The sequence below is a fragment of the Triturus cristatus genome, chromosome 11 (assembly GCF_964204655.1).
Source record: "Triturus cristatus chromosome 11, aTriCri1.1, whole genome shotgun sequence".
NCBI lineage: Eukaryota > Metazoa > Chordata > Amphibia > Caudata > Salamandridae > Triturus > Triturus cristatus.
Window position 1 is genome coordinate 680,495,233 of NC_140594.1, and position 144,179 is coordinate 680,639,411.

Below are 144,179 nucleotides of genomic sequence, written 5' to 3' on the forward strand. Positions count from 1 at the left end.
CCGCCCTCTCCTCCTTTGAGAGGCACCCTCGTAACATACCTCACCAACCAGCTCAGGACCCCTCCCTGAGAACTGGTCTACCAACCTAGGGTTTAACCCCTCAGGTTGCACCGGGGTCAGAGGTGGGCTCTCCCACCCTCTGCACCCCCTTCCAGAGTCCTGCTCCCTACCAACTGGGGCGGTCCCTCTGGAAGAAGAACCGGTCAGGACACTGGTTACAGTAGTCAGACCCTTCAGGTCAGGCTGCTCCTGAACCTGGCCTTCCAACCTCCGGTCTAAAACTTTCGGTGGAATAATTGCCTGGCACTCCAGGACTTCTGGGGATTTACACACCATCCCCCCGAGAGGAACATATGCCTCATATGTTGCATGACCGTCTGCCTGGCGCAGATCTCCCGTCCCCTGTCCACCTGACAGTGCGCGAAGATCCCCCAGGCCAGACGTGTAGTCGCCATGGTCACTTCTAGGAGACTCAGCCCTCCCGGCTGGTCTCTGACCCACTGGCTCCTCCACCGGGGAACACAGCCCCATGCCACTCCTCTCGCTGGACTTCTGTACCCTCCCTACTGGAGCGGTACTGCCAGACACTAGAACCACAGGAGCCCTGTTTACAGGCGCTCCCGGTCCTCTACTCACTAGGTGATCCTCCTCAAATGGGCTAACAGGACAGCCTAGGTCCCCAACTTGGTGTTCCCTCCTGAAGCCACCCAAGTCCTGAGGCAGGGTTTCGTACGTCTGGGGACCCTCGGTCACCCACTTACTCCCGCTCCACTGAGCCAGGCGTAAGCCCCTACACCCTCCTCGCTACCCTGGGACCTAGCTGGGCTACACGGAGCCTCTTCCACCACGCTGGGCTGGAAGGTACCTGAACCACAACTTGAGTCACTAGTGTGGGAAGAACTATCCCATTCCTCATCATAACTGGGGGCCTGTTCCCATCGGTCTGCTTCCGCTGCCAGCTCCCACGGATCAGTGTGCCCCCATGCTAACAGGTGTTGGCGCAACTCGGGATAAAAACTACTGGATAGCTGCTCTCTGACGAGCAGATCATACAGTTTTTCAAAATCCTCCTTCGTGCTACCCCATACCCAATCAAACAGTGCATCCTCGCATTCCTCCACAAACTTCTCCCAAGACTGGTGAGGCAGCTTCTTCCTGCCCCTGAACTTCAACCTACATTCCTCCTCCCGGGAACTAGGTACCATACTGGGGGAACTGGGAATGGGACTCTCTGCACTGGTCTCTCTATTGCTGCCACCACTGGACTCAACCCTCCCTGGGGAGCCCAGAAAACTACCACTGCGCTCTGGGGACAACTTACCCTCTAGAGCTAATCTCTCCCTGGCGAAGGCCCTCTCAGCCTCCGCCATCCTCTCCTGCGCTAAGACCCTCTCGGTCTCCAGCTTTTTCTCGGCCATAGTCAGCTGCGCCATCCCCCGGGCATGCTCCAACCTGAGCTTCTCCATGGCCAGCTGATGCTCCCTCTCTTCCCTCCTATCTACCCACTCCTCTGGGGACAGGGAAAGGGATGGGGTGCTGCTCCTGACACTGGACCCAGCAAGGGACTCCCTATCTATGGGGTCTTCACTCTCTACTGGCGTCCCTGTCAGGTAACCTTCCTCCTCTTCAGATTCCTCAGGGCTCCCCTCAGACCCACCACCCTCTCGGCGTGCGGCCCGGGCCCTATCTTCCTCGCTGCGCTCTCGCTCCCACTCCTCCTTTTGCCAAAGGATCAGGTTGTCCCTCAGTTTGGACTGGGTATCTGACTCACCCACCTCTATGTCCCTCTCCTCACAGAACCCTACCAGCTCCAACCTACTGTACCTAAACAGACTACAGAAGTTAAAAGCAGGCTCCATTTTGGCGGACGTTCTTGAGAAGAGTTCAACACAAGGAACCTGGGGGTCGGAGCTACACAGGAGTACACAATTCACAAAAGGTTTCAGTGAGCTCTCTATCCTGGAGAACTCACACTCACTGTCTAATGCCACACACACCATCCACACACAACCCTCCCCTCGGACTGGTAAGGCAGTTTCTACCACCCCTGATCCCTCAACCTGACCACCACGTGACACAGGTACCAAACTCTGGGCGCAGGGCGGGGGACAAATGTACTGGACACAATTACACAATGATACCTTCAGGAGAAGAAATAAAGGAACTTCAAAAACAATAATCCCTAAAATGTGATTTATCTAATGCAGAGTTTTGTGGTGTAGCCAGTCGCTGCTGCGGTACAGCGCAAACGCAAGTCCAAATCCCACCGCTGATCACCAATGTTAGACCTGGCGATTTCTGGTTGGCTAAGGCTTGCGCCAAAGCCAGGCAGAAACCACCACTCTAGTCAGGGCAAGGAAGTTACACGCCAAAGATAACCCCTGCTCACCCCCTTGGTAGCTTGGCACGAGCAGTCAGGCTTATCTCTGAGGCGATGTGTAAAGCGTTTGCGCGCGCACCCAGCAACAACACCCAAGGCCCACCACAAAGGAAACTCCACACAAGGTATTCTATAAAAATAACCTTTGTATTATACACAACACATTAGATAGGAACACACACTTTACAATGTGCCAACAGGCACGGGCAGAATTTACAAGGGATTATGTACAAGACAGGGCCACCTGGACCACTGTCAGGAATTAGCACTTTTAGATATTTAGCACATAAAATATATAAAATCACTGTAGCACAAAAATAATATGTATAGCACACAATCAGTACTTACTGGTATCGGGGAAGTACCACCTACGTAACCCTAACTACTTTAGGAGACTGTCACGCAGGGAACTAGAACCTCACTAGCACCCCCTGTACTAGGAGAAAGCAACAACCACCTACGTATCACAATACCTGTAGGGGTAATAGAACGTTACACATGATGCCTAAAACATTCAGAGGTGTAGAGCAATGGCACATGACGCATCAAAACACATTCAGAGGTGCACGGAAGGAACACACATGATGCATAAAACATTCAGAGGTGTAAAAGCAATGGCACATGATGCATCAACACACATTCAGAGGTGCAAGTAGGAACAATTGTGCAAGACTCCTATGCCACCACCTGTGGCAGTCCCTGGGCCAACTGGCCTGGAAGGGAATAGGACGCCCTGCGTTCAGCAAAGTCAGGCTGCGCCAGCTGCGCAGACTAAAACAAGAATGGTCCCCCACCTAAACGTGGCAGCTGCCCACTAAGTGCTGGGCAGCTGGAAAACGAACTTCAGGCACTCTGCGTGCCTCTGGAACCCTCTCTGGGCTCTGTTCATTAAAGATATGCCCTCTAGAGCCCTCGGGGCTCTGCACAACGTTGGAGCCTCACTGGGCTCAAACAACAATGCCCCGGGAGCCTTCACGGCTCTGAACCAACATGCCCCCGAGGTCGGAGCGTTCACTGCGCTCTTCGTTGGAGTCCCTCTCCGGGACTCGAATCACCACAATGCCTCCGTTCGTTGGAGTCCCACACGGGGGACTCTTTACACGCAATGCCCCCCCGCAGAGCCTCACGGGGCTCGAGACATGCTGTGGCAACTTTTGGAGCCTCCCGGGGCTCGATCACTGCCCCCGCACCCCCAGCACATGCGCGGAGTCCCCCAGCCCTGCTAAACACTCACCGGGCTGCTCGGGGACTCCCGCGTCGTCTCCGCTCTCCACGCCGGGGCTTCTAGTCACGCGGAGGGGCAGGCACCGACAATGTGCCTCGCGCCCCCTCCGCACCAGCTCCTCTCGCACTCCTTTCCTCCGTCCAGCGCGGGGTAGGCTCCCGCCTGGATCTTCGCTGCACAGGATCGCGGGGTAGGCTCCCGTCCGCTTCCTGTCTTCAAAACGAGGCTTCCGTCCCGCGGCACGCCCCCAGGCTTGCCTGACTTCCGGTCACGAACCGGGCTGCAGCGGTGATCTCGGTGATTAGAGGGGTGGGCTCCCTCCGTGAATGCAATCCTCGGCGGGGTAGGCACCCGCCGCAATCATAAGCAAATAAGCGGGGTGGGCACCCGCAAGCTGAATCAAAGCGCTTCACAGCGCTACAAGGTGAGCCAGCGCTCGCAGCGCTACCAAGGATCCTAAAAGCGCTCCCAGGCTCTGAGAGACAGCCAGTCCAGGAAACCAGCGCGCCCAGCGCTGTAAAGTCCAGAAAGCGCTCCCAGGCGCTACAAGCAGTGTTCAGCAACAAAAAAGGTCCTTCAGAGAGCAGGGGGCAAAGGCTGGGCCCAGAGCCAGCTCACAGGGCCCTCCAGCAGGGAGGCAGTCCCCAGTGGCGGTCTCTCCTGGCGCCCAGCAGCAGCAGGCCCCCCCTCAAGTGGATCCTGCAAGAGAACACCATGTAAGGGGACACAGCCCCTTTTTATACAGTACAAGGCTTTGTCTAAGGTGCAGGGAAGGGGCGAACCAGTTCCAACAGGTTCCTGAGCACTTTGTTTTGCTCAGCCCCTCTCCCTATTCACTGGCAGGGCTAGGGTCATTAGACGCACCACAGGGGCCGGCGCCAGCATTGTGTGGGGGAAGCCCTGTCCTATTCAGGACCCAGGTATACTCCTCCCCAGCCATCAGCATGCTAACTCCCCATTCACCACTGGGTGACTCCTCCTGACTCTGGGGATTTCCCCAGCCCGTCACCTGACCTCACCAGCCAATCGCCAGACAAGCCACACATTTCAGACTGCACACTGAAGTGCCCACTTCTAGAAGTGGCACTTCCACACCAGGTACATGCACGCTGCACACATCAACGCGCAGCATTCACTCCCACGAGTCCGCACATACCAAACACGGGCCTGCACACCCCACGCATCAGGAACTACCGGGACACATACATTCCCCCATGCATTCCTATGGGAGGGCAGGCCAACCTCACAACACGCACGCACTTTACCCTGGGACACAGCGGTAAAGTGCGCAGAAGTCAATAAAATCACTAAACCAAGTCACCATATTAAGCAAAAAGTTTCGGGGTGAACCGGCCAGAAGGGCCAAGTCCAACAAATATGTTCTGGTAAAACAAGCTGCTTTACACTCCTTCGGGACTAAGCCTGAAGGCTGCTCTCCACAGCTGTGTCACTATAAGTACTCCCTTGACTGACCAGTCTGCCATCAAAAGGTGTTGCTAACTAGAACAGTAAGTTGATGGTGGAACGATGGTATGCCCTATTTGAAGTGTTTAACACCACCTAAGTGTGGGGAAGGAGCCACTTCCTTTTGTTATTATATTCCCTCACACACCCTAGTGGTGTCATGCTTCATCATCGGGACACCCCAACGCCTAAAAGTCAGGGTGTGCTCGACTGTTATGTCAGGGAGCGCTTACTGAAATGGTATTTGGCCAGGGGATAAAGATTAAAAATCAATGTCAGACCCCAGTTTCCCTTTATTCTTGGGTCTGGCACTGATAATAAAAATGAGAACAAGGGGTTTCTAGGGATATTATAGTCCTAGGACCCTATTGCCAACATTTTGCTGTCCCTTGCTGCCCCATAAAGGGTGCACAGACTTTCTTCAGGGCGTAGGCCCCCTGGGAAATTGAGAATAGTATGGGGGTTTCACTATACTACTACACGATAAGGACAGATAGCTGCTGGTCAATCAAGGGAGTTCTTATAGTGACACAGTGTTAATCCACGGGAGGGTGTACTCCCTCATAGAGTTCCTCTCGGCCCCTCACCAAACAAGGAATCCTTCCTTGTAAGGTATGTGAATTATGCTCTCCGCAGCTACCACTCAGAGAGCTTTCTAAGGTTGTCTAAGACCACTAAAATCACCATGAGGGTTTTCTAGATTGGTACAGGGGCCCCACTTACATAAGTGTACACAATATACAATGTCAGCTTCTTACAGTATCATATAGTTACAAAGATTATATCAGAGTGAGGCAAGTAAGAACATGAGAAACACTAGAGTTATTGTCCATCTTGTCTTGAGATGTAGTAGGTAGATCAGAGATTGATTATTATCCCCTAGGGCCACGTAACTCCAATCCTCACCCTGGTGTTGTATAATGGGGGGTTTGAGTTCAGATGTGTCAACACCTTACCCTAATACTTTAATGGCAGTTATGTATTTTAGTGGTGAGGGCCAGCTTACCTGGTGCTCTAGAAGAGGATTTTCTTGTCCTAGGCCCTTTCCAGGCACCTACAGGCCCAAACAAGCATCACCCATAACCTGTCATCCTTTACTAGGATGCCCTAAGAGTTCCTGTCCTTGGGTCTCTTCCTCCTCCCGCTTTGCATCACATTGCATTGGCTCCTTGCGCAAGACGACTGAGCACTGACCAATGCTTATATCTGTATGGCAACATGAACTCGCCCATTCAATGTCAGTGCAGTGATGTGCGTCACCGTCTTGGGATGGGTAGTGAGAGAAAGAGAATGTCCATTCACACTGCCCTCTTACCTGTGACGTCACAAACTCAACCTAACCTCGAGAGCTGGCACCCACACATGGTAATATCCATGGAATAAATGAGGAAACATTTACCAGTTAAGCCAAGGCTAGTAAAAGATGTAAAGGCCCTGAGCTTAATTGTGTGATGCTGTCTTTATGTAAATAATGGATTGCATTTCTAGAATGTTCTCATGGTTGCCGAATAAGGATACCAACTGGATGATGCATAAAACCAATCTTGAACAAGGCTGTCGTGGAGAACTCTTCAGTTACCGATTTTTGGAACAGTGTTACAGTCTGCAATATTTCTTCTTCAAACGTCCTGAAGATTAGAGCGGAGGCCTGATACTGAATTTCATGGAATGGTCAATGTTATTAACTTCAAAATGAAACGGCACGATTTATTATAGAAATTAGTATAAAAACATAATGTAGACAAAAAGCATTTACAAATAGATAAAGGACACATTGAAATATGCATATTGGGCTTTGACTGTCTCCGGCCCGGGATGAGGATAATGCTGTTTTCGGGCTGTCGCTCCCTCCTCGTTGATATTCTGTTCTCCTCCAGCACAATTTGTTAAAGATGCACACCAGGCCGCTCCGCTTCGTTGTGTAGACACTTAATCTAGCTTTCATCCCGCTACTCGGGTGCCATCTCCCAGCGTGCGCTGGCGACAGTCAAGTGAGCGGCATTTGCATAGATTTTGCACGCATGACATTTTTGCGTGGCAGCTGGGCCTCATTATCCTGCGCGCGAGGCTGCATGCGAGACAGGAGCTCTTTGAGGCAGTCGGAGAATGACGTGACAATGCACGAGCTCGGGAGGGATTCTTCATCATCCGTGGAGCGGGGGTGCACGTGAGGTTGGGGGTCCTTTGGAAAGGAGACAGACAATTTGTCTTCCAGTAAGAAGTTATGCTTGATGGATCTGAGCTGGGCCGTAAACTTCCACAGCACTGTGTCTTCTTTAATCTGTCACCTCCTGTTCAGATATAAGCTTTCCAAATTACTCCATGTCAAGAGGGAACCATCGCGGAGGTCAGGAAGGGCTAGTTGGGAGAAGCAGCTCTTATACATACCTTTGGCATCACTGGCATTCCCCATGCTGTGTAGGGGTCATGATTAGGCCTAGTATTTGTTGGAAATTGGATTACTGGCTGTGGGGGTGAATACTTGCTGAGGGGGTCAAACCCGATTCAAGCAGCAACCACAATTTCTGTTAGGGTGAAGTACAAGAGAACCCCCAAAATTAACCTATGCTTAACCCCCTGGTAGCTTGGCACAAAGCAGTCAGCTTAGATGTAATGTATACAGCATTTATGCAGCATTTCAAACAGTAACAAAGTGAAAAAACTACACACAAAAAAATCTGACACATATTTAGTAAAATAGAGTTACATTTTATAAATTAACTGAGACCAAAATGACAAAAATCCTAACAGCAGAAACGAAGATGTGCAATTTTAAAGTATTAAGTGAAAGTACTGCCCAGAATTACAAAGTACCAACTGTGGTTATCTGGTAGGACCAGACCAGGAAAAAGTTGCGAGTTCAGGCCAACTGCAATGGTGCATGGGCCGGATACAGGGACCACATTAGGCATACTGAACAAAGTACCTTAAATCCTGCTTGCGGGCCGTTGCAATATGGTCATGAGTCAAAAATACGTCGTGCAGTGGTGGTTCAGAAGAGCTGCGAGGTGGGCGATGTGAAGTCCCGAGTAATCATCGAGGAGGCCGTCAGCGAGGTGCTTGCGATGCAAAGTCCTACATCGAAGATGCGTCACGCACCAGCAGTTCCAAAGAAGATCTGAGGCAGCAATGCGGAGACCTGCCTCATTGTCAATGATGCTGTTGACGTTGGACTTGAGATACAAAGGCCTGCGTCAAGGATGAGTCATGGTACCGGTGGTTCCAAGGAGACTGCGAGCTGCAATGCGAGATCCAGCGTCAGGGATGTATCGCACTGCAGCAGTTTTGAAGTGGAGCTGTGAGGAAATGCATCACGCTGTGTCGGTTGCAACCACAGCTGGGCTGGCAGAGCACCTTCAGGCCCACTTCCAAAGGTCAATGACTAGGATGACAGCACTTGGGGGGAAAGGACGTACAGCAGTCAGAGTCCAGGTTGCTGGGTTCAAGGTGGCCGGAGTCTTTTCTGTCCCTGAGGTTCTGATCAAGAGGCCATCCAACTAGCCCTTTGAGCCACTCTGTTGGTCATGGAATCAAGATGCAGGTCCAGTCCTTTCACTCAGGCAGCAGGGCAGTGGGACAGCCAGGCAACAGAGAAGCAGTTCTTCTTGCAGAGCAGCACAGGAGTCCTTCTGAGTCTTCCACAGGTCCAGAGGTGTACTGACCCAATTGGGTTTGAAAGCCTCATATTTATTCTTGGTGCCCACTTTGAAATAGGAGAAGGTTCTGGAAATGTACACTCCCAGAGGTGCATGGAATTCCCTGTGTCCCGTCCCTGGCCTCAGATTGTCTGAGGACACAATAGACTAGTATCAAATCCTTTGTGAGTGTGCTCAGGTGGAGCCTTAGTGATGTGCAAGAGTGGTAGGTGCCAGCTACTCCCCTTCATCAAGTCAGAGATGGCCCATCCTGCTAACACCTATGCTTCTTTGTCTCACTGTCTGAGAGATATACAAAGACCAACTGCCCTCTACACCTAGTCATGCGACCCAGGAAACTGGCTACAGGCACCAAATGGTTAGGGCAAGAAAATACCTGTAAAAGTGTCCTTTTCAGAATTATTACTTCAAATCTGACTTTACCATGAAAAGCGCAAATTACAAATCTTTAGCCACCAATGTTGACATTTCACTTTATCACTGGTTAGCAGTGGTAAAGTGTGTGGCATCCTAAAATCCAACAAAAATAGGTTCAAAGAACAGGAGGATTAAGGCAAAGGGTCTGGAAATAACCCTGCAGAAAGGGTCAAGTCCAACAGTATTTTTTTTCACCAAAAGCGGAAGTAAGGAAACATCAACTAGCCACTTTTCTTTGCACCGGTACGCCGATGTGTGTAGGAGAAAATAAAAAAAAAACTGCACAGTGAATAAAATTGCAAGAGAGTGGTGAATCGGTTCCAAAAGGGACTTTGTTCCACAGGTGGAGCTTGTGTTTGGAGTGCTGTTAATCATGATACTGTTGACAGAAATAGAAGGTAAGGGAAGCTCTAAGATCCCTGTTTACTTTTCGTAATTTTTTTTGTTCTTTTTTTTTTTTTTTGGGCAGATTTTTAAATAGCGCGAACTTGACCCGAATCCAATCAGGTATCAGAGCGCTTTACATAGCACCAGTTACGTTACATGAGGACATTCATTTTTTGTTAGGCACTACAATAGTAGTGTTAGTTCATTACAATATCCCTCGTCTTCACAGCAGGAAACAGAAAGTTGTTGAGGGTAATGGTGGGATAAAGGTTAACCTTTCAAAGGCATCTTGATTCATGGGATATATGAAATCCCTTCCGTTTCCATTGGCTTTTTATTGATTTGGAGCCCATGATAACTATACGAGAAAATGTGTCTATTAAGTGGCATGAAGTGAATCAAACTGCACCCCCTGCTTCGAGCAGTTGAAACTTTGGCAAGAAGTAAACATTGGCATGGTCATGACATCTCGCTGTCTGGTGGGGTTTTTTCAGACAATTTTACTAAAGTTATTTGTCTTCAGTTAGTTTAGTCTTTGATGCTATATATGCTTGTATGACCCTGCCAGTGCTGATGCTCACATGTGAAGTGCTGAGCTGTTCTGGCCTCATGAATGAAAGACACGGTTTAGAAATGTGTTTCTCAGTGGACACAGGTGCACGCCTCATAACACATTGTGGGTTGCACTACTTATTTTTGCAACAACGCACCAACAAAAGTTCAAGTGTAGACTTCTGCCTCAAGTGGCTCATTTTACTATGCGTAATCACATCCACCCATCACAAGAGCTGCCTCTAAAAGGAGGTAAAGGTTGCATATTACCTTTGCTAACTTATGCGTAATGCCAACAAATAATGAAAAATTAAGAGAAATGTTGGTCCAGCAATTTGTGGACGTGAGGACGCATTTTGGATAAATAAAATAGCTAAATCCTCAAATGTTGTAAAAAACAGCCAAACAAGCTCAATTTGTTCACATTGATCCCTTGCTCTCACAAGAGGATTTTTACATGAGCAGCATTTCAATTACACTTCACAGGATAATTTCATAATCTTGCGCATTTCGAGTACCAGCCCTAATGCGAAATGCCGGAAATTACAAAAGATATACGCTGGTATAAACTACATTTCCCCCAGGCCTAATATAGACACCAAAGTGGGAGCAGATTCAGAGGCGTAGCTAGAGCTTGTGGCGCCCGGGGCTATCCCTCAGATTGCCGCCCCTGGTGGGGTGGGGGTGGCTGAGAAAAAGGATGGCGAGCTCTTGAAAGAGGTCCGAGAGACACCTAGTATCGCAGCTAATAGTTACCTCGATCATGCAAGTTACATGCACATACATGACACGGTCCAAGACTACACAGTTGAATACACTGGTGACAGGAAGTACACAGGAGAAAACACAGACTGCATGATCTATCTGGGGACTCAGAAAAACCGCATGTGACATCCATCAGAGAGCTGCGTGAACGAATACCTGGTAATCCCCTAAGCACAATGCAAACATGCACATACATGACACTGTTCGGGGATCCATCATCTACAGCTGACATTAAATGACCAAATATCATGGTCCCCCCCAATTAACTGGCTTCATTTTTGGATGTTCAAACCTTGCCTCATGCTCGACCCCACCAAGACTGAATTCCTTTTATTTGCCAAGAACAGCAAGAAACAAGCAGCGAAAATCTTGCTCAGTGATATGAACCTTGATGGCTTCAAATCCCAAATCCTACCCATCTCCAAGCCACTTTGATTCAACCTGGAACTGCTGTTCGAGCTCTCACATTCTTGCACCAGAATGGTACCTATGCCCTGCTCAGTGGCCTCCTAGACTGCCAACTGCACCCCTTTAAGGGCATCCTACCTGCAGCATAATGCCTCATCCAGGGCCTGAAGAATTCTGTTCACATAACTCCCTCATCCTGATGGAACTCTATTGTCAGCCTGCACCATCTTCAAAACCAGCTGCATCATTTACAAAGCTGTGGTAGACAGCACCCTTGCATAGTTCGCCATCTCTGCTGGCTCTATCCACATACTCCGTCAGACACCATCAAAATGGATGCAAAGGAGTATGAAAAACAAGATAACAAGGCAACAAGCCTTCATCTATGTATCCAGGATTTTGAACAACATCGCTATTTCCATCAGGAATGACCCACTCATGCTCGAGTTTAGGAAATCGTCTAACAAACTCCGCTTTAAAGAACAGTACATCACAATAGAGTAACAGTGCGCTTCTGCTCCCAGAACCCCGCTGCCTCTCTAATCACTTGCTGATTGTATTTTTATTTTTAGCCTTCATAGTTCTCCACTGCCTTTTGGTTAGATTTGCACTATACAGTTACCAATTACATTTGCACATACATACCTCTCAGGGCCAGAAGGTAATTTATTATATATACTCCCAAATTCCGGATGGCCTTTCCACAGAGACAGCTAGCAGCCACTTGAGGTGACAAATTAAGGGGGTGCCATGTTCAATGAAAAATTCTAATTGACACAAACATAAAGAAAAATCTTTTGAGGTCACTGATTGCCAGGTTTACCTACTGTGACAATTGCTTCCAGATTGCCTGGGCCTATCATGAGCAAATGGAACATTTGACAGAAAGATACACTTGGATAATGACAGAACCTAAAACATTTTTCATTAGCAGCCCACAACCTCAATTCACAAACTTAATTTCAACTAGGGATGGGTGGAATTGGCACAATTTGATTCTGCGGAATTCTGCCGTATTACATAAACATTCTGTGAGATTCCACGAAATTCCACGACGGGGCAGAGTGGACATTTGGTGCTATTTTTTAGTGCAAAATGCACCCTTCCATCCAAAAATGGATGCATTATGCAATCACAAAATAGCGCTGCCAAACACCACTCGCCACCCATACATACTCTGCAGTGATTACTGCAGAGTATGTATCGGCATACTAAACTTTAGAAACCACTGCATATTAGCACTATTTGTATCCCCCCGCGAAGCAAGGTGAGCATGTGAGCTAATGCGGTGGAATGTTTGATGGTGTAACTACAGTCTGCTCCTCGGATGACCCTGAGACAGAGTCATCCATTCTCTCTGTTGATGATTTCCCCTGTTCCCCGAAATTCAGAGGGCCTCTGACGTCACCTTGGTCACGACGCGCGCACGACCACACGCTAGGTGGTGGGGCGTGCGTGCGTTGCAGGCAGCAGTTGCGTCCGTGCACTTCAAAAAACGGGGCCGCACGCGCACAGCGCAGCACTGGTGGCCCGTTGCAGTGGCCTTTATAATTTATTTAGGGACACTGACTGTAGTGTCAGTGAGTGTCACCAAATAAATTATAAAGGCCGTCGCAATGGGCCACCAGTGCCGCGCGGCCGCCGCCTCCTAAATAGTGCCGCCTGGGGCGGTCCGCCCCCACCGCCCCCCCTAGCTACGCCACTGAGCAGATTGCACTGTCAATAATTTGTCCATTGAGAGAGGTAACTCCTGCTGAACATACGAACGTCCGGACAGGTGTGTTGTACAAAAATTAGAGCTCAAGACAGGTGTCTATGACGGACCAAACTAACACTTGAACACAACTGTCTCAGATTGATGATGTTTCTAATTACTCAAAAATGTGACAAATTGTGGCATACAAGTTTGCATTGTACTTCAATAGCTGATCATTACATTGCTAAACAATTTTTTCCTGAGGTGCCCAAAACAGGACCCGTGACCTGTGGAACACGTTTTTTTTCATAACTATATTCAAACTTTGGAACTCTATGCCCTTCAGTATACATAGCAAAACCAAAAGGGATGATTGGCGGAATGTTGAACATTGCAAGCACTCACCCCCATTCAACTGATCTGGGTTTAATCCATCATCATTCTTTAGCTCACTCCGCCACCCCAGTTCAGACATGGCCATATGCAAATCAGTCTGACCCTGTTCCTCATGGGAACAGTCCAGCCCGAAGTGCCAAGCCATGTCTTCCCTGGACCGGAAACAAGCATTCTGGGACAGTTTTCTGGCTAATCAGCAGTCATCAGCCAGGCTACCTTGAATCCAGTGGCAAAGTGAGCAAGGGACCCACGTCTGGGCATACCCTGCCAACTTAGGGTGAACAAAGCAAAACCAAAGGGGATGATTGGACGGAGTGTTCAACATTGCAAGCACTCACCACAGTTTTGTTGAAGTGCCACTACCGACCGACTCTTTAGACTGGCACTTCTTATTTTGTTCATTTTGAATACCGGGACTTTTTGTTAAAGGACAGTGCTGTTACTCAGTATGCATCCCATTACAGATAGCTCATTTGCCTAGCCCTTTCCACAGCCAGCAGCCAGCTATTGCATTCCAATAGTGGGCCCAGCAGCAAACAGAAAGGTGCGTAGTCGTCTTCCCCTGTCCCACCTGCTGCTTCACGACCCTTAGGCTTTTGACAAGGGGTTCCAGAAACAAAGAGAGCGATAAATGCTTTGAAGGGCTGAGTCCTACTTTGGTGTAGCAGTCCAGTGATTAATTTGAGCCGGTGGTTCCAGGAGGGACCCATCAGCACTCATTTTGGTGACTGGCACTTATTTTTCCAACCTGGGGTCATATTTACAATCCCTCTCCGCCACCAGAGCATCAAGTTTTTTGATGCTCTGGTGGTGCAGTGCCATCTTCCATATTTGTTTACAAAGCAGTGCTAAGCCACTTTGTGTGGCTTAACTCCACCATGTAAAGGTGCCCCTTTCCGCCGCACTCCTGTTTGGTACGGGGCATGAAATGAGTGTTGCTGTGGGCATTCCACCACAACACCCATTGCTTTTTGACGCTGCCCCAGATTTACTAGGCTGCGGCAGTGCCAAAAACAAATGCTATGGAACACCAGGCATTAGAATGGTGATAAGAGGAGAAATCTTTTTGCTCTTTCCATGTGTGCTGCAGAGGTGCAAACAACCATTAATGATTGCTTCTGTGGAGGAAGCTGTCCCTTTCTGCACATAAGCTATAGTTCCTGCACCCTTCCAACATGGCATCAGGGGGCCTGCATTGGAAGTAGGCAGCTTTTTTTGCACCAGTGCTTGGGGAAAGCACAAGGGTGTGCTGTATTCTTGTGAATACGGCGCATCCCTGTGTTTTTAAAATGTCGGAGTGTGGGGCCGTCAAATTTGGTGCAGCTGCGCCCGACATTTGATTGTAAATATGCCCCTTAGATTTTCACCCACAATGAAAAAACATAAGGGAAAAAGGAGAAAGATAGAAAAAAACGTGATGAATATGAAAAGCAGGAGCCTGCAAAAGTGAAAAAAGCGATGGTGGATTAAAGAGGCCTGAGGTAGGTCAGGACTAGACAGCCTTCTTATTAAGCACACCAACCAACGATACTGCCAGCCACAGACGTATGAGCAAAATTTGAGGCACTTGCACTTCTTTTTCTTTTTCAAACTAGGCACCAGCAGTATCCTCTGGGCGAGGGGGGCTGGACGGGGGGAGGGAGCTACACCCCTTCACCAAAATACAGGTACACGTGGGCGCACCCAGAATCAGGACTTTGTAGGCAAAAAAGGGCTCGTTATTTCAGTCCATTTATCTTGATATTCATTCTGGGCCCAGGGACACAGAAAAGCACAGTAAAGGGGAGGAATTACGTGCCAAACCCCGGATTTCACCACTACCTCCTTAATCATAATTGTCTTGCGACAGCTCCACTGCCAAGCCATTCCATAACGAGTTGCAAAGGTAAGTGCAGCATACATGTTGCATTCAGAGGTCAGCAATAGGTGAATCAACCTTACATGGAATCTTGAACTGCAACTTGCAACCTTCAGTTCAACATCTATTCTGCTGGTTACCAGGTTTTCTGTGAATATTCTACACTAAGTGGAACATTTCTAGTTTACATTAAAATGTTTTCAGAAAGCACACATGCAGTGAAATGTTTGCAGATGTATATAGATGTATATAGGTTATATATAGTGAAATATAGTGAATTAAATAAGCTCTTGTGGTAGGAAGATGGCATAGAAAGCATAAGTAAAGTCAATTGTCATTAGGAATATTAGCCCCTTTGCTATTGTTATAGTCTATGATCTTCATGCTAGTGCCCTCCGAAGGAAAGAAATCTGTGCTGGACCCTTCTTAGGTTTGAAATTACCCTCTTGCTATAATGCACGTGTTTATGCTATATTAGATTAGAAATATGTGGCTAAATAGATGCCATTGGTGTTCACATTATTCTACCCACTGAGTTATCCCTGTAACAAATAAGCTTTCGTTAGCCCGTGTGACTCCATTTTGTATTTCGTAATCCGTATTAGACTGCTTGGGCTGTGCTCGTACTAGGCCGTAGTATTCAGAATTGCTTGCCTCAGCAGAACACTGTACTTCTTTGTTATTCTCTCTCCTGTTCAAGGCTGGTACCTGACTTGCTAACAAGCTATTATTCTGCTTCTGTATACCATTCTCAATGTGTAACTCTGCTCTCACGTTAGGAGACGCTGAGACTCAGCACAGTGGCCTTGGACTACTGATAGAATGTACCCATCTGGCAGGTGTTAGCTCATCTCTGTGCCCCCTTTGTCTATGCCCGGCTCAGGCCGGTAGTTTTCCACTAGAGGCGTGGCCGAAGTCTCCAAAAGGGGTTTATCATGTATTAGCAAACGTTGGGGAGTCAGTCCCCTTGGCAGACATCTTAGGGTGAAGGTCTGATAGGACTCCTCTGCAGAGTATATGCTGAATAAACGTAAGTTGTATTCTCTACTGGCTAAACGACTCTTCATTTTTGGGAAGGCATAGCAGGTGGTTGTAAGTAACCTGCGAGGCCCTAGAGGGCCCCGTCCTTCACCCTCATGTTTTTTAAACTGGCAACATCCTTGTTGAGCAACTGCGTACATCAGATATTTTAATTCTGGAAACCATTGTAGCAGAAATGGAGCTTGCTTTAATTCCATATTGGATTGAATTTTGTCATATGCCTTCAGAAGAGCACTTTGAGATTCTCCAATTCCTGATGTCAGTAGAGAGTAGCTTTTTAAGAACCCCATATATGTGCCATAAATCTTAAATAGCTTTATCTGGTGCAGATCAGAATGGGGGGGGGGGGCATTGTAAGTGCACTATGATAATGTTTGCACTGACAATCAGGGTACAGCGATCACGTTCTATGATTTTGCAATGCTGTTTCATAATTGCATACTGCATTCCATGAAATATGTGTTTTGTAAGAATTCTGGATGCCTCCTCACATGTCAGTATCAGATAACAATAAGGGTGTGTGTTGTTGGGGGTTCTGTAGATGTCCTGAGTGGAGCTGGGTGGAGGAAGGAGGGAGACTGAACATCTCATTTAAACCTAGATTTCCCTTTGTATTTTAACAGTCTTGTTTTATCCACAAATATAAAGAGCTGTAGGGAACAGAATGCAAAACAAGCAATGGCAAAGCCAATAGATCTTGCCTTTGGGACCTTTTGGCTTTGCCAACAGATCTAAGCGATGCTGTACAGCATCCTGAATTATATGCAGCATAAAAAAAAGCACTATGCCAAGTCCATCTGCTACATTTTGTTGCTGCGCACAACATGCATGCATGGGCCTACAAAATGAAGCAGGAACTTTTTTTTTTCTTTTAATTTACTTTTCCGACGTGGTTCAATAAATAGAAAAAGTAGTGTAAAAGTGTTTCTTTTCTTTTTTGCGGCATTAGTGAGGTCAAGCAACATGGAGGGTGCAGTGGGGAACCAACACTCAGAGGGACTGGTGGAGAAGTAAGCAGTATGGGTGCAAAGCAACACAGGGACTGAACAAACATGGAAGGTGGTGGGTGGAAGCAAAACAGAGGGTGTGGGGGAAGCAATGCAGAGGGAAGAAATAGTGAGAGAGTGGAATGTGGAGTGCAGGGGGAAGAGAAGCAGATGGGCTAAACATAGGAATGTGAAGTAGTTGTGTGAGGGGAAGCACACCAGCAAGAAAGCAACTTGGGTAGGGAAGCACACAAGGATGAGCACAACATGGAAGAGTGGAAACACATGAGTGAGAGAGAAGAACACTAAGGGCAGCAATGGGGGAAGATTAGTACACATTGGAGACAACTGCACACCACATGTGCTCTTGAGGAATGCTTAACTAAAAAGAAAAATAATTGCTTTACACTTGAGCAGTCGAAGGGCACAAGTAATGCGTCCATGTTCCTGGTCTGGGCCGAACAGAAGATGAGGAAGTAAAGCCCACAGAAACTGACAAATAAATAGAAAGGCAAATGAGAGTGACAGTTAAGCCAACCAATGGTAAGCAATAGATGGGCTATGAACCCCCTGTAAGTAAACAATACATCTTTTTAGCCAGCAGACTGCATGCACTGCCTGATGGGCAAGACCTAATAATAGTTGAAAGATAATGTTCTATTGGGTAGCATTGTGGCAGAGAGAGGAGTGGTGATCTTCTATGGATTTCTCACTGTACATGCTATCCAAGGTTGGTGTGAGAACCCCATGCAGTCTTGGTTTCCATTCTACATTCTGGCACCTGTTGCAAAGGCTATAATGTTCCAGAATGCAAAGAAGGATAAGGTGTGGATGGTCTGCTGATGCATGTCATAGCACAACTGTTAATATAGGGTCTCTAGTTGGGAAAGATATGCACCCTTTCCAAATATGGACCACAGTCCCAGTCAAGGTAAGCTAGATATACTCCAAAAGATAACCTGAGCTACCACTCTGGTAGCTTGGCACAGAGAAGTCAGGCTTATCTAAAGAGGCAATGTGTAAAGTGTTTGTGCAACACACACACACACACAGTAACACTGTGAAAACACCACAATAATGCTCCACACAAGTTTAGAAAAATATACAATAATATTATGAGTAAAAAAAGACCAAAATTACAAAAAATCCAAAGGGTAGAACCAGAGTTAGATATTTTTAAAGACTAAATCAAAAAGTAGGGCTAAAAAATCAATAGCGCTACGAGGTTACTTGAGGTCATGCTGTACCTGAAAAATCCAAATTTCAGGCTGACTGCAATGGAGGGCAGGCCAGCTACAAGACCCATGCAGGTCCTGCTGAGAAAATAACTTGGATGGAGTAAAGTGTCGACATTGAAGTCTTGATCCATTGGTTCTGATTCGCACAGGCAATTAGGAACCCTTTTAAGATACAGGCACTGCATCATCGTCAAGCCGTATTGTCCATTGTTGTTGAGCCGTGCAGTCTGTCAAGGTGATGTCGTCAATCAGCTCCTGTGTCAGCATCGAAGGGCAATGCATCGGTTCCAATCGGTGCAAAGTTGTCACTGCACCGATTTTTTTTTTTGTTTAAATATCTTTATTGGTCTTTTAAAAAAATTCAATTTTCTCATGGCACATAACATAACAAAACATCAAATAAAAAAAGATCAGTGTTTCCAAGTACATATTGCATTTTTGTGTCAATACTGTTGTGGGTAAACTACTCAAGCTACAGCAGATCTTATTACGATGCGTTACAGCACACAAACGTTTCATCAAGTGACTATCTCGCTTAACGTCTTCTTGATCATCGGACCTACAAACCTCCCCACATTGCTTAATCGCCCGTGGAGAGAGAGGAGTGCAACCAAATCAAAAGAAAAGGAGAGAAAAGGGTGCCAATACCACATAATGACATTGCCTATAGCATTAAGGCCACCCTTATCTGATCGTCTTGAAAGTGACAAATGTTGAAAATAGTCTTACGTGGCCAGTACAACAGGCCGACGAGGGAGTTGCGCCAAAGGAAAAGAGAGAGGATAAAAGCAGATACCCCAACAAATTAAACCTTTTCACTATAAAAACTATAAACAACATAATTAAAAGGCTGCCATCTAAAAACCATTAAGAAAGTCATTACATTACAGAGCATGGGACTATTGAATGTGGGAGGTATGACAGGATAGGGCCCTGGGCCGGTGTTCAAACACGTGTCAATGTTAGGAGCTCGCCCTAGGAGCGCAGGCACCGGGAAAAGAGGGGTAGAGGATTACGCTACGCCAGGTGTACGCTACAAGGCGGCATTCAGTGAGATGTGAGTGTAGGTCTCTATGTTCCCGTCCCCCACCCCCCAGGACTTTCAACATGCGGCTTATGGAATGGCTAACTAGGTGGGATGGCCATCCCCAGTGTTTGCAGTGTTAAAAGCTGTCAGTATGGGGTCCCATTGTAACGCTATGGGATATTTACGGTTCCCCGCCGTGTCTTCCCTGTGAAGTGCTGTGCTTTCTGCCTGTGCCCATATCTGAAGTGAATGTGTCCAGCTGATCGTCTCTGGGGGGTTTGCCTGCTTCCACCTTTTCGTAATTACACGCTTGGCCGTTATTAGTCCTAAATCTCTGAATCGTGATGTAACCCTATTCTTCTTGGACCTGACATAGACTCCCAATAAGCAGAACTCCCATGTGGGCGGCAGGGAGGTGCCAGTGCAGAGCGCCAAAGCTGCAGCAACACTCCGCCAACATAGTCGAAGGGAGGGGCAGGCCCATAACATATGGAGTAGATCTGCGTCGAGCTGATGACAGCATGGGCACTCAGAGGTAGCAATGTTAAAATATCTGTTAATGTTGTCGGGAGAGAGATGCGCCCTCTGTATGATGTATGTTTGTATTAGCTTGAATTTAGAACTCCGTGGTATATATGTAGCACCAGCTAGGATAGTGGTCCATTCCCTGTCCGTCCAGGGTTGACCCCTGTCAGCCTACCAGTGGGCACGAAGCGTGAGTATCGGCTTCAGTGTGCGTGAGTAAAGCCGTCACCAGCCAGTGCACAATGTGAGAACCTGCCCCCATGATGTGTAGATATTGCAACAACAGGTGTGTCGGCGGTTCGGATGTTAAATCCCCCAATAGGGCCGAAAGGGCTCGTATGAGAGAAGTGTGGAGAAGAAACTGTCCAGCAGGTAAATCAGTATCCTCTGCTAGCTCCTCAAATGTTAAGAGTGTGCAGTGCCTGTAAAAGTCACCCAGAGTGTCTATTCCCGCTGTGCGCCAAAGCTGGAGGGCGGATTCAAAAGTACTAATTTCTCCTCTGGGAGTCCCCAAGAGCGGTATTATCGGGGCATACGGGAGCGTCGCATGAGTGAGGTACAAGCCCCTTTTATAGCATCGATGGGCAAGGCCTAGATGGAGTTGGAGCGGACACGGGGTCCGGGTAGCCGGGTGGAATAAATGATATATTTGGGCGTGAGTCCACGGTTGCTGCAAGGTCGCATGATGTTCAACGGGAGAGACCTCCAGATATGCACCTGTGCTCACACCGCCGAAATTGCCCTTGTCAGATTACCCTCCAATAAATCATCTGTGGTTCGGTATATATGGATCCCTAAGTATCGAAAGGTGGTGGGATACCACAGAGCCGTGAACCGTTGATGACCACATCAGTTTCTGTCGTTGCCGCACTAAAGGAAACACTCCAGACTTGGCCCAATTTATCCGGAGTCCCGACAGTTCCTCAAACACCCTCAGCACATTTGCTATGGACGCGGGTATGTCAGTAACATCACATACATATAGTAAGAGGTCGTCGGCATACAGAGACACAGCATGCATCCCATCCCGAGGCGTATGCCCCACTCCTCCCCTTCTCTGCAGATTAGCATCACCACAGGCTCCATGGCGAGAGAGAAAAATAGCGGGGACAATGGGCATCCCTGTCGCGTCCCCCTCCACACTCTAATAGGAGCAGACACAATCCTACCAATGTGGACACGGACAGTGGGGCACTGATATAGTAGGCATACCATGGTGAGAAGAGGTTGCCTAGTTCATATTTGTGTAGCACCGCCGCCAGATAGGGCCATTCCAAGGAGTCGAATGCCTTCTCCAGATCTAATACCAGGCATCCGGAGAGGGGCCATCTCTGTGTCGCATACTGCTGTATCCTAAAAGATCTACAGAGGTTTAGTGAGGTGTTTCTAGTAGGTACAAAACCGTTCTGGTCTGGGTGTACCAATGAGCGCACTGAGGGCGAAAGACGCTTAGCGAGGAGAGATGCAAATATTTTATAGTCTGTGTTCAGCAGTGCCAGCGGGTGATAGGATCCTAGCAGTTCAGGATTTTTGTCAGGCTTGAGGAGGGACACAAGCAGGGCCTCGTTCTGTGTGTCAGTGAACGTAGATTCATCCATTGCCGACTCATATACTTGCAGCAGTTGCGGCACCAATATATGTGCATAGGCTTTATAAAATTCTGTTGGCAGGCTGTCCGGTCCTGGCGACTTCCCATTTGCCAGGGAGAATATACTGTCCCGTATCTCTTCTGTAAGGAGAGGACCATTAAAGTCCTCCCTTTGTGCGAGTGTAGGCATCGGTAGGTCCAACTCATCTAAATAAAGCTGTAACTCCTGAGTCGTGACCTGCATGCAAGACACATACAATCCTTGATAATAAGCCACAAAAGTATTGTGTATATCCTGCTGTGTGTATACTAGGCCTCCAGCCGCCGTACGCACGAACATGACAGGTGACTGCACCTCATCCTGATGTATCAGCCAAGTGAGTAATTTCCCAGCCTTGTCCCCCATGTGATGTGTGCGCACCGAATGCGCGGCATCATTGAGACATCGTAATCGTTCTAGTAGCCTAGCATGCTCTTCTCTGTAGCTGTCAAGTTGGCCCCGGGGTCCCCCTAGTGCAACCTGCTACGCCATCGCCAGTTTTCTCTCTAAAATAGTGAGTTCCTTCTCCAGCTGCGCTCTAATGCCGGTTTGCGCACCTAAACAGTGACCGCGGACTACTGTCTTAAGGGCAACTGTTGGAAAGGCGTTCTCCGGGGGGCTTCGGAATACGTTCCGGACCACCCTTTGACCCACCTCTCCCAGAGTTAGGCCGAGCAAGGGCGGGGAGGTCCTTCCTGGAAGGGTCTCATTCCTAGGATCGCACACGCTGAGCTTGCACTCTCGGACAGAGGGACACCACACAGTAGTTCTTCGTAAGACAGTACTTTATCGTTAGCTTTTAGGGACCTTTATGATCCGAAATGCAGGTATTGAAGCAGCGCCACAAGCGGTGATGATTTCGAGATGGGGGTATGGGGGTAGCGGGACAGTCTCTGAGTTCAGTGTCCCTGCGGAGTATCCTTCGCACAGCTCTCAATCCTCGAGCTGGGGGATGTTGTTTCTCTCGGCAATTTCTGCTGATTCTTCTAGAGGAGAGTGCCGCGAGTCACTCAGCAGGCACAGGTGGTTTTGGAGTCGGGGAGCCGCGACGGCGTCAGCAGGGCTCAGATGGTTCAGAGTTCAGGGGGGCCGCAACAGCGTCAGCAGGGCTCAGATTGTTCAGAGTTCGGGGAGCCGCGACAGCGTCAGCAGGGCTCAGATGGTTCAGAGTTCGGGGAGCTGCGACAGCGTCAGCAGGGCTCAGATGGTTCAGAGTTCGGGTAGCGTTCTTCCGTTCAGGGATCGATCGAGCCGCGACCAGGTCAGCAGGGCTCCCGTAGGTCCAGGTCTTCTCTGCCTCCCGTCCCTTCAGCACCCCTTGTTATACTCCCCCTCCTCTTTGAAGTCCGGAGTCCTCGCTGAGAGGGGTCTTGGTGCCTGGGGCCGGGGTGTCGGGATTTCCTGTCGCTCGGCCCTTTGATCTGTTCAGGTGGGTCTGGGAGGGACTCCAGACGCCCAGCAGGCGAGGCGCCCGCTCACCGGGGGCCTGGTAGCCGATCGAAACCCTCCTTGGGGAGGGGACCAGAGGTGTGACAGGGACGGCGTCTCCTGGTCTGGCTTGGGGGCTTCTCGCTCTCGGCCGGGCATGCGTGGTAGGGTCTAGAGTGTTGCTGGGGCCTTGGCCGGCCATCGGATTGTTGGGCCATGGTGGCCGGAAGTCTGTGACATCGGGGATCAGGTGCGGTTGCAGGGTGGCTGGCTGGTCGGGAGGGCCCACGCCACGAGGCCCGTCTCACACGTGCCCCCCTCAGCTGAAAGGCGGGGAGAACTACCCATCCACTTGGGGGTTCTCCTCGCTGAAGCGGAAGAATTGGGACAGGCCGTCCGCGTTGACGTGGTCAGTCCCGGGGCGATGCTCCACAGTGAAGTCCATCCCCTGGAGGGAGATTGACCATCGTAACAGCTTGGGGTTTTCTCCTCTCATCTGCATCAGCCACCGCAAGGGTCGATGATCCGTTTGAACCCGAAAGTGGGTTCCGAACAAGTAGGGCCGTAGCTTTTTGAGTGCCCAGACTACTGCGAAGGTCTCTCTTTAAATGGTGCTCCACCGCTGTTCTCGAGGTAGCAACCTTCGGCTGATGAAGGCTATGGGCTGATCGATGCCCCTGCCGTTAAACTGTGAGAGGACTGCCCCGATGCCGTGCTCCGAGGCGTCTGTCTGGACCACAAACTCCTGAGAGTAGTCGGGGGCTTTGAGTACCGGAGCGGTACATATAGCGGCTTTCAAGGCGTCGAACGCTTTTTGGCACGGGGGAGTCCATTGTATTTTCTTCGGGTGTTTTTTGGAGGTTAACTCTGTGAGGGGGCCTGCGATGCTGCCATAGTTCTTAATGAACCTCCGGTAGTAACCGGTGAGGCCCAGGAAGGCCCGGACTTCCGTTTGGGTGGTTGGGGGTTCCCAGGACAAGATGGCATCGATCTTCAGCTGGAGGGGGGCGACCTGCCCGCTTCCCACCTGGTGCCCCAGATAGATCGCTGAGCCTTGTCCAATTTGACATTTACTGGCTTTGATGGTTAGGCCGGCCTGGCGCAGGGCCAGCAGTATTTGCCGGAGGTGCTGGAGGTGCTCGGTCCACTGGGAGCTGAATACTGCTATGTCGTCTAGGTACGCTGCGCTGAACCCCTCCAGCCCGGCCAGGACCCTGTTCACCAGCCGCTGGAAGGTGGCCGGGGCATTCTTCATTCCAAACGGCATCACCCTGAAGCTGTAGTGCCCATCCGGGGTGGAGAAGGCGGAGCGCTCATTGGCTCCCTCAGTGAGCACAATCTGCCAGTATCCGCAGGTTAGGTCGAAAGTGCTGAAGTATCGAGCGGCCCGAGGCGGTCGATGAGCTCGTCTGCGCGGGGGATAGGGTGAGCGTCCGCTCGGGTGACCGCATTGAGTCCCTGGTAGTCCACACAGAACCTCAGCTCGGGGGCGACACCAGAGGCAGCCGCTTTCGGGACCAGGACTACCGGGCTGGCCCAGGGGCTGTCGGAGGGTTCAATCACCCCGAGGGCCAACATCTTGGTTACTTCGGTCTGGATGCAGGTTCGGACCCGATCAGGGACCCGGTAGGCTCGGTGTCTCACTGGCGGGCTGTCGCCGGTGTCTACGTTGTTGACACACCAGTCGGTGACCCTAGGGGTTAGGGAGAAGAGGTCGGTGAATTGTCTTAGTAGCCGGCGGCAGTCGTCGGACTGTTGAAGGGTGAGGGTGGTTGACAGTCTCACCCCCTCTAAGGAGCCATCTGTCTCTTTAGCACACAGGGGGTCTGGAAGGGGCTCTGTGTCTTCTTCAGTCCCATCGTCGGTGGCCAGGAGCAAACTCAACTCTGTCCTTACAAAGTGGGGTTTGAGGCGGTTCACGTGGAGGACCCAGAGGGGGTTCCGCGGGGACTGCACATCAACTAGATATGTGACTTGCCTCTTCCGCTCGACCCCCTTGAAGGGACCAGTCCACTTGTCTTGGAGGGTGCACGGTTTCACCGGGGCCATGACCCAGACTTGTTGGCCCGGCTGAAACTCGACCAGCGTGGCATTCTGGTCATACCAGCGCTTCATCTCTTCTTGGCTAGCCTCGAGGTTTGCCTCGGCGAGTTCTCGGAATTCCTGGGTCTGGTTGCGAAGCGCCAGGATATAGCGGAACACGTCAGGAGGGGTCCCCCGGAGAGTCGTTTCCCAGCCCTCCTTGACCAGGCTCAGGGGCCCCCGGACGAGGTGTCCGTACAGAAATTCAAACGGGCTGAACCCCAGAGATTTTTGGGGAACCTCCCGGTAGGCGAACAGGAGGCACGGGAGGAGGACGTCCCATCTCCGGCGTAGGGGTTCTTCGAGGCCCATGATCATCCCCTTCAGGGTCCTGTTAAATCGCACGACTAGGCCATTCCCTTGGGGGTGGTAGGGGGTGGTGAACTTGTATGATACCCCGCACTGCTGCCATAGGGACCTCATGTATTTGGAGATAAAGTTTGTGCCACGATCACTCACGACTTCGCGAGGGAACCCCACGCGTGAGAAGATCCCTATCAAGGTCCGGCCTACCACAGGGGCTGTCACGGTGCGGAGGGGAATGGCCTCGGGGTAGCGGGTGGCATGGTCCACCAGGACGAGGATGAATCGGTGGCCCTGGGCGGTCTTGGGATCCAGGGGTCCCACGATGTCGATCCCCACCCACTCAAAAGGGGTACTAACAACGGGGAAGGGTTGTAGCGGAGCCTTGCGGTTCCCCCCACTCTTTCCGCTGGCCTGGCACGTGAGGCATGACTTGCAGTGGGTCTCCACATTCGCTCGCATCTTGGGCCAATAGAAGTGGGTAACTAGTCGCTGGTAGGTCTTGTCTTGGCCTAAGTTTCCTGCCAGGGGTACATCATGGGCTAGGCCCAGGAGGAGACTTCGGAAGCGCAGGGGTACCACCAGTACTCGGGCCGATCCCAGCTCGGCCGACTTCTGTTCGCTGTACAGGAGGCCGTTTTCCCAATATATCCAGTGTGTGCCGGACTGGTCGCCTGCTGCCTGGGCTTCGCCCTGCTGTCGGGGTCCAATGAGGGAAGGGCAGGTGGCCTGCTCCTGGCAGAATTCTTCTCGGGAGGGACCTCCCTCGCAGTGCCACTGGGCCATCTCGGGCAGGTCCCCGAGCTCGGTCAGGGGCTCGGGATCTGGATGCACTGACCCATTATCGTGAACGGTTTCTTCTTCCGGAAGTGGGTCGTCGGGCTCGGGTAGTGCGTCCCGGACCTCGGGGACGGCGACTGTGTTCAGCGGCATGGCCTCAACTCCCTCGGAGGAAGGCAATCGGGCAGTCATAGAGCGCGTGGTGGCGCATACCCATTCGGGTAGGCCCATCATCTCTAGATGGGCTCTTCGTTCCACTTGTCCCCACGGGGAACTCTCGAGGTCGTTGCCCAGGAGGCAGTCTACGGGTTGGGAGGTTCGGACTGCCACCCTCAATTTACCGGTGACTCCCCCCCATTCGAAGGGTAACAGGGCCATCTGGCATAGGCTCTCGGAATTGTCCGAACATATGACTGGACAGAAGGCGTCGGGCAGGATCTGGTCTTTGGAGACCAGGTGGCAGTGGACCGCTGTGACACTCGCCCAGGTGTCGCGGAGGCCCTTGACGCGGTGACCGTTGACCGTCACCTGCTGTCGGTACTTCTTTGTGTTGGCGGGTAGGGGTGTTCCGGGGACCATCTCTCGGTCCCCTAGGGAGACCAGGGTCATGGCGGCTGGTTCCCACTCTTCGGAATCTTCCATCTCTTCTCCTAGGGCTACGGAGGCCATTTGTCGAGCCGGAGGGGTTGTCGTTGCGGGTCGTTGGTACATGGGACACTGGGGGTCACTGGCATAGTGTCCGATCTGTTGGCAGCGGAAACAGGTGATCTTGACTCGGGGTCCCGACCTCCCCGGTGGCCCGGTGCTGGCTGGAGGTGGGGCTGGAAAGTGCGGAGGTTGTTTAGAAAAAATGAGAGAGACCCCTTAAGCCAACCAGGGGAATAGGGTACTATTTTCTAGTAAAAAGAAGTTTCCCGTGGTGTAATATAATGTAGGAATTAATCGTGTTAAAAAGCTGAATTGTTATGTTCAGATACACAATCATAAGCCCATGTGTTAGGATATGTCTAATTAATATAAGTCATACCACTATACAATTTAATAAAAACGTCATATTTTATTAAAATCCAATTAAAAATAAGCAAAACAAAAGAAATTTATGATCCTGTCATAAATGCGCCTGTTGCTAACATACAAATAACATATGTACTAAAATAAATTCTACTAAATTCAAGAGCACAATTTACTTTGGTGCAGTTTTTTGGACTCAACAGTAAACAATAACTAAACCCATCAATTAACAATCCCACAAACTTAAAACAGAGTGACAGAGATAGACAGTACAGTTTGTCATTAGGTAACACATCCGTTGATAAATTTCAAAAAGGCTTTTCCTATACACAATATACGAATACAGTGTCTGCAAAAAAAGCTGTTCCCACAGATTGTGTTGTAGTGCTGCGTCGACGCGTTTCGATGGTTTAATCTAATTGCCCATCTTTTTCAAGACAAAAATTGTTTCATCATCTCTATTGTTGTAGGCACTGGTTGGTTGCCGTTGTAATATACACCTTATAACATATCTTGATATCCTCGAATTCGTGGATTGTATATTAGTTCTTTATAATTTGTTCAAGAACATCTTGTTAAGCGGTATTGATTAGCTATGTTTCAGGACCCTGCTCCTGCGTCTTCTCAGTACGGGGCCGATTGTTCTTATTGTGAAACTCCTCCTCGATTTATCTTTGGAGATTTTCACCGTATTCTATGAGGGAAATCGCTTAGCTTGTTGTATAGATATTGCAGAGTGAGGCGAACATACATCACCTCCTGGTTGCGGTATTATCCCTCTTACTACGACGCACAGTGCCGTCTCTGCGATTTTGTACAGCTTCCAATGAGTTCCTCTTGTCTTCCTGACTGCCAGCATAAGTGCGGAGGTTGGCCTCTGGGGGGACTGTGCTGGGAGCCCCCCGGGAATTCCCTCGGTCGGCCTTGGTTCCCTCCGCCCCTCTGGCGGGGGGGTCCCTGACTGTGGCGACCGTAGTCTCCCACAGGACCCCGGGAGGCCCGGGTGTTTACCCATCGGTCAGCCTCGATGGCCAGTTTTCGCGGGTCAGTGAGCTTGCTGTCCAGGAGGTGCTGGCGTAACTCCACAAAGCAATTGGCGGACAAGTGTTCTCACGCGATTAGATCGAACAACTCCTCAAAGGTGGAGACCTTGCTGCCCTTGATCCACCCGTCCAAGGCCCGGCTGTAAAAGTTCACGTACTCTACCCATGTGGTACCGGGCATCTTCTTGCAGTCTCGAAACCGTTGCCGGTACATCTCGGGGGTGAGCCCATATCTGGCTACTAGGGCCTCTTTCATGTGGCTGTAGGAGTTCAGCACCGTGGAGGGCAGGTCCAGCAGGGTATCTCTCCCCTCGCTCAGGAACCGGCCCCACAAACCAGCCCCCCAGTCTTTCTGCGGAACTCGGTGGGAGGTCATGGCAACTTCGTAGGCCTTGAACAATTGCTGGATGTCGTCGTTTTTGTAATATTCCTTCACCACATCCTTGGGGATGTGGACCTTTGGTTCCACGGTGGAGGAGGGTGGTTGATTTCCCGAGGGTCTGGACTCCTCACTTTTAGCCTTGAGCTCGATCTCCTTCAGGCTGCGTTCGTGTTCTAGTTGGAGTTTTCTTTCTTCGTGTTCTCTCTGGCGTTTCTTTTCCTCAAATTCTCCTTGTAGGCGTAATTGTTCTACCGCCAACTTTTTCTCGACCAGTTGTAGCTCTCCCTCGATTTTCAGTTTCGCTAGTTCTAGTTCGTCGTTGCGGCCCCTTTCTCGGTCTGCTAGTTCCTCCGGGGATAGGCCCCCTTCTGGGGCGCTGCTCCTTACCGGGATGCTTCTTGGTTCGTTTGGCGGCTCTCTTTCTGTTTGGGCCAGGGAAGCTCCTGCCTCGACCCAGGTCTTCAATGCTCCCTGGAAATCTTCTTTCGTGCTTAATCCGGTGGTAGCGATTCCAAGGTCTTTGCAGAATTGTTTTAATTCTCGGTGCGTATATTATTCCAACTGGTCCTCTCGGAATGTCGAGCTTGTGTTGGTACCTGTGGCACCTAGGGAGGTTTCTCCTTCCATCTCTTTCCGCTAGTGCGTCAGCCGTTTACTGCACGATCTCTAGGTGTCGGCTCGGATCCCGTCGTCTGCCATCAAATGTTGGAAAGGCGTTCTCCGGGGGGCTTCGGAATACATTCCGGACCACCCTTTGACCCACCTCTCCCAGAGTTAGGCCGAGCAAGGGCGGGGAGGCCCTTCCTGGAACGGTCTCATTGCTAGGATCGCACACGCTGAGCTTGCACTCTCGGACAGAGGGGCACCACACAGTAGTTCTTCGTAAGACAGTACTTTATCGTTAGCTTTTAGGGACTTTTATGATCCGAAATGCAGGTATTGAAGCAGCGCCACAGGCGGCGATGATTTCGTGATGGGGGTATGGGGGTAGCGGGACAGTCTCTGAGTTTAGTGTCTCTGCGGATTATCCTTCGCACAGCTCTCAATCCTCGAGCTGGGGGATGTTGTTTCTCTCGGCAATTTCTGCCGATTCTTCTAGAGGAGAGTGCCGCAAGTCACTCAGCAGGCACAGGTGGTTTCGGAGTCGGGGAGCCGCGACGGCGTCAGCAGGGCTCAGATGGTTCAGAGTTCGGGGAGCCGCGACAGCATCAGCAGGGCTCAGATGGTTCAGAGTTCGGGGAGCCGCGACAGCGTCAGCAGGGCTCAGATGGTTCAGAGTTCGGGGAGCCTCGACAGCGTCAGCAGGGCTCAGATGGTTCAGAGTTCGGGGAGCCGCGACAACGTCAGCAGGGCTCAGATGGTTCAGAGTTCGTGTAGCGTTCTTCCATTCAGGGATCGATCGAGCCGCGACCAGGTCAGCAGGGCTCTCGTAGATCCAGGTCTTCTCTGCCTCCCGTCCCTTCAGCACCCCTTGTTATACTCCCCCTCCTCTTTGAAGTCCGGAGTCCTCGCTGAGAGGGGTCTTGGTGCCTGGGGCTGGGGTGTCGGGATTTCCTGTCGCTCAGCCCTTTGATCTGTTCAGGTGGGTCTGGGAGGGACTCCAGACGCCCAGCAGGCGAGGCTCCTGCTCACCGGGGACCTGGTGGCCGATCGAAACCCTCCTTGGGGAGGGGACCAGAGGAGTGACAGGGACGGCGTCTCCTGGTCTGGCTTGGGGGCTTCTCGCTCTCTCGGCCGGGCATGGTAGGTAGGGTCTAGGGTGTTGCTGGGGCCTTGGCCGGCCATCGGGTTGTTGGGCCATGGTGGCCAGAAGTCTGTGACATCGGGGATCAGGTGCGGTTGCAGGGTGGCTGGCTGGTCGGGAGGGCCCACACCACGAGGCCGGTCTCACAGCAACCCACTCAAGCAGGGGCAAGGAAGCTGTGCTGGCATTTTCTTCCAAATACTGTGCCACGGTCGTGGCCAGGAGGTCACACAAGGGTGCATCAAGTAGGACATCTGGCTGAAGGCGCCACATAGGTATCGGAGGCACGATATCATCCCATTGCAGTTCTACCATTTGTGGATTATGATCCAAGTGTGTGCGCCCCATATAGTAGGAGCCAGACATACTCGAAAGAAGGTCAGTGGATATCATAATGCAATCCAAATGCACATGAAGGCCATGCACTCCCGAATAATAAGAATATACCCTGTCATGTGGGTGATGATGGCGCCATGCGTCAAAAAGACGCCAATCTGTGGCCCATTGATTCAGCGCTTTCGCAGCCGCATGTGTAGCCGTGCCAGGCAAGGGAGGGAAGGAGCAGTCCAGCGACACATCCAAGACACAGTTATAGTCCCCACCGAGCATCATGGGGACATCATGCCATCCAGCTAGTTTGGGAGAGACCGCTTCTAGGAAGGCCGCCTGTTCCCTGTTGGGTGCATACAATGACGCAAGCAGAACCTGCCTCCCATCTAAGACACCACAACATACCTGCCCTCCGCATCTATGCAAGAGTCCAGCACTCAAAAGGGAGTCCCCGGTCTGACCCACACCAACACCCCACACGCATATGCCGAGTATCCCGTCGCAAACAGTTGACCCCTCCAGCGCCTATACAGCCGGGATACTTCCGACTTCTGTAAATGTGTTTCTTGCAATAGTGCAATTTGAACATGATGGCGTTTCAAGTAGGAGTAAATAAGGTAGCGGCACGATGGACTATGGATACCTCTCACATTCCAGGTACCAATCTTGATGGGTGCCGTACCGTTTGGAAGGTAGGGGCATATGTGGGCCAGGCTGGCCTAAAGATGGGGTTGGTAGGAGAATGCATGTGAGTGTAAGTCCAGGGGACACGCCCCAGTGCTGAGCAGTGCCATAGGTGTCCCGCCTCAAAATGCAATGTTTGGCGTTCAGGGCAGCAAAACAGCAACAAAATTAAACAATAAAACAAAAAAACACATGGGCTACCACGCAACTCGCAGCCACTCATACTGAAGAAGAATACCAAAAGGGCGATTATGCAACAGGCAATCGTCCAAACTATGTATGCAACCATCGTACAATCTACATCCAGGGGGGTGAACTGTGTACTATAGGCTAAAGAATGTCAAGGGGAAAAAAGAGTGTCCCTGTAACCAGCTAAGTATGGTCCCACCCGCTTCTTGCACACCGGAGGTGCCTGGTGACCTTCCCCAGTGGAAACGATTATGCATACTTGGGGCGTATCTGTCACGGGAGAGATGTGTCCCTGTTCATGACACAGAGGATAAACCAATCGTGAGGGGCATCAGTACAATAGAACGTCACAGCATGTGACAGTCATCGTATAAACCAACATGTGAAATCACAAGACTTTCAGCCATATACTTGCGTATGAAGTCCCAGGACATGGAAGGGATCGAGAGGAGCGAAGTAGCAACAACAGTTATCAGGCTATATCATCGGCAGCCTGTGGAGTGACAATCGGCAGTTCATAAGAATCTTGCATGGTGAGAGGGTCATCCGAGAGGTCTTTGGCTTCGCTGTCCTGTTCTTGCTGGCTGGTGACGGATACGCTCTCTTCCACCTGCGATCCGCTGATGCTCGCCACAGCCTGAAGGGCACCGCGTTGGCTTTGTAGTACCTGTTCCGGGTCTGGTCCCACCGTCTGTGAGGAGTGCGACTGCTGTGGCTTTCTCAAGCGGGGCCGGCGATGACAGGGGGCTGCGTCGGGGGGTTTGTCCTGTGCACTATCGGGCAGAAGCGCATCCCCTAATGGGGAATAGGTGTCTAGCCAACTCTCCGCTTCCTCAGACGTAGTGAAAAAGTGCGTTTTGCCACCTGCCACCACCCTCAGGCACGCCGGGAACAGCAGAGAGTATTTCAGCTCGTATTGCTGGAGGCGTCTCTTCACTGCCATGTAAGAGTGTCTTTGTCGCTGTAATTGAATCGTGTAGTCGGGAAAGAACATCACTTTTTGATTATCCACCTGGACATCACGCACCTTCCTTGTGTCCTGCAAGATGGTGTCCCTGTCCCGATAGTTCAGTAGCCTGATCAGGTGCGGCCTGGGGTTAGATCCTGACAGTAGTGGTCGGGTTGGTACCCGATGCGCTCTTTCCACCACAAAGTACGGAGATAAGGTCACTTCCGGTAGGAGTGTGCGCAGCCATGACTCCACATAGTCAACAGGATTTCTCCACTCCTTTCCCTCCGGCACTCCTACTACTCGGACATTGCTGCACCGGGCCCGGCCTTCCGCATCCTCTGCCCTGTCTTCAAGGAAATCCACCCTATTAAGGAGTTGTTGTATATGCTTGTCAGCTGCCTGCACGCTGGGCGACACCTCTGCCATCTTGGTTTCCAGCGCTTCCGTGTGGTCCGCCAATTTGCGGTGGTCCGCATGGAGAAGCGTGAGATCGATAACCGCCTTGTCAATTTTGCCCTCCAGGGCGGTACGGGTGTGGTTCAGGGTTTCCCCCAGTTTCTCCACAGCGGCCAGGACCGTGTCCAGCTTGCCAGACATAGCAGGGGGGGACTGGCAACAATGAACCAGGTGTATCTGCGGCTCAATCTTGGCATGTCAGGACCATCGTCAGTGCTGCGAGGCCAGGGGGTTTCCGCTCTGGTTGTCCACCAGCTACCCAGGCTTCTGCAGTTCGCTCAGTCCCCGGGGCAGGGCTCAGGGTCCAGGCTCATGGCAGCGCCACAAGGGCCGGTACACGGGTACTCCACCAGGTGCCCCCGTGACCACCCAGTCCTCACCGTCCAGATTCCAGGAACCTCCACAGCTACAGGGTCACAGCCGGGCACCGGGGATCTTCGTCTGCCACACTCCCAACCGGGGTCCAATGACATCAACGTATGGCCGCCAGCAGCCGCACCTCCACAACTGCCGTCTCAGAGGAGTCCCGCGATTCAGGCAGGCGTTGCAGGGAAGGTCCGGTGTTTATAGCGCCAGCCTCCACCACCCATGCAGCAGCAGCGCGGGTCCAGCTCGGCGTCCCAGGAGTTCGCCGCTGTCACACCTGGTCATCCGCGGGAGAGCGGGACGGTAGTTGGGTCTGGAGTGCAGCGATGGTAGGAACCCCAATCTGGTTTGGAGCACTTTTAGTTTGATATACTTTCTTATGATGTTATTCATGTAGGTTTGCACAATAGGTGGTTTGTAAGAGTTGATGGTCATCCATGCATGGTTGGGCAATCTGAACTTGACTTTATCTTCTCACCAAGAGAGCTGCTGGATTTGATTGTTCCGTGCTAGCTTGAATGACTGGTGAGATAAGTTGTTTTGCCAGAGTTGTTCCATCTTCAGTTGTTTAATTGACACTGCTATTTTCCCTGGCCAGGAATTTGTGTTTGAGGGTGTGTTTGATGAAATTTCCTGCTTTAGTAATACTTTTAGGGGCATATTCTCAAGGACTTATCTCCGAGTTATCGGCCTTTTATCGCAGCCAAAGTGGCGATAAATTTATCACCCTAGTCACAAGCAGATGCTAACAGCCGATATAACCAGTTTTCCTGCGATAGCAGCCGCAAAAATCATCACCACAGATGACACCAGCAACTAACGCTGCTGAGATGCACAGTAGGCGTTCCCGTGCAAAAAGCAGCAACAACACCACTTCGCAACTTTCTTAAAGACGAGCCAGATTGGCGATAAGATCACAAAACATGCGATAAGGCGCGTTAGCAGCAGAGATTCAACACCTGCCCCTATATGGTGTTAAGTTGGATGACAACCTGCACCATGCAAGGGAGCCAAGCCCAGAGACACACCTGAAGAACAATAGATGCCATGGAGCTACTGATCATGCAGCTCGGACACCCAAGAGGGCCACAACACCCACCGCCACCACATCCAGGCCCATCACCCCCACGGCCCCCCCACCCCCCCAGACTACCACAGAGGCAGTGCAGATGAAGACAGCAGACCTTCAGAAAATGCACCAGCCTCACAGACTTAACACCAGAGGATGTCATTGCCCCCTATAGGCTCAAAAGGACAACCATCCTCAGAATCCTGACCATCATTGCCCACGGGCTGACATCACTAACACAGCGGACAACCAACATCCCTCCCCAGACAAAGCTGCTGGCTGTGCTGCACCCGCTGGCCTCTATTACCTTCCAACCAACAACTACCAGAGTGGGAGGAGTCTCACAGCCCGCCCTATCAAAGTTCCTCACACCTGTCTTGGATGCCATCATCATTGATACTGTTTACCACAAAGAGCTGCTCCTAGTGTGATAACCCAAACGAGTTACAAGAACGTCGTGAGTGTGGGCATCTCACAAAAAGTTATGGACTGGTCTCACACACCACCTGGTGTCATGCTTCATCATTGACCAGTCCTCGCCCTCTAAAACCTTCGTTTGATAGAGGGCGGGCATACACTTGACGACAAGAATGCACTTCTAAATGACTAAGTGGGGGCCCGTGGAACTGTGAGTGAGGTTAAAAATCATTATAGTAATCAGAAGTAATTTTAAAGTGACTGAAAACTATATGATATTAAAATGTATGTGACGGTGAATGGGGTAATTAGTGACCCTAACCGTCTTGTGAGTGGTCAACATGTTTCTGCCGAAGTGGCCCTGTTGGGTCCATGGCATTCATCAGGACCTAATTATAGATGGGGGCTCCGTTCTTACCAAGTGCTGGTAAGATGCTACCACTGTGTGAGTGTAGCGAAGGCCACACGTCACTTCCTAGAATGCTTCCAATGGTGAAGCCTATGAAACAAAAAACATGTGAGAAACGAAGGTTAGTTGGAACCCGTTGGGTCGAATGTACCTGCAAAGGAAAGAATGGAAAAACAATGCATGCATTGATTTCTAAGAGTGAAAAAAGTGTATGTGACTTTGTGACACTCTATTTGTGTACACATTTGTGAAACTTTGAGGCTGGAGGCAGACAAAGCTGCCGCCAATCTTACCCTAATCAGATAGACAACTTGTCCCAAGGGTGGAAAAGGAGCGGGGGAATCCACAGTTTGTCACTTCTGTAGGAGAGAAACATAGAACCAAGAACTACATCAAACGTACAGAAGGAGTTGCTGCACAGACAGAGTTCTAAGTCTTTACAAAAGAACCCTTGTTGAGCAAATGTAAATGGAAGACAAAGAAAAAGAAACCACACAGTCAGTGTTGCTGATCAGTCATTTGGGCTAGAATGCACACTCACACACACTCTCACATATGCACGCTCATTGATACACCCATACTCTTACTGTGACCCGAGGTGGAATGCTCCTGTGTCCTATGCGTCCGCTCGATCCTCCCGAATGTGAGAAATGGAGGGAGCGGGCGCCGTCTTTTAAATGAGGTTCGATCGTATTAACCGGTCAATTGACTGCTAAACATTTTCAGGTGTGGGGTTCCCGGTGTCAGAAGGGCGCCGAGCCTGTGTTAAAGATGTCGGTTAAAGGCGTGGATGAGAGAGGGAGCCCCATTCGTGGCGAGGCCGGAGGTATGTCAGACCTCCTTCTACGATAGGAGGAGGCGCTGGGGGGCGGAGGCCCGTGAACGGGAGAAAGCGTTGTGAGGTGCAAGTAGCCCGATCATTGGAGGAGCCCATGCCTGGTTGTAGGACTGCGTCAGACAAGAAGTCCTGTGGGTGGTGAGGCTGGCCTAACAAGGAGCGTGATTGGCTGACACGTTATTAGGCAGAGTTCTGCATGTTTACGCCAGCACAGTTGTGAAGAACTATCGTTATGTGCCCAAGCGTCTGTTGTCATGAGTTGGCATGGAAACGCTGTGTAGGACTGCGTGAGACAAGATGTCCTATAGGTGGTGAGGCTGGCCTAATAAGGAACGTGATAGGCTGACACGCTATTGGGCGGAGTTCTGCATGTTTTCGCCAGCACAGTTGAGGAGAGCTATCGTTATATACCGGTTGGTATGACAAGTATTCACTCCGGTTGCGAGGTATGCGAGCTAATTGATTTACTGTGGGTCACACTTTCCTCTCCTGCCCCTGCGCTACACGCCCCAGCTCCAACTATGCACAACGTTTCCTTGCCAACTCATGACAACAGACGCTCAGGCACATAATGATAGCTCTCCACAACTGTGCTGGCGAAAACATGCAGAACTCCGCCCAATAGCATGTCAGCCTATCACGTTCCTTATTAGGCCAGCCTCACCACCTATAGGACATCTTGTCTCACGCAGTCCTACACAGCGTTTCCATGCCAACTCATGACAACAGACGCTTGGGCACATAACGATAGTTCTTCACAACTGTGCTGGCGTAAACATGCAGAACTCTGCCTAATAACGTGTCAACAAATCACGCTCCTTGTTAGGCCAGCCTCACCACCCACAGGACCTCTTGTCTAACGCAGTCCTACAACCAGGCATGGGCTCCTCCAATGATCGGGCTACTTGCACCTCACAACGCTTTCTCCCGTTCACGGGCCTCCGCCCCCCAGCGCCTCCTCCTATCGTAGAAGGAGGTCTGACATACCTCCGGCCTCGCCACGAATGGGGCTCCCTCTCTCATCCACGCCTTTAACCGACATCTTTAACACAGGCTCGGCGCCCTTCTGACACCGGGAACCCCATACCTGAAAATGTTTAGCGGTCAATTTACCGGTTAATACGATCGAACCTCATTTAAAAGACGGCGCCCGCTCCCTCCATTTCTCACATTCGGGAGGATCGAGCGGACGCATAGGACACAGGAGCATTCCACCTCGGGTCACAGTAAGATATGGGTGTATCAATGAGCGTGCGTATGTGAGAGTGTGTGTGAGTGTGCATTCTAGCCCAAACGACTGATCAGCAACACTGACTGTGTGGTTTCTTTTTCTTTGTCTTCCATTTACATTTTCTCAACAAGGGTTCTTTTGTAAAGACTTACAACTCTGTCTGTGCAGCTACTCCTTCTGTACGTTTGATGTAGTTCTTGGTTCTATGTTTCTCTCCTACAGAAGTGACAAACAGTGGATTCCCCCGCTCCTTTTCCCCCCTTGGGACAAGTTGTCTATCTGATTAGGGTAAGATTGGCGGCAGCTTTGTCTGCCTCCAGCCTCAAAGTTTCACAAATGCGTACACAAATAGAGTGTCACAAAGTCACATACACTTTTTTCACTCTTAGAAATCAATGCATGCATTGTTTTTCCATTCTTTCCTGTGCAGGTACATTCGACCCAACGGGTTCCAACTAACCTTCGTTTCTCACATGTTTTTTGTTTCATAAGCTTCACCATTGGAAGCATTCTAGGAAGTGAAGTGTGGCCTTCGCTACACTCACACAGTGGTAGCATCTTACCAGCACTTGGTAAGAACGGAGCCCCCATCTATAATTAGGTCCTGATGAATGCCATGGACCCAACAGGGCCACTTCGGCAAAAACATGTTGACCACTCACAAGACGGTTAGGGGACACTAATTACCCCATTCACCGTCACATACATTTTAATATCATATAGTTTTCAGTCACATTAAAATTACTTCTGATTACTATAATGATTTTTAACCTCACTCACAATTCCACGGGCCCCCACTTAGTCATTTAGAAGTGCATTCTTGTCGTCAAGTGTATGCCCGCCCTCTATCAAACGAAGGTTTTAGAGGGCGAGGACTGGTCAATGATGAAGCATGACACCAGGCGGTGTGTGAGACCAGTCCGTAACTTTTTGTGAGATGCCCACACTCACGACGTTCTTGTAACTCGTTTGGGTTATCACACTAGGAGCAGCTCTTTGTGGTAAACATTTATAGTGGAGGCGGCTAGCTCCTAGAACCCCATGCCTCTTGTTCCCCCCCTCCACATAATTAGTGGAGTCTTTTTTGTGTGTTCATCATCATTGATACCCCAGCACCTTCACTTCCCCCACACTGCGCAGGAACAGCTGGAAACCAAGCAAGGCGTCTACGCCATAGCTGGCTTCCCGCACGTGTTGGGGGCAATCGACTGCACACATGTTCTACTTTTGCCCCCTGCCGACACTGCACACAATTACCGCAACAGAAAGCACACACATTCCATCAATGTGCAGGCAATAGTGGATCACTTGGGACTCTTCACCAATGTCGTCGCCAACTACCTAGGCAGTGTGCATGATTTCTTCATCTTCGGACAGTCCATCATTAACCAGCGCTTTGAGGCTGGCACCTATGGGAATGCATTGCTCATTGGTAGGTACCAAATGAACTCACCACACACCTCAACTTCACAATCATGCAACTCACAACTCTGGGAATGCACACGTCAAAAACTCACAAACAACATGCCAAACAACATGCCCACCTACCAGACACAACAGCACAACTTACTGTGGTAACCTAGGATAGCCATGTATATAAGCCAACAACGGCATGGCACCTCAGCCACACAATAGCATATTGTGGGGAGAGGTGAGAACCAGGCATGTGCGATGGAGGCAAGTGACCCATGAATGAGAATGTACACAATGCCAAGTGTGGCGTGGATGTGCTGGACAGACAGCAATGTGCAGACCACAGACATATCCATGTCGACATACACTGCTGGTGTTTGGAGTGTAGTGGACAGTGAACACTACCATGTTACCTCAACCAGTGGGGAAGATCGCGGAAATGTAGCTTGTTACGTCCCCCCCTGTAAGCGTGAGCGGAGTGGGCTGGCCCGGCATACGCCAGGCTAGTGCAGGGGTGTGAATAAAAAGCATGTAGCCCTGGGCGTGGTTCTCTTCCGGAATGGCAAACATGTCTGTAAGGGCGGCGCCTCTCACCCCGCCACGAGGCCGACACCATGAGCGGTATTGCGTGCGAACCTTTGCACCTGTTGCACCCCAAGCCGCTGGTCCCCAGATCCGTCTTGGCCACCCCTGCACACCCAGGCCTCACTGCTCACCTGCAGACACTGGTGTGTGTCAAGGACGGCCCACCACGTGCCGGTGCAAGCTCCAAGCCTGAGGTCCGTGACATTGGCAGCCTCCTCAGACTATCGCTGGCCTCCGCGACACAGACCTCCAGCATTCCTTTCTCGTTGATGTACTCCACCTGTGCCTCCGGCCTACACTGCGGCCTAGTAGGTCACACATTTGGAACTGAGTCTTGATATCATGATGGCCGAGTTCATATGTCAATGGCAGCATTTATATCACTATACTCCCTTTGATGTAGTGCCACTAACTCTGCATAGCATTTCAACGACACTTGTCTGAGGTCCCTTGCTGACTACTGCCTTCGGTCTACACCGCGGTCGAGTAGGTCACACATTTGGAACTGAGTCTTGATTTCTTTATGGCACAGTTCATATCATTGTACACAAGGAGAGAAGTAAGAGGAAGACGCGGTTAAGTCCGGAGGAAAAAAGGATCATCGTTACGGAGGTGATCAAACATTACCAACAACTGCTCTGGTGCCACTAACTCTGTGCATTGCAAGCCAACGACACGTGGCTGTGAGCCCCTGCTGACCGCTGCCTCCGGCCTACACTGTGGTCAAGTAGGTCAAACATTTGGAACTGAGCCTTGATTTATTTATGGCAGAGTTTATATCATTGTACAGGCCTCATTGCAGACTGCATCCCCTTCCAGCTCTGGTGCCACTAACTCTGTGCCCCGAAATTCATGGACACTCTCTGGTTGAACTTTGTTGGTGTCTGAGTATATGGCCTGGGAGTTGTCATCATCATCATGTAGCTGATACTGACTTGGTGTTAAGAATGAGTCTTTAGCGTTCATCTCCTCCATATTGCCTGTTTCTGATTGGTTCTGCCCTCTGCATCACGCCCTGGAAGAACACCTTCCGCTCTACCCCGAAACACTCCGCGACATTCACCTTGGACATCAACGAGGACACGCTCAGCTCTCGTGGCCCTACCTCATTGCACCGCAAGTCACAGTCCCGTGGCAGTGTGCCTTTGCCGGCCGCAGTGAATCCAGGGCTACTAACTCTGTGCAGCTCAAGTCACGGACCCTTGCTGTTTGAACTTTGAACCTCTGATTGTCTGATCACTGTTGTTGTTGTTGCCAGCACCAACTACTCCCTGAGGGCTGGCTTACACTCACCCCACACCCATCCAGCACAGGCGTCACTGGACATGTGATCCTGGCAATAAAGGGGCGGGAGTACGTGCCCGTAGCCAGTTCCACAAACTATCTAAGTGTGTCCGTGTGGTCATTATGTATGCATGAGGGCCCCGGGCTCTACCACATAACATTGTGCTGTGTACAGCGGATGCAACCAGGTCACCTCAGGCAGTGGGGTAGACCTGGGACATGTAGCTGTGTGGTACCCCCCTGTAAGCGTAAGCGGAGTGGACTGATGTACGACAGTACAGCGTAGGGGTGTGGTTCATCAACCCGAGGCTCTGCACGTGGTTAAGTTTTGGCCTAGCCAAGGCAGTAACTAATGTGTGTGTCTCTGATGTAGTGTTGGTGCCACCCATCCTGCAATGGACAATGTTGCATTGTAGCATGCCCCCGGATTGTGAGCTCGGCCGAAGGGGTAAATGAGGGAGCGCAAGCCCGCTCGGGATCTGGGATCATACATGCCAACTGTTGTGTGTGTCGCTATTACCGCAGCATAAGCCAAAGGTCTACCCTCCCCCACATCGCGAGTTCAGCCATCCATGAACTCTACAGCTGTGTCCACCCTATCGTTACCATAGGCCTATACACACGTGGCCGCCCACCTTCAACGCACAATATCACAGTGTCGTTGACAGGCTTGTGGACATGCGCAGACAGGCATGACAATGGTGTGCCGTAGGAGTGCAAGTGATGCAACCGCGCTGCACACAATAGTAAGTAGGCTTGAGGGGAGGGAGGAGCAGCAGTGAGGCTACTTAATACACATTGATGGCCCTCATTTGCTACAAGCAGTACGTGTCAAACAGGAATCACTAAGTCACACTTATCACACACCAATGAACCAGTGAGCCTGCCAACACATCATGCAGAACCAACTATTGACTCATGTCTCTCTGCACTGTCACAGGTGACCAAGGATATGCACTCTGCCCTTGGATGATGACACCCCTCCGAGCCCCGAACACACAGGCTCAAAGGTAGTACAATGCTGCCCACAAACACACCAGTGGCATCGTGGAACGCACATTTGGCTCCTGTACAGCACAGGCATTGTGTGCAAGATGATCGTTGCATGTTGTGTGTTGCACAACATATGTGTAGGCACCAATGCCCCATGGCTACAAGTGCCAGATGCACAGGACGATGATGAGGAAGATGAGGCAGGTGGACCACAACCCACTGCAGCTGTAGCAGCAATAGCCCGTAGGAACACCACAGGCACAGCATGTGCAAATAGATGCATTCCAACACACATTCCCTGAGTGCATGTCACTCCTCTCTACATGCACATCACTCTGACAAGTGTAAGTGCAACATGTAGTGCTGACAATCTCGAAAATTGAGAATAGGTGTTGGGTGTGTCACCACTGTACAGAGAGGCTGTTTGGGGTGTCACATATTCAAAATGCCATTTCTGTGTGTCTAAGATAGTACGGAATCTGTTGGACCCGGCCTCGTAGAGTGGCCCTCCGTGCCCCCGCACCACCGAAACCTGGTGCCTGCAGCCCAAGCACGCGGCCCGGCCGACCCTTCCCACCAGGACCCCTGCACCAACCCCGGACATCCCCGTCCATGGCCTCTCTCCTTTCGGCCACCCCGGGCCCGCGTGCCCACTCCATGCAACAAGATGGCCGCCCGGCTCCAGCGCAACCCGGGCCTCGAGGCGCCACTCCGGCTGGAGGACATCACGCTTCCAGGGGATGAGAGAGGGAGGAGCAGTTTCTATCGCACCTCTAACTCCCCCGAGACGATGGGTTTCGATCGGCCCTCCGGCCTCCCTGCGGGCTGGCTCCGTGCCTGCTGGGTGTCTGGTACTCCTCCCGACCCGGCCCTGAAAGGATCAAAAGACAATAGCAGGAAACCCCGACAAGCGGCCCCCCAGGTGACAAGACCCCTGCCTGCACAGACTCCGGACATCAAAGCGGGGTCGACCTATAACAAGGGGTGCTCTGAGACTGTCCGGCAGATTCGACGCTGGAACAACGAGAGCCTGCTGACGTGGTCGCGGCTCCTGGAACTTGAACCCACCTGAGCCCTGCTGAGTGACTCGCGGCTCCCTGAAGATCGTAAGACCTCCGAACTGGTACCTGAGCCCTGCTGAGTGACTCGCGGCTCCCTGAAGATCGTAAGACCTCCGAACTCGTACCTGAGCCCTGCTGAGTGACTCGCGGCTCCCTGAAGATCGTAAGACCTCCGAACTTGTACCTGAGCCCTGCTGAGTGACTCGCGGCTCCCTGAAGATCGTAAGACCTCCGAACCTGTACCTGAGCCCTGCTGAGTGACTCGCGGCTCCTTGAAGATCGTAAGACCTCCGAACCTGTACCTGAGCCCGCTGAGTGACTCGCGGCTCCCCCAGACTCTCACGGTCCCGCCGGACCCCGACTCCGACCACGTATCCCCCAGCTCGAGGATTGTGAGCTGTGCGCCGGATACGTCCCGGCTTTGAACCGTTACCAGAGACAGTCCCGCTACCCCCTACCTTTCCGAGACTCTTGAGCCCGTGCTCACCGTGTACATATTTGCAGTGATACCTATTTGATAAAGCTTGTTTTCTGAGAATACCCAGTGTGGTCTCCCTGTGTCGTGTGGTGCCAGAAGTACGATCCTAGGTGCGAGATTCCTCCCCCTGGGGAATCTCTCGCCAGTGCCGGCTACAATACTACACGGGTGGGACTCAGGGAAGTCAGGACCCCCTTCCGGGCTCCTCTGAGGTCGCCGTCTAACATTGGTGGCAAGCGACGGGATTCGGGCCCATCACCTAGAGATCGTACAGTGAACAACGGACGCACGACCAACAAAGATGGCAGAAGGAAGCGCCATGAGCTCCGCAGAAACCAACGCCAACAGAGTGTTCCAGGTGGAGCATCTAGAAGAATACACACACAAAGAGCTAAAGCAATTTTGCAAAGAACTTAAAATCGCTACCACTGGCCTCAACACTAAGGAAGACTTGCAGAAAGCACTGAAAACTTGGGTGGAGACCGGGGCCTCCCGCCCGGAAGGCACGGGGGAGCGCCCCGACGAAGCCGAACCCCCTCCAAGTGAAAGCAGCGACAATCAGGTGCGAGGCATTGTACCAGACGAGGGCCTATCCCCGGAAGAACTCGCGGACAGAGAGAGAAGCCGCAGTCATGAACTCGAGTTAGCCAAACTCAAAATCGAGGGCGAATTGAAGTTAGCGGAGAAAAAGCTAGCGGTAGAGCAAATGCGCGTACAAGGCGAACTGGAAGAAAAGAAGCTCCAACGGGAGCACGAAGGAAGGAAGCTCCAACTGGAGCACGAACGCAGCTTAAAAGAACTCGAGCTCAAGGCCCGAAATGAGGACGGGAGGCCCTCGGGGAACCGAGAGACGGCCCCCCAGCGGAACAGAAGGTCCACATCCCCAAGGATGTGGTCAAGGAATATTATAAAAACGATGACATTCAGCAATGGTTTCGGGCCTACGAGGTCGCCATGACCTCCCATCGGATTCCACAGAAGGACTGGGGGGCGGGGTTGTGGGGGCGGTTTCTGAGCGAAGGAAGGGACACCCTGCTCGACCTACCCCTCTCCCTGCAGACCTCCTACAGCCACATGAAAGAGGCTCTCCTCACAAGATACGGCCTCACCCCAGAAATGTACCGCCAACGGTTCAGGGACTGCAGGAAGATCCCGGGCACCACCTGGGTGGAGTATGTAAACTTTTTTAGTCGGGCCTTCGATGGGTGGGTCAAGGGCAGCAAGGTCACCACCCTTGCCGAACTCACTGATCTCATGTTATGGGAACATCTGGCTGCGAACTGCTTCATAGAGCTACGTCAACATCTGCTGGATAGCAAGCTCACAGATCCCCGGAAGCTGGCTGTGGAGGCCGACCGCTGGACCAACACCCGGGTCTCCCGGGGCATGGTAGGAGAGTACCCCCGAACCAGTCAGGGACCACCCCGCCAGAGAGGGGGAGGGAACCAGGGAGGGCCGAGAGAGTCCCAGCCTAGCCCCCCGAAGACACCACCTCCACCTTTCCCAGCGCCCCCCCCTCCAGTAACAGGGCCCCCTGGGAGACGAGGACACCGGGTGACCGTCACATGTTTTCGTTGCCAGAAACCCGGGCACTACGCCAATGACCCAGAGTGCCCCATGGCCACCCAAGTCACCCCTGCGAGACAGATAGCCAACGTAGCCCTGGGGGAGGAGGTTGAGGAAGCCGAGGAGTGGGAACCCGCCGCTATGGCCCTAGTATCCCTGGGAGATAGGGAAATGATCCCTGGTAGCCTCCTACCGTCCAACACACAGAAATATGGGCAGCTCGTCAAGATCAATGGCCACCAGGTAGAGGCCCTGCGGGACACCGGGGCCAGTATCACCGGTGTCCTCAGGCACCTAGTTCCCGAGGAGCAGATCCTCCCCAATGTCTTTTGCCCCGTAATATCCGCGGACAATAGGGAAAGTATGTGTCAGGTAGCCCTGGTGCCATTTGAGTGGGGAGGGGTGATAGGTAAACTCAAGGTGGCCGTAAGAACCTCCCAGCCGGTCGACTGCCTCTTAGGGAACGACCTGGAGAGTTCTCCCTGGAAGCACGTAGAGCGCAAAGCCCACCTAGGAATGATGGGACTCCCCGAGTGGGTGTGTGCCACCACCCGATCTATGACAGCCCGACTCACTCCCCGGAGAGAAGTCGAGGGCACCCCGGTCGAAGAAGCCCGTACCGTCCCCGCCGAGGGTCCTCCCGTTCCCCCATCGGAAGGGTCCGTCGCCAGCGACGAACCCGCACCATCCGACCCCGCCCCCGTGAAGCCTGGCGCCCTCCAGGACCGATGGACTGGGCCCTACAAAGTGGTTGAGAGGAAGAGTCAAGTCACCTACTTGGTAGACGTCCAGTCGCCTCGGGATCCCCTCCGGGTCCTGCACGTGAACCGCCTCAAGCCTCACTTCATGCGGACAGAACTGAGCCTCCTGCTGGCCACCGATGACGGGGCTGAAGATGAGTCGGATCCCCTCCCGGACCTCCTGTGTGTCAAGGAGCAGGATGGCTCCGTGGAGGGAGTGAACCTCTCCCCAGCCCTCACTGCCCAGCAACAAGCGGACTGCCGCCAGCTCCTCAGACAATTTTCCGACCTCTTCTCCCTGACCCCCCGGGTCACCAACTGGTGTGTTCACGATGTGGACACCGGGGACAGCCCGCCGGTGAGACACCGAGCCTACCGGGTTCCTGACCGGGTCCGGTCCTGCATTCAAGCTGAAGTCTCGAAGATGTTGACCCTGGGGGTGATCGAGCCCTCTGACAGTCCCTGGGCCAGCCCCGTGGTCCTGGTTCCGAAGGCAGCAGCCCCCGGTGTCGCCCCCGAGCTCCGGTTCTGCGTGGATTACCGGGGGCTCAATGACGTTACCCGAGCCGATGCCCACCCCATTCCACGAGCCGACGAGCTCATTGACCGACTAGGGGCCGCCCGGTTCCTCAGCACTTTCGACCTCACCTGCGGCTACTGGCAGATTGCGCTCACCGAAGGGGCCAAGGAGCGGTCTGCTTTCTCCACCCCCGATGGGCACTACCGCTTCCGCGTGATGCCCTTCGGGATGAAAAATGCCCCGGCCACTTTCCAGAGACTGGTAAATAGGGTCCTGGCCGGGCTAGAACAGTTCAGCGCGGCCTATCTGGACGACATCGCTGTCTTCAGTTCAGAGTGGAGTGAGCACCTCCAGCACCTCCGGAGAGTGCTAACCGCCCTGCGCCAGGCAGGCCTCACCGTAAAAGCCAGCAAGTGCCAGATCGGGCAAGGATCCGTAGTCTACCTGGGGCACCAAGTCGGGAGTGGCCAGGTCGCCCCTCTACAGCCAAAGATCGACGCCATCCTGGCCTGGGACCCACCCATCACCCAAACGGAAGTCCGAGCCTTTCTGGGACTCACGGGCTACTACCGCAGATTCATTCGGGGGTATGGCAGCCTGGTCGGCCCTCTCACTGAACTCACGTCTAAAAAACAGCCAAAGAAGGTGCAGTGGACGGCTGCCTGCCAGGAAGCTTTCGATGCTCTAAAAAAGGCCATGTGCACTGCCCCCGTCCTCCAGGCTCCCGACTACACCAAGGAGTTCATAGTCCAGACCGATGCCTCCGAGCATGGCATTGGGGCCGTCCTGTCCCAAGTGAATGATCAAGGCCTAGACCAGCCCGTCGCCTTCCTCAGTCGGCGGCTGCTACCCCGAGAACAGAGGTGGAGCACCATAGAGCGCGAAGCCTTTGCCGTGGTCTGGGCACTCAAAAAACTACGACCCTACCTGTTCGGCACTCATTTCAGAGTCCAAACTGACCATCGGCCCTTGCGATGGCTCATGCAGATGCGAGGAGAAAACCCCAAGCTACTGCGGTGGTCAATCTCCCTCCAGGGAATGGACTTCACCGTAGAACACCGCCCTGGTACGGACCACGCCAACGCTGACGGCCTCTCCCGGTTCTTCCGCCTCAGCGAAGAGAACCCCCCAAGGTGATGGGCAGTTCTCTCCGGCTTTCAGCTGGGGGGGACGCGTGTTGGACCCGGCCTCGTAGAGTGGCCCTCCGTGCCCCCGCACCACCGAAACCTGGTGCCTGCAGCCCAAGCACGCGGCCCGGCCGACCCTTCCCACCAGGACCCCTGCACCAACCCCGGACATCCCCGTCCATGGCCTCTCTCCTTTCGGCCACCCCGGGCCCGCGTGCCCACTCCATGCAACAAGATGGCCGCCCGGCTCCAGCGCGACCCGGGCCTCGAGGCGCCACTCCGGCTGGAGGACATCACGCTTCCAGGGGATGAGAGAGGGAGGAGCAGTTTCTATCGCACCTCTAACTCCCCCGAGACGATGGGTTTCGATCGGCCCTCCGGCCTCCCTGCGGGCTGGCTCCGTGCCTGCTGGGTGTCTGGGACTCCTCCCGACCCGGCCCTGAAAGGATCAAAAGACAATAGCAGGAAACCCCGACAAGCGGCCCCCCAGGTGACAAGACCCCTGCCTGCACAGACTCCGGACATCAAAGCGGGGTCGACCTATAACAAGGGGTGCTCTGAGACTGTCCGGCAGATTCGACGCTGGAACAACGAGAGCCTGCTGACGTGGTCGCGGCTCCTGGAACTTGAACCCACCTGAGCCCTGCTGAGTGACTCGCGGCTCCCTGAAGATCGTAAGACCTCCGAACTGGTACCTGAGCCCTGCTGAGTGACTCGCGGCTCCCTGAAGATCGTAAGACCTCCGAACTCGTACCTGAGCCCTGCTGAGTGACTCGCGGCTCCCTGAAGATCGTAAGACCTCCGAACTTGTACCTGAGCCCTGCTGAGTGACTCGCGGCTCCCTGAAGATCGTAAGACCTCCGAACCTGTACCTGAGCCCTGCTGAGTGACTCGCGGCTCCTTGAAGATCGTAAGACCTCCGAACCTGTACCTGAGCCCGCTGAGTGACTCGCGGCTCCCCCAGACTCTCACGGTCCCGCCGGACCCCGACTCCGACCACGTATCCCCCAGCTCGAGGATTGTGAGCTGTGCGCCGGATACGTCCCGGCTTTGAACCGTTACCAGAGACAGTCCCGCTACCCCCTACCTTTCCGAGACTCTTGAGCCCGTGCTCACCGTGTACATATTTGCAGTGATACCTATTTGATAAAGCTTGTTTTCTGAGAATACCCAGTGTGGTCTCCCTGTGTCGTGTGGTGCCAGAAGTACGATCCTAGTTGCGAGATTCCTCCCCCTGGGGAATCTCTCGCCAGTGCCGGCTACAATACTACACGGGTGGGACTTAGGGAAGTCAGGACCCCCTTCCGGGCTCCTCTGAGGTCGCCGTCTAACAGAATCCCTCTCATCAGCGTTTCACATGTGTCCCAAATCATTACATATAGGCTGTAATTTGTGACCTACAATTGACAACAGGGCTTCTTTTGGGGTCAGATATGTACCACCATGGTGCAGAGATGCACCCTGTGACTCAAGTCCCACAACATGAGCAACATGGACGTAAGGGGGAATCACTACCCCAACATTCGGCCATGGTTTCATACTTGATTATTCATGGACATGACACATCTGTGGGTATTGGAATGTATTATTCACGTCCAGTGGAGTGTTGAAGCAGACTTATTACTAGGCCATGCAGACAAGACTTTACAATTTTGCCCCTTGGAGGGCCAGCCAGAGTCCTTTACGGACTGACAAGTTATTTGGAAGGAAAAGAGTCAAGTTTGCAGGCTGATTGCTGTGTCATTGTTTTGCAAAGAATATATGGCAGTCCATGCCGAGGTGCAAGGTTGGTGTAGCTGAGTGTATCGGGGGACAGTGGAAGGTGTTGTTCCAGGCCATGATGCAGAGGGCAGAACCAAGCAGAAAGAAGCCATATTGCGGAGGTGAATATTACTGCTTCCTACTTACCACTAAGGCAGATTCATCTTCGGCCTCTGATGTTTCATGTGCCTCACATGTGGGTGGTGGTGTTTGGTCTGCAGCACTGTGTGACACTGACACATCAGGGGCAGGAGATGTGGATGTAGAAGTAGCAGCAGCATTCATGTGTGCAATGTCTTGTGGCATCATTCCCATGATGAAGATTTGCAGGGCATGGAAGATCCCATCTAGAGCTTTCTCGTGTGCAGCCGTGGTAGCCATTCTTTGTGCCTGCATCCGCTCCATGTTCTCCATGACCCTCCTCAAATCACGGATGATATCGCTGTAGCCACTCTGACTGTACAGTTGTTGTTGTCTCTTAGTCATGACTCCGGCGATCCCAGCCATAGATTGTTGGAGGGCATGGGGTGGACTCTGGGTGTCCTTTAGGGAGTGTAAGTGGTCCCTGATGGGACTTAGACACCCACGTATGGCATCTAGTTTGGCTGCCATGAGTTTGAACCCCACCCGCACCTGTTCAGCCAGCCCCCACTGGTAGTCTAACACACGGCGTTGGAACGCCATGTGTTCTTCGGTGAGGTGCTGGGAGCCAGACGTGGTGGTGGATGCTTCCTGCTGTGTGGTCTGTGCAGGGGGTGGGCTCACCTCCATGTGCTGGGCTGCCCTGCTACTGGAGGTTGGGTGCGGAGGGTGTCTATGTACCGTAGGAGTTTGTTTAGGTCGATGTCCTGGGGGTTGTCTCCATCATCACTGACGTGATGTAGGGTCTGCTCTGCAGGAGGTAATGATTGTCCCTCTGCAATGTAAAGGGTAGATGCAGTTTCACAGTGTGTTCCATGTATGTTGACGCATTGGCGAAGTTTACATACAGACTGCATGACAATGTACATTGTGACTGTTTGTGGGGAGATGCCTATTTGATGCGGGACAGTGCACATTTGCACTACATCAGGGATGTGAGGTTGTACTCGTACCTTCTCATCTTACAGTTTCCTGCTATGCCATTTTGGACACACATGCAGCGCCAGTTGTGTCCTATTGTGAATGTGTTGCAGTTTGTACCACATTGTTGTCAATGTTGCGGTGCTCTTATTCTTATGTGTGTGTGCTGCATTGTGGGTGAGTCGCCCTGGTAGCTCTGATTTGGCAGCCAATTATCCCTTTCAGGCAGTGTGCCTTTGACTTCTGTGCTTCTACAGTGCTGAGATGTAGCAGACTTGGGTGAATTGGGCTCTTGGTCAAGTTGTGACTCTTGGGCATGGTTTGTCCGCAGATGTGTTGTGGACGTCAAGGGCTGTTTGTGCAAGTGGATGTGTCAGAGTGTGACCTGCTGCTTTTCGGATGTGGTCCACACTCAGCCACCTGAGTGTTGTGGCGTGCACAATGTCATGATGATTGGCCTGCAGCCATGCTAATCGTCATATAGTGTCCCTTGCATAGTCAGTGTGGCTCACAAATACGCATCTTTGCTGGGTTTCGCAATTGTGCATGTGTCGGTGGTGAGATTGGTGATGTGTGGGGTGGGACCCCTTTGGGGACATGGGGTACGACGACCTACTCAGTGTTTGTATGTGTGCTGCAGTGTGCCACGGGGATCAAGGACATAATCCGGAGTCATTGTGGGTGTGCAGTGTCTTCTACTAAATTGTTCATGTGTGCCATTGTGCCCATCTCCCCCCGTCCCCCCAGTCCCTGGTCGGTACTCACCCTGTTGATGTTGTGTCAGGTCATGTTGAGCAGTGTCCGGATTCCCAACTCCTGGCACCATATCCTGACTGATGACTGTGGCCACCATTTTCTCCATGTCATCCAGCTCCTGGTGTGCCGCTGGACCCCCACCTCCAATAGGCGTTGCTACTTTCATGTTAGCATTGAGTTTCTTCTTGATTTTGCCCTTCACATCATTCCAGCGCCTCTTGACTTCTTCCATTGCCCTCCTCAACGCTGCAACTGAATTGACATGGTCCAAGATGGTCTTCCATATTTGCGTCTTTTTAGCCAATGACACGTTGAGGGTGCCGAACAATTGTTGGTAGCGTTCTATCACCTCCGTAACTATGATCCTGTTTTCCTGCAGACTGAACAGCGTCTTCCTCTTCCTCTTCTCCTTGGCCTTCCCCGACTTGTGGGGCTTGTGGGGTTCGGCTTGTCCTCTACACTCTGACTGGGTGCATCCATGGTGCTACGCAGTTTATTTATTTTTGCCTTTATTTTGTTCTGCTTTTATAGTGCATTTTCCTGCCTGGCGCGTGGGAATAGCAGGCCTGTCGCTGGTTATCACTGATTTTTGTATCGCGATTGTCAGAAAGTCGTGGTTACTCACAATGCCGACATTCCCAGGAGCAGAATGATGAGATTTTCCTAATTCCACCACTGGTTTTCCCACAGCCACCAACTTAAGAGTTAACTAGTGGCTGTGCGAACTCCGCCGGGGGAAAGGGGAATGGGACAGAGAAGAGACTGCCTGACTCTCTGGCTCTTCCACTCTACTTCTTTTCTTTCTGCTGTACTCTGTATATTCTTTCTTATTCCCTCTCGATCTTCAAGTATGAGTGGAAAACACTGTAACAGAAAATCACACCATTACTAATTTCCTTCAATCCCTTCTCCACCTTCTTACACCCTCTCTCTCTCTCCCCTTACCCAGAGTGCCTAAGACTTTTGCTCCTCTGCTATTTTTCTATGTAAGTATCTTATTCTTTGGTATTCTGCATTGTAAACAACATTTTAGTACCCTTTAACTCTGTGAACTAATTTATTCTTTCACACTCTTTCGTTCATTCCCTCTCTGCCTTATTTTCTCATCTTCTGAATTCTTCTTTACTTCTCCCTAACCAACCAAGCGACGAAAGCAATTGGGAACTGAAGATCTCAAAAGGTAAGTATTGAATCTTCTCTTTATTTTCTTTGTCCTATTCTAAAGTGGTATTTTTCCCTAGTTCTAAATAACCCAACTAACCGACGAACCAAAGCGCTCTAACCTGCGCCTAAGCCTGGCACAAAAACTGCCCTACATCTATCTAACTAGATTACAGAAAAATGATGACTAATCCCTCAAAATCCGTTGGAGAAGTGCGCTGTTCTAAAATCAACCAGCGCACTTCACAGCTGGTCCAGACCTCGCGCCCGTGTCCAGGAGCAAAGGACTAGACCGGCAACTTCCACCGCGGTTCTCCCTGTTGGTAGTACAGGGGAGTATGCCCAGTTTCTCGCTATTATCACCTGTGACCTTTTGCGAGCGGGTGATCTTTGAAATGCTGGTTCATAGACAAATACTGCGGGACATAGGAGTGTTTTGATTCGTTTTTCCTGCGCCCTGACAGCGATTGGCCACATCGCAACTTTTTACGCATTTGTGTTTTGTGTTTTTTCTGTGTTGCATTAGTTTTAACGCGGTAATTTGGCGCGTTATTGTGAGACTATCACATGGTGCCGCCGGGTTGAGAATACAACGTTAACACAGTGTTATTTTGTCACGATAGACTGCGATGAGCAAAGTTGCGTTAAGCTAATTTTGCGATCATTATCACACGTTCTTGAGAATATCCCCCTTAGTGTGTTCAGTTTGCCTGCCTCAATAGAGATGCATATTTCAGAAAATACCTTTGTTGTACCAGGTCTTGGTCCGGGAGGCCAATTTCTAGTCTGGTTTGTGCTGGTGAAGCATTTTGCAGCTAAGTGGAAAATAAGGCAGAAAACCTTTCGCCGTGCAATATTCAAAAAGCTAGCACATTTTCCGGGAAATATTTCCAGGCCGTATGTCAAAGTTGGAAAGAACTTAGCCTTAATTGCTATTATCAGGGGCTGGCAGGTTGGACTTAGCAATTTTGTTAGCAGTCACTGGAATGCGGCTATTTGTGAAGCCACCCTCACTTTCAGTGTGTTTAGAGGCATTCGGTAGGACCAGAGATATTGCAGCCATACACCCAGGTACTTGTAGCACCCACTTCTGCCCATGGGGCTTTCACCACAATACCATGTCTTTTTCTTAAGTATACATTTGCTAAAAAGAACTATCTTCACTTTCATGAAGTTTATGGTTTCAATCGTTGTAGACAAGTGAACAAATTTTGCATGCCTGTGTCAGTAAGGTTCAATAATACGATTTTATCTACATATAGTAATGCAGTGCTGACCCAACTTTTGGGTTTGGGAGTGGGTGGAATCCAATTGAGCATTCAAATCTGCCAAATATAAAGTGAATAGAGTCAGTGCCAGCACACACTCTTGCTTGATGCTTCCATCTGTTGGAATTCTGGATGTTCGACCCTGGCCCAGTTGTCTGAATATAGAAGCTGTATTCCTTTTAGCAGGTTTAGAGGAATATTCCATTCATCTAATTTTCTCCAAAGGCTACTTCTGTTGACTAAATTGAATTCTTTTGGTGGTCTACAAAACAGGTGTATAGGGATAGGTTTTTCCTTGTATATTTAGCTGTTAACATGGCTGTCAAGTTGTCAATGGTGCTTGATGCTGGGTGGAAACCTGTTTGGTTTGGGGGTATTAAGTTCTCGAGTAGAAGGCCTGCAAATATCTTTGCGTCAATATTGAGGAGTGAGATCAAAACACCCTTTCTTATAGATGGGATGTATATTTGCCCCTTTCCATGAATCTGAACCCCTGTTGTCCATCAGGCAGAAGTTGTGTATTCTGTCTATATGGCTGCTCCAACACACGCAATCATTTTTTAAAAGTGCTTCAGGCAGGCCGTTTGAACCTGGTGCCCCGCTGCTTCAGCAGGTCATACACCTAACAATATTACGAACCAACTCAGTGGTATACTATTTATCAGCCCCAAAAGGTGCTGACTCTTGACCACCCTGTGTGAGATTTGAAACTGTTACATGAGGGTTCCACACAAACCTCTGCAGCAGGTGTAAAATACGCTGCGGTATCTCTCACAGCACGGGGCTTGGATCACCAGAAACTGAGCTCAAAGAACTCAAAGAACTTTCTGACAATACCACCCTCAAATGGAGGTTAGTTCAACATTTCTTGTAATTGGAGAGATACCACAGTGAACTTTGCATCTGCTGCTGAGGTTTGTGTTTAACCCTCCAACAACAAGTTGAAATTCCAGTCAGGGCACTCCAGCATCCACACCTTTTGAGGACGATAAAAAGCAAATCAGTGACTAAGAGCCACTTTACACAGCAATAATGACAAGTTTTGACAAATGAATGCACATACTGCAATTTGAGCTTTTATAACACTAAGTGGGGCAGATTGGATTTGTAAGTGCTTGTTTTTTCTCATTGAAAGTATGGGCTATATTTACAAAGTGGCACTGCTCTTAGCACTGCTGGATTTTTAAGTTTGTTCAGGACACTGGGATCTATGAGAAAATAAAATAACATTACCGTGACTAAATTTTTTAACTTGTTTTTGTCACATTGCTCTTTATCTCGTGCTTAATCCCACTCCCAGTTTCCTCTAACCCCAAGTTTCATACTTCATCCACCTCTCCAAATTGAGGATGTGATAATAGTTTTCTTGTATTTGTTGTGGAAAGCTTGTTATAAACCTGAGATTTTTCACAAACCACCAGCCGATGACCTCGGAATGTGTTCCACTTGACAAGTTCTTCGCCCAGTAAGCCTCTGTTACTTCAACTCACTTGTGTTTAGCCTGGGTTACATTGTTTTTTTCAGTTCCATCGTAAGAAATCGAGACAATTTATTTTCCACTTTCCAAATGTGAAACATGAACGCATGTTTCAGGCAAATTAATTTTGTTGTCTTTCTAATAGTAAATTAAAAGATGAAAAAAAGAAAAAATTAGTTTCTCATACTTTAAAAAATGAGCATAAATCAATTACGGTCTGTCCCAAACTCCTCAAATTATGGTTACCATTTGCTGGTTCACTGATGGAACTGACAGGAAATGTAATTGGTCTATTAAATGAGCCTCAATCTAGACACCCCAACTTCCCGGCCGTCTCTTAGAAGTGGCATGCGTGACGTCCTCAAAAAGACTTTTTAGAAGGTCTGTGTAGAGAGTTTGTAGAATTTGGGATCTACGCGTTCTGCGTGCAATGCGAAGTTCCATATAAAAAAAATATTTTGCCGCGCGTTGGCAAGTGCGACGAGATCTGCTGGGCGCTAGCGAGTGGGTGGGAGACTTGCCAGCCACCAGCATGGCTTCCAATGCTTTTTTCATGACTTTGGCGAGCGCAAGTGACCACGGCTGCACCTCGAGTAGATTTTCTAATCGAGAAGCAGCTAAATCTACTCAAAAAGGCATTTTCGAGTTACTATTCTACTTTGATGGACCGTTCAGGTTGTTTTTTATTGCGAGAAGCCTTTTATTACTATACTTTTTTTGCTAACAAGAAGGAAGTGCCTCAGAGACTCCAACTTCCAGTTCCAGTCTAGCAGGCTCCGCCCAGTGCTTTGTCCATCACCTAGTCACCTTTCATTTGGATTTGGTGCTATAACGATCACTCTCTGTCTGCTGCACATATACCATTGGATTCAAGTACATTGTTTTTGGGATATCAAAAGCTAGTTCAAAAAATCTTCTGTAAGGGTGTTGATTATTTGATAGAGGCCATGCATCAGTGTTTATGTGTACTTTTATTTGATTTATAACATTTATTGTGGTGGGTGGCCTGCAGTTTCAGCAGGGACCTAGTTATATGTTTGCATTACATTTTTCTTCTTTTGTCAAGGAACATTTTTGCATATTTCAGTATATTTTCTCCATGTTTGTTAAATTTGCAATATTAATTTATTTTACTATGTGGCCTCGTCTACCAATGGGCCATCCAGCCACTAGTCCCAGGCCATTGCTGGTCATGAGTGCATGAAACAACTGTTTCTGTGGAATATTTTGTTTTTAAACATCATTTAGGGCTGAGATGGCTTTGGATTAAATTAAAAATTTAGTGGTTTTTTTGTATTTCACTTTTTTGTGCGTGCAAAAGTGTATATGAGGAGAAATATTTGATGGCTTGGGAGGATGTGTGGTGACCTATGTTCCCTCTTAGGGGCGCCCTTGTGCGCCTGCACACATGCTGCATTCCTGCCATGCACAAAGAGTTTGAGAGCACACATTTAACAGACACATGGAAACATAAAGCAATTATCGCCTTGAAATGGGCCATTAATTCTATTAAATTAAGGTGCTCAGGCACTGCACTAAACATTACTTGGACAGTTCTCTGCTGATTTAGGACTGCCTGACACCCCTTACCAGACCTCATCAAAAATAAACAAATGTTTAAATAGAGTGCCTTTGCGATTCAGGTACTGACCCTTGCTAGGCAACATTTAACTTTCCTGTAAGTGAGCTCAAATCTCCCTCTGTCTGGTACAGTAAGACCTTTAGCAGGTTCTTTTACACAAATTGCTCAAAAAGGTACATTTTGTCTTCAACAAAATAACTTTCACAGGACCTTTACGCATTTGCTGTTTCTCTCTGCTCTCTCTACCATTGAGCCTGTGAACATTATAAAATAAAGCAGTATTTCTAAATGGAGGAATTTTACATATTATAGATTTAAAAATGTTGACCAGGTTTCCTTAAAAAGACATATACAATTAACTGACTGAGTCAGAAAAAAATAAGTGCATTATTTTAACAAGACAACAAAACCAAAAAGTCTAATAGGCAAGCTGATGCAATGGTCAATTACAAAAAAGATATATATATATTACACACAAATGCAATTGCATGTTCTACAAAACTAAACAGACAAATACATCACCCTAATGTGGAAGTCATATGATTGACCTGCACATTTTAAAATTAAGAAAAAATAATTTTAATTGAGAGGTAGCAGAATTTCCCAGCAGGCATGTGTACATAGTACAGGTTCAGAGACCCTTTTCAGTTATTATATAGATAATGGGAAAATATGATTCTTAGTTGCACAAAGAAAGGGACTATTGAATTTGAATTGCAGCAACCCGAATACCTATTTTAAACACACAAGGATTAAAAAAAACAAGATAATGAATGGAAAAAAAAAATTGGCAAAGGAAATTATATTGGTGCATCAGCTTTTTCAGTGAAACACCATTCTTTTGAAGTAGATAGTTACGCACATGTGAACAGGCGAAATTATGGCAGTCACATTGCAAGAGAGATGGTGGTTGCAATGGGCTGACCCATTGCCCTTTGATGAATGCTGTAGTGGGAGAAAATAACAAAGTATGTTTTCTATGTAAAGGTCACTTATACAGCACCAGTACTCCGAAGCTTCTTGGTACTATAGTAAACCTAAAAGTAGTGGCAGAGCTAATTTAAGAATAAGTACATTTTCAAGCGTAAAAAGTGAAGAATCCAAATGAATGGATAAGGGTAGGGAAGTATTATTCCTACTCTCTGCAATTGAGAAGGCACTGTTGCCGAAGGTGACAGTTTTAGGGATTCTTGAGAAGAAACTTATCATTCAACCTTCAGCTCAGGGGGTGCCTGTTCCAGGAGAATTTACATACAATAAAAAGTGGGAAGTGTTGAAATACAGCTCTATGCACTATGAACTTAATAGAAATTATCTAATGGACCATAAGCATATGTAATTTTTTAAGAAAGGTGAAATATTTTGGTATTTTGGATCCTTGCATATCAAATGGGCAACTGCATTGTTTCAGTTATTTGTCACCGTATGATAAGAGTATCATTGCCGCAATCAAGGTGCGACTGAACATATGTATTGATCAAAGGAGCATGAAATCTGTTGTGTGACTGGTAGAATATTTCATGTAGTTTTCAAATGGAAAAAGCAGATGCTTGAATTCTTGGATGCATAAGTTAGCATCAAGATAGGTTCCCAAATAATAGATTGTTGTGGTGAAGGAGAGCAGAAACTGCGTAGCCTGTTTCACCGACCAATGTTATAACGGTTTATGGTATCTTTGGACATTATATTTCTAGGAGTTGTTGTGAGGTTCTCTAGGTACCTGATTTGCCAATGCGCAGAGAGTCTCTCTTCTAATTTTGAAAGAGAAAGCTAAACAAATAAAATGACCTGGTGCAAACACCATGAGGCTCCCACTCTCACTTGATCAGTGGGGTTAGTTTTATACAATAGTAGGATTTGGTTTACATGGTCATAAGTCAAGACTTCTCTTTCAGACTTACCCTTTCACATACCATGCTATTTCATTTGAGTGTGGCTTTACAATGATAACTTGCTTTTGATATAGTGCTAAATACCATATTCCTACAATTTCTTAGTGCTGAACATAAAAGATTAGGGGCCTGATGCAGAGTTCATTGGACAGGTTACTCCATCACAAATGTGACAGATGTCCCGTCCGTCATGTTACAAGTACCATAGGTTAAGATGCACTTGCAATACAACATATAGGATATCCGTCATGTTTCTGAGGGTGTAATACGTCTGCTGAGCTCTAACCAGGCCCTAAATCATCTTACCCAGGCTTAAGCACTGCTGATCAGCATTTAGGTCAGTGGCAACCATTAAACTCACTGAGACATCCTCCTAGTTATTGATCACTGGAGTACTTCTGCAGCAGTCTTTAATATAATTGCAATTACATGGTGGTACTATTGTTATTTGATAGTGTATAGTGTTCTTTTGCCTTTTGTGTGGCCTTGTTCTGCTGCAACTTCCATCATGCATAGAAGCATACTGTCTATGATCACTCCACAGTGGCTCATCACAACTTTCCATTGCGCACATAGTCAGGAAATGTGTGCACACAGAGAAAATTAATTAGAGGTAACATTGGTGGTGAGTTGTAACATTTTTTATTGCTCAATTACTTTTCAGTTTTGGCATTGCTGAATTAATGGTAGTGTTTTCTTCAGTGTTACCAATGCCTCCTTTGTTTTGCTAGTGTGTGTGTGTGTGTTTTGCCATAGGCCGCTGTTTGTCTTTGTTCTTCATGATGTGGCCAGGGGCCATTTTGTGTAGTCAGTGTCCATAGTCCTGCATGTGTTCTTTGTTTTCTATAGCTCCTTGCTTGTTGTTGTTTGAACATATGGCCAGCAACCATTTTGTGCAGCCAGCCAGTGTACATTTTTCATAGTCCTGCATGTGTTCTTTGCTTTGAAAATGCCTCCCTGCTTGCTGTTGTTTGACCATGTGGTCAGTGGCCATTTTGTGTACTCAGCCGGTGTGCTTTTGCCATAGCCATTCATGTGTTCTTTGTTGTGGCCATGTCTCCTTCCATGCAGTTGTTTGACCATGTGGTGGGTGGCCATTTTGTGTTACCAGACAGTGCGCTTTTGCTATAGGCCTGCATGTGTTCTTTGTTGTTATGGCCATGCCTCCTTGCTTGCTGCTGTTTGGAGACCATGTCGCCTGCAGCCTTTTGTGCAGCCACCATTTTTTTCCAATTTTCAAAGGGAGATTGATAGGACAGGGCTATGCCTTTTTGTATTTGTTCCTTTTTTACTTTTCCCTGATATCAGTTTAATATTATTCTTGAGGATCATTGTAGTATTTGTATGTTAACAGTGTTTTATAATATACACATTTTTCACCTGCTCCCCCATGCCTCCCAATGGGTTTCATATAGTCTCCTAGTATCCCCTAGTACACCAGTAATGACTTGTTGTTTGTCATTTATTCATTTTTAAAATTAAATTTTCCTTTAATTGTTTCTTTTCTTTTCTCTCATTTTTCTTTTAATTATTTTCTATTGTTTTTATGATTATTATTTTTACATTGTCCACCATCCACCCACCACCTGCCTGCTATAGGCACACAACATTTGTTTTTCAAATATTATCATGCCATTTTACCCTGGATCCCCTGCCTGCCACAGGAGCACAACAAACACAAGCTTTCATTTTTTAAGGATTATTTCATTTCTCCCTAGGTGCATACCAGTATTAATTTTTTTAAGCATTATTCAATTTTCCCCTGCACATCCCTGACTGTCACAGGTGTCTCCCTTAGATGCACACAAAGCAAACAGTTACATCTGTATGCTGTTACCTGATTGGGAAGTAAATATTATGTTCTGACTGTGTGGTTTGACTTTGAAATGCACTGTTGTTGTTAATTATTTAGGAACAGAATAACTTGAGTAACCATCCTAAATAATATTGTCTGTACTAATTGAAACTGCAACAATGCCAGGTTTCAATAAATGTTTTTCTTGCATGTTTGCTTTTAGGTGCTCAAGAGAGATCATCCACAGTACTGCCAGACAGTCACATGAGCCCTCTAATCTCTTCAACTTGTGCAGCTAAGTGCCACTACCAACTGACAGCTTTAAGATGGCCTGAAAGAAAGGTGCTGCCAAGAAAGTGTCCAGTGGGGAGGAGAAGAAAAACAGATTTCCACCACTGGCATGTTGGTCCAAACCTTTTTAGGGACTTGTGTGCCTGCTGCTCCGGCTTCTCAGGAGCAAGCTGGGAGCAGCACTCCCACAACAGCACCACCATCTCAACCTAAGCCCAAGGCCATGTCTCTGTAATCATGTTCACGCCAACGAGCAGTAAAACTGAATTGGATTTGTCCCTTTTCCAAAGTTGTACCCAGTGGTTGCAGGAAAGTGGACAACAGTCTCAGCCAGCATTAGATCTTTCTGAAGTAGAAGCAGAACAGGAGGTTGAGCTTCTCCTCGTTTTCAACTATTGGCTTCCAGATCCTCAGCAAGAAAAAGGAAGGGTACTCCACCATCTTCTCAAAGCCTCTCTTCTGATGATCTGGACACAGATTGGACTCTCACTGAGTCTGAAACACACAATGAGAGGCTCATGAAAGGGAAAGGTTATGAAATCCTCACAATTATGGAAATGGGTGAGTATGACGAGCCAGTCATTGTGGAAGCTGGCACAGAGAAGACTGACATTACCACTTCTATTCAAACTTCTCCGAGGGATGTGGCACTACCGCAAGTGCCAGCTACCATATTTTTAAGGCCTATGCTCTGACCTTCATCCACGACTAGTTCAGTAGAAGTACGCACTGCAGAGAGCCAATTGTTGATACATCCACCCACCTCCAGTTCTTCGGGCATTGGCAGTGCCAGCAGTGGCCCACATAAAAAGTACACCTTCCCAGTTTGGCACTTCTTTATAGTTAGTAAGCAGGAGGACAGCATTACAATATGCTCCATTTGCAGCAATAGTGTTCATTGAGGTAAGCTTGGACACACTATGGTACTGGAGGCCAAGTGATCCATTTAAAAAAATGTCACACACCCTGCTGAAAGGAGCAACTTAATCATTTTTTTGCACGTGGTGGTGGTCAAGGTAATGTGAGAAGGGAATTGGCTCCAGAGCTTCCAATCATAGTGGGAGGTGTAGGAGATGAGGAAGAACAGGGTGGCATTTTTATGCAAATCAGCCCTGTCCCCAGCAGTGCACCAGTATCACACTCCTCAGTAACCTCCTAATTGCACAAGGTTCAGATAGAGACACAACAGCATACATTGACTGCTCTATGACGCAAATTGAGTCTATCACCTCCTGGTCCTCCCCAGAGGTTGCCTCAGTCAGTGGTGCCAAAAAAGAAACAAAATTGAGGCAACTATTAGGGGCATATTTAAATAGAAGGTGCCCTATGAACGCACCCACCCAATGGCACGTTTGTACAAAGGGAAGCTGGCTAAAGTGTTAGTTCTGGCCCTCCTACCTTTTTCTTTTATGGAAGGAGTGTTTTTTTTGTTTGTGGTGGCCATCTGTTCGAAATGGAAGGTTCCCAGTAGTACCAACATTGCCAGAAGTGTTTTTCCAGCGCTACATCACTATGTCCTCAAATTGGTTGAATAAGCTTTGCAGACAAGTGCTGTTCAGACTCTCCACCTGACTTACAGACATTTGGACCAGTTGTCAAGCTACTGATTACATGTGTATCTCTCCACACTGGATCTCTTTTGTGGGGAAAAGATAGTTGCTGGTCTCAGCACTGAAGATGCTTTTAAGGGCATTCAGCAGCATGCAACAGTAGCCATTTTCGCCAATGTAGAAATCCCATACAGCTGCCTACTTCTTGGAAAACCTTAACAGCAAGTTGTTTTTCTGGCTTTGATTCAGAATTCTCAGATTTGGGTTTGTTACCATGGAAAATGGCAGTAAAATAGTTAAGGCCATGGCAGATAGTGGCAATTTCAGGGTCCTATGTTTGGCGCATTGCATCAATATCATTGTACAGGACTTTCTCAAAAAAGAAAACCTAGTCAGCAACTTACTGACCATCTGCAGAAGAATATGCACTCATTTCAGCCATTCTTTTAAAGCCTGGAAGCAGTTGAGGATAATTCAGCGTGTTAAATAAAGTACGAGTTGGAGCTGGAATGCAGCCTGTTACATGTTGGAACATCTGTTTGAGCAGTAAAAATTGATCAATGATTAAATCATGCTAAGAGAAGGGTATGTAATTAAATGCATGGCCATTGGGATGGACAAATGGAAACTAGTAAAATGCCTGACAGAGATGCTACTTCATTTTGAGGTTTTCACATGTGAAGTCAGCAAGGAGGACAGTACGAAGGGCCAAGCTATCCTGTTGTTTATCCTCTAAAGGGCCAGTTAAAAAGTGTGTCTGCCATGTTTGCAGTGGTGGACGATGAATGAAGATTAGTATACCTTGATTCAGAGTTTAATCCTTTGCCTGACTGAGAATATTGTCTGCAAAGAGACATTATGTTGTCCAAAGAATACATCCATGCAACAATACTGGATCCACATTACAAAAAAATCTTGCCACTTTCATTCCATTTTCAGACAGGGATGTTTCTGTATACAAGACCTGGATTGTTGAGCGAGCTCAAGTCCTGGATAAAGAACACCTGGAGCACTGAGTCCCACTCATGGAATCAAGTTCTGGGGTGCCGCCTTCAACTTCCAGAGAGGGCAGTCCTATTGTCTCAGAGCAGCCAACAATAGCAGCAAGAACACAAGCAGTAACAACAACAGGAACACAAGAATCACCCACAAACTCTGTATTGATTTGGCATCAGATGGCAGGGCTTAGGTCCAGTACAGAGGAAAAGGCAAAAGAGGTCAAGCAAGAGGCAGCACCAATGACCATTGAGAGTATGTTCCATGAATATCTGGATGACCCAAGAGAGGTCTATGTAGATCAAAGCCCATTGGTGTATTGGTATGTAAAGATATGCCAATGACCACAGCTCAGCAGCTTGCCAATAGCAATAAGGTATCTGGCTTGTCTGGTAGCCAGTGTGTCTACTGAGAATGTGTTCAGTGCAGCTGGCGCAGTCGTCACAGTGAGAAGGACCAGTCTCTTGTGTCAAAATGTGGAGAGATTGACCAAGATCAAAATGAACCAACAGTTTATACCACCGAATTGCAATGTACCTGAAATACCACAGGATAAGAATGAGGGTCATTGGTCAGACTCAGGTCATAGTGTGTTAGCTGTCAAACATCTGGGTGACCCACCTGAGTTTGAGGGCTATTTCTACTTTCCTGGCTGAGTATAGAACTTTATTGCCAAACTGCTTTGCCAAAAAAAAAAGAAAAATGCATAATAGCTAGGGGGAAATTATATATTTTGCTTATTTGTGTCTGACTGAGTCATGCAGCCCCACCATTTTAGGCACGTGTATGGCCGGATTGGAGTTGGAACAATGTGCAGTGATGAAGCCTCCCTATTCCCCTCAAGGATTGGAGAGACAATGCTTCTGTCCCATGCTCATCCTTTTTTTTATTTCCTAGCAGGACTGCCCCAGAACCTTTGATTTACAAGACTGCCAATGTGTGTTGCATGCATCAAAAAGGATTGACAACTGTATACCTCCCTGATTGGATTGGAACAGGTAAATATATTGCACCAATGAGTGGTATATTGTGAGGGATTTTGAGTGATGAATCATGTGGTGATAGACATTGAGGGAGGGTTTTCAACTATAAATTGTAAGCTTGAGTGTGATGATTTGCAATGTTTGGGGCCTGATAAGTTATAATTTTTTGTTAAGGTGATTGGCCCTGCCTCTTTGACAGTTTTGAGATTGATTAGCTGGTAGTGCATGCAGCCACTTGTCTATGATTTGTTGTAATTTGCTTTTACTTCTCAGTTAATCAGTTGCACAGGAGTCATAAGATGAATGATTGCTCTGCATCTGAATCTTCTTGGTGCACTCCTCATGAAGCTTACCTTCTGAGCTTCTCCTTGACTATAAAATATTGATTCTGTTTTACAATTTGCAGGCCTTCTCTTCCCTGCACTAAAAGGTGGAAGCTTCATGACACTCCAGCTTACCTTACAAGGCCGCGTCATCCAGGCACCTAAAATTGATTAACAATTTGAGAAGAATACAGATGCACCACCCAATTAAGTATCATTTTTCTTTTAAGAATCATTTTTTAGAGCTGTGTAAGTTCCCTTCACTCTTCTATAGTATGTAGTTTTTCAAACTAGATAAACGTAGGAATAAACCCATAATTGTCATGACAATATCCCTGTCTGGGATCTGGCATTATGACTGGCCTGCAGATGTCCATGGTCCTTTGGAAAACTCCCCATTTTCCATGATGGGACGGTTAGTGGTGACAAAAATAGAGTTATTGCTGAGATGTCACCACATATTCCAGGGCTGTATGTAATTTAGTCCCTTTCAATTCTATAAACATCTGGACTCCATACTTATCAGTTCAGTTCAAAATGCTTTTATTCGGTTTATAAAATACAACCATATAAGCAGAGCAATAAACATACAATATTTCATAAGCTAAAACCCCATCATGGCTGTAAAACAAATTACAAGTCACAGTATTTAAAAACCTATCACATTTAAGGAATTTACAAATTCCACATAATATATTTAAGTACAAAGTAGTCTACCAAAAGGTCCTTGATGTTCCAGTTTTTATATGTGTACAGATAAAAACACATTAACACACCTTCAAGCATTGTGCTCTATAAGCTAAGGCGATCCTGTTTAAAAAATTATTGCTTTCCTGGCAGCTATACATTTCAGTATATACGAAGCCACATAAAAACAGATGTCAGGGCTTTCTAGCTTTCTAGAGATGATACTAACTTCATGGCCATGTTTGTGGATCGAGCATTGTATTTTAAAAAGATAGGTTTTAGATAAAATTTTCTCAGAGAATGATAAAACTTACAAAACAATAAAAAGTGACAACAACTTTGTCTTGACATATTGTCACATGCAGCCATATCAGAAATGTATTCAATTCTCACTTCCTCATGAACTAAATCTGTTGATGCTGAGGGTGGGACACACAGTAGTTTCTTAAGGAACCTGTTTTCATCATGCTGCAGCATTGGGCTACATTTATGACCCCATACACCCGCTCCATATAGGGCGGATGAGACACATCTGGCGTTGTAAATCACCATCATGTCTCTGATTCGTCTTGCCCCTAGTTTAGATGAAAATCTGAATATACTATTGGTGTTCCTACTCATTTTGAGGCTGATGTTGTCATGTTCCTGTGTCCATTTCCCATCTCCCGCAAACGTTAAACCAAGATAACAAAATGTTTTAACCGTTTGCATCTTTACATTTTCAATAAAAAAAGATGACCCCCCTGGTTTAGTTTTCTTCCCACAAGTCATCGCAAAGGTCTTGGTTTTGTTTATTAAAAGTTATCCGCTTACAATAAATGAGGTAAACTCATTAATAAGTCGTTGCAGACCAATCTGAGTACGTGACAATAAAACGGCGTCATCCGCATGTAATAAAATAGGCACTGCTTGCCCGTCTATAAGCGGGGCATCTGCCGAAATCTGGCCAAGGGTTGAGTCGACTTTGTTAATAAATAGTGAAAATAAAAGTGGTGCCAAGACACAACCCTGGCGAATGCCTCTTGTGACCCTGATAAGAGGAGTACATTCGCCAGCAGGTCCATAACGTACTTTACAAGTTAATTTCGCGTATAACCTTGCTAGGAAATGTGCAATTTTGTTGGGTGCCCCTAATTCAAGTAGGACATGCCATAAAATGGCATGATCCACGAGATCAAAGGCGCTACTTAGGTCAGCAAAAAAAAGATACAGATTTCCTTCCTTGGCAACAGTGTATTTATTAATAAGGAGGTCAAGGTTAATACACTGTTCTAATGTCCCCAAACCCTTCCTAAATCCATATTGAACTTTTGATAAAATCCCATTCTCAGTTGCCCATAAATCCAATCTCTTCAAAATAATTCTACTCATTACTTTGATAGATGCATCTAGTAGAGAGATGGGACGATAATTACACGCCTCAGATTTAGATCCTTTTTTGATTAGAGGGATAATTACGGACTGACTCCATGACTCCGGGAGGCTCCCTACAGCTGCTGCATTAAAAAGTCGTACTAGAATTGGGGCCCAGAGATTCATTTCGGTTTTATATAAATCCATTGGCACCCCATCTGGGCCAGGCGCTTTGCCTCCTTTGCTACTAATTAAACCCTCATATACTTCGTCTAAACTTACTGAAAACGGTAATGGTAACCATAAAAATTCATTACACATAATTGGATTTAAAATAAACCTATCGGGATTAAAATATTTCGTAAAATGTTCAATCCATGCATTGCATTCTACATATGAAGTTATTTGTGGTACACTGTTGTTCTTTAAAAAAGGGCTATTAATAGTTTCCCAGTACAATTTACTATTATTGGTATCTGCTGCTAGGTTAAGATTGTTCCATGCCTCATCTGGAGTTCATTCTTCCTGTTTAAGAGGGCCAGTTTATAGTTAGTCCTTAAAATTTTGATGGATAAATTATCGCGTGGCCTATTGCTCAGGGCGTCTTTTAAATCGTGTAGTGTTCTGGTGCAATTTTTATCGAACCACCCTAAAGTTGGTTCCCTTTTACCACGACTTTTTTTAGTAAATAAGGCTTCTATAATTCCATTAATATTAACAAAATTATGAAGCAATGTCTCGGGGGTTACCTCATCACTAAGACAATAGTCTATCTCTTTTCTGCACGTCTTTACTACCTCCTTATGCATTTTCTGAGGGTCGATTCCGGCCCATTTTATTCTCATACCATTTATGCGTGTAGCAGCTACATCATTGATACAATCCGGTACATTAAGTTGCTTATTGACCCAACATAATAAAGATATGGAAATGCTGTTATGGTCACTTAAAACCTGTTTCTCTATCCATAAATTAGAAAATTCCGTATTACTGGAGAGTAAGATGTGATCAATATTTGTCTGCGCATTCCTACCAGTGAAAGTCGGGCACTTGGTATTAACCTTGTTCTGCGAACAATTTAAAAGGTCCAGATCAAGTTTTACCATTAATTTATTCAGTGCTATACCATACCTGCAGTGCGGGAAATGTAAATGGTCAGCCCCATCGTCATCACCGATCTCCTTCCTAAAGCCACAGGAGTTAGTCGTAGCCAGTGGGCAGGGTTGGATGTTAAAATCACCTGCCCAAAGAATAATAACCTGTCTGCGTGACAGTGTAAGTACCCTTTCAATCTCTTTTTCAAGTGGGTTTAAGACTTTGTCCCTGGATGCATCAAAAACATTATTATAGTAATTCACCAATAAAAGATCTTTACCTTTGGTAAATTCTAATCGCAACACCTGACAGTGGGTGTCTACTGTGGTGTAATTTTTGATCTTACACATAAGTAATTTATTGGATATCAAAATAAGAAGACCGCCCTTAGCTCTTCCGGCCATAGACAAAGTTGCGTTAAGCCAGTGGGAGGTATAACCTTCTATATAAATAGTCTCTTTACACCATGTTTCCTGAAGGCAAATGATGTCATAATCTGCCCTGATAAAATCCAGCCAAAATGGTGTATCCAATTTTCTATAGAGACCTGCAATGTTCCATGTTACTAATTTATCACCTGCTTCCAGGACTGGGTCAGCTCCCATTATATCAATCAGAGGTACTACAGGTACATTATTTGGGATAGGTGTAACCAACATTATTGGGTCACCTCTCATTGTATCAATCAGAGGTACTACAGGTACATTATTTGGAATAGTTGTAATCAACATTACTGGGGATGTACCCCTATTAATTATACCTGGTACATCATCCTTTACAACTCTATTATTAGTTGGTACTAACCGTTCCTGTGCCGACCGTGCTGGTGAAGAGATCGGTTGCAACAGTACTTCTGTACCCATATTGTCTTGTTCTTCCTGTGTAGGCCCAGTATTGGTTTTATCCTTTGCCGACTTAAGTCAGTCGTTATGCTCTAGGGAATCAAAGGCCTGGAATCTGTTATAAGTAGGTATTGTAAAGCGTGGTCGGAACATAGAAAATGTTGTAGAACTATGTGCTAATGAATTGTTGTTATCATCAAGTTTATTTTCCAGTAGGTGCCCATAAAAATGATGGTGGTGCATTGGCAAGGGTAGTTTGAGCCAGATACGGGGATCGAAAGTTGATGATGATACAATTCCCCTCCACCTTTTTCTTAAGTGGACCCACCCAACCCACCCGCTGTGTTAATATTAGGCCTGGGCGAAAATTTCGTTCCGTTCGCGGAAATTGCGATAATTTGACATTTTCGCGTTCCGCGGAGAGCGCGAAAATGTCAAAAATTCCGGTTTCCGCAGCTTGGCGATAATTTGTTTCTTGCTCGCGCTGTAAAATAATACATTCTCGCGCGCGCGCGATCGCCTTACCTGAATCCCTGCGTTCGCCGACAAGTTTTCTTGATCCGGTCGCGTTCTCCATGAGATGTTGTATTGTTTTTAGCCATTTGCGCTGTCTCGCGACAGTTCGCGCCCGCAGTGACGTCATGCGTCGCGCGATCACGTCTTTCTTCTCGCGATCATGCACCGCGAGAACAACTCAAAACAAGATGGCCGCGCCCGCAAGCAACCACATGGGTAAGTTGGCGACCCGCAACCATGCAGAAAATCTCGCGAACATGCCGGAAAAAAACTTCCGCATCTTCGCGATATTTCTGCTTGTTTGCGATAATTTTAAACATTTTCGCGATAATTTGCGAAGGTTAATTCCGCAAATTCCGCCCACCCCTAGTTAATATGACCTGATTAGCCCTCTCCATTGGGAAGCCACATTTAGTGGATAACCAGTGGAGGGATTTGTTTTTTAATGCAGCATGGGTTTCTACTTGGTCCTTTCTTAACTTGGGAACATTTGTAAGTACTGCGACATAAGCGCTGCATTCTGGGGGTAAGTTTATAAAAGCAGGGACCGGGCTGGCATCTTTCCCTGCTTGAACTCTAGTGCCTCTATTGACATCTTCGACTACCACTGTATTTTCTTGCCTCCAGGTGCCCTGGTCTAAAGGGGGAGTTATGTTTCTTACAAACGTTGGAGTATTTTTATTTAGAGGACTCTTGGCAGGTTGTTCGTTAATAGGAGCTTTCTTTAAGCTCCTATTATTTTTGGTCAACTGGTCCTCCATGATATCTAACCTCCTTTCAATATTCGTGATCTTAAGGTTGATGGGCCCCAGTAATGATGATAGCATTGTCTCCATTCTTAGCCAGAAGTTTTCATCACCAACCTCGGTATGTCCCACAACAGTTTTAATATCAGTAGCAACTATCTGTTCCTCAGCCTTTTTCCCCTTTTGTCTAGTTAATGTTGATAACGCATTTCGCTGTGTTCGACTTCCCTTTCCCTTGAGTTTATTTAAGGGCAGATCTTGAATAATATGCTTTTGCTTACTTTTTGCTTTTTGCCCTCTCGTTCTTACTGGTGGACTATCGGTCTTGGAGATGTCTAGTGATATAGGAGCTATACTTGAAGGAACAGCATTCTCATCCTGACCTGCTGGATCGTCAGTTAGGTGGTGATGCTCCATGCTCTCATTCGGCGGCAACATTGGGGCTGTTAAAGAAAGTCTACTGATAAGAGGGGAAGAAACATGAGGTGAGTGATGCTGTGCTGTAGGGATCTCTTGGTTCTGTACAACTGGGAGCCCAATATAAGATGACATAAGTATAGAATCAAAAGAATGTACCGTGGTTGAGGGTATGTTTACAGGTTGTAGGGGAGGAAGCGTACCAGACGGGAGCGAAAGGTGCCTCTCTGTGTTTTCGATCGCTGAGGCAACTACTCCTATTGTCTTTTGCATAATTAGGTCTACAGCGGTCAAACTGGGTAATGGGGCAGTGGTAGCTGTTTGCCTCGTACTAGGACGGGGCTGCATTGAGTTTTGTTTAACCATAATCCCTGATAGTAATACCCGATATTTGAGGTTTGACAAAAACCCTGTTCAATATAACTCAGTGGTCCACCCCACAATTGGGAGATCTAATAATTTAGCAATCTGTGTGTATATACCAAATATCAGCTAACCAGGCACTATGGCAATTTGACCTAACACAAACTGGTTATTGCTATTGCCAATGTCTCCACATACGATAACCTTGACTCAGGACACGGGGGGTGGCCCAGCCCAGCCTCTTCCGGCCCCTGACAGGCGCTTTTGAGCGCTGATTCTGCAGGTTCCTCCTCCCTCCTGGGCGCGTGGCAGCCTGGGAGGTGTAGTCCGTCGGAAAAGTGCAAGTGCTTTAGGCCAGGTGAGCGCGTCCCGCGCCGCGGTGTAGCTGGGCGCTTTTGAGCGCTGATTCTGCAGGTTCCTCCTCCCTCCTGGGCACGTGGCAGCCTGGGAGGTGTAGTCCGTTGGAAAAGTGCAAGTGCTTTGGGCCAGGTGAGCGCGTCCCACGCCGCGGTGTAGCTGGGCGCTTTTGAGCGCTGATTCTGCAGGTTCCTCCTCCCTCCTGGGCGTGTGGCAGCCTGGGAGGTGTAGTCCGTCAGAAAAGTGCAAGTGCTTTGGGCCAGGTGAGCGCGTCCCCAGGATGCTCTTTTGCAGGAGCCGGCTCCTTCATGTGCTGCACACAGTATGCAACTTATCGGAGACTGTGGACCTTCACAGTACTGCTCCTGGACAGCACGGATGAAATCAGGTCCCTTTTGTTACTTCAGGAAAGCACACCTGGAGAAATGTTGGGCATGTCACTTCCAGGGGTTATGATGCCTCTTCCAGTTACTAATCCCCGTACTGCAGTAGAAACACCTTACACGGTCATCATAACCTGACTTTAATCCTGGGTAAATTTGATCTGCACAGTCACGGTTAAGACCTGCCACCTGATACTTATCAAATTAGTCATGACAGGCTCTAGAAGCAGAGTTAAAGGTGAAATGGTCAAAGTGTAGTATGAGGTTCTGTGAGCTACAACTTCCCGATCAAATGAGCTATTAAATGGCTTCTCATTTGCAATATAAACCCACCTGGTTCTCAAAAAGTGTGGTGAAGATGCAGAAAGTCTTATGCAAATGGTCACACTCTTGAGGAATTGTTCTGTTAGGATACAGATCCTTATTTGACCCTTTTCCTAATCCAACAGGATTACTGACTATTTAGGGGGACCACCTCACTCAAGGTCACCATGGACACTGTCAGCAGTCTTGAAACTTTGACATACAAGCCATTGCTCTAAAGTGTGCTTGTCTAATTAGTTCAATGAAAGCAACACAAATATATAACACCTTGAATACATTAGGTTATCATATGAAAGTCCAGCTCTGGAAACAGTGTAAAATCCTGCAGGGAGATGGTCAAACTATGCCTATGGCAATGGGAGGGAGGATAACAAGGGGATATGGATTATGTGTTTCTGGTCTCTACTCAGGATCTCCTATAGGGGACTCTTCAGGTTTTGTGATATTGCTGTCAGAATACACTATGGGAGATAGGTGCTGGGCAATTACATCAGGGAGGGTGACTTGGTCTGATACACAACACAAATGTTCAAGCAAAAAACTGCCTTCAACCCATGTAGATTCCGGTGCACTATATTATTCTATACACATTATGCAGGTCAGGTTTTCAACCCAAACAAGATGCTCGGCCATGATGTGCCTCCAAAAGAAGTCATAGATCTATATACTTTTAAAAAGTTGTGTGTGCACTTGTTACACACAGCTGTTCAAGTGCTACGTTTTTACCCCAAGAAGAATTCTCAATGATTTAATGAAACTGCTGTCTGAACTCCATAAACATATCATAGTCAGGCTTGCTCTACATCCTGTTGGAATGCAAATGTGATAAAAACAAATTAGAAAGGAATTCTGAAATATAGACAAATTGAAAATCGAAAATCATTGGGTTTTTAATTACTCCTCAGGAATATTGCCTCATGTCACATTTATTTACTAATGCAAATTGCCAATATGTATTAAATTGTGTCCTTTATCCTAGGAAACTATGGATCCAATTACAGGTTTAGCCAGCAGACGTCCAGGGTGGCATTCTACTCCTCTTAATTATAAGTAGTCAGGAAGACCAGATCAGAATTGGCTGGACAGAAAATAAGCCATCCTCAGAGCAGGTTGTAAATGAATCTAGAGTACCTAGGGAGACACCAGAAGAAGTCTTGGCCATTGATGGCAAGCCTTTGAAGTCAGGTCTCATTGTTGAACGTACAGAGGTAGTGGTGTTGTCTATAGCAGCTGCGAAAGGAAGACATATGGAGGAGCTGACGTTAAACATTATAGAGGCACCTCAGTATGAAGTGATTTTAGGGATGCCTTGGTTGTGTCATCATAATTCCACCATAGACTGGAGAACTAAATCGGTTCACTTCCTCTCAGAGGAATGCCAGAGTCACTTGGTTCAGTTCCCCCATTCACAGGCTGTCGCTTTGACATATCCATTTGTCGTGGCTACTGCCGCCAAGAAGGAAATGGTATTACCTTCGGAGTATAATCAGTACATGGATGTATTCAGCGAAACCAAGGCAGAACAGTTACCACCTCACAGAGATTACGATTGTCGTATAGATTTGGTGGATGGGGCTCCCTGCATGTAGGGTGTACGCATTGTCTGTGCCTGAAACAAAACATCTGCGGGAATACTTGGATCACTATCTGGAGATAGGGTTTATCAGGTCATCTCGTTCACCGGCTGCCTGTCCACTGTTTTTCATTGCTAAGGCCAACGGAGATTTGAGGGCCTGTATAGACTATCGAATGTGGAATAAGAACACCATACATAAAAGATACCCTTTGCCACTCATATCGGTTTTACTTGATCAGGTGAGGAAGGCTAAGATCTACACAAGGTTGGATTTGAGAGGGGCTTACCATCTGGTGCGTATCCATGAGGGGGACGAGTGGAAGACTGCCTTTAGGACTTGGTATGGACTCTATGAGTACACTGTTATGCCGTTTGGCCTCTGCAACGCCCCGGCGGCATTCCAGTACTTCCTTAATGATGTCTTAAAAGAGTATGTGGATCACTTTCTAGTGGTTTATATTGACGACATCTTGATTTACTCAGACAACAGTAAAAGTCATAAGGACCAGGTCATCGTGGTGTTAGAAAAGTTGCATGAAGACAGTTTGTATTGTAAATTGAGCAAGTGTGAGTTTGGTGTGAGAGAAGTAGAGTTTCTAGGGGTGATGCTTTGCCCAGAAGGGTTGCACATTGCAGAGCGTAAGGTGCAGGCAGTGCAAGAATGGCCAACTTAAAAAAATATGAGAGATGTGTAATGCTTTCTTGGGTTGTTGAACTACTATCGCAGGTTCATTCTCCACTTCTCCCAAGTAGCTGTCCCTATCACACAGTTACTCAGAAAAGGGGTGACCTTCATTTGGTCGAGGGAGGTAGAGGAAGCGTTTATTTACTTAAAAAAAGGCTTTTAACACCGCTCCTGTGCTCTCACACCCTAAACTAGAACATCCTTTTGTGGTTGAGGCGGATGGCTCAGATGAATCCATAGGGGCTATACTTTCACAAAGAAATCAGAGTACTGGACAACTTCATCCGATAGCCTACGGGTCCAAAAAATTGAACTCGACTGAAAAGAACTATACCATTGCCGAGAAAGAACTCCTGGCTATATAAAAAAGGCGTTTCAGGAATGGAGGCAATACCTGTGGGGAGCCTGTTACCCCATTACAGTCTATACGGACCACCGTAATCTGCAATATATGAAGTCAGCTCGGCATCTATCACTCACAAACACAGATGAGATGGATGCTGTTTTTTGCCGAGTACGATTTTGTGGTTACCTTTAGGCCTGGTGTTGAGAATCATAAGGCAGACGCGTTGTCCAGACAGGAATCGTTGGGATACCCCAGCCACAAGAACACTGAGGCAATTATCCAGCTTTCAAAGGTGATATGTGCTATAAGAGTGGAAAACATTTTGAATGATGTAAGACACCATAAAAACAGTTCAATGTGGTAGGCATGGGCGGAACAAGAAGAAGAACGCACACTGAAGCAGGGACTGCTGTCTCACAGAAACAAACTGTATCTGCCCACACAGGAATTACAGAAGAAAGCCTTTAACTGGTGCCATTTATGTCCTTTGGCTGGACATCCCGGTGTATGTAAGACCATCCAGTTGATACAACGTCACTTCTGGTGGAGGACCATAAGCAAAGATGTCTTGACTTGGGTGACTCGTTGTGAAGATTGTGCGAGAGCAAAAGGCGAAAACACAAGGAAAAAAGGAAAGCTTATCCCCATGCCTACCCCTCAGCGACCCTGGCAGAACATAAGTCTAGATTTTGTAACTGGATTACCTCTAGATCAGGGAATTTCAGCTATCATGGTGGTTGTGGACAGCCTCACAAAAATGGGACATTTTATTCCTTGTAAGAACCTTTCTACAGCAGGACAGACATCACAGCTATTAACTAGCAATATAATCTGTATACATAGGGTACCGTAAGTTATTGTGTCAGACAGAGATCCTCAATTTATAGCCAGATTATGGAAAATGTGGTGTCGTGCTTTGCATATTGAGTCAACGCTCTCTACAAGTTTCCACCCACAGACTGATGGTCAGACGGAACGACTAAACCAGACCCTGAAGAAATATCTTAGGTGTTATGCAAAGGAGGCCCAAGACTCGTAGGTGGAACTACTGTGGATGGCGGAACTGGCACATTACAAAGCCTGGCATTGTTAAATAGGAGTATCCTCTTTTCGTGGTAACTTCGGCTATGGTGCCAAAACCCTACCCATCAATCTTCCTGCAGACATAACGAAACAGCCCACAGTACAGGAACAGGTGAAGAAGTTGCAAACGGTACACCGTAGTGTAAGAGAGCATTTGTTGTGGGCCAAGCAGGAGTACAAGCGGTGGGAGGATCGTCACCAAACGGACGGGCCCCGGTATCAGGTGGGTAACCGTGTGTGGTTGTCCAGCAAGAACATCCGATTTAAACTCTGTAGCCCTAAGTACATTGGCCCTTACCACATAGTCAAACAAATCAATCCAGTTGCGTACAAATTGAAGTTGCCTGGTTCTCTTCGGATACACCCTGTGTTCCACTGCAGTCTTTTGAAACCTGCTTTGACGGCTCAGCGGCGTGTTACTCCGCCGGTGGTGTGTGATGGAGGGCTTGAATACAAAGTCAAGAACATTCAGGACTCAAAAATGAGGAGAGGATGCTTGTGGTACCTGGTCTCTTGGAAGGGGTATTCTGTGGAGGACGACTCGTGGGAGCCTTGGCATAATGTGCATGCTCCACTGGCAGTACGCTCATTCCATAGGAGGTACCCAGCCAAGCCTGGGCCTCGGAGGCGCTTGGCGGGAGGGCCGACTGTCAGGAACTGAGCCTAGCGGCGCCTACCGTGCCGATACAAAAGACTACATATCCCATAATGCCAAGATCTGGGAGCTGATACATTAGGAGTGACGCACGTAGGACGGCATGTGTAATTCGGAGTTCCTGCTTTCTCTCGGCTGATGGGGAGCAAGGCGGATCTGCCGCATTTGAATTCACGGACAGTAGGGAAGACCTGCCGTTAGACTCTGAGGATTTCGGAGGTTTCTGCACAGTGAGGCGAGCGGTGTGTGTTGCAGTGAGGCTTCCCGTGAACACGTCGTGTTTTATTGGTTATCCTCATGTGCGGCGGAACCATAGACTTTTCCTGGATAATGAGAGCGGAATGCCGTGGTGGTTAACCATGCATTGCCGTTTTGAGTGTGCACCTAATCCCGCATATCTAACTCGGTAACGTGCGGTGCAGCAAGTGCCAGAGTGGAAAGCGGTGGAGAGTTAAGCACACTTTGCCGTGTCTGGGGTTTCTTTCATTTTCTACCTTTGTCATAAATACCTGAGCAGAACGCAGTGGTGTAGTACCACGCTTTGCCGTGTCTGGGTTTTCTCGACATAGTTATCATAGACCACAATTATAAGAGCGGAAGACAGTGGTGAGGTTAACCACATCTTGCCGTGTCTACATTTCGATTTAAGAGTACTTTGTTCTATAGACCTTGTGTTTTCTTCAACTAACCTTAAGGCATGAACATTTACACAAGGAACTTTGTACTAGGAACAGCATCGCTTTATGTTTCCTTTTTGGATTGAACTCCGGAGATTGGAGAGTTCCTTTTCTCCTATTTGGATTGATATTCTCATACTATAGTGTATATAAAACCCTTTTTTATGTATGGATAGGCCTGAAGGAGATATGCTTGAATGGTATAAAAATGTCTAGTTTCATTAACAGTGTATGTTCTATCTTATAGATACCGTGATTGACCGGAGGGCTGTCCTAATTGGTTTGTAATTCAGAGGATTCACGGTTGTTAATCAAGGTACAGAAACATATCTAGTGAGACCTTATGAGAGTAGCCTTCTTACATGCAGTGTTTATAACCTTGTTTTTGTTGTTACAGGTTCCTTTCCCCGCTGTTCCTTCTCTATCTTTTCCCTCGCCTGATCGCTTGAATACTCTGTGTACTTATTAAGGTGTTGGTGAGATCAGGAGGTGGATCCTTTCTTGCTGCAACTGGATTCTACGGAGTGTAACTTGACACTCTGCTTCGAAAGACATTCTACCCAATCACACCCTTCATGATTCACATACAGGATTTAAATACTGTCCACTTTGCAATTATTTTCTGAGAAACAACCTAAGTCAAGCTATTGACTTATCATTGGTATCACAAATGTCTTACTGCAAATCACATACAATAAAAGCAAATTTTATTGAACAACTGTCAGCTCAATTTTGAAAATGCCTTGTCATTCTTAAATGCTCTCTATACAGAGGTGTTTGGAAAGAAGGCTGCAGACTGCCTTCACCACAGTAGCGATCAATCTAATAACAGGTGAACAAACTATTGACAAAATGAATGGGACACTTATGTTTTGTTTGGAATCCATTGCAGACTGCTTTACAGAGTTCAATACAGTACGCTCTAAGATGAATCTTTATCTGCTTCCTCCCAACGTTTACCATTACAATTGTAATGTTTCTACATACTGAGGTGGCATGCTGGGCTAAAGAACAATTGGGTGGAATCCTACCCCGATTGATTGGCAGTGGTTAGACTAATTGCAAGTATTCCTTCCATCATCGTTTGTGTATTTGATGTAATGTCCTAAGTGGCAAAGGATATGCCCATATGTGTGTCGCGAGCTCATTGTGCCACTGGAGCCGACTTACACCTGACCAAACATCCGCAATCAGGACGAATCCAGTCTTGAGTTGATTGTGTTCTGGTTCAGGGAGGACCTGACCTGGCAGTAGGGGCTGTACTGTTACCAGTGGAGCATATTTTAGACAAATTTGCCTATGACTGGCTCCAAAATGAGGTGGTAATGTGGGCTAAAGAACGATGGGTTGGAACGCTATCCCAAGCAATTGCCAGTAGATTGACTTATTGCAAACAAAGCCTTCATTCACATTTTGTGTGTTTGATATAATGCCCTAAGTGGCCATGGGTATGCTCCCAGACGTGGGTCCTATGATCACTGTAGCCAAGCTGCACCTGATTGAAAATCCCCAATAAGTGCAAAACCAGTCTTGGGTTGCTTTTTTCTGGTTCAGGGAGGACCTGGCCTGGCATTTACATTTAGGGCTGGATTGTTTTTAGTGGAGGAGGGTTGGGACTGATCTATATATGGGTTGGTCTAATTGAGGTGGCATGGAGGGATATTCAACAATGGGTGGAAATGCTACACTGAGTGATTGCCAGTGGTTGGAATTATTGCAAGCATTTCTTCCATCACCATTTGTGGGTTTGATGTAGCATCCTAAGTGGCTAGGGGCAAGCCCAGATGTGGGTCCTATGCTCACTGTGCCACTGGAGCCAAACTACACCTGACTGAAGAATGCTAGTCAGGGTAAAACCAGTCTTGGGTAGCTTGAGTTCCGGTTCAGGGAGGCCTAGGCCTGTGAGTTGGGGCTAAACTATTCCTAGTGAAGCAGGGCCAAGACTGATTTGCATACAGATGGTTCCAAACTGGGGAGCCATGGTGGGCTAAAGAACAATGGGTTGGAATGCTATTCTGAGTAATTGCCAGTGGTTAGACCTATTACAAACATTCCTCCCATCTCCATTTGTCTGTCTGATGTAACACCCTAGGTGGCCATGGGTATGCTCAAATATAGGTCCTGTGCTCTCTGTGCCACAGGAGCCAAGGTATACCTGACTGACTAGCCCCAATGAGAGCAAAACCAGTCTTGGATTGTTTGTGTCTCAATTCAGTAAGGAGCTAGCCTGGCATTTGGGGATGGACAGTTTCTAGTGGAGAAGGGTTAAAACTGGTTTTCATAAGGCTGGGACCAAACTGAGGTGGCATGGTGAGCTAAAGAATGATGGGTTGGAATGCTACCCGAGTGATTGCCAGTAGATTTCGTATAGCCAGCATTTCTCCTAATTCCTTGTGTGTGTTTGTGGATTCCTACAACGCAGGCCTTCTAAGTCACTTCCTTCCTTATCTTGAACTTATGAGTATGCAGGCTGTGACAATACAAAAATATTGTCATTATTGGGTAAGCAAAAATGTATTTAGATTTAATGGGATTTAATATTGGCCAAATATATTTTGCTATGCCTCAATTGACTCAGAGGTACTTCAAGCAACTACCTAATGTAGCAATGACCTTTGGATCAAAGATAGTCGTTGTAGTCACCTTATGGTGTGCTTGCATAGTGTATAAAGTAAAATGATTACGTTGTTTTCTGTTATCCTGATGAAGGTGTGTACATGATTGAATTAATCTCAATGATATTAGCAACATTTTAAAATGTTTAACAGTAGTGTAAGTAGGTGTTGCTACCCACATAGGACTGGATTAGAAAGTTAGCAGGAAATGTGTTTGATAAAACCTGGTAGCCGGAATTAACGATTCCAGTCTGCAGCCCCAAACATCTTTCTGGCCATTATGGATTAAATCCCATGAAATGGTGAATAACTGTGTGGTCCTAGCTTTACCAATCAGAACTCCGCACAGAATTTCCTTTTCCATGAGGTGGTAACTGTTCTGCCTTGGTTTCGCTGAATACATCCATGTACTGATTATACTCCGAAGGTAATACCATTTCCTTCTCGGCGGCAGTAGCCATGACAAATGGATATGTCAAAGCGACAGCCTGTGAATGGGGGTACTGAACCAAGTGACTCTGGCATTCCTCTTGGAGGAAGTGAACCGATTTAGTTCTCCAGTCTATGGTGGAATTATGATGACACAACCAAGGCATCCCTAAAATCACTTCATACTAAGGTGCCTCTAAATGTTTAACGTCAGCTCCTCCATATGTCTTCCTTTCGCAACTGCTATAGACAACACCACTACCTCTGTACGTTCAACAATGAGACCTGACTTCCAAGGCTTTCCATCAATGGCCAAGACTTCTTCTGGTGTCTCCCTAGGTACTCTAGATAAAGCAAGACTTGATACCAACCCACTGTCTATAACATTTCCTGTCGCCCCTGAGTTCAACATAACCAAGACCTGATGGAACTGTTGATCGCACTCAAGACTCATGGGGAGCACAATAGGCGACTTAGTATCTTGTAAACCCATAGTAGACAGTGAGGGGAGTTTCCAACTCTTGTTGTCGTCCCCCTCCGTTCCTGAGTACCCCGGTTTCCCTGACTCAGGATTAGTGTTAGACACTGCCACCCTTTTATTCCTTGACCAGGCACTGGAGGCCTTGGGTTTAAAAGGGCAGTCTCTGACGTAGAGACCCTTTTTACCGCAGTACATGCATAATCCCTACACTCTACAACTCTGCCTTTCTACCCTCGTAAGTGGGGCTCTGATGGCTCCGATTTCCATTGGTTCAGCCACTACCTCAGAGTTACCTACTGTTCTGTGAGGAGGTCTGTCAGACCTATAATAACCTCTCTCCCACTTGTTTCTCTCCCCTCCTCTCTCAGATATTCGACTATCCAATCTCAATGTTAGGTTTATCATGTCTATGCAGGTAGTCGGTTGAGGATCTATCTGTGCCAACACGTCTTTCATATCCTCCCGCAACCCCTGATAAAACAGCAACATCCTTTTCTCTTCTGGCCATGCTGTTTCCGCCACTAACCTATTAAATGTAGTCAGGTAAGTTACCAAATCGTTCTTCCCTTGTTTCAGGTCTAGTAGTTCCCTATCAGCGCTGAACGTAGTAGCCCTTCGATCAAACACTCTCTCAAATTCAGCCCTAAAAGCCGACCAATCAGACAATACCGCATAATTATTCCCAACTAAAGGGACGGCCCAAATACGAAATAGCAAACGCTACTCTAGAATGATTATTTGGGAAAGAGACAGGTTTGCATGAGAAGTGTAGCATAATTTGTGTCAGGAACACCTGAATCTTTTGGGGGTCCCCCGCATATCTCTCGGGGCTAGCCAGTGGGATGGGAGGTGGCACTGTAACCTGTATTTGTGAAACAGCAGGGGAAGCATCAAAGGGGTTCCTAGTCATCTTTTCTACCTTTTCTCTTAATGCGGCGGTTTCCACCTTGGAAGATGCCAGTTCCTGTTGGACCATAACTAACGCCCGGAGAACATTTTCCATGGACTCCATGGCTTGATACACCTGGATCCGGTGGAGTAATATACGGGGGGCGTAATTCTGTCAAGTTACACTCTGCGGAATCCCATTGCAGCAAGAAAGGGTCCACCTCTTGATCTCACTAACACCCTAATAAATACACAGAGTATTCGAGCGATCAGGCGAGGGAAAGGATAGGGAAGGAACAACAGGGAAAGGAACCTGTAACAACAAAAACAAGGTTATAAACACTGCATGGAAAAAGGCTACTCTCATAAGGTCTCACTAGATCTTTTTCTGTACCTTGATTAACAACCGTGAATCCTCCGAACTAAAAAACAATTAGGTCAATTATGGTATCTATTAGATAGAACATACACTGTTAATTAAACTAGACATTTTTATACCATTCAATCATATCTCCTTCAGGCCTATCCATACATACCAAGGGTTTTATATGCAACATAGTATGAGAATACCAATCCGAATAGGAGAAAAGGAACTCCCCAATCTCTGGAGTTCAATCCAAAAAGGAAACATAAAACAATGCTGTTCCTAGTACAAAGTTCCTTGTGTAAATGTTCATGCCCTAAGGTTAGTTTAAGAAAACACAAGGTCTATAGAACAAAGTACTCTTAAATTGAAATGTAGACACGGCAAGATGTGGTTAACCTCACACTGTCTTCCGCTCTTATAATTGTGGTCCATGATAACTATGTCGAGTAAACCCAGACACGGCAAAGCGTGGTACTACACCACTGCGTTCCGCTCTGGTATTTATGACAAATGTAGAAAATGAAAGAAACCCCAGACACGGCAAAGCGTGGTTAACTCACCACCACTTTCCGCTCTGGTACTTGCCGCACTGCACGTTACCGAGTTAGATATGCGGGATTAGGTGCACACTCAAAACAGCAATGCGTGGTTAACCACCACAACATTCCGCTCTCATTATCCAGGAAATGTCTATGGCTCCGCCGCACATGAGGATAACCAACAAAACACAGAATGTTCACAGGAAGCCTCACCGCAACACACACCACTCACATCACTGTGCAGAAACCTCCGAAATCCTCAGCGTCTGATGGCAGGTCTTTCCTACTGTCCGTGAATTCAAATGCGGCAGATCCACCTTGGTCCCCCTCAGCCGAGAGAAAGCAGGAACTCTGAATTACGCACGCCGTCCTACGTGCGTCACTCCTAATGTATCAGCTCCCAGATCTAGGCATCATGGGATATGTAGTCTTTAGTATCAGCACGGTAGGCGCCGCTAGACTAAGTTCCTGACACAGAGGTTATAAAAATGCCATGTTAGGGATCAGGATTTGAATCAACTGGCAGAACTTGTGGGATGAAAAGACCTGGCTTTGCAGGGTGAGACATCCTTTTTACCTGACCTTAAGAGATACAAAATGTGCACTGTATCTTATAGTGACGCTGGGGAGTGATGGATATCCTGTTCATGCCAGGTAATGGCTTCTAGACTAATGACTCACTTTGAGAAAAAGTAATTCCATACGTGTTCTTGGAGTATGCAAGACAATACATTGGAAATTAGACCTTTACTTCATCATCTGTAGTTTGCAAAATTGGAAAAAACAGCTGTGAGGCACCATTGAAGGCAGCATCAAGTGCATTCTCAGTCACTGTATTCACATGTATGTAGTGTTATGGAATTCAGTTAATGAAGGAAGTCGATTTGCCCTATTGCTATATCGAGAACATGACACAATATAAGGGAACGCAAGAATCTGTTCATACGAAAGACAATGATGTCCTCTTGGGAGCGTGTGCTGTGTAGAGGCTCCATGTCCAATCTCCATAGCTCGAAAGGTTTCGGGTAATGGCATGATGGCTAAGGTTAGAAAGCAAAGAAAAAAAGTTGCAAAGGTAAAGCATTGTATATGATACAAATGGAAAAGATCCACTTATTAGAGACAAGTGTATTATCAATGTGATTGGGAGAAAAATGGAATGTGATTACATATTTTAATAGTGTGAATAAAGCAATGCATCGCAAATTTTTCTGAGAATTTAGCCTCTAACCTCTCATATTGCGGTAGATGTAAAAAAATGTAGGCTGAGGTTCTGGAGGCATAAAGTATTTATACTAGGCGCATTTACACATTAATACTCACTTTTAAGACACATTCAGATGGAGTGTTACCTTGTTCATTCCTGTTAACAGAAGGTAACCTTAAACAACAGGGACAACACATTAGGAACTTCTTAATGGCTGGATGTGTATAATTTTGCCTTCAGCTTCTGTACTGAAATACCACCTCTTTTTTTTATTGCAGATTCTGTTTTTCTTAAACCCTGCAGGTGAATGGAATTAAGTCCACCCTTTCCTTAACACCTTGCAGTTCCACTGCTTCAGCTTTATTTCACAGTAATGGGTTTTACATCATGAATATTAGAAAACAAAACTCTAGTGCAGTTTAACAGACTTCTAGAAAACGATAAAAGTGATGGAATTAACGTTGATGTTGCACTGAAAAATGGCGTCAACAAAAGGAGACAACACTTTTTTTGTGACAGATCTCTGTAAAACATTTTATATTTTACATTTGTATTTGTATATGTTGCTACCTTTTAATCGTCTTAAATTTTGGTACAGGGTTAGACTAAATGTAAGTCATCCAGTGATTGAATACTTCGTCTTTATATAAATGCAGTTCCACCATGCAATTCAGGTATTCAATGCATTAGAAAATAGCAAAATAGTCTATACAGTTACCAAAGGGGAGTACAATTTAAAATTAAAGAGTTTTACAGATCAACAAAGCTCCCTTACTTTTACAGATGAACGAAGCTCCCGTTGAAAAGAGTTCTGAATCTTGAGTTAAACAACTGAAAGTAAGCCACGTACTCAAGTCACATTTTTATAAAATTTGAGTCGGTGCAGTCTCTTTTTACCTCGAAAGCAAAAATTGATAGGAGATGTAGAGTATGGTTTAAGCCTTTAGTGTCTCTAGATCAACATGCTACTAAAGGATAGTAGTTACTGAGTGATAGTCAACTAACTGATTAATATGCAGTGGTACAGAAACGGTTCCATGGACTAAATTGCAAACAATGAAAATGGCTCACTGTACACTTGTTGCATATGTTGGGTAGTAAAACATAGCTACTACTAAGGTGCAGAGGGTCGGTCACTTGCCTGGGCCCAATTAACTGCACCTGCTGCACTAATAATAGCTGTGCCCTTGCTAATATTAGAGGTGGTCCGTAAACTCAGTGGCGGATTTTGGGGAGTTCTGCTACTCACGCTCCAAGGTTGGCAAAAACTCTGCCAACCTCCGCGTGGCGGAGTGTATTGGTGTCTACCCTTAGATTAGTGTACTTCCACTGAAAGAGTGCTTGCTGTACTTCCAGTGGCTTGTGACAGGGTGTATGGTCTCCTAACATGGCCTCCACGTTCAAACGTGATGATGTGTCAGTGGCTTGTATAGCAGTCTTATTTGTTGCAGAAGTGTCTGCTTCAGGTAGCTCCGGCTTTAGTATGCAGAAAAACAACCACTGAGGTCTCTCAACATCAAGTATGTATGACGCCACATTTCTCACTTCTGGTGGCCTCAGTAACTTTGTTACAAGCAGCTGCGGCTCCTCCTCTAAGGCGGAGGACAGTGGCGGCTCCTCGAGGGAGTGCTGCGGGGCGGTGAGGTGGGGCGGGGGAAGGGCAGGGTGGAGGGTAGTAAATTCCGGAATTGGGCCGAACGGAGTTGAGTAAAGAAATAAATAAATAAAACAAATTACATTGCACGTGCTGCAACGCCAAATCGGAGATGCAGCGCGCAATGTCATTTGTTTTATTTATGTATTTCTTCACTCAACTCCGTTCAGCCCAATTCCGGAGTTTACTACCCCTCCATCCTGCCCCTCCCCTGCCCTGCAGCACTCCCTCAAGGAGCCACCACTGGCAGAGAAGAGTCGCTCAACAGCATGTTTAAGAGCAGTCCAAAGGAAAAATAAAATAATAACGGAACATTATTTTCATTTTATTTTTAGTTTTGAGCTTGCAGTTGTATCCAGATTGGGTTAGGGTGGAGTGGGGCTAAGCTCCCATGACCCAGAGGGAGGAGGAATGGTTGCTGCACCGTAAGTGCACCTGATGGTTTGGCCGGCAGTCTTGGGCCAGCCACAGCATAATGCACACTTAACATGTTCTCCACCATCTGTAGTGCAGAGCCTGGGTGGAGAACATGCACAGCCTCCCAGTCCCTCTCTGAGTGCTGAACCAAAACGCTCAGACCAATTACTGCACTGTTGTAATGCAGCATTGTGATTGGCTAGGGGAGTCTGGGAGCCTGTGTGCTACCTGGTTCCTGCGTCAGAGGAGAGGCAGCGGCTTGGGCCCGGCAACCTACAAGTACGTTTTCTGTTTTTTTTCTAGCACCCCCATGTCCCCTAGCCCGTTGGTAAGTTTCCTACCAGCCGCCACTGGTTACACACTGAGGTGGGCGAGGCTATGAATGCAGTGACTATTATGTGCAAGCAGGGTCTGTGAAAAATGTTATGTCAGAAAACCTAAACCTGATTGAAGAAGAACCACAGGATGTTCATCTACTTGATTAAGAAGGTCAGTGCTTAAGGCAGAAGGAAGGGACTACAAAGCAATCTGAGAGGCAGCACAAGTAAGCTGATGGATACTTAACGGGAGCTGCTCAGTGAGCAAAGAGCAAAGAAGCACAGTTGGGGTAGGATGGCAAATGTAGATGGGGTTAAAATCAGCACAGAGAATGACAGCCAAGGGAGATAGAAGAGTACAGCAGCAGCACAGAGCACATGTGATCTGCTGCCCGCACAATGCTGAGGAATCATCAGCAACAGCTAGTGAAATAGAGCACATGTTCGTTAGGTGCAAAAAGAATAGCTTTTAAATGTTGTGCCTCACATTGTGCTTATGTTTCTAAGTGTTGTAGAGCCAATGGATGAGCTTTGTAATATGTGACAAAAGCAAGTTACGTGTTCAAGGCCCTTCCCCATGCAAACACATCCAAGACTCTGCCCCTTACCCAATTTTGCCACAGGTTAAGCACAAATGCCTACCTGAAAAGCCAAAGCCAAGGCTGTGTCCTTGCACCCTTCCTCTTCTCACTGTATTTTAATAGGATAGACAAAACCCACCACAAGCTGAATACCGATGCCCCGAAAGTAGGCCTCTGCCCAACCCCTATGCTCCTGTATGCAGACAATGCAGTCAATATCCAGAACTGCTATTGATTTACAACAGATGATTTATGCTTTTGTCTCATACATGGAGCAAAGAGATTTAAAATTAAATTTGATCAAGATGTTCGTGATGGTCAGTGGACAGGGGAGGGCCAAGAAAAAGAATCGCCTTGTGAGGGAATATAAGTTGTCTGAAGTCCAAAGATTCTCCTATCTAGGTATATTGTTTTCTTATAACAGTAATTAGGGTCCGCATATAGTCCAGACAAGATTTAAACTAATTCAAACTGTGAAGGCTATTTTTAGACTTTCTAACAGGATTGGTAGTAGACCCATTCGCAATTTGTGCAAACTTTATATCAGTAAATGCATACCAGTAGCAACAAATGGTGCTATAGTGTGGGGCAATGCCAACTCATTCACATTGTAAACTTGTGAAAACACTTTTTTTGCTGCTTGCTGGCAGTACCAAGGTCTAATTCTGTGTATATTTTACATAAGGAACTGGATGCACCATATGTCGCTGATTTAATGCAAGTGAGAGCTTTATGTTCCTGGTATAACATCTAGTGCAAGGAGGGAAAAAAGTTTACCAGGGATATAATTTAGTATAGTCTAGCCTTGGATCACTATAATATAATCCCATGGTTAGCAATATGGATAAGCTACTGAAAGATGTTGACGGAGATCTATCAGTGACAAAACCTGCAAGAATATTGTAATATGGCAAAACATTTAATAAAATGATCTATTTGGAGTAACAGTGCCAAGACAGAGATAGCAGAGAAGGGAAAAAGAACAAGTATGTCAAGATATGTGACTAATATCACCTTCTCAGGCCAACCTGAATACCTAGTCAAAGTTACAAATGTGGAAGATAGAATATATTTGACTAGATTGCGGCAGGGCACAATTCACGAACTGGTGGCATTTCCAAGACATGAAAAATCAAAGAAAACAATCCATAGGTGTTTATGCTATGGGAAAACTACCCAGTCTATGATGTACTTTATGATATTTTGTAGGTTTTATCAAGATATTAGATTAACATTTCTAAGACCAATTTTTGTAACTAAGAAACTTTTCTGTTATAAGGATGCCATGACTTTTTATATGTACTCTTGAAAATGAGATAGCATGCTGAGCTGTTGAAGGTTTGTTACCCAAGCTGTAAAAAGAAGGAAATTCCTTGTACATTTGGATAAATTGGCTTATGAAGAAGATTGAAAATGGTTTTAGGATGATAGGCCTTTTTAACTTTGAAATAGTAAGAGGATTTTTAACGATGGATTTTTATCAATTATTTTATTGAATGAACTTTTACATTATAATCTATGGAACTATGTTTAACATTTTATCCTACAATGCTTTTTTTTTTAACTTTTATCGATCTAAAAAAATATTCTGAATAAAGTTGTTTTGAATTGAAAAGCCAAAGCCAGTAACCACTCAAAGAATCAGCGTCAATAAATTTCTCGCTCAGTCTTAGTCCATTATAATAGGGCAATAAATGTCCATTCCAACCAGGCTTCTCTGCCGAGGCAGCAGTTTCAATAGCATCCATCTCACCAATACACTTAATCAAACCTTGGTGCGTCACACAACAACAGTGAAACATTAGTAGCTTTTTCAATATCAACAATCCCTAAAGCCACAGTCTATGACAGCTGCTGGCTCATTAAGACCCGGACATGCCACTGTCATGAGGCACATGAGAACAGCCACTGTGGCCATAGAAACTGAAGAAGAACAACCATGATGCTCCTCAAATGTGAGTAAGCATTATACTTGTCCTTCTTCAATGTCCATGGTCACAGTGGCTGTTCTCATGTGTCGGCGATTGTGCAAATCACTTACATCCAGGGGCAGCTCCTGCATTACAGAGGAGGAGCGTCACTCCACTAAAATACTACTAAAAGTGAATTCATGACCATTTAAATTTGTTGTCACCCCGCCACAAACAGAGTGTCAGGATTGGGCAGGGACTGAATGATTGGCAGTAGGGAGGAATGGTGGGCAGAGGGATGCCTGTGCACTGTTTAAAGTGTGCATGTCCCTTTGGCCAGCCCTCTTACGACAGCCAACCAGCCATTCACACTTTAACCCTCTCAACCCAGCTGTCTTAAGATAGCAGGATTGAGAGCAAGTGCAGGCCTCCAGTACCTTCGGGAGCTCCCTCCAATCCTAGCACTACTCTCATGCTGGTTAACAGCCAGAAAGAAGTGCCATTATTGTTTAGGGGAGTTGGCTGGGGAACTGACCCGAGTGAGGAGAACCGCTGCTGCACGGTAAGTAACTTTTTATTTAATTTATTTATTTAAAATAATTTCCCCGCCCCCCCACTCATAGCAGTTGCCAGCCACCACTTCTTACACCTGCAGCCAGCACCAGCCGCTGCACCCTGTCTACCTGTGCTCCAATCACATCTCTTCTTCCACAGAGGCTCTATACACACCAGAGGCTGATGCACACCGTCAAGAAAGAGGTGGGTGCCCAAGGAGCCTGAGGGTGGTGACAGCTGGCCTTCTCCGTCCAGAAGCTGCGGGGGACACAAAGAGTGGTTGATATTGCTATTCTTATGCAGGTTAAAGCGGGTTAGGGGGAAAACCATATCTCATGGGGTCAGGGGCTGTGTACAGAAATGATAAATACAACACTGAATGGGGTTGTGACATGTATTGCCCATTTAGTTCTACATCCTTCCCTGGTGTTATCCAGACTCTAAGAGCTCATATGCTTCCGGTGGAAGGTCATATGCCTAAGATTAAGTCTTGAAGCAGGCACCCTTGCAGAAAGGCTTGCTTACCTATCTGCTAAGCTTCAATTTCACAGCACAGGAGACTCATAGAATGACACTTCAGCAGAAGCATTTAAACTATCACAATTGACCGTCCCGGGGAGGTTGTGTTTTTACAATAAGTAGGGGAGCAATTTTTGTAAATGAAAAAAGTATGGGCAACTCCAAACCCGCTCACTTCAACCTCTGGCCCCAGGCCTCTAGGTCACTAGAAGTCTGGAATTGTGTCCTGAAATTTCTGTAACTCTTGAATGTTTAGTAAGTAAAACTGTAGGTAATGTCCAATATGTATAGAATGGTCCGATTGCTTCATCAGTAATCTCTATTACTCTTAGCCCAACTCATCTTCATCCCAGTCATTATTTTTTTAGATCAATCACACTTCCAAGGACAGGAAACAAAACAGGATTGCTCAAATATAACCCTGACCCAACCTCAGCAGGGCACAATAACAGGCAGCTTTGGACACAAGTTTATTGGTTAGGCTGACAGCACCCAGGATTACTTCAAATAACAGTTGCCCCTGCTCTGTTGACGAGAGGAGGCAGGACTTGGTTGTGGACCAGCACTATAAAGCATATTAATCCTTCTAGCTGTGCGGGACGCATGTTTGTTGATGAGAATGACTGTGGCAGCCAGAACTTCAATTACCGGTTGACCCTGCTGAGGTGGCTGAAGAAGGCAGGGACTGGTTGCAGATCAGCACTACAAAGCACATGAATCCTTCCTACTACGTGGGATATGGTGTGAACGCATCTGGGCATTGCCCAGGCAAAAACAGGGCCAAGCCTGTACCCATCTGTGCCTATATGTGCCCATCAGAGAATGGCAGAGGCTGGGTCAAATATGTTGGTTTTTAATTCTTCCCCCATTTTTACTGGATAGATGGATAGGTAAACAAAATTCATAACCGCCTCTGAGAGAAAGACAGGTATCCAAGTTACCACCATAGCAACTTTTCTTGTCAGCGGGATGGGGGCCATTACCAAGGAGAATATGAGCGCAGAGGAGAAACTTGAGTCTACTCAACAGTCTGTTAATGAATTCCAAAGGAGTACTCTTATAGAGTAAACCAATGGGTCAACAAATCCTGGGAAGGGTGCATGAAAACCCTTGTATCTCCAGTGAGACATTATCATTCACCACACCATCTCGTACATGGAAAGATAATCCACCCTATTGGGACAGAAAAGTACTCTGCATGGTAAAGATATTGTCCTTGAGTGCCCAATTGTTTACTTTTGTCTGGATTCCTAATTCTGATCGTCATGTGAGTGCACCCTGATAAAGGCCTGTCCCACAGATTGCAGCCTTGTTTGACAGGGAGGAGCACCTGAAGTGCTACCCTGATAGTGGTGGAAGGGTACAGGTTTCAACAGGAATAAAGTAGCATGAGTGCAGTGGTGGCAGCATACTGTGTAGAGATCAGTAGTAGTGAACAGGATCTTTCTACCCAGTGTCACTGGAGTGAGACCTACAGGCTTACTCACCTTTTCAAAAGTTCTGCTTCTGTTTGCATAACTCACCCTTGGCCTATATCGGGTCGTTTGGAAATCTGCATAGTACAGGAGTTGCAACTCTGCATGAGTTGTATGTGTGGCTGGGAAGGGTACAGTACAAGAATGGAGCCGTACTGTGCAGTGCATGTGTGGTTAGTGAACATACATGGTGTATTTATGTCCAGAGGCATACTTTTAATGAGAGATGCAGTGCTGTCCAGTGCATGAGTGGATAAAGCATGTGCTGAATTTATATATGTTTATGTGAACCACTATACATGAAGGATGCAGAGGTGTGCGTCGTTCACATAGTGAATGTGTGAGCTAGCAGTGTGTGTGTTTTGAAATAGCACCCTGGCTAAAGACAGAAATATGAGAATGGCTCAAACGTCAGATTCAGGAGGGTCGGCTCTAAAGTACTCACACAATTTCATGTAATCCTTCTCCGCCTGTTCCAGGGCCCTGGAAATTCACACATTGTCACTCCTTCTCCTATCTCTCAGATCAACCATTTTGCGATGCAGTCTCCACAAATCCGTAACAAGTCTGGAGACTTGCCCAAATGTTGTTAAACACTACTGATCTTAGACTCCATCTACGATGGATGCTGGTGAAAGAAGGAGTCTTAACCCCTGAGGGAGTGGTCATCTGTAGCTGCAGAAGTGACGGCTGAGTTTATAGAGTTTATAGACAACTTAATTTTCACTAGTTCCTTTTGGATCTTTGCGATGGTAGGATGTGTGATCTTTGGGGTGATTGACATTGCAAAAGCAGGTGGTGGAGGTTTAGATTTACTAGAGACTGCCTCTAACAACAGGAACTGTTGAGAATGTTTAGGTTTCGACATGTATAGGATCGCACGTTTCATGTCCACTGACCACCAGCCGCTGAGGTGTAGAGAAAACCACTTCCCACTGAGGAGAAAGAACTGTATGGTATGTACGGTATGGTCACCAAGAAGGGTAATGTAGAAAACATTTAAGGTACCCCTTTGTACTGCTCGATTTTCCCGGCCTTCTTGTGTTGTAGAGCGATTAATATGACTTCAGTCTCTTTCCATCCACGTCTAAGGATTAGAGTAGTGAATAGAGCCTATTTATTAGACACTTTGACACGATCCTGTGCTCCTCCCCATAGATCAGGGCTTACATACATAGCCTAGGGGATAGATTCGTTAGTATTAAGGATAACCTGCCCTATAGTGAGGGTATTTCATGGAGTCGTGCTGAATTCAGGCCTGGTAGGCCTCAGACAGGAGAGACTCCATCTTTCTTTCTGCCCCGGCAGCTTGGGACATTTCTAGGTGAAGGGTGATATTTTAGTTATGAGGTGTTATTCGCTCGGAGAGAACCGGTTCAGGCCGGCCCTTATCGAAGGAGTGTATTCTTCCCCTGCCGAAGACACTACATCAGGCCGGCCGGCTGGGAACGTGTCCTTGGCACGGGGAGGTACAGGAATTTGGTGGGCGGCAGGTTTCGAGCTGGAATTTTCCATGAGAGAATGCACCTCTATATTAGTGAAAGTCTGAGTTAGATATTGGCACTTGCTTCTAGTCCATAGGCGGCACCTGGCCGTTAGCAGAAAAGCTACTACTTATTTCAGGGAAGACAGATGATGAACTTGAATCTAAAGAGGAGAGAGTAGCCGATGAGGAAGAGGTTCCAGTGACTCGGAGAGGGAGAAGAGAGTAGACCCGCGACTGCGGAGGTGTGACTTCCAGGCGAAGCCGAGGCACAGACGAGAAGGGAACCTAGATGACCATTGAGCACAGGCTACATACGACTAAGGTGATGTCGACCCCTTTTTATTGAAGTGTATAACTTAACCTTTTACTTTCCTTGCAGGTTGTATATATGATGTATTCTGTGAGTGTGCATGTAGCAATTAAATAAAGTATTTAGCTTGTTGTGAGTCAGCATGTGTTGTGTATCCTTGTATAGGAGGATAGCCTATTCTTCTAGTCAGATTCAACTTGACATGAACAGATGTTAATCCTGATCAGGTAAGTGGTAACTGAATGAGGGAGAAAAGAGCCCCTCGAACTAAAGAACAGGTTGTGCTCAACTAATAGTCTTTGTGTGATCTGATACATAGTAACCCCGATTCCCCTATCGTGTACTACGGTGATAATAGGATGAGCTCGTGCTAAGGCTGCCGTCTGGGTAGGAAGTACTGGGTCCGTTCGAGACCGCGAGGCTAAGGCTGCCGTTTGGGTAGGAAGTTCTGGGTCTGTCTGAGACCGCGAGACTGTGGCTGCCGTCTGGGTAGGAAGTTCTGGGTCTGTCTGAGACCGCGAGACTGTGGCTGCCGTCTGGGTAGGAGGTTCTGGGTCTGTCTGAGACCGCGAGACTGTGGCTGCCGTCTGGGTAGGAAGTTCTGGGTCTGTCTGAGACCGCGAGACTGTGGCTGCCGTTTGGGTAGGAAGTTCTGGGTCTGTCTGAGACCGCGAGGCTGTGGCTGCCGTTTGGGTAGGAAGTTCTGGGTCTGTCTGAGATCGCGAGACTGTGGCTGCCGTCTGGGTAGGAAGTTCTGGGTCTGTCTGAGATCGCGAGACTGTGGCTGCCGTCTGGGTAGGAGGTTCTGGGTCTGTCTGAGACCGCGAGACTGTGGCTGCCGTCTGGGTAGGAAGTTCTGGGTCTGTCTGAGACCGCGAGACTGTGGCTGCCATCTGGGTAGGAAGTTCTGGGTCTGTCTGAGATCGCGAGGCTGTGAGGTCTTGATATATATATATATATATATATATATATAATAGGAATTCCCTGTCCCTAGGTGGTACATATATATGTGGTTATTTAGGTGTAAAAAGGCCCTAGGGAGGGGGTAACGTTCTGGTTTGGGTTAGAAAGGCTCTGTTGAGCGGGTTCCACCTGATCCGAAAACCCAAGCAGAACATTTGGCGTCACGAACTGTTTACGAAACCTGTGTGCGTTTTGTTTGTCTTCTGTTTGCTTTCGGTGTGTGCGTGATTTTCTTTGCATTCTTTTTTATATATTTGCGTGTATAGTTTTTTTTTTCCTCTCTCTCTTTCTCTCTTCCTTTCTTTTCTCTGCGTTTCTTTTTCTTTCTTTTTTCGCGATGTTTTCTAAGAAATCTAAATCTACTCTTAAATTGTCCGTTGATATTCCCGGATGGGATTCTACGCCTTATGGAGCCTTAGCCCGTGAATGGGCTGACTCTACTGGTCTGAGTGAAAATTGGAACTCTTCTTTGGAGTCGGCGGAACCGGCTGACGTGATTACTTGTTTGCAGACGGCACCTGTATTGAAGGGTGAGGAGGTTCCCGCTTTGGGGCGCAGAGGTTGGGTTATTCTGTCTGCGTATCGGATTCTGCATGAGAGATTGTTGAAATTACAGATCTCTCTTAAGGATGTGGAGGCACACTTTGTTGAGATTCAGAATTCTAATACTCTACTGCGATGTCAAAATAAGTTGCTTTCTGACAAACTTGACACTTACCAAACGGTTGCCGAAAGGGCGGCTGTGCGGATTGCTCGTTATAAGTACAAGAACAGGCGTGGTCGAGTTTCGACGCGTAAGGTGCGTCTGGTCGTGGCGAAAGCTGGACTAGATTGGAATCCTGATGAATGGGATGGTAATATCTGGGACTCGAGTACCTCTTGTTCCTCGGGTGAGGAGTCTGTTACGCACGAGTTTTCTCGTTCCCGTCATGATTGTAAGTCTGCTTCTCGCACCTCTGATGGTGCACCCCGTGATTATGCTCGTTCTTCGGGCGGGATCGATGCTTCTTACACTGATTGTCCCTCTACTAGTACTGCTCGGGCTCCTTGTGATGCTCGTCCCGTGGTCTCTGCGCATCCGGTTTTTCGTCGGAAGTTGCAGCAATCTCCTAATGCTCCGCAGGGTGTTTCTTTGGACTGTTTAGAAGATTTTACTCAACAAGAAATTAGTGATATTTTGCAGCGCTTTCGGCAGCGGACTGGTGAGGCCTTGCTCACATGGATGGTGCGCCTTTATGAACTGGGCGCTGCCGGTATTATGCTGGATACTGGCGACTGTTTGAAATTTTGTTCTTTGAGTTTGGATTCTACTGTGCAAGATCATTTTCGTAACTATAATGGTGGTGGTCAAATTTCTTTGCTCCAATTGGCGACTGAGGGTTGTAATTTGAAGTATCCTACTGAATCTGACTGGCCTGTCAATGACAAGCCGTGGTATACCTTGCGTGATGCTGCGCAACGTCTTAAGGAGGAAGTGATGAAAACGGCTATTTTTCTGGGCACTGCTGACAGGTTGCTTGATGGGATGTTGACTTCTTCTGTGCGGAATCGTATCATTCGCTCTTCTCCTGTCGCCTACAAGCAGGTCATGATGACTTTGTTGATTAACCAGACTGGTAATGTGCTATCTACGGTGTTGGAATCGGTGCGCCAACTCGGTGAGTTGGGTGAGTGGTTTAAACCTGAACGTCAGCCCCGGTCTGACACTCGTACTCCTGGTGAATATAAATTTACTAGACGTGATATCTTTACTGGTCTTTTGGCTGATGGTGTACGTCGGGAGGACATTGATGGTGAGACTACTGCTCATTTGTGGGAGTTGTTTCGCAAACGGGGCTTGGATCGGAAGGAGGGTGCCCGGCGTGTTCGAACGACTGAGTGTGATCGTGGTTGTTCTGATGGTAGCGGTGATGACGATCGCCGTGGGCGCTCTGATCGTCGTGATGATCGGTGTCCTGTACGTGATCTGTCCCCCCGTCGAGAGCGGGACAGGGAGAGAGAGGGGGAAAAGGAAAGGGGGAGAAATGATCATGCTTACAGCAGGCGTAGAGATGATAGGGATCAATCTCCTGAGTTGAGGAGGAGAGAGAATCGTCACAGCTTGGTTGATCGTAATCCACGGTATAATACTGAAGACTTGAATCCGTTCCGTACGGGGAATGGATATGAACAGGAGGTACCGATACCTAAGAAACGTGAGAGTCTTTATCCTGATTTGTCCTGGTACACAGAATGCAGTAAGAATGATTAGGAAATAGGTCAAGCTCCGGTACACAAATGGGCTCATAGAGATAATAGACCCTATGTAGATATTGATATTTATTGGAGACATCGTAATATCCAAAGGGCCCGAGCATTAGTTGATACAGGAGCGGAGGCCACTCTTATTCATGGAAAATCAAAGAAGTTTACAGGGCAGCCTTTTACTATTACCGGATTAGGAGGAAAAGAAACCCCTGCAGTTCAAACTTTGCTTGAAATGAGAATAGGTAGAATCCCTAGAAAGGAATATTCTGTATTAGTGGTGCCACTCTTAGAATTCATAATTGGAATTGATATTTTGAAGGGAATGACGTTGCATCTTGATGATGGGTGTTACCAATTTGGAACGACGCATTATATCTCGTCCAGACCTATACGGGTTGGCCGTTTAAGGATGCCCCCCATACAAGTTCCCCAGGCGACCAAAGTGGTTTGTCAGAAGCAGTATCGTATTCCGGGTGGTCATGAAGAGATTAGTACCACCATTCAGGAGTTGGTTGATGCAGGTGTTATAACTCCAGTTACTTCTGCTTGGAATAATCCTGTTTGGCCGGTGCGTAAGAGTGATAATTCTTGGCGCATGACTGTTGATTATCGAGAATTGAACAAACACACGCCCTCTTTGACTGTTGCAGTACCGGATGTTATTACCCTGATTGAAAGAATCCAAACACATCCAGGTACATGGTATGCGTCCATCGATATTGCTAATGCTTTCTTTTCTATTCCAATTGCCCCTGAGTGTCAGGAACAGTTCAGTTTTACGTGGAACGGGCGTCAGATGACGTTTAGAAGTCTTCCCCAGGGCTATGTGCATAGTCCTACGATTTGTCACCGGCTGGTGGCAGAACATTTGGCTGAGGTACCAGTTCATCCCAAAATTCAGATATGTCATTATATTGATGATGTTTTGATCCAAGGCGAAACACAAGAGGATGTTCAGACACAATTAGATAGAGTCATTGAGTGTCTGCGTGAGAAAGGTTGGGAGATTAATCCGGATAAATTACAAGGTCCGTCCCAAGCTGTAAAGTTTTTAGGTATTAATTGGCATGAGGGACTCCGCGAGGTGATCCCTCAAGTTAAACAGAAGATTCTTGATTTTTCGGTTCCGAGGAATAGGAAGGAAGCCCAGAGCTTCATTGGCTTATTTGGTTTTTGGCGCCAGCATATTCCTCATTTGAGTCAAATATTGGCCCCTTTGTACCGAATTACACGTAAAAAGAATGCATTTGAATGGGATAGGCAACAGCAAGATGCATTTAGTCTGGCGAAAGAGGCAATTCAACATGCTATGGATCTATGGCCTGTACGTGATGGTGATGTGGATTTGAATGTGTCTGTGCAAGGCCCTTATGCAAATTGGAGTTTGTGGCAGAAACAAGGCAGGAGTAAGGTACCGTTAGGTTTTTGAACCAAAAAGCTACCTGATGCTGGTGAGCGTTATACACCCTTTGAGAAACAGCTACTTGCTTGTTATTGGGCTTTGGTGGATACCGAGCAATTGACTTTGGGACATGATATATTCTTGCGTCCTGAAATTCCTATTATGCAGTGGGTTCTGAGTTCACCGAAAACTCATCGAATTGGGCATGCTCAAGAGGCGAGCGTGATTAAATGGAAATGGTACATACAAGGCAGGGCACGTGTGGGCCCGAAAGGAGTTGCGTCTTTACATGAGCAAGTGGCGCAAGCACCGTCGACTGAGACTGAGAGTGAGTGTTCCGTACCTTTAGAACAGGAGTCTCCTGTTAAGTGGGGTAGACCTTTTGATGATTTGTCCGCTGAGGACAGAAACCATGTTTGGTTCACAGATGGGTCGGCGAAGTTTATTGGGACGACACGGCACTGGAAGGCGGTGTCTTATAATCCGGTCACACAGAAACTGTTGAGCACAACTGGTGAAGGGAAGAGTAGCCAATTTGCCGAGCTTTACGCTGTTTACCAAGTTTTGAAACAAGAATTACCTGGTACATGTCATATTTTTACCGATTCTTGGTCAACTGCCAATGGACTGGCTGTTTGGTTGCCAACTTGGCATTCCCATAATTGGAAGTTACATTCCAAAGAATTGTGGGGAAAAGAGCTATGGCAAGAGATTTGGGAGATGCTCCCACAGAGTACTGTTACAATCTTCCATGTGGATGCTCACACTCCAATAGACTCCCTTGACAAATTTTTTCATAACATTGCAGATGAAAAATCTAAAATTGCTGAGGCAGTGGTGGACAGACAAGATCCTGATATTGCGGGATTGGCGAAATGGGCACACCAGAAGGCAGGACACTTTGGAGAGAAGGCCACTAGCAGGTGGGCTGCTGATAGAGGAATTTATATTCCCCTGGATCTAATCAAAAATGTTATTTTACATTGTCCCGTCTGTCAACATATCAGACAGCGTAAGGTACCCCAAATTGTTAGAGGCCATTTACATCGCGGGAAATTGCCCGCTCAAATTTGGCAAATTGATTACATCGGACCCCTTCCCATGAGTAGGAATTGTCAATATGTTTGCACAATTGTCGATACATATAGTGGCTTGCTGGTAGCTCTTCCATGTAAGCAAGCTACCCAATTGAATACCATAAAAACATTAGAATTAATTATGATGTATTATGGTGTGCCATTCCAAATTCAATCTGATAATGCATCCCATTTTCGTGGAAGATTGGTACAAGAATTCTGTGTGGAAAATAATATTGAATGGATATTTCATATACCCTACTACCCGCAGGCCTCGGGCCTGGTGGAGAGATTGAATGGCCTGTTAAAGGACCAATTACGAAAGTTAACAGATGACAAGTATAAAAACTGGCGAGACTTTTTACCACAAGCACTATTGATTCTGAATAATCGTCCTTTTTTAAATGCTGAATCTCCACTTATGCGTTTGTTTCCCCCAAATGTTGAGACTATGCCTAATGTAATCAGTGAAACTGTGATGTATTGGGAAATTACTCCCGGAGCTCTGACTCCATGCAGAGCTACCCCAGGGTCGGCTGGTTTAGACTTGCACGCCATGGATGACACCGTTCTGGAGAGTAAGAATCGGGTCATCATTGCTACTGGTGTTGGTATTCATATACCACCTGGGAATTTTGGATTGATCGCCCCTAGATCGGGGCTGGCTGTAAAAGGCATCCAGGTACTTGGAGGTGTCATCGACAGTGACTATCAGGGAGAGATTAAGGTACTTCTGCTAAATAGCAGTGAGATTGACTTTCTGATACACCGCACTGACCGAGTGGCTCAATTACTCATTATGCCTGTTTTCAGTGGCGAGATATTGAAAGGCACTGCCCCAACTTTGCTAACTGTACGTGGCCAGAAAGGCTTTGGCTCTACGGATAACCCTGGGGCCAGGGTTTGGGTGCAATCGCCTAAGAATCCCCCTGAACAAGCAGAGGTTATTGCCACCGGTCAGGACAATACCATTTTGGTTATGAGGCCAGGGAAAGATAGCTGGGAAGCTGTCCCAGCTGATAAATGTTATTTACGAGAATGATTAATGCCTGTATTTGGTTCTTTTTCAGATCATTCTTTGGATTGTTGCTGCAGGATGTGTCGGAACTGGACTCCTTTTGGATTGGTTCGGCGAGAGAGAAGGGATCCCGTCAACCCGGGATGAACTGAGAACCCGAGTGTTGCGTTCCTTCAATGCGTGGGATTCGTCATCGAACTTTTGGACATTACTGGCCAAGAGAGTGACTGATGCCCCTCACTTCTGCTTGACACCGATGAGTTCTGTGCATGACATTCTAGCGACTTGTCTAGTTGCTGTCCCCGCCTCACTGGAGACTTTAATTAGTATCTTTAACGTTTCGAAGGCTCGTCCGAATATTATCCTGGGTGATTTTGCTACCCATGTATATTGTCCTTTGTGCACTGAACTGCCGAATGAGCAACTCCCCATCCAGTCCCAAATAATTACGTATAATATCACACGAGGTGACCTATGCTTCTTTCTTACATGTAATCCTAATGCAATTTCTGAATGCCTACGCCTCAAGTTAAGAGGCGCCACTTCATTCACAACTCACGAACGGACTTTGTGTTTTCAGAGGACACCGACCACATGTGTCTCAGTCCAGAACAATATGACTTGCAATAGTTTGGTAGTTACTCCCAGTCACTATCGTGCGATGTTGCTACCTGCCGGATGGCTTTTCTCATGTGGTAACACTTCCTGGCCATATGTCCCTGCAAACATTTCCGGAGGCCCGTGTGCCATTACCAGACTGAGTTTGCTGATGTTCTCATCACATCCAAATGCCAACTCTCGTGTGCTTCGAGATACTATGATGTTACAGGAGGATTGTGACTCATCTTTGCATTTATATTCCAAGTCTGAATATCTTAGCCTAGCTGTTTCAATTATTGGTGTTCCTGCTTTGGCGGTTTATAATGCCAAATCTATTGGGAAAATGGCTTGCTGGATGGTGAAATCTATTAATCATACTTCTACAGTCTTGTCTGACTTGCTATTGGACGCCCAGGGTGAACGTAGGGCCATTTTGCAAAATAGAGCAGCCATTGATTATCTTTTGCTTAAACATGGACATGGTTGCTCGGACTTTGAAGGCCTCTGCTGTTTTAACTTATCTGATCATACACAATCCATTCGTGCACACCTAGATAAGTTGCATGACTTAACGGATGAAGTTAGAAAACACATTGATCAGGGCTGGTTTGACTAGCTCTTTAAGTGGTTACCGGACGTGCATATGTTACGCCACACATTAGGTGGCATTTTGATTGCTATCGCTGTTTTGATTTCTATCTGTTGCTTTATTCAGTGTATTCCTTCACTGCTTCATTTCTGTACACTCGGTACTAGACATAGATCAGTTAGTTTTGTTTCATATTATTCTTCCACCGATGTTAGTTCTGTTTAATGGATGTATAATAGACTGAAGTCAAGGGTGAAATGTACTGCTCTATTTTCCCGGCCTTCTTGTGTTGTAGAGCGATTAATATGACTTCAGTCTCTTTCCATCCAAGTCTAAGGATTAGAGTAGTGAATAGAGCCTATTTATTAGACACTTTGACACGATCCTGTGCTCCTCCCCATAGATCAGGGCTTACATACATAGCCTAGGGGATAGATTCGTTAGTATTAAGGATAACCTGCCCTATAGTGAGGGTATTTCATGGAGTCGTGCTGAATTCAGGCCTGGTAGGCCTCAGACAGGAGAGACTCCATCTTTCTTTCTGCCCCGGCAGCTTGGGACATTTCTAGGTGAAGGGTGATATTTTAGTTATGAGGTGTTATTCGCTCGGAGAGAACCGGTTCAGGCCGGCCCTTATCGAAGGAGTGTATTCTTCCCCTGCCGAAGACACTACATCAGGCCGGCCGGCTGGGAACGTGTCCTTGGCACGGGGAGGTACAGGAATTTGGTGGGCGGCAGGTTTCGAGCTGGAATTTTCCATGAGAGAATGCACCTCTATATTAGTGAAAATCTGAGTTAGATATTGGCACTTGCTTCTAGTCCATAGGCGGCACCTGGCCGTTAGCAGAAAAGCTACTACTTATTTCAGGGAAGACAGATGATGAACTTGAATCTAAAGAGGAGAGAGTAGCCGATGAGGAAGAGGTTCCAGTGACTCGGAGAGGGAGAAGAGAGTAGACCCGCGACTGCGGAGGTGTGACTTCCAGGCGAAGCTGAGGCACAGACGAGAAGGGAACCTAGATGACCATTGAGCACAGGCTACATACGACTAAGGTGATGTCGACCCCTTTTTATTGAAGTGTATAACTTAACCTTTTACTTTCCTTGCAGGTTGTATATATGATGTATTCTGTGAGTGTGCATGTAGCAATTAAATAAAGTATTTAGCTTGTTGTGAGTCAGCATGTGTTGTGTATCCTTGTATAGGAGGATAGCCTATTCTTCTAGTCAGATTCAACTTGACATGAACAGATGTTAATCCTGATCAGGTAAGTGGTAACTGAATGAGGGAGAAAAGAGCCCCTCGAACTAAAGAACAGGTTGTGCTCAACTAATAGTCTTTGTGTGATCTGATACATAGTAACCCCGATTCCCCTATCGTGTACTACGGTGATAATAGGATGAGCTTGTGCTAAGGCTGCCGTCTGGGTAGGAAGTACTGGGTCCGTTTGAGACCGCGAGGCTAAGGCTGCCGTTTGGGTAGGAAGTTCTGGGTCTGTCTGAGACCGCGAGACTGTGGCTGCCGTCTGGGTAGGAAGTTCTGGGTCTGTCTGAGACCGCGAGACTGTGGCTGCCGTCTGGGTAGGAGGTTCTGGGTCTGTCTGAGACCGCGAGACTGTGGCTGCCGTCTGGGTAGGAAGTTCTGGGTCTGTCTGAGACCGCGAGACTGTGGCTGCCGTTTGGGTAGGAAGTTCTGGGTCTGTCTGAGACCGCGAGGCTGTGGCTGCCGTTTGGGTAGGAAGTTCTGGGTCTGTCTGAGATCGCGAGACTGTGGCTGCCGTCTGGGTAGGAAGTTCTGGGTCTGTCTGAGATCGCGAGACTGTGGCTGCCGTCTGGGTAGGAGGTTCTGGGTCTGTCTGAGACCGCGAGACTGTGGCTGCCGTCTGGGTAGGAAGTTCTGGGTCTGTCTGAGACCGCGAGACTGTGGCTGCCATCTGGGTAGGAAGTTCTGGGTCTGTCTGAGATCGCGAGGCTGTGAGGTCTTGATATATATATATATATATATATAATAGGAATTCCCTGTCCCTAGGTGGTACATATATATGTGGTTATTTAGGTGTAAAAAGGCCCTAGGGAGGGGGTAACGTTCTGGTTTGGGTTAGAAAGGCTCTGTTGAGCGGGTTCCACCTGATCCGAAAACCCAAGCCGAACACCCTTCCTCCCAGGTAGTAAACAGGATCGAGAAGTCACAGTTTGAGGAAATGGAGAGATACCCCCACTATATTCATTTATGTTTCCAAAGAAACATTTGCTTTAAGATAGACTTCTCCAGAGGTATACTCCACTGACGAGGCATTGAATGGACACTGACCTATGTAAGATGCCCACCGAGCAACAGTCTTTTTTCCCTGCTCCCGGGTACACCAGTCTTTCAAGAGAGAATGGGCGCCTAACTCTAAGTTCCCACTGAAAACTGGATCACTGAAACAATATCATGGTAAACAATAATTTTGACAAAAATATTGTGTCAGAAATATTTTTTGTCACAATATTGGTATCCTATACTTATAATGTGAAGTACAAAAATATTGGAAAAAAGTTTAGTGACAATATTATTGTCCAAAAGTAGAAACAAATATAATTTTTTTAATGTAGAGTTTAAAGTAATAAATGTTAAATATTTTAATATATAGTTTTCAATTATTGTAAATTCAATATATTCCACTAATATTTTAATATGAGATATATAAGTACATACTTATATAAAAACATGAACACATATGTGTTTATATTTATATAAACAGATCTAGTGTAAAAATAATTATTAAAATTATGTATTTTACATTGTATCATTTTTTAAATGATTACTATGAAAATGTTTTTATTTTACACATATTCATTTTTTATATTTTAAATTCATTCATGTACAAATATATATCTATTTCTATATATGTTCATGCTAATAATTGGAAAATATCATTAAAATTAGTATAATGTAAAATGAATATTTTGAGACCTGCAGCCCCCCCCCAGCGCCTTGAGACTCACACTGGTAAGTAGTCGAGCTTAACAATTACTGATTGGTAGTTATATAACTATATTAATATCATGTCATGTGATCAAGGCAAGCAACTGCAGAAATGCGTAATGGCGAGGCGGTTTGTGCGAAAATAAATTGAAAAAAATGCACAATACTTGGGTCCACTCTCCGTTTGTTGGAAGGAGCAGCAGATGTGAGCTAGGAATTGCTATATATATATATATATTCACTGAAAAAACCATGGGTTTCACACACGTTATAGTTAGGAATTAGCATTTAAAAAACCTTAGAAATTCACTGAAAAAACCATAGGTTTCACACACGTTATAGTTAGGAATTAGCATTTAAAAAACCTTAGAAATTTAGTGAAAAAACCATAGGTTTCACACATGTTATAGTTAGCTGGACATTTTACTCGTAAAAAACCAATGAAATTGCCCCGTTATAGTTAGTTCAGCTAACTATAACTCGCGCGCCCGCAATGCACTGCTGATGACGTCACATATTACATCACTCATGACATGGTCAGTGACATCACTCATGACATCACTGATGACATCTCAAATGACATCACTGATGACCTCACTGATGACATCATCCTTGTGATAGAGTGGCAGACCTCCTCTCACCTTAATATAAGCTTTGATACACACATTCAAAAATAGAGACTAAAAATTTCAAAACAATGGACATACCAATACCAGTTACAACAACCTCTTCAGTAATTCTAAGATCCACATACACATCCACTCATTCACCAACAGTCCTATACAGTCACTCATACATGTACTCACTCATCATATGTACTCATACATCTATACATCCTGTTACACAATGCCACTCATCCATAGAGTTACTCACACACATAGTCACTCATGCTAATAAAGAATCAAACATACATTTACTTGCATATACAGTTATACACACACCACCACACTTACTTCTACGGAAACTTACACATACTTAGTCTTTTAAACAATCACTTATAGAAACACATACTTATTCATACAGGAACTCTTTCAATCTCTCACTTTCACATATACTCACATATATACACCAATAGTCACATATACTAGTTTAAAACGTATGTAGTTACTCCTGAAGACACTATTGAGACAGTCATTCACTCACTAACACACCCATACACACACTCATCCACCCATACAGTCCTGCACACATGCTGTGTTCAACACATACAAACAGTGAGTCACTCATTCATGCACCGATGCACTACGTAATACCCCCCACCGAACCATGCAGACACTCAGACTGATACTCAAAAAAACAACTAATAACCTAAATAGGCACCCATGTAGCTACTCACCAACCCATGCAGCCACTTATACACAAAGTGAGAGACTGATACAGATATTTACATATTTAAACATTACTCACTAAGCCATGTATTCACTATGATACACTTAATCAGTCAGTTACACAATCAATTTTTCAAAAACAAATCATCCATTTAGACACTTATATACCCATTTATTCTTCCATCGACCATGAGATATACATATATAAAACATATTTAATTTTCAGAATAACACACATTCACTGGATGATGTCATCAGTGATGTCATCAGTGATGTCATTTGAGATGTCATCAGTGATGTCATGAGTGATGTCACTGACCATGTCATGAGTGATGTAATATGTGACGTCATCAGCAGTGCATTGCGGGCGCGCGAGTTATAGTTAGCTGAACTAACTATAACGGGGCAATTTCATTGGTTTTTTACGAGTAAAATGTCCAGCTAACTATAACATGTGTGAAACCTATGGTTTTTTCACTAAATTTCTAAGGTTTTTTAAATGCTAATTCCTAACTATAACGTGTGTGAAACCTATGGTTTTTTCAGTGAATTTCTAAGGTTTTTTAAATGCTAATTCCTAACTATAACGTGTGTGAAACCCATGGTTTTTTCAGTGAATTTGCAAGGTTTTTTAAATGCTAATTCCTAACTATAACGTGTGTGAAACCCATGGTTTTTTCAGTGAATTTGCAAGGTTTTTTAAATGCTATTTTTTTTTTATATTCTTCATTTTTTTCAAACATATTTTTATTTTAATTTTCTTATCTTTTATAAAGACTATGCTTTAATTTTTAAAATCCTTAAATATTTTTTTTATATATATTTTTTAAAATAAACATGTAAAATTTATTTCCAGATTTTTTTTTTTTTTTTTTTTTTTTATAGTACGCGTACCGTAAGCTCACGGTAAGCGTACGGTTTACGCAACGTCCGTAATCTATCTACGCTGCTTGCGTATAGTTACGCACTTTGCGTAGCCGCGCGTACTGCGCGTGGGACGCGTGCGCGCTTACGCAACACGCGCACGTTACGCGGAAGTGCCGGGAAATGACTGTTATGCGCATGTGCGCAAGCGCGTGTCTTTTTTACGCGCACGCGTACTTTTTGCCGTAAGCGCACCGTAAGCGTACCGTAAGCGTACGGTAGGTCATGTGATCTTGAAACACAACTTTTGATTGGTTGAAACTACTTTCAGTTCTAGAACTCTCCTACACCACACCCATTCCCCTCATTTCTGCTTGTGATCCCTTGGGAGAAGGAGCTGGTTTGTCTTTGGGATACGATGGCAGAACAGCAGAGCTCTTCTGAGAGTGAGGCTAGCACCAGCAGCACTGTCTTGAGGCAGAGAGCGAGGAAAGTAAAACCTTCTTATGTTTGGGATTATTTTACTTTTCCAGAAGGCCAGCAAAAGGTGAATGCACCCTTAGTTACTTGCAAGCTGTGTAAGCGTGTACTTTCTAGAGGTAATCCTGACAGGAAGTATTCCTTTGGGAATCACACCATGATGAGGCACCTCAAGGATGTACACAAAAGGACACATGCTCAACTTTTTGGAGGTAACTCTTCAGAAAGACGAGCCAGTACATCCACAGCAGCTCAGCCTGGACCATCACCTGCAGAGCTTACTCCTTCTTCTGCAGCTCAGGTGAGCCCTTCATCTGTGGGGGGAGAATCTCCTTTTGCTGGCCCTCTGGAAATGAACCCTCGATTTCGGAAGGTTGATATTCATTGCACATTTTGTAAAGCTCTAATTTGTTATAGGGAGACCAGTGTTTCCCTAGTGAATAACAAAATAGATCAGCACATTTGTAGCTTTGAATGATTTTCCCATGGTTCCTTTCCTCTGTCCCTGCATGAACACAACGGTTCTTTTAAGAGCCAACCTTATCTTTCATCTTTTTTTTACATTTTTTTTAAAAAACTTTTTTTTTTTTTACCGTACGCGTACGGTAAGCGTACCTTTTTTTTTATTTTTTAAAAAAAACACTAAAAATCATTTTTCACATTACAAGGTCCTTGAAAGACTACAATTATTACTATTGACTTACCATACTCACTGAAAAAAATATTTATTCATTTGTTTTTTTAAAAAATAGTTTTTAAAATGGTTGTAGTTTACGAAAATTTTCTATATCGATCTGAAAAAAAAGAAAAAAGTATTAATATTTTTAAAACATTTTATAATACAGTACACATATTTACATTTTTTTCCAAAAAATATTTTTGCCTTATTTTTGCTGTTTTCAGAATATATTGCATTTCACTATAAATTGTGAAAGCAATTGCATTCATCATTTTACAGCGGGCAAAAAAAAATAACAATCTCAAAGATTGTATTAAAAAAGCCCAGAATCTCTTCTCACTTAAACTTATCATTACAGAAATGCATATTATTCTTAAAAAATGTCATCTAAAAACAATACTTTTTTCTTTAAAATACCGTCTGATATTTTTGTTTCAGAAGTACATTCACAATAATATATCTCAAATAACTCCAAAATACATCTGATTTTATTTCCTTTAGGCCAAATAGTATTTTTTATTCTTTCCCTGGAATAAATTTCCAAGGGAAAACCATTAAAATTCTAAAGTTTAATCTGTCCAGATCTCACCGATTCTCTGTAACATTTTGGTTCACGAAAATTTTTCGAATAATTTATTTAGTCCACAATAGAATTGCTTACTTTTCCACATGGCCAAATAGTAATTTTTGAAATTATTTTTGAAAAAATTTCCAGTGGCAGTCCAATAACATTCCAAAATTTAAAATGTGCAGAAGTTACCGATAATCTCTAAATTATTGGTTTTTCAAAATTGCATTAAAAATTTAAAAAGTCCACATTACAATTGGTTATCTTTCCTTTAGGCCAAATGATAATTTTAAAAATCTTTTTTCTACAAAATTGCAATGGTAATCCTGTAAAATGGTAAAATTATTTTGTCCAGATCTTGCCAAGTCTCTCTAAAATTTAGGTTTCAGGAAGATTAGATAGGAATTTGCTAAATCAAAAGGCAAACGTTGTTTGAAAATCAATTGGGAATCATTACACAGTGTCCATCCTTTTTCACATTTTAGATAAACTGTGTAATGTCCAGAAGTAACAGTAGGTCCATCATGGAAAATTATTGCAACAGTTACAAAAGTTTTTCCTGAAATTGATAATTGCTGTCCTGTAAACTTCTTTATTAAAGTATCCAATTTTGATCCATCAGCTCTACATCGTTGCATCATTAAAATTACATACTGTCCGTATTCCCTTAAAATTAATGTTGATAACATGTCAGAATTACACTCACCACATTTCATGCTATGATTAGCATCTTTAACTAAGTTTGCAAAAGTGACTGTTTTACTCTCTGGCAATGTCAAATAAATAAACCTTTCATTATCAACAATAGAACCACTTATATTATAACAATTATCACAACTATGTTCCCATTTATAAGAGAGACCAAAAAAAATGTCAATGGGAACTCCTTCTTCTTCCACTACCTGAAGAAAATACATCAAAAATTCGTGAGCATCTTGCTGTTCATTTTGAGAAAACTGTGTTCGTCCTGAACATACATCTAAAAGTTTTCTAATATCAGTAGCACTTTCTATTTGAGTTTTATCTTTACTCAGCTTTTGAAAAAGGAGACTGAGCTCTGAACAGAATCTTTTTCCCTGATTTATTATTATCTGCTCTTGCAAACTTTCCAGATAAAAAGCAACATTCAGCACTACATTTGCGTAGCAGTTGACACCAGAGCTATTTTCAAAATGACATCCTACAACCTGTTCTTCATTTTCCTTATTCTTTTTGCTTGCAATTACATCACTCCTCTTTTTTTTCCTCTTCTCTACATCTTCATTACAGATATTCTCATTTCTCCTTTTACGAGAAACTACACGTTTCTCCAACACAGGATACTGACCTAAATGAGGAGCATAGCTTCTTCTTAATCTATTATACTCCTTTACACAGTTTGTATCAGCACTAACTTTTGAGTCATCGAAGTCTATCATGAATAAACCTGATAATGTTTTGACTCGTGACAAAGCAACATATGCCATACCTTCTTTGAACACACTAGATCCAATGTTCACAAATGCACAATCTACAGTCAATCCTTGAGACTTGTGAATAGTTACAGCATATGCTAGAGAAAACGGAAACTGCTTCCTACGTACATATAAGTCTTTCACAAGCATGAAACGAACTGAACAACGACAAATGTCTTTAACTTCCTCTATCTGATCAAATTTTATTTTTAACCATTCAATTCCATCTTTTTTCTGATAATTAATAAAACCCACAACTCTTCCCATCGCTCCATTTACTAAGCCTTTTTCAACATCCAAATTTCTCCTTAAAAACACTCTACAGTTCATGCAAACATATAGATTTTTTTCTAATCCTGCTGTTTTGGAGATGTTCTTCTCTAGTGAGTCCAATTTATTTTTCAGTTTGCCTGTTACTGTGACAGTAATTCTTCCATCCTCAATTTTGTCCACTGCTTCCAATTTCCTGATCTCTTCCTTTTCCAATTTCAAAAGCTCCTCATTGAATATTGAGCATTCACGTAGAGTTGGCATTAAGCAGATGACACTTTTGTTTTCTGCAATGTTCTTGTATATCTTCTCTGCAACTATTTCTTCCTTTGGAAATAAATTATGTAGCAGCCGAGTCTGTAATGCTTTTTTGCCAGCTTCTGTGAGTAGTCCAATCCTGATATCTTTCAGAATACTTCCATATTCTTCATCGTTTGCTTGCCTCATATTAGTTGTAAGTTCCTTGTACTCAAAGAAGGACCAAATATTTGTATTACCGATGCTTCCCAATGACTTCTTCGTGTCTTCATGTGTCACAGTATTAAACACTGGTTGTCCTTTAACCGGAGTAAGTTGCAAAAGATCCCCAAAAACTATGACGTGTTTTCCACCAAATAACACGTCATAGTCTGTCTTCAAAATTTGCTGCATTCTTAAATGCACAAAGGCAAGCATTAAGTTTGATACCATGCTCACCTCATCAATAATGAGAACTTGCATCTTCTTCAATACTCTTGAAACTTCCAAGCATGCTTCTCCAGTTAGCTTGTTGAATTGTATTTTGTTCTCATGCTCCACTGGTAACATTAGCAAACGATGTAAGGTGATTCCTTTTATGTTATATGCTGCTAACCCAGTTGGAGCAGTAACCACACAAGACAAAGTAGAATCTGTTTTTTGCTTTAGGTAGCTTCTGATGACTTTAATTAGGAAACTTTTTCCAGTGCCAGCTTGTCCGCTTACATACATCCTGATTGGATGAAATGATGTGCATGAGCACTCTTTTTTTTCATGTAGAAATCCGTGATCAATTTTGTTTTTGATCTCTTCATAAATTTGTTGCTGCTCTTGATTCAGTTGTCTTTCCAAATTTTCTAAGTCTATAAATTCTTCTTGAGCTTGATTCATAGCCGTTTCCACTTCATTCATGGCTATTGATGCTTCATTTTCAACGATTGGTTGTCCTAGGGGATCTTGACTGTATGTTCCTGAACTTTGGCTGTCCTGAGAACTGTCTCTAGCAATTTCTGCTGCAATTGTAGTTTCCTGTTCAATTTCTTCATTTAACATTTGCAGATAAGTTGAGAATGTACTGCATTGTATGCTGTCTTTGCAAGCATTAAAAGAATCTTCATAGCTCTGGAATTCTCCCAGTAGTTCATCCTCTGAACGCCATGGTTTAAACAACTGTAAAAGAGCCAAGTAGTAAAATTCTTTCTTGTCGGTAGTGTCGCAACTCAGCTTCCGGTGATTTATCAAACTTCCTTTGGTTTGCTTCACCAAACATCCTTCTTCACCAACGACTTTATATTTTCCATTATTGATGTCTTCTGCAGCTTTCCGTGAATAAATGTAGTTCTGCAGCACTTCATAGAGACACATGTTCTCCAGATGATGACTTCTCTTGGGATAATATGTGTCCAACATGTTTGTTTTCAATATATCTGTACTTTCAGGTTCGAACTGTGCCAAATATTCAATTTCTCCAACAGATTTCAGTACCCGATTTCTCATTGCTGCAAGGCCTAAACTTGCCCAAATTATTCTTCTTGACTTCGAGTAGAGACTTGCAGAAGATAATCTATCTGAACATTCGTAGGATCCAATTTCTCGATGCGATAACATCTTCAAACTGAAACTGTACAGCTTCTTACTGACAGTCTTCTCGTGAGAAATCTCTTCCCACATTTCCTTCAATTCTGTTTTTTCTGATTTCGTAATGTAAGACGTTACATATCGAGCAACAGCAATGGAATTGTCAGCAACATACTGTATATCCATGTTAGCGTTCCACATGGATAAAATGACTGGGTTGTAGTCATTTATATTTTTTGATTCTTCTTTTCTTTTAAGGTTGTAGGTATTCTTAGGTGATTTTCTTGTGATAGTATGTCTCACAGCTGACATAAAACTGTTGACTCTTCCATTTGTAAGAACAGGTCTAGGAAATCCAAATCGACATTTAGTGTAGTATTTTTCTTTGCTCTTGTATTTCCGTCGACAGTATTTTCCACACCGATGACTTTGGAAACGTAGAACTTGCTCCTTTAACTTGTACTCTTCTGTGCTTTTAGGTATAGCACATGTTGCATATTCTTCAATGTAAGATAACACTGCTTCATCAGTATCTGTTCCAAACTTTGGGGCATCCTTGATCCACAGCAGCATATGAATATGAGGAGCACCTCTTGCCTGGTACTCTTTTCTCCAAAAGAAATCCACTACTTCTCCAAGGGGTGGATTTTTTTTATTGCAGATGAAGGACATCATAGCCTCAAATCTATGATTGAAATATCTGCAAACATTAACCGGATCCAATGAGCACAGTTCTCCTGCTGTCTTGTATTCGATGTTTTCAATGTTTGAATTGGCCTCTCGTAGAAAATCCAGTAAATCATCCCAAGCGTACTCGGCGCAGCTTAGGGTAAGGAACCATGTTGGTGTTCCTAAATTGCGTAACATGCATTTTAGTTCACCATGGCGTCGGTACCAATATTCATTTGTCCCACGCTGACAAGCCATCAGATTGATCAGTTGTGTTTCCAAATGATCATCTCGGTGCTGCACTTTCTCCATAAAATCCTTAGCAGACACATTTTGTAAATGTACTCCACTTTTTAAAATGTGATTTACTGCATAAGACAGTGCAGACAAGTCGCTTTCAAATAAAAGATGGAACAAATAAGGGATACTTTGTCGAAATCTGGGATCTTCAGCATATAGTCTTGTAGTCCGATACTCAGAAGCTGGAATCTGTTCCGGACGTTCATCGTATCGTCCTCCTTTTCCTTTAGGAAACAGCTGGGGAAAACATCGAGCTTCCAAGCTCTCCTCCCATACACTCACGGGATTTCCTTTTGCTTTCTTCATCTGAAAGAGATCAATATTGTCTCCCATAACTTCTTTCGAATGGAGAGGATGTATGCTAAAATGTTCATAAATTTCTTCTTCCTTTGACTTGTCCACTTTTTCAATTTGTCCACTTGGTGTTTCTGTATCTCCTTGTAAATCTTCTTCTTCTTCTTCTTCTACTATATAAATTGATTCATACCATTTGTTATTTTTTTTCAAATACAAATTTGCTCTTTGTACTTTCCGCACATCTACCAGCTCCTGCCAAATCTTCTTATTCTTTGTAGGTACACCATTAACCAGAATAATTAATGGTTCAGTTTCCAAAGTATCCGCATCAATAGTTTCCATATTTTTTTTCAAATCCAAGGGCAAATACACCACTCTACCTTTTAAACCTCTCAGTAAATCTGAAGGAGGTAATTTACCAGTTTTGGGCTCCATACGTACTATGGTCTGGAACGGATGAACACATTGAATGAGTATAGACTCATATGTATTTAATTCAGAAAGTTCAGCAGGAATAGCATCCAATTCTAAATTATTATGTACAGCTCTGGTCGGCATTCTATTTTCCTCTAACTTGTTGTAGCAGTATTTACAAATACGCTGATCTTCACCCAATTCAAAACAATTTTCAAGAAATATATATGTTGCAAAATCCATCCACTTATAATTATCTTCATTTTCACTCTTTCTGTAGAGATCAACATTCCTAGTTTGTTTTCTATAATGAGTTCTGCGGCAACAAATACAAGTAACATTTGGTCTTTCATTAGAGACTATTGCAAATTTTGTTATGTGATCATTAAATGTCTTACTTACACAAGGTTCTACATTCTCTTCCACTTCTGCCTCATTTACTGTGTCCTTCTCTGCACTGTTTTGTTCAGGACCAAAGTAACAAAACTGAATTTCATCAACAACCTTCTCTACATCTGATACCGTTCCTCGGAACAGAGCCCTATTCAATTCATTTAACTTTATTGCTGGACTTTTGGCAAAATACAACCGTCTCACAAACTTTCTCATTTCAGTATGATGAACAGCCAGCATCCTAAAATGATGGAAAACACTATTGCACACTTTTCTAGATAGACAAGCAAGAGAATGACCCTGCAAACCAGTATTCTCTCTCACTCTGCATGGATCCAGACTTTGAAGCACCTTAATCTTTTGTTTTACACTTTTTTTACTATATTCTCTTAGAAACTCTCGAAATCTGTCAATAGATTCCTGACGCACAGTGCAAATACTACTACAATTCCAAGTGTACACTGGGGCTTTAGGACGTCTCCCCATTGCCTCATCTGCCATCACTTGTACCTCATCTCTTGGAACCATTATCTCCTTCTCCATTATGCAACCATTTTTTACTTCGTATGAACGACCTCTGGTGTCAACTGCATGCAGCAAACTATTACTTTGAAAATAGCTCTCTTCATTAAAAAAAGGTTCACTACTTGAGCTATGCATCCACTTTCCTAAAAACACTTTACAAAAATTTGTTCTGTTCACTACTCTTTTGCTTTTGCTTTGTGATTTCAGTACATTAACCATTTTATCTAATGTACGCATCCTATTCAAAATTAATATGAATAGTTTCCTTTTTAATTCTAATGCCTTTGCTGCAATGGCTTCAATTTCTTTTTTTCTCTTATAATATTTAGCCTTTTGCTTATATTTCTTTATATCCTTTATCAAATTGGACATAACTCTTCTCTGAAACATTTTTCTACGTATCTCTTTAAATGCTGTTTTTCTGTTTATGTTAAACTTTTCAATTGCAGAAGGTATATTTGCATTAACTAAATCCTCAATTTTTTGCTGTTCTGTAGGTTTTGTTACATTTTTCCGAGAACAGACATTTTGTACATTTTTGTTTGTTTTCAATATTTTGTTTAGGAATTGTCTTTTTTGCTTACCAGAAGATTTTTTCTTTTTCCCAACATCAGCATCTTCTACTAACTTTGGTCCTCCAGTTGTCCTCAAATATAGTTTTTTTTTTAGCGTTTTTTGAACTCGAGATTTTGTAGGCATCTTAAATTTTGTTCACTGTTCTTCAGCAATACCTGCAAAAAAACTAAAAAAAAAATTCTTTATTGTATTTAAATATATTACTACATTTCTTTTCACAATAGTCACAAAACGAAATTTCTTTGCCAATTTGAATGCACACAAACTCCTCTTTTTTTTTGGGCAAGTGAAAATCTGTATAACAAACTGTCACATTATGAAACCAAGCTGTTTTTTTTTCAGACCACCACCGTGTGTATTCTCTGTGACTGCCTACACTCCAGCAGGGGCAACCAGCCTTAGTGATGCTGAATGTATTTGCATTACAGACTTAAACCTGAAAACCCCACTCGCTTCTAATTACTGTGCATGACTATACATGGCAAGCACATGGGTGTGTGCTAAACCTCTGCTTCTTCCCCAAAAAATTCGCTCCTCTTTTCCATCTACTGCAACTGTGAAATCACCAGAGCAAGACGCAATACATTTCTGCCTATAATTCTTCTATGCACACAGAGTCATGTTTTCACATTAGTGCCAAAACGAAATTTCTTTGCCAATTTGAAAGCACACTTACTGCTCTTTTTTTTTCGGGCCAAGTGAAAATCTCTTTTTACACTTTGAAATCACTTTTACAGACTGACACATTCTGAAACCTTTTTTTTTAAATTTATTTAAATGCACATGTCCAAGCTGTTTTTTTTTCAGACCACCACCGTGTGTATTCTCTGTGACTGCCTACACTCCAGCAGGGGCAACCAGCCTTAGTGATGCTGAATGTATTTGCATTACAGACTTAAACCTGAAAACCCCACTCGCTTCTAATTACTGTGCATGACTATACATGGCAAGCACATGGGTGTGTGCTAAACCTCTGCTTCTTCCCCCAAAAATTCGCTCCTCTTTTCCATCTACTGCAACTGTGAAATCACCAGAGCAAGACGCAATACATTTCTGCCTATAATTCTTCTATGCACACAGAGTCATGTTTTCACATTAGTGCCAAAACGAAATTTCTTTGCCAATTTGAAAGCACACTTACTGCTCTTTTTTTTTCGGGGGCAAGTGTATATCTCTTTTTTCAATTTGAAATCACTTTTACAGACTGACACATTCTGAAACCTTTTTTTTTAATTTATTTAAATGCACATGTCCAAGCAGTTTTTTTTTCAGACCACCACCGTGTGCATTCTCTGTGACTGCCTACACTCCAGCAGGGGCAACCAGCCTTAGTGATGCTGAATGTATTTGCATTACAGACTTAAACCTGAAAACCCCACTCGCTTCTAATTACTGTGCATGACTATACATGGCAAGCACATGGGTGTGTGCTAAACCTCTGCTTCTTCCCCCAAAAATTCGCTCCTCTTTTCCATCTACTGCAACTGTGAAATCACCAGAGCAAGACGCAATACATTTCTGCCTATAATTCTTCTATGCACACAGAGTCATGTTTTCACATTAGTGCCAAAACGAAATTTCTTTGCCAATTTGAAAGCACACTTACTGCTCTTTTTTTTTCGGGGGCAAGTGTATATCTCTTTTTTCAATTTGAAATCACTTTTACAGACTGACACATTCTGAAACCTTTTTTTTAAATTTATTTAAATGCACATGTCCAAGCAGTTTTTTTTTCAGACCACCACCGTGTGTATTCTCTGTGACTGCCTACACTCCAGCAGGGGCAAACAGCCTTAGTGATGCTGAATGTATTTGCATTACAGACTTAAACCTGAAAACCCCACTCGCTTCTAATTACTGTGCATGACTATACATGGCAAGCACATGGGTGTGTGCTAAACCTCTGCTTCTTCCCCCAAAAATTCGCTCCTCTTTTCCATCTACTGCAACTGTGAAATCACCAGAGCAAGACGCAATACATTTCTGCCTATAATTCTTCTATGCACACAGAGTCATGTTTTCACATTAGTGCCAAAACGAAATTTCTTTGCCAATTTGAAAGCACACTTACTGCTCTTTTTTTTTTCGGGCCAAGTGAAAATCTCTTTTTACACTTTGAAATCACTTTTACAGACTGACACATTCTGAAACCTTTTTTTTTAAATTTATTTAAATGCACATGTCCAAGCTGTTTTTTTTTCAGACCACCACCGTGTGTATTCTCTGTGACTGCCTACACTCCAGCAGGGGCAACCAGCCTTAGTGATGCTGAATGTATTTGCATTACAGACTTAAACCTGAAAACCCCACTCGCTTCTAATTACTGTGCATGACTATACATGGCAAGCACATGGGTGTGTGCTAAACCTCTGCTTCTTCCCCCAAAAATTCGCTCCTCTTTTCCATCTACTGCAACTGTGAAATCACCAGAGCAAGACGCAATACATTTCTGCCTATAATTCTTCTATGCACACAGAGTCATGTTTTCACATTAGTGCCAAAACGAAATTTCTTTGCCAATTTGAAAGCACACTTACTGCTCTTTTTTTTTCGGGCCAAGTGAAAATCTCTTTTTACACTTTGAAATCACTTTTACAGACTGACACATTCTGAAACCTTTTTTTTAAATTTATTTAAATGCACATGTCCAAGCTGTTTTTTTTTCAGACCACCACCGTGTGTATTCTCTGTGACTGCCTACACTCCAGCAGGGGCAACCAGCCTTAGTGATGCTGAATGTATTTGCATTACAGACTTAAACCTGAAAACCCCACTCGCTTCTAATTACTGTGCATGACTATACATGGCAAGCACATGGGTGTGTGCTAAACCTCTGCTTCTTCCCCCAAAAATTCGCTCCTCTTTTCCATCTACTGCAACTGTGAAATCACCAGAGCAAGACGCAATACATTTCTGCCTATAATTCTTCTATGCACACAGAGTCATGTTTTCACATTAGTGCCAAAACGAAATTTCTTTGCCAATTTGAAAGCACACTTACTGCTCTTTTTTTTTCGGGCCAAGTGAAAATCTCTTTTTACACTTTGAAATCACTTTTACAGACTGACACATTCTGAAACCTTTTTTTTTAAATTTATTTAAATGCACATGTCCAAGCTGTTTTTTTTTCAGACCACCACCGTGTGTATTCTCTGTGACTGCCTACACTCCAGCAGGGGCAACCAGCCTTAGTGATGCTGAATGTTTTTGCATTACAGACTTAAACCTGAAAACCCCACTCGCTTCTAATTACTGTGCATGACTATACATGGCAAGCACATGGGTGTGTGCTAAACCTCTGCTTCTTCCCCCAAAAATTCGCTCCTCTTTTCCATCTACTGCAACTGTGAAATCACCAGAGCAAGACGCAATACATTTCTGCCTATAATTCTTCTATGCACACAGAGTCATGTTTTCACATTAGTGCCAAAACGAAATTTCTTTGCCAATTTGAAAGCACACTTACTGCTCTTTTTTTTTCGGGCCAAGTGAAAATCTCTTTTTACACTTTGAAATCACTTTTACAGACTGACACATTCTGAAACCTTTTTTTTAAATTTATTTAAATGCACATGTCCAAGCTGTTTTTTTTTCAGACCACCACCGTGTGTATTCTCTGTGACTGCCTACACTCCAGCAGGGGCAACCAGCCTTAGTGATGCTGAATGTATTTGCATTACAGACTTAAACCTGAAAACCCCACTCGCTTCTAATTACTGTGCATGACTATACATGGCAAGCACATGGGTGTGTGCTAAACCTCTGCTTCTTCCCCCAAAAATTCGCTCCTCTTTTCCATCTACTGCAACTGTGAAATCACCAGAGCAAGACGCAATACATTTCTGCCTATAATTCTTCTATGCACACAGAGTCATGTTTTCACATTAGTGCCAAAACGAAATTTCTTTGCCAATTTGAAAGCACACTTACTGCTCTTTTTTTTTCGGGCCAAGTGAAAATCTCTTTTTACACTTTGAAATCACTTTTACAGACTGACACATTCTGAAACCTTTTTTTTTAAATTTATTTAAATGCACATGTCCAAGCTGTTTTTTTTTCAGACCACCACCGTGTGTATTCTCTGTGACTGCCTACACTCCAGCAGGGGCAACCAGCCTTAGTGATGCTGAATGTTTTTGCATTACAGACTTAAACCTGAAAACCCCACTCGCTTCTAATTACTGTGCATGACTATACATGGCAAGCACATGGGTGTGTGCTAAACCTCTGCTTCATCCCCCAAAAATTCGCTCCTCTTTTCCATCTACTGCAACTGTGAAATCACCAGAGCAAGACGCAATACATTTCTGCCTATAATTCTTCTATGCACACAGAGTCATGTTTTCACATTAGTGCCAAAACGAAATTTCTTTGCCAATTTGAAAGCACACTTACTGCTCTTTTTTTTTCGGGGGCAAGTGTATATCTCTTTTTTCAATTTGAAATCACTTTTACAGACTGACACATTCTGAAACCTTTTTTTTTAATTTATTTAAATGCACATGTCCAAGCAGTTTTTTTTTCAGACCACCACCGTGTGTATTCTCTGTGACTGCCTACACTCCAGCAGGGGCAACCAGCCTTAGTGATGCTGAATGTATTTGCATTACAGACTTAAACCTGAAAACCCCACTCGCTTCTAATTACTGTGCATGACTATACATGGCAAGCACATGGGTGTGTGCTAAACCTCTGCTTCTTCCCCCAAAAATTCGCTCCTCTTTTCCATCTACTGCAACTGTGAAATCACCAGAGCAAGACGCAATACATTTCTGCCTATAATTCTTCTATGCACACACAGTCATGTTTTCACATTAGTGCCAAAACGAAATTTCTTTGCCAATTTGAAAGCACACTTACTGCTCTTTTTTTTTCGGGCCAAGTGAAAATCTCTTTTACAGACTGACACATTATGAATCCACCATGTGTAACTACAACAAAAACAATTCCCATTTCTATTATTCATTTCTTAAGTTACCACATACATCCCCTCTCAAACTGTAAACTCACCTTTAAAATTAGTTAGTTGTGAAAGAAATGTGTCACTCAAACAGCAGATTATCAGAGCCAGGATCTCTGTTCTGTACACCTCTCTCCTCTCAGCAGAACCAGATAATGGCAAACTTTCCCTCTATTTTTCCACACATATACATGTAAGTTTCAAATCTCAGTGCTTCCCCCTTTTTTTCAAATGTAATGACACATTTCTATTGGTTGAAAACCAACCCTTTTCCAAAAGTACCCTGCCCCCAACTTGACTTCTGCCTAGTACCCTTCCCCCAACTTGACTTCTGCCTGCTACCATAGCAACAGCTCATGGAACACTGCTGTGTGCAGTTAGGTCAGAAGTTCGACACACAATGTTTCAATTCCACAGAGCAAGAGTGCTTGACTTTTCAAACCTAACTGCAAATCCATAGTACTGTTCTTTGGTTACACATTTTTTTGTACCAATACAAAACATGCTTCTATTAATTTTCACATACAGCCTAGTTTTTTTTCTAGAATGGTATGAAACAGCCAATCAGTTCTTTTTGTTTTGTAAAAAATATGTATGCCTCCATTTCCAAACTGTCTTTCTTTTCATATTGCCATTCTACTGAAAGACACCTCCTGAGTGCATCCAGTTCTCCTTTGAAGATGTTCACAGTGTGGATTGTAGGGCACAGCTATGTCTTCTGGAGTGAAAAGTTTGCAGAGAAAACAGATATGGTGAGAGACCTTGCTTTGCCAAATGTAGACATTAAATGGATTGGTCAGAGAGGGTTAAAGTGGCACCAATTGATGCCATTGGTGAAATCCTTCATGCAAATCCAACACCCTGACCTCATAATAGTGCACTGTGGTGGCAATGACCTAGGCACTTTGACTGGGGTAGGTCTGGAAATGCTTATGAAGGACACCTTTGCACAACTGTTTACACTTTTCCCTAAAACTGCCTTTGTGTTTTCCAACATATGCCAAAGGCAAAAATGGAACTGGTCCAATCATTTCTGTCCACAGATTGACAAAGCAAGAAAGCACGTCAACAAATCTGTTTCTGCTTTCCTCCGTGACTATGGTATGGGTGCCATTTACCACAACAACTTGCGTTACGACATGCAAGACATTTATAGAGGAGATGGTGTGCACTTCAATGATGAAGGGAACAGAGTCTTCCTCTTGAACCTTAGACTCTGCATCGGTACTTACTTGTAGGTACCACTAAAAAAATGACTCCATAAACACAACAGCTCTTTTTAGAGCTCCCTAATTTCTAAACTCTTAAATCTGATTTTCATTTATTTATTTTTATTTTTTTTACCGTACGCTTACCGTGAGCTTACCGTACGCGTACCCCGTGATTTTTTTTAAAATCAATAAATGTTTTTTTTGTACTTTTCTGTCCTTCTTTGACCCCCTTACAATTGTTAGGGGGTCTGTAACTCTCCTCATTGCCCCCTTTCCTTGTTTTCACTCTTTTTTTTCAGAGTGAAATACACAAAATGGCGGCCGCCGCTTCCTGGTTTCGGCCGATTCGAATGTTTACTAAGATCTAAGAGCCAATCAGAATCGCGCTCGCGCACGCCACCGTACGCTTACCGTAAGCGTACGGTAAGCGTACCGTAAGCTGGCTCAGATATATATATTGATTTAAAGGCTATTTTCTCAAAATCAACTGAACTGATTTACACCAAACCTACAAAAGGCACTTCCTTGACCTACGGACTACCTCTCTGCCAAATTTCTAGTAATTCTGTTCAGCCGTTCGGGCTGTAGCTCGTTCTAAAGGTCCTATGGAAAAATGCATGGGAAAAACGCGTTTTGGGACCCCCCTTTTATCTCAGCCCCCGCTTGACGGATCCCCCCGAGACTTTCAGGGTAGGAGCGGAGCGTAGCGCCCCACCTATTTTGAGAAATTCGCGAGGATTCGTCGACCGGCGCCAAAGTTATTCAAAATAGAATGTTGAGGTTTTCCTATGGAAACGTGGTCCTAACTATAACTACCTACTGGCGACCGCCAGTAGGTAATATATATATATATATATATATATATATATGTATATATATATATATATATATATATATTCACTGAAAAACCATAGGTTTCAGGGGTGTTATAGTTAGCTGGACTTTTCACTTGTACAAAACCATTGAAATTCCCCCGTTATAGTTAGTTCAGCTAACTATAACTTGCGCGCCCGCAATGCACTGCTGATGACGTCACATATTACATCACTCATGACATGGTCAGTGACATCACTCATGACATCACTGATGACATCTCAAATCACATCACTGATGACATCACTGATGACATCATCCAGTGAAGGTGTGTTTTTCTGAAAATTAAATATGTTTTATATATGTATATCTCAAGGCCGATGGAAGAATAAATGGGTATATAAGTGTCTAAATGGATGATTTGTTTTTGAAAAAGTGATTGTGTAACTGACTGCTTAAGTGTATCATAGTGAATACATGGCTTAGGGCCTCATGTAGGTAGCCAAATACCGGTCGGTAACCGCCGATTTTCGGTAAATATGCCGTTACCGACCGGTATTCAGACAAGTGAGATGTAGGAGTCCAAAAACGACTGTTCGGTAAATATGAGGCGGTAAATACCGAATCATATTTACCGAATTCTAAAATACCGAATCAGATTTACCGAATACATACTTAACGAATCGGTAAATATGAAGTGGTAAATATGAAGTGGTAAAAATTAAAATGACATGTAGGAGCACTCGGTAATTAAGAAATCCAAGAAAATCGGTAAATAAGAGTCGGTAATTAACACGGATTGAAAGCAGGTGGTAACCATCAAGAGTGCATATAAGCAATCCCAAAATGCAACAGCGTGGACAACATGGCCGCTATGTATGTCATTGCAAGGCGCCTACGTCTACAGGCAGCAGGACTGAGGGTTTGGCGACGGGAGGAACGCATCTACAGACAGCGCATCACACTATTCCAGCTGACTGATGCAGAGATACATGAGAGGTACAGGCTACACCCCGAAACCATCATGGACTTAATCAGGGACCTTCACCCACTCCTGGACCAGCCAATAAGAAGGGCGCACGCCATACCCCCACATGTGCAGGTGCTCTGCAGCCTACATCTGCTGGCATCCGGCAGTTATCAGGTGGTGACAGCTGCGGTGGGTGGTGTATCCCAGAGTTGCCTGTCACGTTTCTTCAGGAAGTTCCTGGATGCCATGATGCAGAGAATGCACCACTACATCAGCTTCCCCAACACACAGGCTGCACTGCAGAAAACAAAAACAGACTTTTATCACATGGCACAGTTCCCCCATGTCATCGGCTGTATTGATGGTACACACATCCCAATCTGTCCACCAGCTGACACAGAGCACATCTACAGGAACAGGAAGTCCACCCACTCCATCAATGTGCAGGTGATCTGTGATGCAGGGAACATCATCACTGATATTGTTGCAAAGTTTCCTGGGAGCACCCACGACTCGTACATCTTCCAGAATAGTGGGATCTACACACGACTGAGTGCCGGAGAATTTGGAGAGGGATACCTGCTAGGTGAGTAACAGTGACGCCCCTTGCAACCTGCAAATCATAGTGTAAAGAGGCATGTGACTGATGTTTCCCTTTTACTCATCTAGGCGACAGTGCATATGCATGCCGGTCATTCATCCTCACTCCCTACCTACACCCAGCAACACAGAGTGAGAGACGATACAACGTGGCACACAAAACAACATGCAATGTGGTGGAGCGCACGTTTGGACTACTGAAGAGCAGGTTCCGCTGCCTCCACAAGAGCGGAGGCGCACGCCAGTACACACCCATCACCTGCTGCAAGATTATTGCCACTTGTGCAATGCTGCACAACCTTGCCACGAAAAAAGGTACAGATGTGGAACTAACATATTTTGAGGACAACGAGGATGAGTCAGGCCAGCCACAGGGCAACGCAGCTAGAGTGCCAACTGCAATCGATGGGAGAGAGAGACGCACAGAGATCACATGCAACTATTTCTGAGTAAGTAAGGGGACACAGCCAGTTGTGATTAGTCATGACGTAGTTTTGATGTGGCACCACGCCATGAACACATGAACAAGCCAATCTGGCAATATACCATCTATACAAGGAGTATGACCAGGGTTACGTCACCCATTGGGAAGTGGCTAAGCAGGGCCACATCAATGTTTGCGCATACGCGCTGCAGTGGTGGAAGGCACGGCCTGTGCATCCTCACTAGAGCCAACCCCAAGCCGCCTGCTGCTCCTGCGTCCTTCTGGGACGGGGGGTGTGATGCTGCTCCTGCTGCTGGTGTCGATGCTCTCCGCAGCATCCCCTGCAGCAGTTGTCGACGCCTGACTAGTTAATAGCACCCCTAGTGCACTTGTCACCTGCACCATCCCCCGAGACAGGTCGCTGCAGCAGTGTGTTAGGCCCTCCTGCATCGTCACAGAGCGCCGGCACAGTAGAGAAGTCGCAGTTGCCAGACGGTTGAGTGCCCTGTTGGTAGTGTCCCTTCTCTGCCGTTCCCGGCGTCGTGCTTCGATGTCAGCATCTAATTTGCTGCACAACTGCTGGATTGACTGGGACATGTCCCGAATGCCCGCAGCCATGCCGCTGATGTTATTGTCCATGTTGACTAATGTAGTTTTCATCATCCGCATGTGCCTCTGGACTGACATGACTGCCTTTGTTTGCAGGCGCTGTTGTTTCAACATTTGGCCCTCGAGACCCAAGAAGACACCATGGCCGTCAATGGGTGCTGGTGGACTCTGGACACGCGACCTGCGGCGCCCTCTTGCTCCCGTCTGTGCTGCCTGTGAGGTGTGGGGCACAGTGGCATGGCTCCCTTCCTGGGGCCTGGTGAGTTCTTCAGGGCCCATGCTGTCGTCTGACGAGGTGTCTAAGGCTCGTAGCCTGGCTGCTGGACGCCTCCTCATTCCCACACCTGCAAGCGGAGATGTGGCCGGTGATTCAAACATGAGTGGCGATGCTGGCTCTGGGTGAGGTGATGCTGGCTCTGGGTGAGGTGATGCTGGCTCTGGCTGCGGCGAGGCTGCCTGTGTTGGTGGTGCGGCTGCCAGTGGGCCTGCTCCCTGGTCTGAACTTGTGCTGGCTAGAGGTGATATTTGTGGCCGGTGTGCCGTCTCTCCTGCAGCATGCCCTGTCCTGCATGATGTCACATCTGTGGACAGAAATACAACATTGGCTCAGTGTCCCCGAAGGGCTGCATTGAAAGCGTCACAATAAATCATTTCACATTCCAAAATGTCCTCTGTCTCCTTGTGCCTCGAGTGCGTGACATGCCTTGTTGCCCTGTAACATCTACGTCATGGTTGGTGTTTCCCTGACTACATCTCCCGGATTGCATTGCCTGTCTGCACTGACACGTGTGGACTGCAGTGTGATTCTCGTTTCACAATGGGGGATGTGGGATAGGGATAGGGGGTGCTACATTGCTGTGCTTTCGTCTTACCTTGTTGTGTGGCGGCTCTGGCAGAGCTGTCGGCGTCCCCAAGACCCACGACGCTCTCTTGCTCGATTGTGGCCCCCACCAGCTCCTCCAGTTCGGTGAGGGCAGGTGCCCTGTTGGTTCCACCTCCAGTCTGGCTGGCTTCCTTCTGGATGTCGCCCATCTTCCTCTTGGTTACAATCCTCAGGTCATACCAGCGCTTCTTTAGGACCTCTATGTCCCTGTGGGTCACTCCCACAGCATTCACCTGGGCCTGGATGGCCAGCCATATGTTGCGCTTTTCAGCCTCAGGCACTTGCAGGGATTGCCTTCCAAACAGCTTCTGGTGCTGCTTCACCACCTCCTCCACCAGCACCTGGAGTTCCTTGGGGCTAAATTTCAGCTTCCTCCTCCTTTCCCCTCCATCTCTCTGTGTTCTCTGGCTGGACATGATGTTCGTTTTCCCGCTCGCACAGGCACCGGCTCCCTGCCTCTCCTCTGCACTCCAAGCCTCTCCAGGGTCGGCTAATTATGTACACCTGCCTGGGTGTGGCCACTTCCTGGTTGGGTGGGCTGTGGTTGCACGGGATTAGCTGTTTCGTCAAGTCATGTGATTTTATTTACCGATTCCGTACATACCGATTCGGTATTTTCCGATTCGGTAAATACCACCTCGGTATTTTCCGATTCGGTAAATACCACCTCGGTATTTACCGATTCGGTGAATTCCGATTCGTGATTACCGAATGTTACCGAATCGGTAACTGTTACCGAATTTTTACCTACATATAACTTACCGATTCTAATTTACCGATTCGGTACGGCTCGGTATTTAAGAAACGGTAAAATTTATTTACCTACATGAGGCCCTTAGTGAGTAATGTTTAAATATGTAAATATCTGTATCAGTCTCTCACTTTGTGTATAAGTGGCTGCATGGGTTGGAAGAGTAGCTACATGGGTGTCTATATAGGTTATTAGTTGGTTTTTTGAGTATCAGTCGGAGTGTCTGCATGGTTTGGTGGGGGGTATTACGTAGTTGATAGGTGCATGAATGAGTGACTCACTGTTTGTATGCGTTGAAGACAGCATGTGTGCAGGACTGTATGGGTGGATGAGTGTGTGTATGGGTGTGTTAGTGAGTGAATGACTGTCTCAATAGTGTCTTTATGAGTAACTACATATGTTTTAAACTAGTATATGTGACTATTGGTGTATATAAGTGAGTATATGTGAGACTGAGAGATTGAAAGAGTTCCTGTATGAATAAGTATGTATTTCTATAAGTGATTGTTTAAAAGACTAAGGGCCATATGTAGGAAGCCCAATACCGGTCGGTAACGGCCAATTTTTGTTAAATATCCCGTTACCGACCGGTATTCAGGCTTTTGGTATGTAGGGGGCACATTTCAGGATTCGGTAATTTACCGAATCGGTAAAATTACCGAATCGGTAATTTTACCGATTCGGTAAATACCGAATCCTGAAATGATATGTAGGGGGAGTGTGTGGTTGTTGTGGGGATTCGTTATTTACCACCAACTAAATGTTGGTGGTAAATGACGAATAGCTGGAAAAAAGCATTTCTTTGCACTTTGAATTGTGCAATGTGGCAGACATACATGCCCTTAGGGCATGTATGTGTGCCACATGTGCACACATGCAGGAATCAGGGGTGCAACAGGGTGTCACTGTGACACCCTGCCACCCTTGATTGTGCTCCCCCCATTACCGAATCGGTATTTACCGATTCGGTAATGGTAACTGGCTTCCCATTGATTCCTATGGGCCTCCTGGCCCATAGGAATCAATGGGAAGCCAGTTACCATTACCTAATCGGTAAATACCGATTCTAAATTACCGACCCATTCCGATTCGGTAAATATTACCGATGGATTACCTACATAGCATTTACCACTTCATAAATACCGAATCGGTAAAATTCGGTATTTATGAAGTGATAAATGTTAGGCTACCTACATATAGCCCTAAGTATGTGTAAGTAAGTGTGGTGGTGTGTGTATTACTGTATATGCAAGTAAATGTATGTTTGATTCTTTATTAGCATGAGTGACTATGTGTGTGAGTAACTCTATGGATGAGTGGCATTGTGTAACAGATTGTATAGGTGTATGAGTATATATGATGAGTGAGTACATGTATGAGTGACTGTATAGGACTGTTGGTGAATGAGTGGATGTGTATGTGGAGCTTAGAATTACTGAAGAGGTTGTTGTAACTGGTATTGGTATGTCCATTGTTTTGAAAATTTTAGTTTCTATTTTTGAATGTGTGTATCAAAGGTTATATTAGGGTGAGAGGAGGTCTGCCACTCTATCACAAGGATGATGTCATCAGTGATGTCATCAGTGATGTCATTTGAGATGTCATCAGTGATGTCATGAGTGATGTCACTGACCATGTCATGAGTGATGTAATATGTGACGTCATCAGCAGTGCATTGCGGGCGCGCAAGTTATAGTTAGCTGAACTAACTATAACGGGGGAATTTCAATGGTTTTTTACAAGTGAAAAGTCCAGCTAACTATAACACCCCTGAAACCTATGGTTTTTTCAGTGAATTTCTGAGGTTTTTTAAATGCTAATTCCTAACTATAACGTGCCTGAAACCTATGGTTTTTTCTGTGAATTTCAAAGGTTTTTTAAATGCTAATTTCTAACTATGCCTACAGAGATAGGACATGTGAAGAAAGAAGAAAAAATGCACAGAAAGAAAAAAAAGAAGTGCAGAAAGAAGCAACAGAAGTCCTCAAAGACGAAGAAAAGTGCAGGAAGAAGGATAACGTGCAGAAAGAACAAAAAGAAGAGCAGAAAGAAGCCTTGTTGCAAAATCATCCTGTACCCTCAACTTTTTCAGACGGATACTGGTGGTAACTGAGTCTGACTAACCAGTCCTAGAGCCAGTGCTATGTTAAAAGACACTCAGAATACAGTGAAAACACCTACATACACTAGGGAACATTATGCGTTGGGGTCCCCCTGTGATTAGCATGACCTCCTCTGTAAGCCCCTAGTATATAATAGGGCAGGGGGATTAAAACTACCTCTTAAAACAGGCCACAGGCCGTTTTTGCACACGTTAACTCAGGCCCCGTCCCCTCCCTTCACCACTGTGTAAACACGCCCTGTGTCCATTTTTAGTTGGGAGATTAAGTTCATTTGAATCCTGAGAGTCCCTAGGGTCCAACTAGCCCACTAGGTACCTCCAGTAAGTGCCACAGAGCTGCGTTGCAGAGAGGTGTAAAAAGTGGCACGGCCTGGACCACCTCTCTGCAATGCAGCTCAGGGGCGCTTACTGGAAGCACTTGGTGGGCTAGTTAGCCCCCAGGGGCCCTCAGTATTGAAGGGAAATTATATCCCCAATTTAAAAACGTGCCATAGTGCGTGTTTGCACACGTCACCTCAGGCCCCGTCCCCTCCCTTCACCACTGTGTAAACGCGCCCTGTGGCTGTTCTAACTTGAGAGATTAAGTCCCCTTGAATCCTAAGGGTCCCTAGGGTCAAACTAGACCACTAGGTACCTCCAGTAAGCGCCACAGAGCTGCGTTGCAGAGAGGTGTAAAAAGGGGCTTGGCCTCAGAACACATGTCTGCAGCGCAGCTCCCTGGCGCATACTGGAGATGCCTGTTGGGCTAGTTGGCCCTCAGGGACCCTCAGTATTGAAGAGGAATTAATTCCCCAACTTACAACTCGCCAGGGGGCGCGTTTGCAGAGTGCTGCAAGGAGGGGGCGTGGCCTCCGGCACGATGCCAGTCTTTTATTTATTTTAATTTTTTAAGAAGGGGAGCTGTGTGGTTCCCCTTCTTATTCTAATTTATTGGCCCTGATGACCCCATCCCCCAGGGCCTGTCTCATAATTAAATTTTTTTTACCCCAATCCCCAGGGCCGGCCACTGTTTTTTATTATTTTTAAAAAATATATATTTATAAACACACCTAGGACATGCTGGACAAACCGTACGTACCTATCACCATGACGATTTGCGTGATATTCATTAAAAGGCTACTATGCATACAATGAATCCACGTGGAAAGTATTTACACCACTAGTGAAGCTCTGACATGTCTGATGCCCTACCGTGCCTAATCCCGGTAGACACCCTTGTCGTTTATTTATACAAACATGGGTAGCTATTGACGGGCACATTTAATACACATGCACACCAAGCCATTCAAAGGGGATTCGACAAAAATTCGACCAAAACTATGCAAGAAACCCCCCTCATGGTTAATAAAACACACATCCACTGCCGGATGTGTAATACTTTTTATTTTACTCTCTGGAAAGGGGACGAACATCACTTGAGAGTCAAAGCGCGCTCCTGGCAGAGCCCAATGCTGTGTTACACCCACCATTGCCTGCCGAGTGCCACACACCTCTGTGTTGTATTCCACTAGCTAGTGCATATGCTATGACACTCTCTAGCCCATGTGCACTGTAACACCACCCCGTGAATATGTCATGCCACACTTGTCTTCGCACGGGTTATATTGCCCCATCTAACGTGCCTTCCTCGATGCCTATGTTATAACGCACAGTGCTATGCCATACATATTACAATCCGAGATCCATATCTTTGTCACAGTGCATATGCAACGTTACACTCCCCAACACATATTTTATATTACAACTTTAGAGACTAGCTTGGTTACACAACACTGCCCTGTGCATATTACACTCCAAGGCGCATATCTCATAGCACGCGCTAGTGCCTGTGCTATCTCGTGCTCTCCAATGAATCTGTCATTGCGCACAATGTATTGCATATTATATTTCACGCCCGGTTCATCTTATATCACACTTTTTGGTGCATAGTTTATACCATACACTATATCTAGTTTTCATTTTCAATCGTGCTCTCAGGACTATGTTCTATATAACACTGTGTTCACCTACCCTTTTCACGGGCATTACATTTTGCGATAGGGGGTGGAGGGTCAGGGGGTGTTTCTGCCAAGTGAGCCCGGAGTCACAGTCACAAACGTCCTCTTCTTCCTGAATAAAAGTGAGATTATGCTGCATACTTGTTCATATTTTAAGTAGTTCGCACAGACACACGTTTTAAAAACAATAAAGTTCCTAATACCCGCCTTCTCTGAACAGTTAGCTTGCTGCCCCATCCCCCACCTCCCTATCCTCTGTTGTGTGAATCCATGGACTAGCCTCCTCCCTCCTGCCATGCATGGTCTGATGTGCTGCCACTGCCCTCAATTTAGTATGATGTACCAGTCCACTCCTCCTGCCCTCCATTGCCCAATTCTATGCCCCATCATTGACCTCCTGCGTAAACTCTGTGCTTAGCTTGCTGCCCCTATTCTCCTTCCCCCTGCCCTCCGATGTCTTTGTGCATGCCCCTGCTCCATCCTTTTTGCCTACCATGTTCCATGGACCTGCCACTCCTATCTACTCTGAGTGTTCTGTTGAGCTGCCCCTCCCCTCCCACCTGCTTAGCATTGTCAGATGACTGTAACCTGTCCCTGCCACCTCCACCCTGCCTGTCCACATGCCATGCCCCTATCCTCTTCCTCCTGTCCTACATGGTCCATTGTACTGCCACACCCTTCTGCCCTCCCTGGTCTGTTGTGCTGCAACTGCTCCTCCTGCCTGCCCCGTGCGGTCTGTTGTGAGGCCCCTCCCCCTGAACTTTCTTGTCTGTGCACAGGTCCTGACCCTCCCTTCTATCCTCCATCGTCCTTTGTGCATGCCCTTGCACCCTCCTTCTTGCCCATCATAGCCATTGTGCTGCCACTAACCCTCCCACTTGCCATGCATGGTCTTCTGTGCTGCCATGGCCCCTCCCACCTTCCCTGTGTGGTCAGTTAGCTGCCCCTGACCCCCTCCCACCTTCCCTCCACGGTCTGTGTGTATGCCATCACAGTCTCACTGTTGCTCTTCATGGTGTGTCTTGCTTCTAGTGCCCATCCTGCCTGACCTCCATGGCTATCTTGCTGCTCCTGCCCTGCCCCCTTGCCCCCAGCCCTCTGTTTACAAGTGCAGACCCCTACTCCCTCCCTCCTGGCTTGTCTGTTCCATTGTAATGCCCCTGATCCGTCCCTCCTGCCCTTTATGGTCTGCTATGCTGCAGCTTTCTCTCCTGTCTGTCCATTATGGTCAGCTAGCTACCATTGCCTCTTGCCCCTCTGTTCTCTGTTGTCCATGTGCATGGTCCTGTCCCCTCCCTCTTGCTTTCTATGGATTGTTGTGCTGCACTCCCGTCCCGCACACCCTGTGTGGTGTATTGTGCTGCTGCAAACCCTGATGCCTGCCCTGCAGGGTCAGTTTGGTGCACCTCTCCATGTCCCTCCTGTCCTCTGGTATCCAAGTCCATGTCCCTACCCCATTTCCTTCCATGATCCAATGTACCATACTTGCGAACATTTTGAACTTGGTAAGAGGGAGATTTTGAAAAAGAACTGGGGTATTGATTTTCCCCTTTGAGTTACATTGAAAAAGAGGAGATTGTAAACAGGAGACAGATCAAATAAAGCCCATTTGAGCTTAAAAACATTTGACGTTTCCTGGCTGAATTGGGTCGTTTGGCATGTATGGTTGTACTACCATTGCCTCTTCCTTCTGCCCACAATGGTCTATTACATTGCCACAGCCTCTCTTGCAATTCCTGTATTGTTGGTTTGTTGCCCCTGCCCTCCTTTCCACTGCCCTCCATAGTCTGTTGTGCTGCCAGGGCCCTTCCTGCCTGCTCAGTGTGGTTAAATTGTTGCCTTTGCACCCTCCTACCTGCCTTAAATTTTCAGAGTCCGTGCCCCTGGCCTCTGCCTCTCAACAGTATCCTAATGAACAACTAGATTGCTAACATTCTATATTTATTACAAAAGTGTGGAACGCCTGACGTCATCTTGATGTAATCAAAACTGTAATACCTAGAGCATTTCCTTTAGAAATTACATATATGAGAGGGTCTTATTGGCATCAAAATTATGGTTAGTGCTCTAAAAGACTAAAATAAGGACATCTTTTCTGAGTTTTTCAAATAGCGACAAAGCACTTTTAAATTATTTGTTATCTTTATGTTTTTTTATCCAGTTGACAACTTGATTAAATGTTGCACTTAGGGGAGAGGATGTGGTGTTACTTCCAGAACTGCAGACTTTGCAACTGGGGAACCAGGTTGGAGTTTCTGCTTCAGCTCGACATTCTGTGATTCTGGTCAAATCACTTAGTCTCCCCATGTCTACAACCAAAATGAATTTGTTCTTGTGTGATGTAACCAATGCTCATGTAAAGCACTCCAATACCTGACAAGTCTGCACTATATAACACTGCAAAAACACAAAATAATAAGTGTTTTGCACACTTCTGTCATTGGGCTATATTTGGGCTACATCTGGGTGATTTTGGGCTACATTTGGGCTCTTTTGTCTCCGGTGGCCATCTTGGGAGATTTATTTGTTAGGAAGTTTCCTAAATTCCTCATGTACTGCAGTCTCCTCAGTAGGAAATGCTTTCAGTTTTTTACTTTGATTCCATCATGAAGGTATTCAGATATGTCACACATTTGCCATAAATTCTGAATGTTAGCACTCTAGTTGCTCATTAGATCACTGTAGTAAAACTACTGTTCACCATGGAAGTCTGCTCCTGGTATTAAAAGTGCATGTTTCAGTCTGCATGTCAGAATTTTTTAATGAAATAGAAGAGGATTTGAGAAGTCACTCAAAATGTGCCCTCATTTTCTTTCTTCAGCATTAATCATAATTTCTATTGCAAAATGAACCCCTCATTGAACCCTCATTGTGTTCCTTTTTAAATTAAATGTTTTAAGTGTTACCAGTTTATGCCAATCAAGATGGCTTCAGGTGTGCCATACTTTTGTCATAATGAAGACAGTAAGCGCTCTAGTTGCTTTTAAGAACACTCTGGGACATTCTGTCATTGGGCTATACTTGGGCTACATCTGGGTGATTTCAAGTAATTCTGTTCAGCCGTTCGGGCTGTACCTTGGACTAAAGGTCCCTATGGAAAATTGCATGGGGAAAACGTGTTTTGGGACCCCCTTTTTTCTCAGCCCCCGCTTGACGAATCCCCCCGAGACTTTCAGGGTAGGAGAGGAGCGGAGTGCCCCACCTATTTTGAAAATTTTGCGAGGATTCGTCAACCGGCGCCAAAGTTATTCCAAATAGAATGTTGCGGATTTCCTATGGAAACACGGTCCCAACTATGACTATCTACTGGCGACTGCCAGTAGATAATATATATATATATATATTCACAAAAAAAAACATAGGTTTCAGGGGTGTTATAGATAGCTGGCCATTTCACTTGTACAAAACCATAGAAATTCATAGTAACACATAGTAACTCATAGTTAATATGTTAAAAAATCACCATTACAATTATACACTCATTCATATAGTTACTCTCACAATCACTGACTCTTACACATACCTATTTATATACACCAACTCCCACATACAATGCCTTTTATTGTTTTACTTTGTTGAAGATGTACAACTAAAACATATATTCACTCACAAACACACAAATAAATACACTCCGTCACCCAAACAACTGTTTCTACATGCACTCTTAAACCTATACACCTAGTCAATCAACCATACACAAATCTATGCATAGAGTTACACACACCCCATCCAACCACACACAAACTCAGTGTCCCATACAAATACTCACCCAACTAATCAATAACTAATATACACACTCATGTAGTTAGTGACCAACTGATGCAGCATGTTATACAACAACAGAAACAGTGATGTACACATTCACATAGTTTAGTTACTAATCCATGTATTAAGTGAGACACTTTTAATTACTCACTTAAACAGACAGTCAGACAGCTACTAAATCCTCCATCCAGACAGTTATATATCCACTCAATCTTCAATACAGATTGGTATATATATAATACATATTTAAATTTCAAACTAAACCACATTCACTGGATGATGTCATCAGTGATGTCATCCGTGATGTCATTTGAGATGTCAACAGTGATGTCATAAGTGATGTCACTGACCATGTCATGAATGATGCAATATGTGACATCATCAGCAGAGCATTGCGGGCGCGCGAGTTATACTTAGCAGAACTAACTATAACGGAGGAATTTCTATGGTTTTGTACGAGTGAAATGGCCAGCTAACTATAACACCACTGAAACCTATGGTTTTTCTGTGAATTTCTAAGGTTTTTTAAATGCTAATTTCTAAATATAACGTCTCTGAAACCTATGGTTTTTTCAGTGAATATATATACATACATATATAAACATATATATAATCTGCATATCTATATAAATACAAATATAAATGCATGCATACATATACATATATGCATACATATGCATGTTATGTACATGAAACTTTGAAAAACACTAATACAAGCAAAGCTAAAAAGCCACCTAATTACAAACAGAATTGCTTTATCTTAAATGAGGGCAATACCTATTGCATTTTTAATGCTTGTTTACTTTGGTTCCATCAAGAAGGCATTCAGATGTATCACATATTTGGGCTCTTTTGTCTCTGGTGGCCATCTTGGGAGACTTATTTGTTATGAAGTTTCCTAATTTCCTCATTTACTGCAGTCTCCTCAGTAGGAAATACTTTCAGTTTTTTACTTTGATTCCATCAAGAAGGCATTCAGATGTGTCACACATTTGCCATGAATTCAGAATGTTAGCACTCGTTTTGCTCATTAGATCACTGTAGTAAAGCTACTGCTCACCAGGGAAAACTGCTGCTGGTATTGAAAGTGCATGTTTCAGTCTGCATGTCAGATTTTTTAATGAAATAGAAGAGGATTTGAGAAGTCACTCAAAATGTGCCCTAATTTTTCTTTCTGCAGCACTAATCATACTTTTTATGGAAAAATGAACCCCCTCATTTTGTTCCTTTTTAAATTAAATGTTTTAAGAGTTACCACTTTAATCCAAGCAAGATGGCTTCAGGTGTGCCATACGTTTATCATACGTAGGACTGTTAGCGCTCTAGTTGTTCTTTGGAACACTCTGGGAAGCTGCAGTAGAACACAAAGGAATCAACTGACAGTCTCTGCCCTTGTTGGATGGACATGTTTTACTGAGAATGTCAGACTTCATTCTCACATGACTGAGAAAGATAATGTGAATTTACAGAAAATAAGCTCTCAGTTTAGCTTATAGATCACCTTCCAAACCTCTGTGGGAAAAGCATGAGAAAATATTTTTCTCTCAATCATGATATCCCAGCAGAAGGCTTTTTCACATGGTGAAATCACCTTAGAACATACCACAATTCCTAAAATGAGTATGGTACCATCAACAAATGATTTATAATGTAACTAAAGTCTTAAAACCTTCTATTAACTGCAATGCTTTTTAATGAGGTGCTATCATGTATATTGGTCCCAAGATGTCTGCCAACACTTCTTGGATGAAGTGCTGACAGCCAATCAGATCTCAGGATGAGATGTGTGGTTAGGCTCCGCCCATATATATATATGATTTTACTTTTGATTTTCTCAGGAACTACTGAACAGATTGACACCAGACCTGCAAAAGGCACTTCCCTGACCTGAGGACTACCTCTTTGCCAAATTTCAAGTAATTCTGTTCAGCCGTTCGGGCTGTACCTTGGACTAAAGGTCCCTATGGAAAATTGCATGGGGAAAACGTGTTTTGGGACCCCCCTTTTTTCTCAGCCCCCGCTTGACGAATCCCCCCGAGACTTTCAGGGTAGGAGCGCCCCACCTATTTTGAAAATCTTGCGAGGATTCGTCAACCTGCGCCAAAGTTATTCCAAATAGAATGTTGCGGATTTCCTATGGAAACACGGTCCTAACTATGACTATCTACTGGCGACCGCCAGTAGATAATATATATATATATATTCACAGAAAAAACATAGGTTTCAGGGGTGTTATAGTTAGCTGGCCATTTCACTTGTACAAAACCATAGAAATTCCTCCGTTATAGTTAGTTCTGCTAACTATAACTTGCGCCCGCTACGCACTGCTGATGATGTTACATATTGCATCATTCATGACATGGTCAGTGACATCACTGATGACATCACTGATGACATCTCAAATGACATCACTGATGACATCACTGATGACATCATCCACGTGACAATCTGATACACCTCATCTTACACTAGTATAACCTTTCATCACTCACTGTAAAATACAGAGTACCATATTTGAAACCATTGACACACCAATACCAGTTACTACATACCCACTCACTGATTCCTAAGTCTACACACACAACTCCCCATTCAACAACAGAATCATTTATACATGCAGTCACAAATTAATAGAACACTATCAAATGCACTTATACACATATATAGACATTGAAACATCAGATGTCATCTTAGTCGGTTATGCAGTCATCCTACTCACTCATGAAAAAAATTAATCACACTTACATTTACTCACTTACACAATTATCCGACAACACCTCATTTATTCAAACACATAGTAACTCATAGTTAATATGTTAAAAAATCACCATTACAATTATACACTCATTCATATAGTTACTCTCACAATCACTGACTCTTACACATACTTATTTATATACACCAACTCCCACATACAATGACTTTTATTGTTTTACTTTGTTGAAGATGTACAACTAAAACATATATTCACTCACAAACACACAAATAAATACACTCAGTCAACCAAACAACTGTTTCTACATGCACTCTTAAACCTATACACCTAGTCAATCAACCATACACAAATCTATGCATAGAGTTACACACACCCCATCCAACCACACACAAACTCAGTGTCCCATACAAATACTCACCCAACTAATCAATAACTAATATACACACTCATGTAGTTAGTGACCAACTGATGCAGCATGTTATACAACAACAGAAACAGTGATGTACACATTCACATAGTTTAGTTACTAATCCATGTATTAAGTGAGACACTTTTAATTACTCACTTAAACAGACAGTCAGACAGCTACTAAATCCTCCATCCAGACAGTTATATATCCACTCAATCTTCAATACAGATTGGTATATATATAATACATATTTAAATTTCAAACTAAACCACATTCACTGGATGATGTCATCAGTGATGTCATCCGTGATGTCATTTGAGATGTCAACAGTGATGTCATAAGTGATGTCACTGGCCATGTCATGAATGATGCAATATGTGACATCATCAGCAGAGCATTGCGGGCGCACAAGTTATACTTAGCAGAACTAACTATAAAGGAGGAATTTCTATGGTTTTGTACGAGTGAAATGGCCAGCTAACTATAACACCACTGAAACCTATGGTTTTTCTGTGAATTTCTAAGGTTTTTTAAATGCTAATTTCTAAATATAACGTCTCTGAAACCTATGTTTTTTTCAGTGAATATATATACATACATATAAAAAAATATATATAATCTGCATATCTATATAAATACAAATATAAATGCATGCATACATATACATATATGCATACATATGCATGTTATGTACATGAAACTTTGAAAAACACTAATACAAGCAAAGCTAAAAAGCCACCTAATTACAAACAGAATTGCTTTATCTTAAATGAGGGCAATACCTATTGCAATTTTAATGCTTGTTTACTTTGGTTCCATCAAGAAGGCATTCAGATGTGTCACATATTTGGGCTCTTTTGTCTCTGGTGGCCATCTTGGGAGACTTATTTGTTATGAAGTTTCCTAATTTCCTCGTTTACTGCAGTCTCCTCAGTAGGAAATACATTCAGTTTTTTACTTTGATTCCATCAAGAAGGCATTCAGATGTGTCACACATTTGCCATGAATTCAGAATGTTAGCACTCTTTTTGCTCATTAGATCACTGTAGTAAAGCTACTGCTCACCAGGGAAAACTGCTGCTGGTATTGAAAGTGCATGTTTCAGTCTGCATGTCAGATTTTTTAATGAAATAGAAGAGGATTTGAGAAGTCACTCAAAATGTGCCCTAATTTTTCTTTCTGCAGCACTAATCATACTTTTTATGGAAAAATGAACCCCCTCATTTTGTTCCTTTTTAAATTAAATGTTTTAAGAGTTACCACTTTAATCCAAGCAAGATGGCTTCAGGTGTGCCATACGTTAACATACGTAGGACTGTTAGCGCTCTAGTTGTTCTTTGGAACACTCTGGGAAGCTGCAGTAGAACACAAAGGAATCAACTGACAGTCACTGCCCTTGTAGGATGTACATGTTTTACTGAGAATGTCAGACTTCATTCTCACATGACTGAGAAAGATAATGTGAATTTACAGAAAATAAGCTCTCAGTTTAGCTTATAGATCACCTTCCAAACCTCTGTGGGAAAAGCATGAGAAAATATTTTTCTCTCAATCATGATATCCCAGCAGAAGGCTTTTTCACATGGTGAAATCACCTTAGAACATACCACAATTCCTAAAATGAGTATGGTACCATCAACAAATGATTCATAATGTAACTAAAGTCTTAAAAACTTCTATTAACTGCAATGCTTTTTAATGAGGTGCTATCATGTATATTGGTCCCAAGATGGCTGCCAACACTTCTTGGATGAAGTGCTGACAGCCAATCAGATCTCAGGATGAGATGTGTGGTTAGGCTCCGCCCACATATATATATGATTTTACTTTTGATTTTCTCAGGAACTACTGAACAGATTGACACCAGACCTGCAAAAGGCACTTCCCTGACCTGAGGACTACCTCTTTGCCAAATTTCAAGTAATTCTGTTCAGCCGTTCGGGCTGTACCTTGGACTAAAGGTCCCTATGGAAAATTGCATGGGGAAAACGTGTTTTGGGACCCCCCTTTTTTCTCAGCCCCCGCTTGACGAATCCCCCCGAGACATTCAGGGCAGAGCGGAGCGGAGCGCCCCACCTATTTTGAAAATTTTGCGAGGATTCGTCAACCGGCGCCAAAGTTATTCCAAATAGAATGTTGCGGATTTCCTATGGAAACACGGTCCTACCTATGACTATCTACTGGCGACCGCCAGTAGATAATATATATATATATATATTCACAGAAAAAAACATAGGTTTCAGGGGTGTTATAGTTAGCTGGCCATTTCACTTGTACAAAACCATAGAAATTCCTCCGTTATAGTTAGTTCTGCTAACTATAACTTGCGCCCGCTACGCACTGCTGATGATGTTACATATTGCATCATTCATGACATGGTCAGTGACATCACTGATGACATCACTGATGACATCTCAAATGACATCACTGATGACATCACTGATGACATCATCCACGTGACAATCTGATACACCTCATCTTACACTAGTATAACCTTTCATCACTCACTGTAAAATACAGAGTACCATATTTGAAACCATTGACACACCAATACCAGTTACTACATACCCACTCACTGATTCCTAAGTCTACACACACAACTCCCCATTCAACAACAGAATCATTTATACATGCAGTCACAAATTAATAGAACACTATCAAATGCACTTATACACATATATAGACATTGAAACATCAGATGTCATCTTAGTCGGTTATGCACTCATCCTACTCACTCATGAAAAAAATTAATCACACTTACATTTACTCACTTACACAATTATCCGACAACACCTCATTTATTCAAACACATAGTAACTCATAGATAATATGTTAAAAAATTACCATTACAATTATACACTCATTCATATAGTTACTCTCACAATCACTGACTCTTACACATACTTATTTATATACACCAACTCCCACATACAATGCCTTTTATTGTTTTACTTTGTTGAAGATGTACAACTAAAACATATATTCACTCACAAACACACAAATAAATACACTCAGTCACCCAAACAACTGTTTCTACATGCACTCTTAAACCTATACACCTAGTCAATCAACCATACACAAATCTATGCATAGAGTTACACACACCCCATCCAACCACACACAAACTCAGTGTCCCGTACAAATACTCACCAAACTAATCAATAACTAATATACACACTCATGTAGTTAGTGACCAACTGATGCAGCATGTTATACAACAACAGAAACAGTGATGTACACATTCACATAGTTTAGTTACTAATCCATGTATTAAGTGAGACACTTTTAATTACTCACTTAAACAGACAGTCAGACAGCTACTAAATCCTCCATCCAGACAGTTATATATCCACTCAATCTTCAATACAGATTGGTATATATATAATACATATTTAAATTTCAAACTAAACCACATTCACTGGATGATGTCATCAGTGATGTCATCCGTGATGTCATTTGAGATGTCAACAGTGATGTCATAAGTGATGTCACTGACCATGTCATGAATGATGCAATATGTGACATCATCAGCAGAGCATTGCGGGCGCGCGAGTTATACTTAGCAGAACTAACTATAACGGAGGAATTTCTATGGTTTTGTACGAGTGAAATGGCCAGCTAACTATAACACCACTGAAACCTATGGTTTTTCTGTGAATTTCTAAGGTTTTTTAAATGCTATTTTCTAAATATAACGTCTCTGAAACCTATGGTTTTTTCAGTGAATATATATACATACATATATAAACATATATATAATCTGCATATCTATATAAATACAAATATAAATGCATGCATACATATACATATATGCATACATATGCATGTTATGCACATGAAACTTTGAAAAACACTAATACAAGCAAAGCTAAAAAGCCACCTAATTACAAACAGAATTGCTTTATCTTAAATGAGGGCAATACCTATTGCATTTTTAATGCTTGTTTACTTTGGTTCCATCAAGAAGGCATTCAGATGTGTCACATATTTGTCATACATTCTGAATGTTAGCACTCTTGTTGCTCATTAGATCACTGTAGTAAAGCTACTGCTCACCAGGGAAGTCTACTACTCACTCTCTACTACTCCCGACTACTCACTCTACTACTCACTCTCTACTTCTCTCTACTACGCACTCTCTACTACTTCACTGCTCTCTACTACTCACTCTCTACTACTCACTCTCTACTACTCTACTACTCCCTACTACTCTCTCTCTACTACTCACTCTCTACTACTCACTCTCTACTACTCTCTCTCAACCACTACTCACTCTCTACTACTCACTCTCTACTACTCTCTGCTACTCACTCTCTACTACTCTCTACTACTTACTCTCTACTACTCTCTCTCTGCTACTATCTACTACTCACTCTACTACTCATTCTCTACTATTCTCTCTACTACTCTCTACTACTCACTCTACTACTCACTCTCTACTACTCTCTCTCTGCTACTCACTCTCTACTACTCACTCTCTACTACTCTACTACTCACTCTACTACTCACTCTCAATTACTCTCTACTACTCTCTACTTCTCGCTCTCTACTACCCACTCTCTACTACTCTCTACTACTCACTCTCTACTACTCACTCTCTACTACTCACTCTCTACTGCTCACTCTCTACTACTCACTCTACTCCTGTCTACTAAGAACTCTCTGCTACTCTCTCTACTACTCTCTACTACTCACTCTCTACTCTCTATTACTCATCCTCTACTCTCTACCTCTCTATACTTCTCTCTCTACTACTCTCTACCTCTCTACCTCTACACCTCTACCTCTACACCTCTATCTCTACCCCTCTACACTTCTACCTCTCTCTACACGCACACATATGCACATATATATATGCATATATATGCATATGCATTTATATATATGTATGTGTATATATATATACATACATATGTAAACATATATATAATCTGCATATCTATATAAATACAAATATAAATTCATGCATACATATACATATATGCATAAATATGCTTGTTATGTACATGAAAGTTTGAAAAACACTAATAAAAGCAAAGCCAAAAAGTCACCTAATTTCAAACAAAATTGCTTTAACTTAAACGAGGGCGGGACCTATTGCATTTTCAATGATTGTTTACTTTGGTTCCATCAAGAAGGCATTCAGATGAACTCTAGTTGCTCATTAGATCACAGTAGTAAAGCTACTGCTCACCAGGGAAGTCTGCTGCTGGTATTCAAAGTGCATGTTTCAGTCTGCATGTCAGAATGTTTTAACGAAATAGAAGATGATTTGAGAAATCAAAATGTGCCCTAATTTTTGTTTCTGCAGCACTAGTCATAATTTCCTTTGAAAATTAAATGTTTTAAGTGTTACCACTTTATTCCAATCAAGATGGCTTCAGGTGTGGCATACTTTTGTCATAAGTAAGACTGTTAGCGCTCTAGTTGTTCTTTAGAACACTCTGGGACATTCTGTCATTGAGCTATACTTGGGCTACATCTGGGTGATATTTGTGCTACATTTGGGCTCTTTTGTCTCTGGTGGCCATCTTGGGAGACATATTTGTTATGAAGTTTCCTAATGTCCTCATTTACTAGTCTCCTCAGTAGGAAAAACTTTCAGTTTTGTACTTTGATTCCATCAAGAAGCCATTCAGATATGTCACACATTTGCATAAATTCAGAATGTTAGCACTCTAGTTGCTCATTAGATCACTGTAATAAAGCTACTGCTCACTAGGGAAGTCTGCTGCTGGTATTAAAAGTGTATGTTTCAGTCTGCATGTCAGAATTTTTTATTGAAATAGAAGAGGATTTGAGAAGTCACTCAAAATGTGCCCTAATTTTTCTTTCAGCAGCACTAATCACACTTTCTATAGCAAAATGAACCCCCTCATTTTGTTCCTTTTTAAATTAAATGTTTTAAGAGTTACCACTTTATTCCAATCAAGATGGCTTCAGGTGTGCCATACATTTGTCAAAAGTAGGACTGTTAGCGCTCTTGTTGTTCTTTAGAACATTCTGGGAAGCTGCAGTAGAACACAAAGGAATCAACTGACAGTCTCTGCCCTTGTTGGATGTACATGTTTTACTGAGAATGTCAGACTTCATTCTCACATGACTGAGAAAGATAATGTAAATTTACAGAAAATATGCCTAAAATGAGTATGGTACCATCAACAAATGATTTATAATGTAACTAAAGTCTTAAAACCTTCTATTAATTGCAATGCTTTTTAATGAGGTGCTATCATGTATATTGGTCCCAAGATGGCTGCCAACACTTCTTGGATGAAGTGCTGACAGCCAATCAGATCTCACGATGAGATGTGCGGTTAGGCTCCGCCCAGATATATCTATGATTTTACTTCTGATTTTCTCGGCAACTACTGAACGGATTTACACCATTTAATCAACAGGCACAAGTGTGAACCAAGGGCTAGCTCTTTGCCAAATTTTGTGCAATTCCATTCAGCAGTTTGGGCTGTGGCTGCGACTAACGGTCCCTATGGAAAATTGCATGGGGAAAACACGTTTTGGGACCCCCCTTTTTTCTCAGCCTCTGCTTGACAAATTACCCCAAGACTTTTAGGATAGGAGCGGACCGGAGTGGGCCACGAGTTTTGAAAATTTTGCGAAGATTGGATAATAGTTCCTAACTATAACTACCTACTGGTGCCCGCCAGTATGTAATATATATATATATATTCACTGAAAAAAACATAGGTTTCAGGGGCGTTATAGTTAGCTGGACATTTAGCTCGTACAAAACCATTGAAATTCCCCTGTTATAGTTAGTTCAGCTAACTATAACTTGCGCGCCCGCAATCCACTGCTGATGATGTCACATATTACATCACTCATGATATGGTCAGTGACATCACTCAGGACATCATTGATGACATCTCAAATGACATCATCCAGTGAATGTGTTTTTTTCTGAAAATTAAATAAGTTTTATATATGTATATCTGAAGGTCGATGGAAGAATAAATGGGTATATAAGTGTCTAAATTGATTGTTTTTTATGAAAAATCAATTGTTTAACTGACTGATTAAGTGTATCTTGGTGAATACATGGGTTAGTGATCAATGTTTATATATATATAAATATCTGTATCAGTCTCTCACTTTGTGTATAAGTGGCTGCATGGGTTGGTGAGTAGCTACATGTGTGTCTATATGGGTTATTATTTGTTTTTTCGATTATCAGTATGAGTGTCTGAGTGTCTGTATGGTTCAGTGGGGGGTATTACTTAGTGCATACATGCATGAATGAGTGAGTCACTATTTGTATGTGTTGAAGACTGTATGTGTGCAGGACTGTATGGGTGGATGAGTGTGTGTATGGGTGTGTTAGTGAGTGAATGACTGTTTCAATAGTGTCTATATTAGTAACTACATATATTTTAAACTATTATATGTGAGTATTGGTGTATATAAGTGAGTATATGTGAGAGTTAGAGATTGGAAGCGGTCCTGTATGAATAGGTGTGTGTTTCTATAAGTGATTGTTTAAAATAGTAAGTATGTGTACGTTTCTGTAGCAGTAAGTGTGGTAGTGTGTGTATAACTGTATTTGCATGTAAATGGTTGTTTGATTCTTTATTAGCATGAGTGACTATGTGTGTGAGTAACTCTATGGATGAGTGGCGGTGTGTAACAGGATATACAGGTGTATGAGTAATATGATGAGTGAGTACATATATGAGTGACTATATAGGACTGTTGTTGAATGAGTGCATGTGTATGTAGATCTTAGAATTAATGAATTGGTTGGTGTAACTGGTTTTGGTATGTCCATTGTTTTGAAGATTTTAGTTTCTATTTTTGTATGTGTGTATCAGAGGTTATATTAGGGTAAGAGGAGGGCTGTCACTCTATCACAAGGATGATGTCATCAGTGATGTCATCAGTGATGTCATTTGAGATGTCATCAGTGATGTCATGAGTGATGTCACTGACCATATCATGAGTGATGTAATATGTGACGTCATCAGCAGTGGATTGTGGGCACGCGAATTATAGCTAGCTGAACTAGCTATGACGGGGGAATTTCAATGGTTGTGTACGAGCGAAATGTCCAGCTTACTATAACGCCCCTGAAACCTATGGTGTCAGTGAATTTCTAAGGCTTTTTAAATGCTAATTCCTAACTATAACATGCCTGAAACCTATGGTTTGTTCAGTGAATTTCAAAGTCTTTTTTAAATGCTAATTCCTAACTATGACATACCTGAAACCTATGGTTTTTTAAGTGAATTTCAAAGGTTTTTTAAATGCTAATTCCTATCTATAACTTATCTCTAACCTATGGTTTATTACTGAATTTCATAGGATTTCAAAATCTTTATTTTTCAGTGTATTAACCCCTTCCATGCGGGGCGGATTCCCCCGCTGTGCTGACCGTTACCTGCGTGGGCGTGGTCATGACGGAACGGTTCCGTCATGAGCACAGCTCAACCGACGCTCATGACGGAACCGTTCCGTCATGAGCGTCGAAGGGGTTAATTGCTTTATTTACGTTTTTTATACTGTTTTTCTTCATTGTTTAAAGTTCTTTTTTTTACATATTTTTGTTTTTAATGAA

At 45.2% G+C, this 144,179-nt stretch overlaps 1 protein-coding gene across 1 annotated transcript; it reads right to left on the minus strand.

The window, feature by feature from the left end:
- Positions 1-35,416: 35,416 nt before the first annotated feature.
- On the minus strand, positions 35,417-115,287 carry LOC146785320 (uncharacterized). The gene is made up of 6 exons (XM_085633016.1): positions 114,279-115,287; positions 108,289-113,813; positions 72,242-72,340; positions 69,021-69,793; positions 37,120-37,219; positions 35,417-35,445 (listed from the first exon to the last, which is right to left on the minus strand). The coding sequence occupies exons 2-6, from the start codon at positions 113,498-113,500 to the stop codon at positions 35,417-35,419; spliced, it is 6,213 nt and encodes a 2,070-aa protein (XP_085489142.1). The 5' UTR covers positions 113,501-113,813; positions 114,279-115,287.
- Positions 115,288-144,179: the final 28,892 nt, after the last annotated feature.

What these genes read in the sequence shown, in the direction of transcription:
- LOC146785320 (XM_085633016.1), bottom strand. Translation starts at nt 113,500, where the DNA reads ATGCCTACAAAATCTCGAGTTCAAAAAACGCTAAAAAAAAAACTATAT. An exon ending in AGAGGAAGTTAAAGACATTT is followed by an intron (nt 72,341 to 108,288) that starts GTCGTTGTTCAG and finishes TTCCTTTCGCAG; the next exon opens with CTGCTATAGACAACACCACT. An exon ending in AATGCAGCGCTTATGTCGCA is followed by an intron (nt 37,220 to 69,020) that starts GTACTTACAAAT and finishes AAACATTTTCAG; the next exon opens with GTATGGGGTTCCCGGTGTCA.